We start from the raw sequence: 124,716 nt of genomic DNA on the forward strand, positions 1-124,716 counted from the left end.
TTCAAGAACTTTCCAAGGCCTCTTGATCTGTTAAGGCTGGAATCCCTAGGTTGGCATTCAACGCCCCTCATAAATGTGGCCTCAGCGAGCACAACCTGCTCACACATACCCTCCTGGGCTGCCGGGCCACACTGGTCACCTGCCACAGACATGGGGTGGTGGCTGTCTGTCACTGTTGCCCACTGCCCACTCCGCATCTCTTTTCTTGGTAACCAAAAGCAGTGCTTCGTTTTGGGGGAAACTTCCACTCCACCCCAGCTCTGTCTCCGTATGGTTCGGGTGAGCTGATCTGAGCACCTGCCTCCAGGCCCACCAGGAGAATGCAATGGATCAGGAGGCAGCAAAGTAAGGTCCAAGGGCAAAATAATGGCCCACGGCCCATTCTGTAAGGATTTTACACATTTAAAAGGTTGTAAAAAAAAAAAAAAATCAAAGAAGATGCCACAGAGATCCTATGGCCTGCAAAGCCTAAAATATTCACCATCTGGCCCTGTACGGAGAAAGTTGGCCAAAACCTGCTTGGATGCACAATGCTTGGTTTGGGGTGGGGTGAAGGACTGGCTGAGCCGAGAAGAGCTAATCCTAGCACTTGAGTTTGGAGCTGCCAGAAGGAGGTGCACACTTCCCTAGGCTTGTTTAACTCAAACTCAGCCTGGAACTCCTAGACATCCTTGACACTTTATAGAGAGAGGCTGCTAAAACACGGAGCTGGGCTGTGGGATCTGGAGCCAGGGGGCCCTGCTGGTTATGCGAGCCCAGACATTTCTTTCTGCTCAAGCCAGTTTGAGTCAGGTCTCCTGTCAGTTGCAACTGAAGGAGTTCTGATGACTGCAGATATTGGCAGGGATGTCCGGCTGCCTTTGTCATGTCATTTTCCTTGTCTGGAATGCCCTTCATCCTCTCTTTCTGCCAACAGTCTGCCGGTCCTACCAGGATCTTACCCTCTTCCATCGGGGTCCTCTTTAGTTCCTGGGGTGGGGTGGGGGGTTATTCTGAGATTTAGCCATCTCCTCCCTCCGCGATACCTGTCCAGAGGATTATGTGTTGCATCCTGCCAAAGCCGTGAGCAGTGGGGTTGGATGGAGGGAAGGGATGCACAGCATCGAAGCCCTGCGCACCGTAAACACAACGGCACTTACTCCTCCTGCTGTAGCCATTCAAAGAAGCAGAGGCAGCAACTCCATTTTAGAGACGGGAAAATGAAGGAAAGTGACTCGCCCAAGGTCACACAGGTACTAAGGGGTAAAGTCAGAAACCAAGCCCAGTGCTGATGAGCTCCAGATCATCCACGCTCTTTCCACAATATGAACCTCCTGAGGACCACGCCCAAGGCTTTGCAGGATCCCCGGTTCCATCTCTGTGCTTTCCTGAACCCTCCCAGGAGACATCTACTGCCTGCAGATCAGAGCTCAATGTCTGAACCTGAAACTCGAGGCCTTTCAGTACCTACCCTTAACTCTAGCCGAACCAACACTCGGAAACCCTGAATGGAAGGAGAAATCCTCCCTGCACCAGCTAGGTTTAACAGGGGTAAAGGATCACTTTGAGAAGCCCACGTAAACAAGGACTAGAATGAGTCAGCTGGATGGGTTCAAATTAAAGTTGCCTGGATATAATGACTGGAAAGGCACTCGGGTTTTTTTTGTTTGTTTGTTTAAAATCAACTGCAACAATCTGCCTGCAGGAATCCAAAAGCAACTCAGGACGTCTTTACTCTTTGAGGAGGAGATGGGTTTTTGGAACACTGTGGCGAATCCTCCCACACAGATTATCTCCTGGAGAGCCTCCCGAGGGCCCACGTTGCATCACGGCACAGGATTTGTGTGCATGTTCCCTTGCCTCTTGGCACACCATTACGGCCTGCCATGCCCAGGTGCCCTGGGAAGGCAGACTACTTTAATCGCCCTGGAAGCTAGGTAATATCGGTAAGTCCCACCACCTCTCTGACCTGTTTTCTCATTTGTCAGGACGTAGAGATTGAATTAGCCTTGCACTTTGTGTCCCCAGTGGAATTAGGAACAGTGCTGTGAATCTTTTTACAGTCCTCTCAATTAGAGGGCATTTTCCCCTTTTCCCAAAGGAAATCATCCCAGAATTTTAAAACTAGAAGAGAGTTAAGTGATTGTCTCTCTTTCAGGGTTTCATAACTTGGGGTCCCTGCAGGCTCATAGATGGAAGTCTCTGAAATTGTACATAGAATCTGTGAGGTCAGCTAAGTAGACCCACCCAGCAGGAGATGAGATGGTGCATGACTGCAGTCTTGGAGGAGGTGGTGCTCTCCTGGGAAGGAGGGGGTAAGAGGAGGGACATTTCTGGGGGAGCGGGTCCTGAGATGTCATCATATTCTGGAGGGACCTAGGATCCCCCAAATTAAGCTCTCTCTCTGGCCCATCCTCTCCACTTTACAGGGAGGAGAGCTGAGGCCCAAGGTGAGGGACGGCCTCTGGATGACTCACTGGCAGAGCCAGACCAGAAGCCGGGCTGCTGCCACCTAGACCCAAGCTGGACATCCTATGCCCTTGCAGAGAAGACCCTAACAGGAGATGAGTGGGCCTCTCTGGAACTGGCTGGGAGCCCTTGCTCCAATATGTCCCCATGTCAGCTGCCTTCTGGGTTTTATAGAGCTTGGGGATTATCTACATCACTGCAGGAGTTATCTGGATGGCGTCTCACCATGCATATGGTGAGGAAGCACTCATCATTCCTAAGATCCTTTAGCTCATTTGTGTGTGTGTGTGTGTGTGTGTCTGTGGCGGTGGACCCAAATTTACATTATTTGTGTTTTAAATCCCTCAGTTGAAAAAAAAAATCACGTATTTATCCTGCTTTTTCTACACAAACTCCCTCAAGGTTACTGCATGGTTGATGTAGGGAATGTTCCCTTTACACAAGTACTCTAGCTAAAGGCAAGCCGGCAGGTGGGACCGAACAGCACTACTCTGCAGTCCCTGATGAAGGAGTGGATCCAGGTGAGGATTGCCAATGACTGCCGGTCTCGTAAGAGATCGGGTATTAGACACCTCCTGATGGAAGTAAAGAATACCACTTTTGGAGGAGTGTTGCCAAGAACAACAAAAAACCCCAAACCAGGTCACGCCTCCCCATTTACGAGAAATACAGGTGACAGGAGAAGCCCGTGAAATGACCCTCACAGGGATGTAATCAGTAGATCCAGACTGTGGGAAATGCTGTAGGATAAATGACCTTGTTTCCTCAACAACAATGTACAGGGAGAGGAAAAGAGAGGTGGAGAGGGAATCTATAAATTAAAAGAGATTTATTAAGGGACATATAGATAACAGCAACGTATATACCTTATTTGCATCCTGATTCAACACGCTGGGGAAATTTAAACACTCACTGCATACAACATGAAAGGACAGCTGCTAATTTGTTTAGGTGTGATAATGCTATTGTGGTTGCACGTTTTATTTATTTTTAAAAAAGATTTATTTGAGAGAGAGAGCGCGAGCACATGCACGAGCAGGGGGAAGAGGGGCAGAGAGAGAGAGAATCTCAAGCAGATGCCCCACAGGGCGTGGAGCCCTACACGGGGCTGGATCCCAGGACCCTGAGATCATGACTCGAGCCGAAGGCAGACACTCAACAGACTTGAGCCACCCAGGCGCCCCGTAGTTGTACATTTTAAAAAAAGGTTTGGATAGGACATCTGGGATGTGCTTCAATATACTCCGGGGACTGGGTGAGCTGGGGAGGTAACTACGTAAGGGTGGCTATGAAGCAAAGCTTGCCATGTGCTAATAACTGGTGCACTGGGTTACCGGTACATGGGGCCTGCTGTTTACTATTGTCCATAATAAAAAGTAAACAATAATCAATCTCCTACTTAACAGGTCTGCAAAAAATTGTCATGAGTGTTGTCTTTGGGGCGAGAAACCAGATGTCTGGGGAACAAGGTGGGGAGACTGACTTTTCACTGTTTCTGTTTTGTAGTGCTTGGATTTTATGCCATGGCTCTGTATTACCCATTCGAGAACATAAATTCATTTCTTAAAAAGCACCCAATTTAAATAACAAACTTTAAAGTGAGCTCTTGATCACAGTTTTTATCCAAGAAGTGCCTTTATTTCATTTTCTTCCAAATACGAAGTTAGGTACGATGAGTTCGCTCCAGCTCATTGTTCCAGGAGAGGAGGTGAGCGTGGTCTGTGACGCAGGGCTGCGCTCTGAAGACTCCTGGGTGCCTGGTCCTTCCACATGGTCCTCAGGTGCTCAGGGGACACACCTGGTGCATAGTAGAGGCCCCCGTCCATGTGTCCGTAGGCTCTTCGGTGTGTGTGGGGGGTGTGTGTGGCAGGGATGGCCTGTGGGGCAGCTGGGGCCGAGGAGATGGTAAGCAAAGGAGTTAAGCCCTTAGAACTGCCAGACAATGTCATTTGAAAACACCAGGTATGAAATATAAATAACAGTCAGCTACTTTCCTTCAATCCAATTTCTAAGCAGTTGTGTGATCGATCAATTTATAAATCGATTGGCTGTCTAATCCGCCTTCGCCCGTCTTCTCAGCCACCGCCTGGGGCTAGGGTGGGGTCAGCCCTGCCTGCTGGGGCGGGATACTGCCCTGCGGCACCCAGGTGTGTGTGTGGGGGTCACTGCAGCTCCTGGAGCAGGCGGAGCACGTTGGCCGTGTAGGGGTTCCCCTGCCCAGTGGTTCGCCCAAGCTGCACAGGGTGGAGGCTGGGGTGGGGAGGTGTGAGCTGTTCGGGGCAGTGAAGTTCGTTCAGGAGAAACCAGGTGGAGTCCGGGTCCACCTTCATCAGGTGGAGGAAAACCCTGTGGAGAGACGGAAGGGAGGGTAGGCTGGGGTCTCAAGGGAGCAGAGAGAAGGGGGAGTGGCTGCTGTCCTCCCGAAGAGGCTGCTTACTGAGTTATTTGGGGGGAGAACCTGATGATAACATCAAATCCCTTCGAAGAGCAGAGCAAACCCACTGTAGTTCGTAAGACAGAGCCATGAAGATGGTCCCACAGTGTACAGAGCTTCATATCCACGGACATTGAGAAGAAAATTAGTCTGAGCAGAACAATACTGACATCAAACACGCTCTTGGCAAAGAAACCAGTTAAGTTCTGGGGTGTGAAGCAGGAGTTTTCAAAGAAAACTGACAGGGCCCACCCCTCATTCCAGGCTCACAGGGTAAGCCCACACTCCCGAGTCTCCAGGTCCTCATCCCTGGCCCGCCAGCTTGCTGCTGCACTCTGTAGCTCAGCCCCTTCTGGCCACCAAGAGCCCTGGGTTCCTGGTGGTTTGGACATGCTCACACAGGGATCAGACCCAGTTACTCTCCTGCAGCAGAAACCAACTGAGCCAGAGCACTGGTGTCCTACACATGACAGGGACAGAGCTGAAGGGCCCAGGCCACCCAACATCATATGCCCCCTAAGGGTGAGGCTCTTTAACTTGGCCTGAACTTTGGGGTCACCACCCTTGCCTCTCATCTGCTCATATCCCATTTCTGAATGACTAACCATGTGCCCAGGGCCACTGCACCGGGCAGTCCAAGTGTAAACTTCATACACCTGGCCGACTCCGTGATTCAGAGACTGGCGTTTCCATCCCAGGAAGGATGAGGCCCTGCCCTAGATGGGCTGCTCCCTGCTGGCATGTATCACCTGCTCAGAGAGGATGGCCTTCCTGGATCATTTTGCTTAGGTGGCTGCCCCCTATTTTTCTCTTTTAGGATACCCCTCCCAGCACCTCCTGTCTATCGACCAGCTCCCTTTCTCACAGTACAGCCCCTGAGGGCTGCGACCACGCCTTTTTGCTTCATGCCACACCTGGGATGGCACATGGTAAGCTTTCAACGAACACCTGACCCAACAGGTTCTTACATTTAATAAGTGATTTATGACACTGCATGATAATGGCTTAAGATGACATACCTGTCTGGAAAATTACATCCTATAAAAGGATCTAAAGGAGAGGTCAACTGTTCATCACCAAGGAAGGTCTAGGGAAGGCTACCAATAGGATTCATGTTATCGCGGACATCACTGCTCTGTGGCTGTGAGATTATTCAACTGGGCTCGGTCTTCATCCCCTCATTCTAAAAACAGGGGACGTACTTCATTCGGGGTTTTGCTGAGGCTTAAATGAGAAAACACAGATCCAGCCCTACACAGTGTCTAGCCCTTGCGATCTCTATCTACCGATAGGGTGGATAGTATTTATCTGATGAATCACATTTTATTCTTGATGACCTAGGAGCCTCTCCTATATTGTTGGACAGCAAACAGGAATTTAACTGCTTGCTGAATGAAGCTCAATTCTGTTTTTAATTTTGTTAATCTGAAAACCCCATGCCCTCAGGGGATTTGGGTCTTACTGAGGTGGGGGGGGAGCCAGTTTTGCTTTCTTCCTTGGGTTTGTTTAATAGATACCTGCTAAGGAGGCAAGGGAGGCAGGTGGAAAGGGGTCCCTTTGAAAATTTTTCTGGCCTGGTTTGTGCCTAAACAATTTAAGTTTTCTTTACTTAGGATAATATTGTGCTTATAATCTCAGCGGTGGCTGCTGGAGAAGTGATTAGAATATTCTAATTCATCGTTTCCACTTCACCGCAGAAAGGAGATGGGGCCTGCGTGGGAGACAATTTTTGTTTAAAAACAAAAATATCTTTGATAATTAGAGTGGCAAGGGAAATTATGAAAAAACACACCAAAAATGGGAAGCTGATTTCTATTTACATGTGACACAGTTGACAGTTTTCCCTGGTGCCAAAGACGGTTAGAATGCAAATGGTTTCATTTGATTTTTTTTGCTTTCCAGAACTGGAAGAGTTTCTCAGGCTACAGCCTGGCGCACTAAAGAATATTTTGATCTGGGCAACACCCAGCAAAGTGAGGCCGTGGCCCACCTCAGTCACGGCTCTGCTCTGACTTAACACGGCACGAACACGTTGCAATGTTCGCTCTGAGTCCTTTTTAACATGCTAAATGCAGATGTACTTGTTGGCAGGAAAGGAAAAGGAAAGAAGCCACTCTCCTTGCCCTGTGAGAACTCTAAATACGATGCTCACAGGGAGGCAAAGGAAGAATGTGTGTACAAAGTTCACCTTCTTTTATGAAGTGAGAGTTAAACTCTTTCAAGAATTATTTTGGGTCTAATTTCTTAGCTCTGAAAGGGGTAGACTCCCCAGAATGGCAGGAAGCCATACAAGTCCCCTCTCCTGCCTCTGCGGCTTGGAGTAAATTATCTTGCCTCTGTGAACCTGTTTCCTCTTTCTCCAAAGGAAGATGATCACACCAGCCCCGCCCACCTCCCAAGTTCGTGGGGAGGCTCTAAGGACATGAGGTGCAGGAAAACACTTTGAAGTGTATAATGAAAACACCGCTCCTTCCAGAGAGTGTGTGTGTGTCCAAGGAATAATTATCACTACCAAGCTCTGCAGCACTGCCACACCACGGAAACTTCCCAGACACTCTGAAAAGGGCAAAACATTTGTCTTTTGTTTCACTCTCGATTTCCTTCATACTGACTTGGTGGGGGTCCCAGGTCTCAGCCAATGGTGCTCTCCTTTCACCCATTATTTTCAGGAAGAAACAAATGCAATAATCTTTGCCCTCTGCGTGCCCGAGGCTGGGAGCGAATGCCATGCTGGGCAACCAGGTGCTGGCAGGTGTAGCTGCGCTCTTGCTCCGCGAAAGGCACGCAACCTGCTGAACTCTAAGCATGGACACAGTCTGAACCTGAACCCTTGTTCACTTTAAGCCCCTGGGAGCAGAATGGAGGCCCAGGAGGTCTTGTCTGAGAGCTCAGGAGCCCAGCTTCGCTCCAAACTCTGCTACCACTTTGTCCTACGGCCAGTTCTTGCCCATCCTGAGCTGGGGAGAGGGGTTCCCAGAAAGTGAAGAGCCCAAAGCTGAAGACCTTAAAAGCCCTTTTGCATAATCAAAAGCCAGAATACAAAGAGAGGACCTCTGCTTTGAAGTGACTGGGGTAAGTGCTTGGAAAATGTTCCTAATACATTGTGAGACATGGCAGAGATGGCTGTTGAACAGGCCAAATGGCCAGCTCCATGGTTTTTCAAACCCAAAAAGAAACACTTAAAAAAAAAAAAATACGTACACCATTTAAGTCCTGAACAAAAATTTCTTTCTCCTTCCCCCAGGCCCAAATCAGCGGCTCTGGGGAGCACAGTTATCAAGAGATTATCTGGTCCCCAGAGTTTCGGGAGGCACTCAGCTGTGCCTCATGCCTCCGAGTGTCCTGAGGCGAGTGATTATCTCTCAATAACCTGTAGGGCCGTGTAGCTTAAATGATAACTTGACTTTAAAAAATTTAGAACTCGCCGTTAGGCAGTTTCTAAGCAACCTCTGTTTCCATGGCAAAGAAGCCTGGTGTTTATACTGATTTTTCACTTAAAATGCGGTTTTATTGAATTTCGCTTCATGCAGGCAGCCATTTCCCTACACTCCAGCCCTATCTACAATTGCCGGGCATCAGCAAGTACCTAATAAACTCCAGACACCAAGCCAACAGAAGCGGCTCATTCCTTTATGATCAATAGTGGCCTGCCCCGAGTGACAAAGCTGGGGGGTGGGGGGGAAATGTGCTACTGGAATCCGGTCAGCAGGGCTTGGGTCCCCCCTCTTTGTGGTTCGCCTGCTCCAGCCCAGCCCAGGCACTGAGCTGGGTGTGTGGGATACAAAGATGGAGGGACGAGGGCTTCGGCCTCGGGGCTCCGCCTCTGGTAGGGAGAACGGACTAAGCAGAGAGGCCCATGGTGCACTGTGGAGAGGGCTGCACACGGGGGGTGGAGCTGGGGAAGGGCTCCTGAGGAGGGAACACGGCAAGCTGCTTCTCTGTAAACATCAGTTCTAAGGCCCCTTCTGGTGTCAAAAGTCCACAGTGGTTCTCAAGTGTGGGCACTGGATCACAGCCCCTTGGCGCCCCAAAATGTGGCAGCACCCCAAAGAAACCTCTCTGCCGCAGATGCAAATATTACAGAGTGTGTCCTCATCATCTCGATCTAGACAGCATCTGCTCAAAGGCAGCTCTAGAAAACCACCAGCCAATCCAGGCCTAGTGAGGCTAAACTGTAAGTGGAATGCAGAGCTTCCCCCTCTCCTGGGTGACAGGCTATTCTTTCTCTGTCAATTACTTGCTTGAGGGATCTGCTGCTCCTTGTCTCTTTCTGGATTTATAAAATGCTCTCATGAGCTGTCTGCATAAGTGCCAGTGGTAAAGAACTTGTGGCTCTGTGATCTGTTTATTTATTTTGGGCTTCTAAAGAAGTTATTCAGGGATGTTTCCTTAGGAACATGATACAGGCTATCTCTACATGGCCATGACTAAATGCAATCAGAAAATAAACTCACTTGTTGGAAAGAAGGCATACCCACAAAGTTATTCCAGTTTCCCTGCTATTCCCTTTCTGGCAGAACTTGTACACTCTTTTCTTCTCTGGCCATCTCTTCCCCCGTGACTCGGCGCAGGCCGGTGCTACAAATGAGGCTGTGTGTTTCCTTTTAAACAAATGGATGCTTGGGGTGTCGACGTGTCCTAGCCAGCGAGCAGTGGGGTGATGTTTCTATCTTGGTAATTTACTCTAATGGGTCTCGGTTCATTGGTTAACCAGTATTTCAAGCCTGTCTTTTCTTGCTATTCAATTTAGCTATCTTCTCCTGCGAGGAGGTCGTTTTTTTGTTTCTAAATGTTGGAAATGGAGGATTATGACTTGGAGCAACGATTTACTCTCCAAATAAATACTACCAATTACCTCTGCAGCTATACGTACGCGTTAGACTTAACTATATTTACCTGTTCAAAACCATTCATCTATCAATCTAACTCCATCTCGCATACTCACGCAGAGACCGATAATAAAAATATTTAAATGCACCGGGAACAGGATTTAAAACCATAAACACCAGTAGAAGCTTACGATGCTAATTGCACCCCTAAAGTACCACAAGACAAAGTATCATAAATGCAGAGGAATGACTCCATTGCTTTGTGCATATTTAAAAAGATATGGCACTGAGAGGACCAATCTGTTACAGACAATTCAAAAATAAGCCAGAACCTAGAAGGGTTTAAATCCCACTGGGGCAGGATTTAAAAGCAGCCCCTTCCATCTGGCCGCCTCTCCTGCCTCCAGGCCCCCCGCAGGCCTAGATCCCCCCCAACCCCCAGCCAGGATGCTGCTAGGCGCAGATTTCAAAGCCGCCCTGTGCCAGAGCACCCAGGGGGCTGACTCAGGCCACATGCAGCATTTCCTGCTCCACACCCACCCTCTCGCCCCAAAGGTGCATACCCTTGAAGATAAAGACATCTTTGTAGCAACCTACCTATTTGGTCCCCCCTCCCCCTGGTCTGTTTTCCTGGAACCCACACTTTGGCACTAAGCCAGCAGCCTCTGCTGATGGATGCGGGGGACAAGCAGCTCTAGAAAGTGTACTTGTGTATTCACTGCAAGGACGTTAGAGACATTAGCCACAACAGTACCCGGTGTTCTTCTAAGATGACCTATGGAGAAATTTTCTTAGGGTTCGGAACCAAGGAAAGCTGTGCCTCTTTCTGCAAAGCTCTCTTTTCTTATTTCGGGGATGCCAGGAAGCTGCACGATAGATGCATTTCCCTCTTCGCTCTGTCTGTGAGGAAGATGAGGGCCACACTGAAGGCTCATCTCCAGCAAGGGTGCAGAGCTCTAGGTGTGCACTTCATATGTTAACCTCAACCCTGGCTTCACCTTGCTTTTTTCCCCTCTTATTATTTTTTTGTTGTTATTGCATACACTTAATTGATAAGATGACCCAGGTCTTTTTTGGTATCAGGAGGAAGTTAATAATGCTAACAACCACTACTGACTGACTTTTTCCTCCGTACTGACATTTTGTGCTGAAAAATAATATGCATGAGTTTACTGAATCCTGGCAATAATTTAATTAGGTGGAAGATAACAGATATGCTCACTCTAGTCTTGCAGATGAGCGAGCCAAGACTTGGAGAAGTAAACTGATTGGCCCAGGGTTATGCCGCCACCAAGCAGCAACATGAGGCCCACTCTAACTTGGTATTCATTTTTGCAATCTTTCAACTCTCAACACAGTACTTGGCTTCTTAATAAAAAAAAAAAATCTTGTGAATAAACACACATCTAATAAGATAATAAAGGCCATTTTCCTGGCTACCTTACTCGGTACTGGGATCATGACATTCACACCGGCCTCTCAGGGGCTCAGGACAGACCATGGACCCTGCAAAGTGATGAAACAGGTACCCTGTGGTCTGCCAAGGCTTTTGACATGTGAAATCTACTTTGTGCAGGTGGTCCTGCTCCCTGGAGCATCGAGGCGCATCCTGGGTCCCAACCCAGTGCAGATGCGCAGGCACGCCCCACGCTTGCCTTTCCTCTGGGTGGTAAAATGGTTGACCCCGGCAGATTATCGATCACAGGACAGCACCAAGGAAGCAGGGGAAGGACACACAGCATTTGGCTTAAGTAGCACAGAGGTCCCCGCCTTCAGATCTGAAACCCAGCAACCCACTTTGTTTATAATCTGCATGGCAGATGTCTCTTATCTTTGACACCAGGAAATCACGCCTGTATATGCACAGCGAACAGCTTCAGACCTGAGTGTATTTTTAGAACAATGAGCCTGGAAAAGAAAAGCAGCAATGTCTGTCAAAAGATGGATAATAGGAAAGCTAACTACTTGGGTCTGGATTTGTCAACTATTAATCAAATGTCAAAAGGAAAAATATTAGGAGTGCCCTCATTTCCACGCTGGGTTCGATCCAAGGGGGAAACAGCTTTGCAGCCCAAGCTCAAACAAACTGCCCACAACATTTGAGGGGATGAGCTACTAATTTCAAGCTCAGCTGAACTAACGGATCACCTCTGTGGCTCCTGATCTGTTCAAATATAAAAGGCCCATGTGTGGGTGAAGAGAGGAGCCGGGCTCTGACGGGGATGAAACGAACGAGCCTGTGCCAGTCCGTGTTCGTCCAGGGTTTGAACGCACCGGCTGGTTCTTTGATGGGCTGGGATCCTACTGCGAGAAAGAAAGCGGGGAAGTCAGCCAGTAAATGAACCTTGAAACCTGGTCCTAACTTCCCATGCAGAGGGTGGTAGGGGGAGGTGGCACAATTAACATGAAAAGATCATTCCGGGGTGAAAAACTCTCTTCAGAGTTCAGTGACGATGAAGCAGACTTCCAGTAAGACACACCATGCCCAAGTGCACAGATGTTCATATGATACATACATACTGCATCTCATATTTTACATACATCCCTCACAGGGGTGTGCACACACACAAATACCCCTCCAGAGCACAAGCCCTGTGAGGGCAGAGGACTCCTCTCTCTTGCTCTCCTCTCATTTCAGTGCCTAGAACAGTGCCTGGTACATCGCAGCTCCTCGGCTGGTCAGGAGAACGATCGGACTCGCTGAGGGGCCTCCTTCACAGAGAAATGCAATTCCCTTACCACCACCCTTAGCTTACAGAGGAGGGACACAAGACACAAGGAAATGAAGTCATTTGCTCAAAGTCACAGAGCCAGCAAGGTCTGAACCTAGGTTTGTCCCAGGCTGGATCCTCTGCCCTTGTATACAATGGCTAGGCAGAGGAAGCTGGGAGGGAGCCCCCGGCCACAGCACGCCCTCCCCGGCCACCACCGCACTGAGGACTGTAGCATTCAGTACCCACACAACCAAAAGGGGCACCGGCCAGTCACTATCTGCTGGCACCCTGCATCCCCACCTGGGTCCTGGGGTTGGCAGGTGGAGGCAGGCCTAGGGGCGGAGACCAAGGGGCCTAAAAGCATTGTTCTTCCCTCGTGAGACTTGTGGAGCATAGACTTCTTTTTCAAAACAGGTATTGCCTCGTTTGTTCCCTTCAGCCCCAGGGTGAAAGGCTTATTGGATGATTTAAGACCTCCCTGCAAAAGACAGGGAGCCTCAGAGGCCGCTCAGAGATAGGCCCAAGGAGTGTGGTTTCAACGTGGTTTCAACGGAGTTGAGTTGAATCAAGCTGACAGCATTTACTGGCTTTAAGGAAAAACACAGAAACTTGGGGTATGTGCTCTCATCTCAGATTCCTTTCATGTGTGAGAAGGAAGAGCTCCATGGTCAGGAAGGCACAGAACTGTGGAGGCCCACTGCATGCTGGGAGAGATCTCAGAGGTGTCCAGGGCTACTCGGGAATTTCAATCAGTTGAGTGGGCCTCTGCCATGGTTGAGGTGGGGGTATGGCTGACCTGTTCTTTGTAATCTAATGCTTACCCTCAGGGACCCTGCCTGGTTTACAACTTGTGGTATGCTGACCCTTCCTCCCACACCCCAAATAGGATTTTCTTGTTTGTTATCCATTGAAGTTATTTAACTAGATGGACTTTGGGGGAGCTGGTATTTTTCTTGCATAGCCAGTTAACAGTGACACCTAGTGGTAACATACGGCGAGGTTCTATCCTACCCCTACCCCCCACCCCTCCCCCAAGTTGCAAGATTTATGCCCCTCCTTACAAGGCACATTTGCTAGATAAAAGCATTGAACTGGAATGGTATTTCTGTTCTTAGCATTTACAGCCTTGGTTATATCAACCACCCCCTGATCAATTTCCATTTCTAGAGTTTACAGCCTGGATGTAAAAGCCTGCCACAAAGGCTCTATTTAATATGACAAATTAAAAAAGCAAACATAGGCTTGGTCATTCTTTGGAGCCAGGAGAAGCAAACAGGAGGAAGGAAAAAGCCAACGGTAATGCACACAAAGAGGAACTTTCATGGAGCTGCTGAGTTTGTCTCCCTGCCAACGCCAGGGAGGCTGCCCCTCGGAGGTTCCAGCCCCCACCTGCTGGACCCACAGACACGTGAAGGGGAGCAGAGTAGACTGCCCCAAAAAGTGCCACTTTGGCGTGTGGACTGACTTGAGCCGGAGGCAATCAAGACTCAGCAGATTCAAGAAAAACTCTTACTCCTCCATTAACTACCTGGAAGAATTTGAATAGGGGGCCTGGTCCAGAAAGAGAGCTATTACCAGAGATAACTTTTCATCTGAATAACCTATGTGTATGGCAGGGCAAACATCTAATTACCAAACATTTGCTTTTTGTAGGTCCTGTGAATCACCCTCCTCCCCCTGTGAAGCCCCAGGCCCCCATGCCATTCCTTAGCTCAGGATGGCAAAGAAGCCTCAACTGCCCCACTTGACCTTGGGTCTCATGTTTTTATAAGGTGCCCTTAGGTATGAAATAAAAAAAAATGTGATTTTCTCCCGCTAATCTATCTTACGTCAATTATTAGACCAGCCAAAGAACCAAGAAGGGTACAGTAGAAGGAAACTTCGTCCACCCCTCACACGGCTGCTCACCCATCTCCTTTCAGAGCAGATACTGGCCCTCACGGCTCCCTCATCACCCCTGTCAGACGGAGGGGGCGTCCACCTCGCATCGGCAACTCACGAGCTCTGAGGAAGCCGGGGCATCTGTGGACAGCTCCGGCTCTCACTGGTTCTTCTGAACACTCAGCTACAGGGCTCCCTCTTGGGCCCTGGCAACAAACACAACAGGCTTCCCTTCTCCCAGGTGTGCGTGGCGGGTGTCAGTGCCTGCTGAGTGGGGAATACACAGGGGCAGGAGTGGGGGAAGGGGGCCGGTGATGAGATGTGGATAGTCTGAAGAGAGATTCTGTAAGTCAGGTAGACCGGCTTCCCTTCTGGAATGGAAGTGGGGCGTGAGGGAAAGATGAAAGTGAAGGACAAACAACCGCTGGAAGGTGCAGCCACTCCCTGAGCCAGGGGACCTGGTGATGAGGGAGCAGAAGGCGACATTGCCCATAGGCACGGAGGGTTTCAGTACGCACCCCCCTCCCTCTCTTCCTTCAGTAACGAGGCTCACAAAGAGACCAGGTTTCCTATTGTCTCAGGCTTCTTTTCCCATTTATGGAGCTTATTAATTTCTGAATCAAGATGCCAAATCAGCTCCTGATCAAGGACAACACTGGTTTTTTTCCTTGACTTCAAAATAAGTTTGCAGATGATGTGCTTGTGAACCAATCAACCTTGCACTTCCTCCCCTCCCAGCCCGGCAAGAGGGAGGTCATCTGACTCAACCCCGAATGGAATGCGCTAGAGCAAACAAAGGCGCTGCAGTCAAGTGGTCTGGCTGCATTTTCCTCCTCCAGAGGCACCCTGAATACCAACTCAAGACTCAGCAAGGTCCAATTCCAGGTTTAATTGCTTTTAGTGGCACAAAAGAAAATTAGAAATGAAGAGATAATGAATGGCGAATATTAGCTTGTTTGATGGGTCTAAACTTGAAGGACGGGTATGTGGTGGCTGTAGGAAAAGGAGAATGGGACAGAGAGTGGGAGAGTCAGATCTCTGTGACTCTTGGCTGTAGCAGGCACACAGAGAATTTACTCCAAGATGAATTCATTACCTTCTCGAGGTGCACCTGAAATCGGCATGAGAGCAGCTTCAGGAATGCCGTCTGGGGGAGGACTATTTTCACCCTAAGTTGGTTCTTTAAGGAACAAGACTGTCTGAGGATAAGAAGCTGGTTGGGATGCGCCCCTGTGCTCGAGAAACCATGACTGATTCTGGGCCTAGGGGAAGTGACGGGAAAGTGACAGAAAGAAAAAAGGGAACTGGGGAAATCAAGAGCAAAAAAACTGCAAAGGACAATCAATCAATTCAAAAGGATATTTCCATCACTCCCAGGGAGTGCAAGGTTTATAAGGGAGCAGTAGCTTCCTCATCTCATAGTCTGAGTGGCCTTGCAGGCCTGCAGGGAATGAGAGAACTCCTACCCCACCAAGGAAGATCAGGGACTCATTTCTAGAAGCCTAAGAAGTGGGCGGGATTGCTGATTCGCTCTGGGCCATGGAGCTGCAGCGCCCAGGGTAGGACAAAGTGCCAGGCCAGGGAAGCTAACTTTTGTTCCAGTAGTAGACACCTGGGGGGATGGCAGGTCCACTCTGGCCCCCTTGCCCCAGCTCTCCATCCAGCTGGGGCAAGGGGGACACAGTGCATTTTTGGTCTCAAGTCTGGGGAATGCTGCTGTGCTCAGAGTTTTAGCTTTTGAGAAAAATCCTTTGGAGCTCAAGGAAGCTTCTTCCATTAGCGGTGACACAGCTATTAGAGAATAAGCAAAACTCTTGGAAGTTACAATCACCTAATTTCAGAGTTGAAAAAGGCCCTTTAGACCATTAGTCCAGCGATTCTTTATGTTTCTCGGTTCACAGACACCTACCATAATCAGATGAATGCTGTGGACTCTATCTAGAAAAAGGAATTTAAGTGTCTGCTTGTACACACCCGATTTTGTGTACAACGTGCGAGGGTTTAGAACACCTGACGTCCATTGAGATGCTCTGTGGAGTCAAGGTGTGCCAGATCAGCAACCCAATGCTTATGCTTTGCAGATGAAGGAGCTGTGGTCCGGACAGATGCCAGGGTCACTTGGTCACTAGAGTAGGGCCTAGAAGCAGATCCCCCTCCTACCAGGAGGGTGCTTTGTCCCCTTCGGCACGCCCTCTTTCTGCTTTTTGCCCCTTTGGAATTACTGCTGACACTGCAGCAGAGGAAAAGGTTACTTGCAAAGAGAAATGCATCTAGTAAAAATACCATCTCTAGAGTTGGCTCAGTTAAAGAAACCATCTTAACCTGGCAAGAAGAGCAAAGAGAGAAAAGAACGGAGATGCCCTGACTCTGCTTGCCATTAGCAAATCATCTATAATTTAGAGCAAACGTAAAGAGATGCGGGTGATCAAGCAGACGTACCTCCTGGCAGCCTCTTGTAATTTCACGGGCTGTTTGGTGCTGAGGTAAATCAAGCAGGCATCAGCCACTTTATTCAGGTCACCCTCACCTGCGGAGAGGAAAAACAAAACAAGCATTGGCCCTCAGACTTCATTTGGGACAAGGAGGAAGCAACTGCTGTCTGGTGAGCCTGGAACAGCTAGGCGAGAGGCCCTAGGCTCTTGACTCCACCCCGCAAGTCAGAAAAACATCAAGATAGGTGGGAAAACGAGGCCAAAGTAAGACTGAAGGATGTACACACGAAGGGAGAGGAGGGAGCAAGACTGGGGGCGCCGGGCACCACGGTGGTGGCGAGACCATGCGCAGGGTACGTGTCACCAGGGGAGGGTGGCCGGTACCTACCGAGGTCCAGTCTCTCGCAGAGGGGGCCCAGGCCCTGCAGAACGGCCAGCTGCAGCTTGCAGGCCAGCGTGTGCGAGTACACTGGGCCAGCCCGGGCGCTGACGGGAGCCTGGGTGACTAAGGAGCCAGCCAGCTTGGGCAGGATGTCTTTGCAGAAGCGGCTCCTCAGAAAGTCGCCACACTTGCCTGCCAGCGTACGCAAGACCTGCAGAAACAGCCCCGGGTCTGGTGACTGCACATCGCCAAGGCAGCACAGAGCTAAGGAATGTCTGGTAATTCAATTTCTTCTTGGGGAAAAAAAAAAACAGAATTACTGCTGTTAATTCCTTGCCTATGGTTTGTGATTCTGACAGTTATGAATTCGGAGGTCTCTGCTCCCAAGGCATGGCTGCTTCCATCCATAAATACAGATTACACAGGGAATAATTCAAAGGAATCTTGGGTTGGATGAATAATATGATTAATACCTTGATGTTCCTTCCTTTTTTGGTTAAAAAAAAAAAGACAGAGAGCTTAAAGCAGTTCACATAGATCATCTCTTGACTCTTCCTAACGTCCCTTGAGAAAAGACTTGTGCTTTGAACTCTAGCGAGCTGAACAAACACAAACAGTGAGGCCCAGCTGCTGCTGCGTGAAGGCCCCGGGAAGGCAGTGGCTGCCCCGGCCTCTCGACTGAGGACTCGGTGGTCAGGGCCCTGGCAGAGCCCTTCCTGTCCCATGGCACCATCCCCATGTATGCCACCCTCATCCCATCTTCCACCACAGGCGGTTTCTTGGAATGTCTCGTTTTAAACTTTCTCTAGCAGAACATATTGAAATGTTCTGCCCCGCTGCACAAGGCTGAATATACAGGATAACAGGAATTTCTTTAAAAATTGGTAAGCAAGGCATAACCAGCACGGAGAGTGCTTGCCGACTTTGCAGAGAATGAGGCCCTTACGGCAGGGCCCTCAGCTGGCCTGCACAAGGCCTTCCAGGCCTCAGATGTCACCGGGGTGTCTGGGGGTGGAAAAGCAGCCTCAGTTACAGTGCACACGTCTTTCTGTTTTTTCCTTTTTCTAAGCCTGTCATTTCAGATTACCTATTAATTTCCATAAAGGAAGGCAGCACATCTGAATAAGATTTAGGAAGACCCCCCTCCTTCTCCCCTTCCCCCAGCCTCCCTCCTCCCCTTTGTGTGTGTGTGATTTTGTATATTTTGCTTTGGAAAAAAATATTAACAATTTCATATGTTTTAAATGTAAGCTCCTATTTTAGTCCAGTATATGCTGAAGAATCTTACAGAAAACCAAAATATAACTGCCAAGTATACCAGTTGCATTCCTGGCTTCATTTTATGTCCCTACACATCTTTTTTCTTTGCTTCATCTTGCTTGCCTACTCCTAATTTATGTTAGCTTGCCCTGGGAAATATATCTCCATAGGCTGCCGTAAGTGCTTTTCAGAAAAAGGAAGAATATAAATAAATAAGCCAAAATACATGTGCTGATATGAGCCAAACTAAGTCGGGGAGAATACCTGACATATATATATATATATGGCTTTTAACTTTTCAAAGCATTTCACCAAATGGTCCCATTTTATCCTTGTCAACAATACTATGAGGAAGGTGGAACACATGCTCCTAAGGCCAACTTGAAAATGGGTGGTCATGGGCTTTGCCCAAAGTCACTTGGATGGGCAGAGGATGCCCACTGCTAGAACCTGGGCCCCTTCACCTTGACTCCTGTGTAGTGCAAAGAACATGGGCACAAACTCACAGATTTGGGTTCTATCACTTACTAGCTGTGTGATCTTGAGAAAATCCCTGAACTTCTCTGAGCCTATTTCCACCTCTGTCAAAAATGGGGAGAATAGTAGCTACCTTGCAAAGTTGTTGGGAGGAGATGAGTTCACGTGTGAGGAAGTGCCAAGCACACAGTGGGGTGCTCGATGAATACCGGCAGTCCTTTTCATCTGCTAGTTCCTTCTGCTTCTAACTCAAGAGGAGACTGACTTCTACTTTCCTCTTTGTGCCTTTCTTATTTTGCTATGCTTTCTTCAAGGATCAGCTAAAATGAGCACGAATGCCCAGAGACACGGCTGCCCTCTGTGCCGGCTGCCCCCACCCACGCGGCAGTGGTGGGGCGTCTGCACAGTACCTTGAAGGCTCTGAGCACCACCAGGGGGTCGTCATTGGTGAGTCGGTGCACGAGTGAGGGCCAGGCCCGATGAGCCAAGGGAAGGAGCTGGTTCTTGTGGGACTGCAGAACAACCACACACAAATCCAGCACATCCAAGACCTGAAAGAAGAGAGGATGTGATTTCAGCAGAGTAGGAGTTAGTCACAGGAAGCGTGGAAGAGTGTTCCTGGAAGTTCCTAGAGGTGGAAACGGCAACCAGGACCCAGAGGAGGGAGGGCTTGCAGGGCTCAGGGAACTGAAGCAGGGCCACGTGCAGCGTGACACAGGAGGGGGAAGAGGAACTAGACCGTGACGGTGTCACATTAGAATTTTTTATTTTGTACTAAGTGCAGTGGGGAGCCATCAGAATGGTTTAAGCAGGAAAGTGCCATGATACAATTCATGTTTGAAAAAGATCATTCTGGCTGCTGAGTGGGGGAGGGGCCTGCAGCAGGAGAGAGATACGAGCAGGCCCTTTAGGAAGCAGGCACGTGCCCGCAGGAGAGGACAGGGATGCAGCCACAGGGTGGCGGTGGAGGGCTGAAGGGGTCTGAGGTCTGTCCTGGAGGTATGTATATACTGGAATGTGTATATGAGGTGTGTATGTAGCTGCTGACGGCCCCCGATATCGGGACAATGAAGAGAGGTATCCAAAGGGGCTGTCTGGAGTCAGGCTTAGCCACCGAACAGATGTAGGCAGCACTGGCTGAGACAGGAGCTAGGGAGGGGAGGACTCTGAGAGGCTGGGTGAGGTCATGTTCTCTTTCTTCTACATGGAGAAGCCAAGTAGCCGAGCTACAGGTCCACCTCGGAAGAAAGGTTCGGAGTGGCCCAGATGTAAACTGGATTTGTCACCCTCCCCGAGAACACATGTCCTGATCTGCAGTTCAGAGGGAGACGACTGGCCGGCCTCAGTGTCACTGGCAGGGGTCACGACGATGACCAGCGGGCCTCTCCTCCCAGAGACGGGCCGGCCTTCACAGAGCAGGGGAGGGTACACGGCTGAGTCAGATAGGGCGAGGTCTGCTAATCGAGCAGTAAACCCTGCTGGACGTCTACTGTGTGCTGGTCACACCGAGACCGGAAGAGCAACAAAGAACCAAAGAGGGCCCGCCCGTGAGGGGAACAGGCAGGCAGGAGAGGAAGAGAAACCTCGGCACATAGCGGACAGCAGAGCAAGCCAGCGGAAATGGCGCTGTTATCACTGGCTTGGCGCGGGAGTTCTGTCACTACCTGGGCAAGGTACGTCAGATGCCACCGATTCCAAGACAGACATTTCCTCCTTCTGCCTAAGACATTCCTCTCCTTGCCTTTGCCCCTTCGTATGGCTTGCTCCTTCTCAGCCTTTAAGTCTTGGCTCGAGTATCACTTGGGAGAGGCCTCCCCCAGCAACCTAGCCGAAATCAGGGCATAAGCTCTGTCTTCTTCAACAGGGTTTGGTATAGCGTAGGCTCCTAATGCACATTCACTGGATGGGTGAATTACAATCTTCTATCACAGAACCTGCTTATTATCTTCAGAGATTTCTTCACCTTCTAGGTGTGTGTTTGTATATTTCCCCACGAGAGATAGGAAGTTCCACGAAGACAGGGATGCCTGCTTCACTTCCTTCTGTACACCCTCTGCCTGACCTGCAGCAGTCTACAATAAACACTGGGTGAATGAACGAGTGAATGTGTGTGCGCCATGCCTGATGCAAACTGTTTCATATTTATAATCACCAACCCAGCGAGGCAGGTACCATCACATCCATTTTACAGAAGAAGCAGAAGCTTCAAAAGGTGAAGTAACTTGCTCAAGGTCAGAGAGGCAGAGCCAGGATGTGAATTCAGGTATGTAGGTCTGACTCCCAACGCTGGTGATCTCAATGACTACGGTCATTGGACACGTATGGACACAGCTGCTACAGAGCCTCCATAAAAGGGAAGACACTCGGCTCAGGTATCACCCGGACATCTACAATCAAGCCTTGCAAATAGCAGGCACTCAGAGAGTACTTGCTGAATGCAACAAGAGATGAATGCTAGGAAGTGTCTCTGGGGAAACGAAACAAGTTCCACAAAGCACAGACCCTGAGATCTGAGATGATCCTGGATTGGGGTTTCTTAGCCCACCACCCCGAGCAGGGCAGCATGCTCTCATCACTAGCAGTAACTCACCGAGGCAGCTGTGTTTCTCACACCTGCTTGGGAGTGGGAAGGACCAGGCCCTTCCCTGTGAGAGCTTCTCCCAGGTGATGCTGAAAGCTCTGTCCCCACGCCCGGCCGCCCTGCTGCCCAGTTTCACTATCACACAGTTTAAGTCCTTGCTGACGGGGATGCTCTTGGGAAACTGCCAGCAAATGAGGAAGTACAATTAAGAACTGTGGGTGTTTTTCTGGGGATGAACATGGAAAGAGAAACAGAGATGGGGGCCAGGGTCAGTCTTGGAAGAATGACGGCTTCCAAGGATTAAAACCTGCCTCCCACATTAAGTCACTTCAGGAAACGATATCCTGTCCAAAGCATAGGACTTTCTTTCCCTTGGAGAGTCAATGGATGTCCAAAACTTTGTGGTTTTTTAATTCCACAAAGGGGAATTGGCTCCCTTTTGGCATCTGAGCTGATACAGAAGGACGTAAGGCTGTCATCCCACAGATAACTTCTTCCCGATGCTTTCTCTTGGCCACCCCACATGGACCAGGAGATAAGGGCAGCCTCTTGCTCATCCATGCAGGCACTGCCAGCCAGAGCGACCCGGAGTCCTGCTGCCATGCAAATGCAGGGAAGGGGCTGCACACTGACCTTCAAGCGGATTTTCAGATCTTTATCTGACGACAAGTGGATGCAGCGTTCCATCACATCTGTGGCTATCTGGATCTGCACTGGCAGCGGCGGCTCCACATCGGGACCAGTGTCACTGTCGTCTACCTTCGGAGGGTCTGACTGCTCCTCTGGAAAAAAAGCGTAACTGGGGACAGTGTTTTATGAGAGATGCCCCACTTCGACATGATCTCCCAACCTCAGACGCAGGAATAGCATTTACAAGGGAAAATGTCTAGGAACTGATCCTAAGGAAACCATATAAAATTTGGGTCAAGCTATGAGTCAAGATATTCACCAGAGCATTAACTATAACAACTAAAAACTGGGGGGTTTGGTGGGGGGGAGAACCCCTCCATGGCCACTATGGCCACTCAAGGGGAAATAATTATGACATATCATGAGGGCCCCCAAATTTGTGTTTACTGAGGGCTTTAACAAGGGAAAATGTTTATGAAAGAATATTGTGTTAAAAGGAGAAAAGCAGTACATAATAAAATTGCATACACAGTGGGAGCACTATTATGTATATTTTTTGCATAGCAGGAAGGACAACGAAATACTAACAGAGATGGGGTCATGAGATCACATGGGATTTTGATTTTTTTTCCTATACCTTGGGTCTTTTCTAAATTTCCATTAATAAATATTTCAAATAAAAACGTAAGAGGGCAACATTCTAATTTGGAGCCCTGAGGCTGGGCAGCTCCCTGGCTGGCCTCTGCCCTGACCTTTACCCTTTCTCTCTTCTTGGTTCATTCTTTGACTAAAAGGCTCATGTGTCTCCTCCACCAGCCTGTGAGATCTTTCGATGGCCAAGATCAGGCCTTAAGGATGTCTGCATGAGATACCAGTGGGGCAGCTTGGCGCAATACACAGGGATGGGTTTGGTCAAAGGAGGTCAGTTCAAGTCCAGCCTGCACACCTATTAGCAACCCTCTCATCCTACATTACTTCATTTGGAAAAAAGGTATAAAGCACACACACCTCATTTGCTTGTTGACAGTCAAATAAGATGAATGTCACCAGCTATTAGCATTCTTTCACTGCCTAGAGTGCTGTGTTGCGCATGATGGGCATAAATTTGTAAATTAAAACAACAACAAAAAGACCTGAGAGTTGCATCAAACCCAGGCCAAAATCCCTACCCTGAAAAATTTTCCTCTATGTACTTACAGCCCCCAGTTCCGTACCATCCCCGCCTCACCAAGCCACCGTTACTAGCTATGCTCATTTCCACTGAGCTGAACATTGTTCGCTTCACTTTTTCCCATTTCTGTTTCCTCTGCTGGAAAAAAACAGAATCTTATAGCAGAGGCCACACCTGTCTCTACCAGATGCTGACAAGATAAATGAAAATGCATTTGTAGAATGCTTGGATTTCTTGGAGAAAGGGACCTCAGATACATGAGGTGCTTTCGTCGTGGCTAAAACAAAAAACACATGTCAAACCAACATCAAGCCAAACATTCTTTATAATGCCAAGTGTGTGGTGTGTACTTGATGAATGATAATTATAAGAATGAGAAGGCTGTGCTTTTCTTCCCAGAGGATTTGTTGTTTGAAATTCACCTATTGCACAATGTTATTTGAGGGATGTGGATTCTTCCATTACTGGGAGAAAGGTTGATTCATTCAGTCTGCTCCTAGCCAACATCAACTAGAACCAGAAGATCCTGATCGTGAAAGAATGGATTCACAGACAATGCTAGAATTTCAAACAAAAATGGCAAATCCGGATTACGAGGGATCATGATGCCTCCCCTCCCTCTGGGTTTCCGGGTTTTGGTGTGGGATGTAGGTCAGGAAAAGAAAGATTGGGTTGGCTTAAGAAATAAAACTGAGAAGAAAAGGCCTGATGATAGACTTCTGATCAGAAAACTGTCCTCAGGGAGGGCAACGACTCCGTTCCGCATAAATCATTACCCGGGCTCTGTGATAATTCCCTGACACACCGCAGGAACTGGCGGTAGTTAGTTGCATCGAACCACTATTTCCTGTTATCCTGGAAGTACTGGTTTCACTTCACCGGAATCTTGGAGTGGAGACCACCAAAAAAGAAAAAGAATCCTGCTCAATTCCAACCTAACAAACTAATTTGGGACTCGGTTCGATTTAGGATAGTTCTGAGACCACCAAGCTCATTATGACTTGGCATTTTATATTTGCAGAGGAGATTCTAACAATTTATTAATCGTTCCGTGACCTGAAGCTCCAGATTGAGCTTGTGAATAAAACAACAGGCCAGAGCTTCAACCAGCCTGAACTCCCTTCTCCTTTATCATATAAATAGGTAAGAAAAACATTGAAATCTCCTCCCGCCAATAAATAAAGGGACAAAGCATATGAATAGACAATGGGAACAAGAAAAAAATTGTCAGGAAAGGAACATATAGGAAAATGTTCGACCTTGCCTGTAATCAAAGAAATGCAAAGTCAAATATCAAGAACCATTTTTCACCTATTAATTTAGCAAGAAGTGAAACTCGTAAATGGCCAATGTTGGCAAGGTTGTGGTACAACCAGTGTTAATCCCACGCTGCTGAAGGGAAGGTATAAATTGACACAACCTTTCTGAAAGGCAATTTGGCAAGCATAAAATAATGTTCATATCCTTGACCCAGAAATCCCACTTCTGGGATTTATTAAAGAAATATGCAAAAAAAAGGGAAAAGGTCACGTGCACAGAATCATCCACTGCCACCCTGTTTATTAGAGTGAAAAGCTAGAAGCAACCCGAACGTCCCACAGGGGAATGGATACTTAGTAGCAGCTATTAAAACATTAATTATGAAAACTCTATAGCAACGTGGAGAGTTGCTGATTATATAACTAAGTGCAAAAAGGGTATAATGCATTTAAGCTGTGGCTGTGACCATATATAAACAGGTCTGCAACAGGAAAGAATGGGATAAGATGGCACAAAAAAATGAAGTTGCTTCTGTTGAGCATGGTAGGGTCATGACTGACTTTTCTGATTTCCAAACTTTCTGTAATGAGATCTCATTCTCATAATAATCTGCTTCAAAAAGAAAAAACTGGCTAAGCCAAAATAAACAGTTACCTTCTTCATTATCAAAATCTGAGACATTTCCATCTGCCACATCCTTTTCTTTGAGGTAGTTCAGCAAAAATTGTTCAATGTCTTCTGCTGTGATGGTATTCTCAAGTCCTTTCTCAGGAGCTGCTGGTCCTTGGCTCAAATGACTTCCCTCCTCCCCTGCACTCTGCTCTTGGGGTTGCCCGAGATCACCTGTGTCTGGGAACCACTGGGCTGAAAATAAAGTGTTATAATGATCACCATGGTCATTGACAATAGGCATTAGTACTCTAGAGGTAGAATAAGCTCTTTGCCATGGCCTGCGTGGCCCCACACAATTTGGTCCCTCCGTCTCTCCAACCTCATCTTCCATCTCCTCCCAGTTGCCCGTGAACCGAGCATCTTCCCATTCCTCCAATGTGGCAGGTGTTTTCCAACCCCAGAATGTTTTGCATATGCTGTTCTTGTTGTCTGGAGTACCTTCCTCATGACATCACATCTGGCTAATTCCAATTCACCTTTCATGTCTCAGTACACATAGAACTTGCCTGGTAAAGCCATCCCTTGACTTCCCAATCCAATTTAGGTCCCTATAGGCTTTCTTATATAGTACTATCTTCTTTCCTTTCATATCAACTCATCATGATTTATAATTACATTTATCTTGAGTGTACTGTTTAGTGTCTGAATCTCCCACTAGACTCTGCTCCACTGATCGCCACTGGAATCCAACAAGCCCAGCATGGAGTGGGTGCTCAAATATATGCTGAATGAGAAAATATGCAAGAGAATACATACAAGTGACAAAATTCTGAGTACAGGATGCACTCTTCATTAGAAGAAGACAGGCTCTATAGAGTCTTGGAATGGACACAGACCCTCACATCTGTATTTCTGATAGAAAAGGCTGACATATTCTCTCCAAAGCTTTTCCTTCTTCGGGATGCTCCAGTATTTCTGATGTGTCACCACAGAATAAGCCTTAAACATCACTGAACCAGTGGCTTTCAAACTGTGCCTTGAGGAACCCTAACGGTTCTGCAGGAATGTCTCGGGGCCACAACAGGGAGGGCCCCAAAAGACAGCATGCTAAAGGAGTGGGCCCAGGGCGTCTAACTCCTCTCTAACCCAGCAGCTCTGATTTCAGCTATTTTTGTATACTGGGTTTCCCCTAGGGCTTCATTTCAAAAAAGGCTCTTAACACTTAAAGAAACAACAATAAAAAAAAAAATCCCAGAAAACCCCAGTGTGAATTTTCATTCTCTTACAGACAGCAGGAAAAATGCCTCTGATAACCTTTCACACCTGCTAATCTCCTTTCTATCAAGGAGCACATGCACAGAGCTGGAGCAACAGCAGATGGGAGATGCCAGGGCCAGGCCAATGGGAACCGCAGAGAGCAAATGCTGGGTGACAGTCTTCATTCCAGAACCTAGAGGTTCTACATGTAGGGGATCAATTATGCCATTTCCTCAATGCCCCGTCCCCACACATAAGTCAGGCCCTAGTATACTCCAAGGGATTGCATTCCCAACGAGTTAAAATCAGGACTTAGCATTTACAATGCTCAAAGAAGATATGTGATTCCTACATTTCTACATTTAGGCTAGTACCAGACACTAAAGTCCTTGCTTACAAAAATGGCTTTTAAACATGAAAAGAACTCAGCCTCACTCTTAATGTAAATTAAACTATAATAAGGTGCTATTTTTCTCCTATTGGATAAGCAAGGATTAGCAAAAAGCTCAGGAATATGGTGATGAGGGGGTGGCAAAATCAGCACTCTGCTACACCGCTGACAGGAGTTTAAATTGGTGCAACCTCTTTGGAGAGCAGTTTGAAACTCTCCATCCAAAACTTAAATGTGGGGTGCCTGGCTGGCTCACTCAGTGGAACATGTGACTCTTGATCTTGGGGTTGTGAGTTTGAGCCCCACATTGGGTATAGAGATTACTTAAAACAAACAAACAAACAAAAACACAAATAAAAAACCCCCAGATTAAATGTACTGTCCTCTAAGCCAATACTCCTCCCTAGGAATTTACCCTATTGATATACTCAGACATGTTCAAAATGACCTATAAAGATACTCATTGCAGCAATTTTTTTTTTTTGTGGTGGTGGCAAAAGAAACGAAACAACCAAAATCTCCACCAAGAAAGGACCATTTAAGTAAATTGTGTGCAGCCACACAACAGAATCCTACGCAGCCATGAAAACGAGGTGGCAGCCCTCCACGTATGGATGTGGCACAGCCTCTCAGTGCTAAGGTGCATGGCATGGACTCTTTCTTACTTTTAAAGCTACCCTACTCTTGTTGCTATGAGTCATAGGCCAACTGGTAGGTGGTGCTCAGCAGTAACTGAACTGATAGTTCTTGCCCTCACTGTGGCACCTAATGCTTTTCAGCCAATGGCTGTGGAACACTGGTATTTATGGTAACTCCATTTTCTAAAACATGTGCTGGGTCCTTTGAAGACTTTTTAGAAGTTCTCTGAGACCACAGTTCCATTCCCATCTTAAAAGAGAGGCCTGAGGTCAAGATCTCAGGATCGTGAGATCGAACATCTGTGGGGAGTCTGCCCTCTCCCTCTGCCCCTCCCCCCTTCTCCCTCTCTCTCTCTCAAAATAAAATAAAAAATGAGAGAGTGGCCATCAGTTAGACAACTCAAAGACAAAAAAACGGCAGCACGCAGTGCTACTCTGATTCGTGAACGACTGACCAGCTCTACTTCAGTGTGGCTCACCATTTCAAATGCAAATATATTTGGGGTGATTTCAACACTTTCAGGAAAGCCATCCCCCATTTTGCTTCTTTCCGTAGGATGCCCTCAAGTCAATGTTAATCATCCTCGTTTTTCTCTCTACAGTGGAGACCCTTCCTCTTCCGCTTCAATTAAAAAAAATAAAGATAAAGCGCTACACAGGGTTTCTCCTTTCAAGGTGACCAAAGACATCAGCAACCCAAGACAATTCATTTTTCAAGGCCCCAACTGAGATTATCTCCTAGAGGATATATTTAATAGGCCTTTTCTCAATATAGTTTTAAAATCTCAAACTGACAATGTAGTCTAGTTCCCCAAAGCACTAAAGGTGGAAGTCTGGGCTAGCTTCAGACCATGGAAGCCATGAGCCAGGCTCAGCAGTGCTGCTGCGAGGGCAGGGGTCCAGTCCTTCTTGGTCACTGCTGACATCCCAGCAACTAGTCCAGTCCACAGACTTCCGAGTGGTTGCAAAATAAAATCCAAACTCCCTCCGTTGGTCTACAAGACCATGTGGGGTTTATCCTCGCCTCACCTACCAGCTTTATCTCATACTACTCTCTCCACAATGGCCTCTCTCCCAGGCTCTGCACCTGTTTCTTTTGCCCGAAGGTTCTTAAAAAAACACAAGAAGGATAGGACAGTTCCACACATACCGAGGGGCCCTTCTCAGCCTTCAGGTCTTAGCTCTAGTGTTGCTTCCTCAGAGAAGCCCTCCCTGATCACTCTACTTAAAGTATCCTACCCTGTTCCTCTCTTGCATCAGGTTGTCTGTTTTCTTCAGAGTGCTTATTAGACTCTAAAAGGAACTTGTTTAATGATTTACTTGTCATCTCCTTTGCAGAGGAGCAAGAGAGTTGAAGAGTTTATTCATCTTGCTCACTGCTATATCCTGATTACTAAGCACAGTGTCTGACACACGGCAGATACTCTTTATTAAATGAATGAATAAAAAAACATTTAGATGGCATGCGAATGTTCATGAATGAATGAATGAACACTGGAAATGGTATCAGGTACAGGGCAGACGAGGGTCTCTGTTCCAGCCACCCTCCTTGCTGTGGCAAACTTTCTTACATGTAAGAAATCCTGGATTTCTGGGCTGACAAAATGAGGTCAGTGACATTTTCACCTACCATGGAGGCTATTGGGCTGAGATAAATACTAGAGATATGGTCTTTGGATAAAAGGGACTCAAGTATACAGCTCGTTATTTTTTCATTCAAAGACAATCTAATTGAGAGATTCTTTTTCTTATTGTCCAAAACTTTGCCATTTTAATGGTTATGAACACCTCCAATAGATACCCAACAGGACAAAAGGAAGGAGAAAAACTCAAACCACCTCATACAATTCAAAGGTTAAAAGAAAGTTTCTAGACCTCTGTCCAGTATGGTAGTCACTCGCTACATGTGGCTATTTAAGTTACAATAAAGAATTCAGTGCCTCAGCAACACTAGCCACATGTACCTGGTGGCTACTGTAATGGACAGAACATATATAGAGTATTTCCATCATCACAGAAAGTTCTAGTGGACAGTAATGCTCTAGCGCATCTGTGGACTGAGTAATTCCTGTTATTCCTGTTCTCCATTAGCACAGATACTGCTAACCCCACGTACTGTCAGAAACAGTTTGGTTTACTGAAAAGAACAAAACTGTCATAAATCCTGACTTTACTCTTTATTGCCTGTGTGACCCTGGCTAAGTCAGTCTCACTGAGCCTTAGTTCTTCTTTTCTGTAAAATAAAAATGATGTTTACATTTAGTCTGCAGGGTTTATGTCCCTGACACAGAGCAGGAGCTCAATATATGATAGAGGTTATTAAGAGTGTGTATGTGTGTATATATATGTGTGTTATAAAAATTACATATATGTATATATTAAAATACATTACATATTACTATATATTAACATACATATTAATAACATCTATGAGATATATATAATATATACATATATTTTATATATATCTATGTGTATATATATATATATAAAAAGCAGTGGAGGGGCGCCTGGGTGGCTCAGTTGGTTGAGCGACTGCCTTCGGCTCAGGTCATGATCCTGGAGTCCCAGGATCGAGTCCCACATTGGGCTCCCTTCTCAGCAGGGGGTCTGCTTCTCCCTCTGACCCTCTTCCCTCTCGTGCTCTCTGTCTCTCATTCTCTCTCTCAAATAAATAAATAAAATCTTAAAAAAAAAAAAAAAAAAAAAAGCAGTGGAACCCTGGCATAACATGTAGGACTGGACCAACAACTATTCAAATAATGTCCTCCATAGCATAACCACACACAAACAAAAGATAAGATTAGGCAAACAAGGATACTAGGCCTTCCCCGAAATTAGCATTAAAAAGGGCTCTGAATGTACCTAATGCTGCCAGCAGGGCATGCAGGACACCGACAAAGGAAGTCGCTCTCTTATCATAAAATTGATCCAGAGTGGCCAAGACATCCTGAACCACATCTGCCACCAAAGGAAGCAGGCTAGCGTCCGAATTCCACAGCATGACTTCCAAGACCTTTGGGGTATGGGGGTGCAGAGACAGATGACGCAGATTTAAAGAGATCCCATTCACCAAATAGTCCGAATTTTGATTGATCAGGTGCTGCACAGAGTTGTAGCCACAAGCGTGGCAAATGTCCATCATGGCGCTGGTAGCTGCCTGACTAATGAGCAGGGTTTGGTCCCCAGCCTTCTCCAGTACTGGATAGAGGGCTGACATCAAGAGCAAACGAAAGTCTTTTCCCAGTGCGTACGCAAAGCGGCCAACCCCTTCCAACTGGATGCATATTTGCCAGATGTTGCTGTTCATGGAGCAGATAGTGGGACTTGGCTTTGAGAAGGCTGAAAAAGATGTAACTTGGCAGGTGTGTGCACCACATGTGATGGCCTGGAGGCCTGACCGCTTCATTGTTAGCTCCTCTTCCACTTCTTCAGATTCGATACAAGTGATCAAATACCAGTTTTCTTGGCTTGTGTATTCTTCCAGTATAGATGTCACGATCTCCCTCAGGTCCTCGGGGCTTGTCTTAATATGGTTTTCATGAAGATTCTCCACCTCCAGCCCAGCAGCCCCCACAACCAGCTCATTCAGGATCATGGCAGCTTGCTTCCGGTAAACCACAGATTCGTGGTACAGCTCCATAAAGTGATCTACGAGCAAATAGAGGTCCCCATAAAAACCGAGAAGCTGACACACCTGCTGCAAGAGCAGGAAAAGCCTCTCATCGGCGAAGAAGCGGAAATATCTCCTCTGCATTGGGCTCCACGGCTGTGGAGCCGCAGTCTCCGGAGAAGCGCTCAGGTGACCAGAATTCCAGCACCGCTCTTCGACGACTTTGATGTCAGTCACATCCAATTCTAGCACTTGGATGAGCGCTTTGGAAAGGCGCTGAAGATGGGCCACAGAGTGGAGGACAAAGTTCACTTTGGGGCCCAAGAGTTTCAGATAACCGAGTAACAGGGAGAGAGTAGAGAATTTGCCCTGATCGTCCTGGGAGTTCATGAAGCGGGGAAGAGACGTGGCGAGGGAATGCAGGTTTTCTGACAAGATGTCAGCAAAGGCTCTGTTGCCAACCACTACTTTCTGATCTGCAAAATGTCTCAGAACTTTATTGCACTGGGCTTGGACTTCAGGACTCTCATCATTTACTAGACCCACCAAAGCCTTCAGAAGGGGTCCAGCCGAACCAACCAGGGACTGACCGCACTTCAAAAGAAGGGCCTCGATGAGTTCTATCAGTGCCAGCCTGACCTTCCAGTGTGGGTGGACTGAAACACACTCAATGATCTTTTTAAGAAGGAGAGTCAGTTTGTCACTGGTGTTTTTTACCCACTTGGCTTCCCTATGAACCATCAGCTCTGCGACTCTATGCTCCACTTCAGGCTTTGGTTGGACCTCTGAGATCCTTTCGAGCTGCTCATCAGCCATAATGAAACTCACTGTCTCGTAAAAGATCTTTAGGGAAGACACGACAATGCTGTGCCCTTGTTTAAAGTCTCCTGTGATCACCCTGGTCAGTGCCATTGAGATTCCAGGTAAAAAAGAAGCAAACAAATCCCCCAGCTGCTTCTGCTCAAGCTCACCCAAGGACCTCGGATGGTCCTGACAGTCACACTGTAAGAGTAGAACCTGTAAACATTTTAAGGCAGCAATTTTAATTTGCTTTGATTTCTCCTGTTCTGCTAGGTTCAACAGTAAAGATACAGCAAATCCTAAACGAGGCAGGATGGAGGGCTCATAAAAAGCCAGGATGATGTCCCCATAAGCCGAGTGCATTAACGTGCTGAGGCCACGGATCACAGCCAATTTCAACTCCTCGGACACAGCTGCAGGTTTTTGGGAGTTGGGCGAATACAGACAGGCAGAGAGTTCCGAAAAGAGCTCCTGGAGAAGTTCTTGTTCCTTCACACATGTTGAAGAGAGGACAAACGTGAGGCATTCCACCACGCTCTGGATCAAGCGCTCTCTCTTGGGACCCGGCGTCTTCAGCGTAAATCGCAAAGGGAAGAGGATGTACTGCTGAAGCTCCTGAAGGGCGGAGTCACTCACAGCTTGTAACCTCGCCTGCAGGTGCTCCACGGTCTCCACCGTCTGGGTCTTTGTGAGCTGAACACAGACTGGGCGTAAGGCACCGAAGGCCTCCTCAGGAGTATCGAACACTGCCATTGTGCAGTAGCCTCACTGAGGAAGCATCCTGCAGGCCGGAAGAAGAACACTTTTCAGTAAAGGTCAAGGCTCAAAGCAAATTCAAAGTGGACCTGCAGTCATTCAATCAACAGACATTTAGTGGGGGCCTATGTGTCAGTCACTGCACAAGGTGCTGGGGAGCAATGGAACTGAAGAGAGGTGGCTGCTCTTCTGAGGGGGTCCCTCTAGTGAGGGAAGCAGCTGGACAGTTCCAACACAGGCTGCTAAGAATGGGGATGGGCCTGTGCTCACGGTCCTGAGTGAGTGTGGGAGACCCATGCGTCAGAAGCCTGGGAAAGCCAGGCTAGGTTTCACAGGAGGAAGAGGCTTGAGCCAGACTTGACGGAGGAATAACAGGAATCTGTGGGCTATGCTAACAAGTTTGGATCTTAACCTGTGGTAGTAATGGAGAGCCACTGAAGGTTTTGCCTTTTTCTTTTTCTTTTAAGATTTTATTTATGAGAGAGAGAGAGCGCATGCACATGCAAGAGTGGGGGGAGGGGCAGAGGGAGAAGCAGGCCCCCCACTGAGCAGGGAGCCCAACTCCGAACTCGATCCCAGAACCCTGGGATCATGACCTGAGCTGAAGGCAGACGTTTAACTGACTGAGCCACGCAGGCACCCCAGTTTTATCTTTTTCAAGTTGACGTATAACATTTATAGAGTAAAATACACTAGTCTTAATGTACAGCTCAGTGGGTTTTTGTGATGTAGAGATCTATATAACCACCACCCAAAACAAGACAAAGAATATTTCCAGCTCCCTCAAGCCATTTTACAGTTGATTCCTGCTTCCCCTGCCCAGTGGTAACCTCTATTTTGACTTCTATCACCTGTTCCTGTCATGGAGAGGTTTTAAGCGGAAGTTATAGGATCAACTTTACGCACCGAGAACACCCCCTGGCAGCCAGTGATATGGAAGAAGAGTCAGAGCTGGGTGAGATGGAGAGCAGAACAAAACAGAAGGGAGTAGCCAAAGAAAGGGGAAAACCAGGAGCGCACACCATCACAGAAATCATGGGAGAAGAGAGAGTCCAGCAGGATGGAAAGATGGACAGCAGGCAGGCAGTGAAAGGAGACAGGTTTATAGGTGAGCGAATGAACTGAGCAACTTAATACCAGAGAGTCTCTTTTCTCTGTGAGGAGAAATTCAAAGTCATAGGCTGACAGTGAACAAGGGGGAGGGCGGGGTAAACAGAGGGCTTGAGGAGAGAAATAAAAGTCTCAAATATTCCCTTTGGGGAAGCAGAGCATGCTGGGAAGACATAAAAGTGTGGCCCAAGGGTACTGAGGACTGAGCTGAAGCTGGAGACCATAAACACGTACAATCGTAAAATGTTGGCACTGGAGGGAGGTTAGAGATTGTCTAGGCTGGTGGGGTCTGTCAGTCTGTCTGTCTCTCCCAATCTCTCTCTCTCTCTGGGCTCAACTTACTGGGGGCTTCTGAACAGATGATGCCCCTTCCTGTCCCCAATCCAATGAACCCTCCAGAGCCCCACTGACTACAGGGCTGGCAGGCAAGTGGTGCCTGGTGAGTGTGGGCAAGATCTGCTCAGCCCAGAGAGAGACAGTCAGTGCCGGATTTTCCTCCTGGGTCAGGAGAGGGCTCCAGGGCAACAATCAGGCTCTAAAACCCTGGAGAGAGTCTGGTCCACAGAGCCCCATGATCTTCTGCAAGGAAGGGCAATATTGGTCACTGTGAGGCTTGGTGGGGGGATATCTCTTGGTCTCTGTGACCACCTCCCAGAAGCTATGAAAGGAAGAAAGCTCAAATCTGCCCTTTCTCAAGCTACTGACGCCAGAAGGCTCGGCCAGGGATTACTGCCTTCCCACTGGCACTGGCTCACACACGAATGACCCAGAGGCTGCTGTGCTGTCCCCTGCCTGAGGTACTGTAGTTGGAACAACAGAAGGGAAGGAAGACAGCCACTTAATGGGACCCAGCAGTCTGAGGTGGTGAGTCTTAGACTAACAGAACCACTAAGGGAGACAGACGAGAATTTGAAAAATAATAAGAGCAATAAAAAAGTTTGATCACAAGGCGAATGATATCTTTTAGAATTTTAAAAACATGATTTTCCACACTGAAAAAGCTCAATTGATGGGATTTTTTTAAAAAAGATGGTTAATTACTGAGATCCAATCAGTGGCCTGGAAGATCAAGTAGAGCTATTTTAAAACTCAGAACAGAACTACAAAGAGACGGAACTCGTGAGACTTGGAAAAGCAACACGTAAATAGCTGGGAATTCTGGAAGGAGAGAAAGGACCAGATGGAGGAGCCAGAGCAAATAAACAACTGAAACATTTCCCTGAGCTGCAGAAAGATTTATCTGGAGACTGAAAAGACAGAAGGACACACACCTAGTCACACTCTGGTAAAATTCCTGTATGCTAAAAGAGACAGAGGAAAGTTATACATGCTTTCAGGAAGAAACAAACAACTTAGAAGACTGGCTCTGGCTTTCTCATATGCAACAAGGGACACCAGAAGACGATGGAATAGCATCTACGGACTGCAAAGAAAGGACTGTGGCCCCCAAACCCTATATACAGGCAAGCAGTCACCAGTCAGACTGCAAGAACAAGAGCAAGGATTCAGAGAGGGCATTACCCACACACCCTCCCAAGGAAGATACTTGAGAAAGGATTCCATTCAAATGAACAACTCTAAACAGAGATCTAAAATGGGCAGATGAATGAGGAATGAAAAACTGTTAGTAAATTGTTTTTTCTTCTTTTAGCATGGAAAATTTATTTCAAATAAAATGTTTAAGTGGAAGCCCAGCACACAAGGTAGAATAAATCAGAGGGTCTGGTTGAAGCTGGAGTGAAGGCAATGGCTTGGGGCCCTACATCTCTCTTATTCATCTCAGGAGTTTCAAGATGACGACCTGGGGCCCCCCTGAACTATGCTCTCAGATTGTACAACACAAACTGCAATAGAGCCAATGAAGTGGGAACACACAATCCATCCCAAACTGAACTCTGCTCGCTTGTCGGTGCCCCCTTGGTGATTTACGGCCTTCACCTGAGCTAGAAACCTTAGCCTCTCTTTCTCTCACCTCCCTCTTAATGCCACCATTCTCTTAAATTTCATCAATTCTACCCCTTCAACATCTTTCAAATCTGTTGGTGACGATAACCATCTATTTATTGTTGGACTGGCTGTAATTGTTTCCTCGAGGTCCCCTGGTCTTGCGTGCTTGCCCTTCTTGGATCCACATTCCACAATGACATGTAAGTAATCTTTCTAAAACAAAAACCTGATCACTCTTTGCTGCTTAAAATTCTTCAACTGCGCTCCCTAGTCCACCTATTCACCATGGCAAGCGGGGCCTTTGGCCATCAGGCTCCTGCCTATCTCAGCAACCTCAGCTCTCAGGGCTTCACTCCTTCCACCTGAAACTACAGCCACGTAAAATGACAAAATTTGCAATTTCCCAAGCAGGTGGCGCTCCTTCACATTCACCTCCTTTGTCCTGTTTCACATTCACCACTGTGCACACCGCTACTATGGAACATCGTAAGCTGCATGATTTTGTATCCATCTGTCTTAAGTTACTTTAGACTGGGCAATCCTATACCTTGAACCTAGAAGGGCATCTGGCACATGACAAGCACTCAAAAACATCGGGCCCCTTCTACCTTGAAGTTGGATATGGTAGGGTATTGGCAGGCTAATACTCTTGCTGACAACTAGAAAAAGCCAGATAAATTACAAAAATAATTCCTTAAAGCATAAGTAGTTGTGGAAGCAACAAGGACTAGGTGGATGAATACTCTAGCCAGGGGTGAATGTTCAGTGAGTCAACAGTCGATAGCTATTCCTTTTCTTTTTTTTTTTAATTTTACTATTTATTTTATTTTATTGCCCTTGCTGCATTTGTCGACCCTCGCATGAGCTCAGGATTACAGTGTGGCCCAGGCTGAGGGCTGTCACTGAGGAAAGAGAAACCATAATGCTTTTAAAATGTGGTTATGTGGGGTTGAGGTGGGACAAACCTGCAGTTTTTAGAGATCTCAAACTACACGGCTTCTGGGAGAAGGCTGCTGTTGGGGGACAAATGGCTGAGAAATGTCCAAACACATGAAAGAGATCAACCCCACAGATTCAAGAAGCTCAGCTAACCCAGGTTGGCGGTACAAAGACAAAAACAGACATATCACAGTAGAACTGTTATAAACTGAAACTAAGAAGAAAAATCTTAAAAGTAACGGAGCAGTAAGACTGACAGATTCTTCTCCACAGAAATGATGAAATCCAGAAGACAGTAGAAGTAGAAGAACATCTTTAAAGCGCTAAGAGGAAATAACTATCAGGCTTGCATTTTATACCCTATGAAGCCAGCTTTCAAAACTGAATGTGAAATAACGATGTTTTTGGATAAAAACTAAGTGAATTCATTGCTATCAGGTCTGCACTAAAGGAAAAAAATAAAGGGAAAAACGAACCTACATAGAAGCATGGCTATTTAGGAGGCAATGAAGAACAATGGAATATACCAATATAAAATAATACTAACTGTACAAAACAGTAATTATGTCTTTTGCAGTTTAAGTATAGATATAAAACCAAAATGTAAGACAATAATGCACAAAGGTGCATGGCAGGTGATGTAAAAGGAGTTACGTGTATTAAAAGTCTAGTAGTATCAGGAGGTGGTACAATAATTTGAAATTTGTAGGGTAAGCACCAAAAGAAGTGTAAAAGAAGATATACTTAAGTTCAGACAGCGGTAAAAATGCGATAATATTTTCTGAATTATCCAAAAAAAGGTAAAAAATGAGGAAAAGAGAAGAAAAACCACTGGCTCATATAGAAAATAATAAAATGATAGACAGAAAGCTCACTGAAACAATGATTATGTTAATCCAGACTTTCTCAACAGGGGCACCTTTGACATTTTGGGTTTGATAATTATTTGTTAGTGGTAGGCTGTCCTATGCATTGTAAGATATTTACTAGCATCTTTGGCCTCTGTCCCCCAGATGCCAGTAGCATTCCCCCAGGTGCAACCAAAAATTTCTCCAGACACTGTCAAATGCCCCACGGAAGCAAAAATGGCTTTGAAATTAATTGGTATAGTCATCAAAATCCCAACAGGACTTTTGTAGAAAGTAACAAGATGACTCTAAAATTGATATGGGAATGCAAAGTGCCTCAAATAGCAATGACAATCTTTTTTTTTTTTTTTTTTAAGATTTTATTTATTTAAGAGAGAGAGCACAAGTGGGGTGAGGGGCACAGGGAGAAGCAGGCTCCCCGCTGTTTAGGGAGCCTGATGTGGGGCTCGATCTTGGGATTCCAGGATCGTGACCTGAGCCAACAGCGCTTAACCGACTGAGCCATCCAGGCGCTTCAGCAAAGACAATCTTGAAGAAGAGAAATTAGGTTGGTAAGTTGTGGTAGTGTAAGTTCTTTCACTATCTGATTTCAAGATTTACTGTACAGGTACTGATAAGTCAAGTCAGTGCATTATTAGCATAAAGAATGACAGACTAATGGAACAGAATAGCTCCCTCATATGCAACAGATCCACATACCTCACAAAGGTAAAGCTGAAATGACCTGGTGGAAAGAATAGTCTTTTTAATAGAAGGTGCTGTGTCATTTGGCTATCCATAGGAAAAAGTATCTATGTCTTGGTTCCATCCGACACTGGATTTAAATGTGAAATATAAAGAAAATGTTAAGAAAACAGAGAAGAGCATCTTCGTGATCTTGGGGTAGGCAAAGATTTCTTAAACAGGATACAGAAAAGGGCTAACCATAAAAAAAAAAAAAAAAGGATAAATTGGATTACATTAGAATTAAGAACTTCTGTTCCTCAAAAGGTGCCATTAAGACAGGGAAAGGACAACGCATAAAGGGAGGACAGATGTTTGCTATATATCTGACAAAACACTCATATTGATAATATAAGATTTTTCATAAATCATTAAGAAGACAACCCAGCAAAAACATGGAAAAGGACTTGAGCAGACATATCAAAAAAGAGGATGTCCAAATGTCTAATCAACATATGAAAAAAGACACTCAACATCAGTCAGGAAAATGCAATTTAAAACCTCAATAAAATATCATTACACACCCACCAGAAGGGCTGAGCTGAGCAAAAGGAAAAAAAAAAGACAAAGAAAATACTAGGTGTTAGCAAGGAAATGAAGCAACAAGAACTCTCATCAGTGCAGGTAGGACTGTAAATTGGTACAACTACTTTGGAAAACTCTTTGGCAGGATCTATTATTCTAAAGATAAACATATGCATGCTCTATGACCTAGTAATTCCACTTTGATAAATACCCAACAGAAATGCATACATAAATATACCAAAAGGTGTGTTCAAGAATACACTATCCACAACTGCCCCTGAACAGAAAGCACCTGAATGCCCATCTCCAGTAGAATGGATAGATTGTGGTATATTCTCTCAATGGAGTATTATATAGATGAAGATTTACCACAATTGGAGATCTTCAAAAGAATAGGTTATAGACTCAGAAATACATAAACCAGCTTTTTGTAAGGAAGAAAGTATACCAAATTGCTACTTTGACATGACTATAAAAGGCAATCATATACCTTTATGAGATGGCCATGAGATCACACTTGTGTGACAATATGTCAATTACAAAAGGAATTGTTTAGAGATTTAGAGACTTAGGAATCCCAGATTCTAGTCCTATAAAATGCAACCCTGATTATTTAAAGTGGTGCTGCAAAGTTTGATGTTTCTATAACGGATGGCACCAGGGGCGTTCTGGCCCACTGGGATGAGGCATTCAGAAAGAGTGGATTCTCTGGCTGAGTAGAGAAAACCACCCGGAGTTCAACTGTGGCAGACAGAGACTGAACAAACATAAGCCTGAATAACCAGTTCTGGATTGCTGATGGCCAACTACACCTTTCCTAGCTCAGTATACCCAGACTGTGGTCACGGAAAGCAGTCACTGGAGAGGCAAGGGAAGAGATCTGCAATCACAGTACATGGGTGAGCCCGTCCCCCCGCCAGCCTCTCCCCGGCCTCCCCTTCCCTCTCTGCCTCGTCACAGGGATGGGCTAGGGACCACCCCTAGGCCATGGCGTATAGGTGGTGAAGACAAATGGGGCAATCTGCACAGGATAAGGTGATATACCTTACAGACACTTGAAGGTAAGATGGTAGGTCACAAGGTAATATCATACAATCAAGAAGTGAACAAGGGAGAAAAAAGAAAGAAGTACAAAAGACATTTGGAAAAGGAATAAACTTCAGTAGTGCAGTGTTCATGGAGGGAGGAGGATTTGTGTTGGAGTTCGGGGAATACATGTTTAGGGCTACGCGGGAAGGCTGCTCAAGGTAAAATAGCTGTTACAAGCAAAGGCCAGGAGGAAGAGAAGTCAAAGCATCTTATAAATGTAGAGACAAGATAGAGATGCCATCACAGCAAGTGAGCCACACTTCACCCAGGGCTGACATTCTCAACATTATGCCTTTGCACTTGCTGTTCCACCATATTTCCTCATGACTTGCTCTCTCGTTGCTTTTAGGGCTTTGCTCAAACATGAATTCTGAGTGAGCCTTCTCTGATCACTCCTGTTTAAAACTGTAATCCATTCTCCCTCTTCCCCACCCTGGCACTCCCTATCTCCTCTCCCTGACTTTAAAGTTTTCCTCCATAGCACTTAGCACCATCCATCAAACCAGATTATCTACCTGTTATTTGTCTCTCTCCTCTCACTAGAATATAGGCTCTAGAAGAGTGATAATTGACGGGTTTTTTATTGCTTCTGGCACACAGCAGGTATTCAATAAATGCCTGTTGAGTCAACAGCCATATTCTAAGGTCTGGTTCTCTCGTTGGTAGAGCTTTAATATCAGCTATGCCTGAACTGGATTCTGGGTAAAAACTGCCATCCTCTTCTTCTCTTGGGGTCATTCCTACAGGTAGCTGACATCATCCTTTACGGGAGGATCTTGTTAGATTCATTCTTAAGGGGCAATCATAGCTCTAGACTTTGGCTAGGCTACTTTTGGGTTGTTTCTAGGACAGGGACAGAATAAGAACCCAGAGGTGATTATCTGGATTCAAGTCCTCGCTCCACACCTGGCTGTGTGATTTCCATGAATTTCAATTTCTTCAACATAACATAAACTTGGTACACAAGACTTTTCTCCAAAAGTTCTAACTTTGAATAACCACCATATGGATAAAAAGACTGGGTTTAGATTCCAAAGACAAGAGTTCAGACATACAAAATGCCAATACAGGTTTTTGAACAGAAGGAAGAGAATTAATATTAGTTGAAAAACACTTCACTAAATGCCAGGCATATACTAGATATTTTATGTACATAAAAATTCCTCATCCACCAGCTGAGTAACACAAAGCTCAGAGAGGTGAAGTGATGCCTCGTCACACAGCAAGTGATGGCAGACCTGGAATTCACCTCAAGCCCGTGGCACTCCAAAGGCTATATGCACACTTTCCACTATACCAGAGCCCCCCCCCCCCCCAGTCTGTTTATCAGAATCAAGGGGGAACAACGTCAGCACAGATTCCTGGGTCCCACAACAGAGCTAATGAATCAGAATCTATACTGGGGTGGGGGGGATGGTAGGTACGTTTGTGAATCTATTTTAAAAGTTTGCAAACCAGCCAGGCATGGGACTCCCACACTGTACACATTCTACACAAACTATGTCTTCTGAAGAATAAGAACCAGGTGATGAAAGGAGTACTTGCTCAGGATCCATCTGGCAGTAGTGTGCAGAGTGTGCTGGAGGACTACTGCCTGGGGTTAAAGTGAATGGTTTAGGGGCGCCGGGGTGGCTCAGTCGTTGAGCGTCTGCCTTCGGCTCAGCTCGTGATCCCAGGGTCCTGGGATCGAGCCCCGCATCGGGCTCCCTGCTCGGCGGGAAGCCTGCTTCTCCCGCTCCCACTCCCCCTGCTTGTGTTCCCTCTCTCGCTGTGTCTCTCTCTGCCAAATAAATAAATAAAATCTTTAAAAAAAAAAAGTAAATTAAAAAAAACCCACAAAGTTAACTGGAGGGTCTAGCCCTGCAAGGAAGGAGTATACAACAGAACACTAAGGAGTATACAAAATAGAGGTGGAGGAGGGGAATCAAGGAGACTTCCCATAAATCCTTCCTGAAATTACTTTAGGCTCATTTCATTTACAGCTGTCCTCTACAGAATATTTGTGGAACCGTGCTTTGTACTACACTAATACTATGTGCCTATACCTTCTACTAGACAAGAAGTTTTTTGGTAGGCAGTACATTCTAGAAAAGTGGTTCTTAGTTTAGAGAAGGGTGTACATCAAGAATATATACTCCTGGGCGCCTGGGTGGCTCAGCTGGTTAAGACACTGCCTTCGGCTCAGGTCATGATCCTGGAGTTCCGGGATCGAGTCCCACATCAGGCTCCCTGCTCGGCGGGGAGTCTGCTTCTCCCTCTGACCCTCCCCCTTCTCATGCTCTCTCTCTCTATCTCATTCTCTCTCTCAAATAAATAAATAAAATCTTAAAAAAAAAAAAAGAATATATACTCCTTTCCCTCACCATCGGGGTAGTGTCAGAGGAGGCCTAGTGGACAGTTAGGACTTTTGCTACTGTCCTGTGATAATGAGGCCACCCTTAGTGTAGTGCCGTGGATACCAAGTGGGGAGCTGGGACTCTCACTTCTACTGGGAAGTAATGAGGAGCCCTTCCCCTTGGGTGTCAAAGGAGGCTGAAGGAGGACTCTGGACTTCTACCTACACTTGGTTCTCCTGCCAGAGTGGTGTCAGAGAAAGCCAGCTAAAACAGAAGGCTTAAATAAGATCCAGAGTGTCAGAACATAATGCAAAAATGTCCAATCAAAAATCATTCATCATACCAAGAACCAGGAAGATCTCAAACTAAAAGAAAAAAGACAATCAATACATCAAACACTGAGATGGCAGAGATGTGAGAATTATCTGACAAAGTTACCAAAGCACCCATGATTAAAAGGAGCAATTATGAACTTGCTTGAAGCAAATGAAAGAATAGAAAGCCTCAGCAAATAAACAGGCGATATGAAGAAAAAAATGGAAATTTTAGAACTGAAAAATTCGATAACAAATAAAAAGGTCAGTAGATGAGCTCAAAGGCAGAATGGAGAGGACACAGGAAAGAATCTATGAGCTGCAAAACTGAATAATAGAAATTACCTAATCTGAACAACTGAAAGAAAATAGACTGAAAAGAGCCTCAGGGACCCACAGGACTATAACAAAAGATCTAAGAGTTCCAGAAGAAAAGGAGAAAAAGGGTGGGTCTGAAAAAGTACTCATAGAAATAATGGCTGAAAATCCCCCAAATTCGGCAAGAAATATAAATTTATATACTCAAGAAGCTCAGTGACCCCCAAACAGGATAAACCCAAAGAAATTTACATCAATTATAACGACATCATAATTAAATTTCTGAAAACGAATGACGAAAAAATCTTGAAAGCTGCCAGAGAAAAATGATACCTTGCTTATAGGGAAAAACAACTGGAATGAAAATGGATTTCTCATCAGAAGCCATGTATGCCAGAAGGAAGTGGCACAGGAACTTTCAGGTGCTGGGGGGGGGGGGGGGAGAACTGTTAAGACAGAATCCTACACCCAGCAAAAATGTTCATCAGGAATGAAGTGGAAATCGAGACATTTTCAGATAAAGGAAACCTAAGAGAATTTAACACCAGCAGGCCTGCTCTAAAAATATGGCTAAAGGAAATTCTTTAAACAGAAAGGACACATTAAAAAAAGGAATATTGGAATGTCAAGGAGGAAGAAAGAACGTGGTAAGTGAAGATATGTATAAATACAATAGGCTTTCCTTATTCTTTTTAGTTTATAAATTGTGTTTGACAGTTGAAGCAAAAATTATATCACTGTCTGATTTGGATCTAAATGTATATGTAGAAAAAATATTTAAGACTATTACCTTATAAATAGGGGAGGGTAAGGAGACATAAAGGGAAGTGAGGTTGTTATACTTCATTAGTAGTGGTAAAGATAAGTTATGTACAAATAATGTAATACCTGTAAGAATCATTAAAATGGTTCCAAAGAGATACATTCAGAAACACTATAGATAAGTAAAATGGAATTCTAAAAAATGTTCAAGTAACTTATAAGAAAGCTGGAAAAAGAAAATAGAGAAACAAAAACAGAACAAACAGAAAACAAAAAATAAAATGGAAGATTAAGCTCTACATATCAATAATTATATTAAACATAGAAGGTCCAAGTATACCAACGAAAAAATAGAAATTTTCAGAGTGGATTACAAAATATGACCTAACTCGGGTGCCTGGGTGGATCAGTCAGTTAAGTGTCTGCTTTCGGCTCAGGTCATGATCCCAGGACCCTGGGGTGAGGTCATGATTCCAGGACCCTGCATCGGGCTCGTTGCTCAGCGAGGAGTCTGCTTCTCCCTCTGCCTGCCACTCCCCCTGCTTGTGCTCTCTCTCTCTCTCTCCCGTTCTCTCTCGCTCTCAAATAAATAAAATCCTTTAAAAAAAATATGACCAAACTCTATGCTGTCTACAAGAAACTCACTTCAAATATAATGATATAGGTAGGTTAAAAGTAAAAGGACAGACAGAAAGATATTATCATGCAAACATTAATCAAACGCAAGCAAGAGTGACTATATTAACATGAGATAGACTTCAGAGCAAAGAAAATTACCAGAGATAGAAAAGGACATTCTATAACCATTAAAAGGGTAAACCCATCAAGAAGACATAGCAATACTAAATGGATTATGTCAAGACACAAATCCTAAATACAAAACAACCACAAAATGTGTGAAGCAAAAATGCGTTAAAACTGGAAAGAGAAATATGGGTGATCACCACAATTATAGGTGGTGACTTCAACATTCTTATCTCAACAATTGGTAAAAAAAGTAGAAAATCAGCAAGGATAACAGAAGGACTCAACAACACCATCAACCAACAGGACCTAATCAATATTTAAAGAACTCTCCAACCCACAACAGAATAATACCCTTAAGTGCCCACAGGACATTTACCAAGATAAATCATATCCTGGGCCATGACACAGAGTACAGTACCTTCCCCAACCACAATGGAATCAAACTAGAAATCTCCAAACACCTGGAAACTAAGCAACACATTTCTAAATAATCCATGGATCAAAGAGGAAAGCTCAAGGAAAAATTTAAAAGATACACAGAAATGAATGAAAGTAAAATACAACGTATCAAAATTTGTGGGACACAGCTACAGCTATGCTGAGAGGGAAATTTATAGTAGTTAATAGGTATGTTAGAAAAGGGGAAAGGTCTCAAATCAATAATCTAAACTCCCACCTTAAGAACTCAGAAAAAGAGGAGCAAAATAAAACCAAAGCAAGCAGAAGGAAGGAAATACAGAGTAGAAATCAATGAGATTGAAAACAGAAAATAGAGAAAAATCAATGAAACAAAGCACTGGTTCTTTGAAAAGATCAATAAAATCAACAAACTTCTAGCAAGACTGACAAGGGGGAAAGACAGACAAAGAGATATCAAAGGATAATACAGGAATACCACAAATAACTTCACACACATATAGTTGACAACTTAGATGAAATGAATTCCTTAGAAACTACTACAGCTCAAGTAATACAAAAAAGATTATTTGACCTGCCTTATAACTTAAGAAAATCGAATTTGTCATTTAAAAACTCAAAAAAGAAAAAGAAAACAAATCCCCAGGCCCTTATGGTTTCACTGGGAACTTCTACCAACCATTTAAGGAATTAACACCAATTCTACACAATCTTCTAGAAAAAGGAAGAAATCTTTCCAACCTATTTTATGAAGCTAGCATTACCCTGATACCAAAACCCAACAAAGACAATATGTAAATAAAAAAAAAAACTACAGACCAATTTCCTTCATGAACACAGATGCAAAAATCCTAAACAAAATATTATAAAATATAATTTGGCAGCACGTAAAAAGAATTATACACCATGACAAAGTAGGGTTTATGCTAGGGATGGAAGGTCGACTCAATATTTGAAAATCAATCAGTGTAATTAATAGGCTAAAGAAGAAAAATCACTTGATTGTATCATCTCATCTTTCAGACTTCTAAATGTTGAAGTGTTTGAGGACTCAGTCACTGGGCCTCTCTTCTTTCCTTTTATTTACTTATTTGAGAGAGTACACACACGTGCATGAGCTGAGGACGGGCAGAGGAGGAGGGAGAAGCAGGCTCCCTGCAGAGCAGGAAGCCCGACGTCGTGGGGGGGGGCGGGGGCTCGATCTCAGGACTCAGGGATTTTTATGATCTGAGCCTGAGGCAGACGCTTAACTGAGCCACCCAGGCACCCCAACCTCTCTTCTTTCTACACCTATTCCCCCTTATGACTCCCATATTTATATCTCTATCTCTATCAGATCACTTCTTTGAACTCCAGACCCATAAATCCAACTGCCTATGAGAGAAGCTCTACCTGGATAAGGCATTTCCACCTGGACATGTACAAATCTAAACTCTTGCTTTTACTCCCCAAGCCAGCTCTTTCTGCAATTCAGTAAATGCAAACTCCCATTTTTATGGTTGCTTAGGCTGAAACCTAAGGAGCCACATAGACTCATCTTTGTTTTACAGATCTAATTTGTCAGCAAATCCTGTTCTACCTCTAAAAGAATCCTCAGAATCTGACCCTCTCTCACCACCTCCACCCTGGTCTGAGTCATCCTTTCACCCAGGTTATTACAACAGCTGCTCAACTGCTCTTCCTGCTTCTACCCTTGCACGCTTGCTGTTCTCTGCCTAACAGCCACAATGCTTCTCTTTTGCTCAAAAGCAGTCAGCGAACTCTCATTTCATTCAGAGTATTATCCAAAATCCTTCCTATTGCTTACAAGTCCCCATGTGATATGGTCTATGTCATGTGGTCCCTGGCTACTTTTCTGAGCTCATTTCCAGCCTTTTGGTTCATATCATTCCAGCCTTACCATCCTTCTTGCTGTTCCTCAAAAATGCCAACAATGGTCTAACAATTGCACTTGGTTTTCCCTCTGCCTGGAACAACATTCCGACCATACAGCAAATGGCTTGTTCTCTCGTTTCTTTCAGGGCTCTGATCAAATGTCACCCTATCAGTGAGGCCTTTTCTGACCAGCATATATAATAGACTCCTATCCTCCCACAAATGCATTCCTCATCCTCCTTATCCTCCTTGATTTTTATTCAAGGTAGGTATCATTTTCTGACTTGTTTTATACTTGCATGTTTTTTTAGCCTATCTTCTCTTGTAGAAGGTAAGCTTCTGGGGACATAGATTCTTTTTGCTTAAAATAGTGCTTGAGACATGGTGCTCAAAAATTATTTGCCAAAAGAATCAGTGGCTCAGGAGTGAAGATTTTAGGATCAGATAACCTTGATTTAACTCCTAGCTCTGTCATTTTCTATGTCCAACTGATATTGGACAGATTACTCACCCATGTTTTATGTTTTCTCATCTTTCAAATAGTGATAATAGTCCTCATCCCACAAAATGTTGTGGGGATTAAATAAAACAAAGTATGTAATGTGCTTAGTACAAAGTGACTTGGTGTTAAGTGTTCAGTATATGACAGTGCTACTTAATATAGAAACATGGTCTAGATTTGGACTCAAAGGCCCTAGATTACAATTATGACTAGATATTGACTGCGTAATTTTAGGGCATTCACCTTTTTTATATTAATTCACGCAATCAGCTATGAATAAGGTGGCAGGATGAGAAAAATAGATGAAGATGCAGTCCTTTCCCTCTAATCTTAGTTATGTGATCTTGGGTAGTTCGCCTAACTTCTCTGTCCCATTTCCTCATTTGCCACATGAGAATAACATAATAACTGCCTTACAGCTTTGTCATGAGGATTAAATGCGTTACTATGTGAAAACTATGTCTAGCCCATAGCAATTGCTCACTATGTTGGCTATGATTATGATGATTATGATGATTCTAGTCTGGAAGAGGACTGAAAGCATCTAAGCAAAGAACTACAATATGGTGCAGTGAGAGAAAAAAACAGTCATCAACTAGAAGAATGTCTCTTAACTGGAGTTTGCCCATAACTGGTAAGTTCCACTATAATCAGGAAATTTAAAAACTGTTATGTCTACAAAAACCTAATTCCCTACTACCAACCCAATAGCAGTTGGAAAGACAAATTTCTCTACTGGAATTAGAGAAATTGATGACTGGAATTTAAAACTTTTAAAAAATAGGCAAAGAGGTCACAGTCTCAAATAGTGTTTCAAAGAAAGGTCAATGGAACCACTGACTTCCCTGCCCCCACCCTCAAAAAAGTTAACATATTGCTTAAATTTCAGCAACAGTCAAATGGACTCCCAAGAGGGCAAGGGCAGCATGTAATTCCCTGAAAGAAGCAACCAAATTAAGGGCTCAAAGGTGTGTTTTATGGCGGTGCTGTCACAGACTAAACGTCAAAACAGGACATTGAAGGGTGGTCCTGGAGGTTGAGTGGGAGCACACCAGGTGAGAAGGGGGGGAGGCGTCACCTTTGGAGAAAGAACAGCAAGAGCCAAGGCGTGAAAAGTGCACGTGGGTGGCTTGGCACAACCAAAGGAAGCTTTTGGCGGGGGGGTGGGAGGGGCGGGCTGGTGGACAGCCAGAGAGCAGGACGTCTACGGAGAAGAGTGCGGCCTGGGGCTTGCCAGATGAGGGAGAGAGTCCCCCCTCCCGTACCCTGTCCTGATCACTCAGCATCAGTGTCCCCTCGGGATTCCCCTCTAAGAGCTCCCGGTTGTTCGGTTACCTCTCGCTCCCGCCACTCTTCCCTTACCTCGTCTTCCAGCCTTTCCCTCACTCTCCCGCCTCCTCCACCCCGTCGGAAGTGACGTACTAACTAGCGCGCCGTACAGCGCCAGAAAGGTTCTGCGAGAGCGGGAGAAAGGGTTCCGGTGAGCCTCATTGCGCCTGCGTGCGGGCGCGAGCGGTCAAAGCGCCTTCCGGAGGCCGCCGAACTGCGCTTTCCTCCCAGTCTGTCGCTTTCGAAGTACCCTGAGCGAGGTTCAGGGAGGCCGCCGCCACTGGAGGGGCATTTTTCTGTGGCTCTGACGCCTCCCGGTGCCCAGCTACTTCGGCCCTTGCCCTTTGACCCTGCTTGCGGCGGGGTGAGAGGTCGGTGGCCATCTTGTGGCGGCGGCGCGGGCGGCTGTTACTGCGGAGACCCATCCCCTCCCCCTCCTTACCCCCTGGCCGTCTGTCAGTCAGTAAAGAGCCCCGCAGGCAGTCAGGTGAGGCCCCGGCCTCGTGCCGTCACTCTTCCCGCCGCACTGGGCGGCCCAGGCCGCTCCCTGCAGGGCCCCACCGCCGCCACCATGTCCTCCTTCTCCGAGTCGGCGTTGGAGAAGAAGCTCTCGGAGCTGAGCAACTCTCAACAGAGCGTGCAGACCCTGTCCCTGTGGCTCATCCACCACCGCAAGCACGCGGGACCCATCGTCTCTGTGTGGCACCGCGAGCTCCGCAAAGGTAAACACCCCCTGCGCAGCCCCTTGGGCCCTCCCCCGGATTGACCTCTCCCCAGCCCACTCCCGAGGCTCCTCTAGCTGCTTAGTTGAGGCTTGCTGTCCAAGCCTGGGCCTCTGATTGCGCTTCTGAGGTTGGAGACAGTGTTATCCCCATTTCTCGGAGAAGGAAACTGAGGCCCGGGAAGGTTTAAGATACTTGGCTGAAGTTCCCAGACTCCCTAGTTCATCCAGCCCTTTTCCCCGCAGGCTACTCCTGACACTTGTGACTATTATTATCTCGACAGCCTTGTAGAGGGCACTGCCCCTAGGCTGTTGTGTGCCAGGCGCTTTGCTGGGCATTTGGAGTAAGAACCAGAGGACTCTGGAGAAAGACTGCCTAGATCGAGTCCTGGCTTAGCTACTTATTAGCTGAGTGATGTTGGGCTAGTTTCTTCATCTCTCTGTGCTTCTGTTTTCTCATCTGTAAAACGAGGACAAGGATGGCTGCCACTTACAGAGCCTTTATTCTGTGCCAGTCACTATGCTTAAGACCTTTACGAATATCCTCACTTAGTCCTCAGAACGGCTCTGTGAAGTGGGTACAGTTACCCCCATTATGGAGCTGTTAAGGGGCCACACTACCTAGACCTTACCTCTCAGGCTCCTCTTCTCATGCATCTTTCATTGATTCTAGACCCTGCTCAGGATCTGACAGGCATTCATTGAGCTCAGCCTGTTATGTGCCAGGCACTGGGTTGGATGCTTAATAACATGTTGACTCCAGAGGCCATCTGCCTGGAATTTAAGCCTGATTTTGCCATTCACTGACCCCAGCAGCCTAGCCTCTCTGACCCTCAGTTTCCTTACCTATAAAATGGAGGTGATGAAAACTGATACTTACTGTGCCTTTAATTATGTGCCAGGTGCAGTACTGATATCTTTACGTACATTGTCATTTTTTAAATTCTCAGAGTTCTCTGGAGTAGGAACTTTGCAGATGAGGAAAAACTGAGGCTCAAACAACTTGCTGTGGTAAGGAGTAAACAGGATAATCCAAATGAACATTTAGCATGGTGTCAAGCACAGTATAGGCATTTCATAAATAATGGTGAAATGGGACTACTGATTACTCAATGTGAGGCATGGTCTTTGCCTTCAAGTTGCTTACAGTCTGGTGGGGAAGGATAGGCACCTTCACAGCTGTTACCCTAATGATTCCATAGCAGAAAGCTGAGGAAATGGAGCTTAGAACCACTTTGGGCAGCCTCTGTGCAGTAGGCCCTTTATAGTATAGGAAGTAACTTTACATGTGTTTTCCACTATCTGTGAGATGGAGATCCCACCTAAGTGGTTAAGTGATGTTTTCAATTCCTTAGAACTCGTGAGGCTAGACTACATCAGACACCAAAATCCAAGATTCTTTCAGGAGACCCGATTCTAGCCTTCTAGCAGAGACTCCCCTCTCCACAAATATGTGCTGTACTGAGATAGGGGTCCCCTCTGGGCAGGTGGGGGCTAGAGCCTGGAGCCCCCAGATCCTCCTCCTTGTACCCTATTTGAGTTATGGAAAATAACAGTTTAGAGAGTGCATTCATCTGTGACACAAGCTCCTTTAACCCTAATCTCATGATCCTAATTTCATGGAACTTTATGTTTTAAGGAGACCAGCATTATTATCTCCCATTTTATAGATGAGAATGTAAAGATGCGGAGAGATTAAGTGCTTTGTTTAGGGGCATGTGGCTGGAGCATCAGCCCAGCGCCCTCTGATGCCAAAATTTGTGCTTTCAAGTTCCCAGTGCCTCAGTGCCCTTTAATAAGTGAAGGTGATCATCTGACTCATAGCACCAAACTCATAGCACTTTTGTTGATTAGAATTAGTTACTGTATCCCACCCCATCCCATACTAATTGAGCATTTATTTCATTCTTACTAGTTCTGTCTTTTTCACTAGATTTGTGTTTTGAGGGAGAAACTAGGGCTTCTTGTTTCTTTGTAATACCCATAGCATTTAACATGGTGCCTTTTAACACAGTTTAAAAATAGGTTAGAAGTTCAATTGTGGTCTCCAACGTCATTTTCATGGTTGAGTAGAGGATCCAAACAGCACTACGTAATACAGCTTTCTGTGAGATGTTTTCTATCCATAATGCCCAGCAAGGTAGCCCCTTGCCACATGTGGCTGTTGAGCACTTGAAATGTGTGACTAAGGAACTAAAGTTTTAAATAATTGTGCTAGTTACAGTTCAAGTGTTCAACAGCCATATGTGGCTACTGGCTACCATATTGGATAGTGCCAAAGTAGAGGATGCTCTTCCATGCATCAGGATACAGCTTCCTAATACCCAGGCTTCCTTCATGAATAGAGAATGCCCCCACACTGAAGTGGAAAAAGATTTTGTGCCCTTATGCTCAAATTGACTAGCCCCTTAGATTCTGGCCCACCCTGAGTCTTTAAGAGTGGACATTTCTATCTGTGGTCAAGTCATTTTTCCCTACGATGTTTACAGACTATTTCTGAGTCGCCTTCAAAATATTTACAGGGTTTAAAGAAATTATTATTATTATTATTTGCTTAAATACTACTTTTATTCTTGATGGGTTATTGTCTTTCCACTTTCTGGGAATAATTCTTAATTCATCCCTTTGGGCTCTGTCCAAAGAACTTCCCTTCTTTATGGAGAAGTTTGATGTAAAATGCTCTTAAATGAATATTTTTAGTAATGTTTTTATATGTTGGCCTGAATGCAGATAAATAGGCTTTTTTCCCCCCCAACTTTTTTAGATGTCAAAACCAGCTAAACAAATTGAATTTTTTGGTCAGCTAGTTATATAAATTTTGCCTAATAACTACTCCATTCCATTTGGATTGGGCATAGATAGGGGATGAAAGGATCTATTATGTCATATTGGAAAGACATCTGAATAAGTGAGTTGTCACTTGGGACTAGAGTAGAGGGTGTGAGTATTCAAGTGCTCTGGGCTTTGTCGTATTACCTTTACACACATGGTATTTATGTTGGCTTCAGGATGCTGGATGTAGAGGGATAAAGTTTGACTAAAATCCCCATTGCAAAGTTTGAGGATGATGAAAATTAATTGGCATTATAAATAGTGAAAACTTTGGCTCTCTGGCCTCTTGGCTGTCATGTTTGCAGCACTGAAAAAAAAATGTATCATGTCTTAATTGTCCAAATTGACATTCTATACAATGGATTCTGGGTTTTTAAACATAAAATATATGGCATTTGTAAAGTTTTGCTTAATCAAATTACCTTTGTTGAAGTTCTGTTGTACTTTTGAATCCGCTAACTCATGGCGTTCTAGACTTGGTAGTTTTATTTGTTGCAACATCCCAGGGCAAGGTTTACTTTAAAAAAAGAAAAGCCTTTGCCATAATGATACCTTTGTAGCAACGGTAGAATATTGTAACTATTGACACTTTTGATCGGCTTTTGAATAATAATTAGAATAGTTAAAGATTAAATATTATCATCAGTTAGCCATGTAAACTAGGTTATTACCAGAAGGCTAATAAAACTCAGGATAGCCATATTTAATTTTATGAATACTTTGTCATCATTTTAAACTATTACATGCTTTTAAAATCTTGTTTTTAACTTGGGTTATTCTTCTGTAGCTACCTTTAAAAATGTCACATCTTATGCCTGCTGTGTCAGAATTTATACATGCTGTGTGCATTTCAAAAGAAACAAGTGGTTTCTGAGAGGAATAGAGTAAGGACTAGTTTTTCAGGTATGTAAAGGTTGATACAAGGCTTGCTTGAGTTTTTCAGGTATTTTAGCATTGGAGAAAACTTAATGTTTTGGACTGTCTGATTATATTCTTATTTATTTCTTTTAAAAGAAAACTGGGACCAAAAATGCTAGTGATGTAACTTTACGATTGAGAAGTTATGTGCATAGAAGCCAGGAAATTCAGTAATGTTTCCCTAAGCAACTGTAACTCAGACATAGTGCATGAGGTTTTTATGGTTCAATATATGATGCCATATAGAGTAATAGGAAATACTACGTTTAGTATGTATAAGAGAGAAGAATTACGGTTTCTGTGGGAGCCATAATTTTGCATATCCAGAATTCAGACATCTTTAAATTTTCATTAATAACGTAGCATTAATATATATTTATATTTGAGATAAATATCCATTGGTGCATTTAGAGATTTCTCTGGATTGTAGAATTGATATCATTGACTGATGATTGTTATTGGAGTGTTCAAAGAGAAATCATCAGTGTAGGAACATAAATTATAAGAATCTATTTTAAAACTGAAACCTGGCTCAGTCTTTTCATTCTGCAGTATTTGGTAATTAAGAGTGAATTAAAAATGCTCATCTTTGCAATAGAATAATTGAAAACCTTGATTTTAATATGTCTTCTTGAGGATATGCTTATCCTTTAGGAATTTTCTTTGGATTATCTTTATTTTTACCATCAATTGTTCTTGTTAAAATATCACAGAAATGAAGATGGCCCATTCTTGTTTTGTTTTTCAAACTTGTATTCTCAAGCCTGTTTTGTTAGTGATGTCAATAAGTTATTTAAGTTGTTGTTTCAAACATAAATGAACTCTGATCTCAAGTAAATAATGCTTAATATTCTTTAGGAGTAGCTTAGGGCAGAATTGTGGATTGAGAATTTCCTTGGTGTAAATTAAATTATCTTTTTTTCTTTTTTCCAGCCAAATCAAATAGAAAGCTTACTTTTCTGTACTTAGCCAATGATGTCATCCAAAACAGTAAAAGGAAAGGACCTGAATTCACTAGAGAATTTGAATCTGTCCTTGTGGATGCTTTTTCTCATGTTGCCAGGTATGTTGTCTGGTTTTTTGGTTTGGTTTGTTATTTAAATGCATTATCCTTTCCTCTTTACTGTTCTTTCCTTCTCTGGGAGAGCCTTTGTAAATTGACAACTTCATATTTTACAGGGTTGTGCTTTACAGTGTTGTAGAGGCCAAAGTACATTACAGAGTGTTGTAGAGGCCAAATTACAGTTTTATGTTTTGCTGGACCCTTAAGAACTGTCTCAGACGTGTAAACATTTTGATGCATTGAAAGGATTGAGTCTAGCACTTGTTGAACATCTTTTGCCCTAGATATATTCATTTATTGAATTCATTTCTTGACTATGGTGTTTTCCTTGGCTTGGCTGAGTTGTCTCATTAGCTTATGGTCAGAAAACAAAGCTAAATAGTACCAGGAAACATTCCAGTAACAAAACCTTAATAGCAAGATATTAGTTGGTTATGCCTTCATTTTTACTTCTTTCCTTCTAAATGTCTAGATGTCTCATTTACTAAAAATAGTGGTCATTACTGTAACTGCAAAGATAATAATTATCAGTGTGGAAAGTAGATACTTGCACTGGCTATATCATATTAAATCTCTGCCACTATTGTGTTTTGTGAACAAGAAGACTAGAGCATAGAGCACACATGTAGCTAATATCACATGAAATTCATTTGATTAAAACTTCTATAAATCACTTTTATTTATTTAAAAATAAACTGCTTTTCTGTAGACACAAGTTAGTTGTCCAGGAGGAGCAAACAACAACTATTTTTCACTAGAATATTATTTAGTAAACATATAAGAAACATCTTTGCAAAAGGAAATTGGGAAGGGCAAAAAAAAGAGACCAGTTGGTTAAAATTGTACTAGGGTCTGAAGTATAAGTGAAAGGCCTCAAATGTATAAAAGAGTCCAGCATTCCATGAAAGATTTGAGAATTTTGAAGGAATAAAATGGAAAATCCCAAAGAAAGAAATGATACCTAGTTTTCTGGAGATGAGAAAAGATTTTTGTTTGTCAGCTACTTAGCTGGCCCCTACTTTTGATGAACATGGGCACTGAAGAAGCAGAATGCATTATGATCTTGAAACAATCCTGAATCCTTATAGCAGAGTAAGCTTAGAACAGACTGCTAGAATAGCTATCTCAAATGGGAGCCCCGGCATTTTCTTGTTTTGAGGAAATGTAGTTAAGTTTCTAGGGCTGTAGCTCTGCCTCTAGCACTCTCAGTGACCCTGGATGTGTTACTTAGCTTTTACTAACGCCTTAGTTACAAGTTTCCTAACTGATTAGAAGGGGATGACATCACCTACCTCACTGAAGTTGTTGTGGGGCAGAAATACACCAGTCTATTTGAAAACACATAGTACACTGCCCAGGCCCCAGTCTTTGCTCAGTTACGGAAATATGCTAAATTGTAAACTTTGTGGCAAGAAGGACCATTTCTTTTTTGTTCTTCGCTGTATCCCAGGCACCTAGTAACGTGTCTGCCTGGCACAGAGCTGTCAGGTTACATAGCTTTAGGGAGTACCATTTATGTAGCCTTGGTGTGATTGGTGTGCCAGGAGTTGGGCAACATTGTGGTCTGCCCTGGCATTTAAGGATTCAGTAAATATTTGTTGAATGAATTAATTTGGGTATAGGGAATTGACTAAAATAATTTCCTGTAGGGATAGTACACATAACATTTTTATTTAAAAATTGAACAATAATCATTAACTGCCCCCCAAACCAGGAAAGGGTAAGTAGAAAGGAGTAGGAGAAGGGGAATGGGCAATACTGGGATTGAAAATTCCTTTTCTACTTGGTATAACATCTTAAAGCCTATCTAGGAGGCGCTGTAAAAATGTCTTGGCAGATTTCTGTGGCATTATGGGGAAAGTAAATCTGGTCCTTTTCAATGAAAAAAAAAAAAGCTCTAATTCCTTTTTTTTTTCATCTTGTTCTTTTAAGGTCCTTTTTGGGTATTAGGTTCAGGATCCCCTTGTTTCTAAGCCCTTTCCTCCCACCATTGTTAGAACAGAAAAGCCAGCAACTCCACTTTAATCCTGATGTACCTTATCCAGGGTAAGAAGTAGTCTGTGTGGCTTTCTGTGCCCAGTTGAGGAACAAAGATAGTGGACCCATTAATATTGACCAAAATTGATTAGGAATCTTTTTATGGTAATTTCCTACCTCCTCCCTCACCTCTCCCTCCTCCCTCACTTCTCCCCCCTCCCCCCCCAAAAAAACCCCAAACCAAACCTCTGAAGTCAGAGGAAGCAGCCAAGCTCATAGGTTAGATTTAATTTGAATAACAGTTTAATTAACTGGACTTTGAACTTTTTTCCCACACAAATGCCTTCTTTTTTTTTTTTTTTTTTAAAGATTTTATTTATTTGACAGAGAGAGACACTGAGAGAGGGAACACAAGCAGGAGGAGTGGGAGAGGGAGAAGCAGGCTTCCCTCAGAGCGGGGAGCCGGATGCGGGGCTCTATCCCAGGACCCTGGGATCATGACCTGAGCTGAAGGCAGACGCTTAACGACTGAGCCACCCAGGTGCCCCCACACAAATGCCTTCTTATTTTCTTCTGAGTTTGGAGATAGTTGTGCACTTTGTTTTTCATTCCACATATATTTGAGTGCCTTCTATGTCCCAAGTACTGATGCAGACACTAGAGGAGTAGCAGTGAGCAAGTCAGGCAAGGCCAAATAAACAAGCAAGATACTTCCAGAGGGTGATAATATGGACATGATGAAATAGAATGACATTCTGGAGTGGGATCTGTTCTAGTGTGGTTAAGGAAGCCCTCTCTAAGGAAATGACATTTGAGATAATCATAAACAGCTATTTAAAAGAACCTAAGGTAGAAATAATCTTGGCATGTTAAGAGGATCAGAATGAAGGCCAGTGTGGTTAAAACAGTTGTGTTGAGCAAAGAGAAAAGCGGCATCCGGATAAGATCAGAGAGGTAGGCAGGTGCCAGTCACTTATGTCTTATAAGCCTTGGGAGAGAGGATTTTATTCTGATGGGATGTCAGTGACGGGTATTAAGCAGGGGAAAGATATATTCCATCACATGGTTAAAAGGTCCCTGTGCCTTGGTGTGGAGAATGGATTATAAAGGCCAAGGACATGCCTATGAAGGGTATTGCTCTACTACAGGCTAGAGATGACATTGGCTAGGACTCAGAGCAGTGAGACGATAGTAAGCTTCCAGATTATCGAAAGTTTACTTTGTGAATGGATTTGCCTCACCTCCCCCATGTAAAACTGATAGGATTTGTGTGAGTTGAGTGGGAACTGGTCATGAAGGAAAAGAGAAATCAGATTATCTCTAGGTTTTTGACATGACTAAGAGGATGGCTGCAAGTGCTATTTGCTGAGATGAAGTTTGGGGAAAAGATGTGGTAGAGGAAGTTGGGAGTTTTGTTTTGGCCATGCTAAGTTTGAGATGGCTAGTAGATATTCCAAGGGGGTGATGCCAGATAGGTAGATGGATGAAATAGTCTGAAGCTCAGTAGGAAATTAATTTCTGGAGACATAAATTTGGAGTTATCACCATGTACATACTTATTTACTATTGTGTCATGGATTCCCACGGCCACTTCAGGTTTGGTGACTTGCTAGGAGGGCTCACAAGACTCACAGTATGGTTGTGCCTATGACTATGATTTATTACAGTGAAAGGATACAAAGCAAAATCAGCAAAGGAAAAGTTGCATGGGCCGCAGTCCAGAGGAAACCACATATAAGCTTCCAAGAGTCCTCTCATAGTGGAGTCACACAAAACATAACTAAATTCCTCCATTTTTGAGTTGTGACAACATGTGTGAAGTGTTGTGTACCTGGGAAGCTCATTAGAGACTCAGTGCCCAGGGTTTTTATTGGTGTTGGCCACAGGTACCCTCTCCCAAAATTCCCAACTCTCAGAACGAAAGCAGGTATTCAGCATAAATTATATTGTTTGCACAAACAGTTTAGGCACAATAAACCATGATTATCAGTTAGGAAATTGAGGAACACTCCTTCCAGATGCCAGCCAAGAGCCAGCATGGTGAGCAGGCCTTTCTAAGGGTGGCAGTCTCAGGCTTGCTCTTTCCTGCATGATTGGCAATGGAACATTTCTGCTCCAGTTTCACAGGAGGCTCTGATGGAAGTGCTGGGATTATTTAGAAAGAATTCCCACCTTTAGTAGGCTTATCACAGAGCTACTGTGCAGGGGATAAGACAGAAACACACAAATTATAGTGGGTATGCCAAGGATGTGCCGTTAGACCTACAGAGGAAGAAAAGGTCCCCAGGTTAGCTTGGTGAGGCCTCAGCTGACACTTAAAGCAGCAATTCTGTGTGTATAATACATAGTTTATACTTTTCAGATCAAATTTATAATTAGAATTAAAAATGCATACTAAGTTGTGTTTCATATAAGTTATACTTACCATTTTCTGCTTATTCATTGATTAATGGCAAGGACTTTTTGGTGTTTTTTCACTTAAAGATTTCTCAGTTTAGAATGGAGTTAATGCAACCTGAAAAGATAGTTCTGTCTGTTATGAAACTACTTTATTGCTTTAGTTGTACCCACTTCCAAATGCTAATGGGACTTCAGTTCATTGGAGCTACTTTGGGCAAAACCTCATGAGTAAAAAGATTTCTTGACTGTTTTATCTGTAGCTTTGAAACTTACCTGGCAAAACTTTGATTTACTATATTGCTCCAGAAATTAGCCTATCTTGGCTAATTACATTCACCAGTTAAACTAGAGCTTCTTTTTTTTTTGCCTTTAGTGGTAAAAGCCTTATGAAAATGACTTGGATTTTACAGGTTTGTGTATCAGTTTCCATTGCATATAGTAATGTGGCTGAATCTGTACCCCAAATCAGTCTTAGTCTAAATTGAGTCCCAAATATTTAGTCTGCATTGTGTCCCCCCCCTTAACTAAATCCTTGATAAGAATTTATTGTCATGATAGGTTTCTCTTTCTATTAAGTGAACAAAGAATTTGCAGAGAACAGGTTATATGTTAAAAGCATCAACCAGTTAAGTTCTGATTAGTTGTGATTTGGTTATACTAATTATTTTATTTTCTAAGTCATTCATTTGATCTCATCAGAGGCTTCCCATTGCCTTCAGGATAAAGGCCACGTACTTAATATGGTGTTCAGGGCCCTCATCTAATTCCACTCTGTCCTTCCAGATTCTTCTGCTATTTCCACATATTCCTTATATACTTCAGCCACCTACATTACTTCCAACTTCTCCCCTTCACCTTGTTCTCCTTTGTGGGTTCCATTCAAAGGAGAGGAGATACCATGAGCAAAGGCACATGCGTGATGAGAGGGAGCAAGTTATGAGCAGAAGATACATGTGGTTTAGTGCCCTGGTTGGGGTGTGGAAAGGGAAGGGGCTACTGGATCAGGCCCTAGAGGTCAGGCCGTAGGCCTTGGTCTTTGTATTACAAACACAGTATTTCATAAACCTCACTGAATGAGCAGGTGAGTGTTTAGCTGATGTCTGATAGGAGTGACTTTGTTGTGGAAAGATGATTGTTGAAAGGTAACTAATTGTATGGCCTATCGAAATCTAACTAAAAATTTTCGAGAAAGATTAAAATGAGGCCAATATTGTGCCTGTTCTAGGGTGGGTAGCAGGGGGCGGGGGAGAGGACAAATTGCTGCCCTTGTGGAAGTTGCATTCAAATGGACAGTTTTTTATGGGAAGTCAAATAAATTTAAAAAATGAGATCAAATAAACAATGAGTAAACTGAATAGCATAGCAGAAGCAAGTTGTATGGAGAAAAATTAAGTAGGGGTAGGGAGTGTAATTTTAAATAGGGAGATTAGGAAGGAATGCCTGAGCTATGCCACCAAGTAAGGAAATGTGGTTCTAGGCAAAGGCCCTGAGGCAAGAGTGCCAGGGTAGCTGTTGGGGAGCGAAGAAGGGAGAGGCTAGGTGAGGCCAGAGAAATAATGACCTGTGTTGAGAATGGCTTTGTAGGCTTTATGAGAACTTTCACTTTTATTCTGGGGGAGAATGGGAAGAACCATTGGAAGTTTTGAGCAAAAGAGTGACATAATCTGCCTTCATGCAACAGAATTTTTAAAGCTTGAGATTAGCTTGTAGGAGGCTAAAGGTGGAAGCAGGGAGACCAGTAATCAGGCAAGAGGTAATAGTGGCTTGGACCAGCTTGACAGCAGAGGAAGAGGTGAGAAGCAGTTTGTTTCTAGATATATTTTGTAGGTGGAGTAAAAGTGTTTTTATCACCAATATCAAATAACTCAGTCATAGCTTTAAGTTTTATAAACTACCATTGAAATTTTTTTTCCTTTTTTCCCCCTTACCTCTGACTAAAAAAAGTTTGACCGGAAAAAAAAAAAAAAGTATGTACCCTGATTTAGTCCTTTGACCCCAGTGCAGGAAAATTTCCCACTAATATTTCATAAATGATGCAATCTGACCAGGTCAAGCTGAACCCTCATGTTACCTTGACTGTTAACACAAGTTTTAGAAACGTGCCATGAGGGCATACTTCCTTTGTACCTCTTTCTTCTTGAAGTTCCTGTTAAAGATCTTGGCTTAGAAACTAAGGTGTCAGGGTATCCCTTCTTGTTGGAAGTCACTCAGGGTAAGATCATTGACACCCAGGCCGCTTTACAAACCAGAACAAGTCATAGAACACCATGGATGGTGAGGGAATTTGTTTTCCTTTCAGGAAGTCTTCCCACACTCTTCCACTTGCTGTCTGACATTTTCTGGTAAGCAGCTGTTGCACACTGAGTGCTAGTTCTAGTTATCTCATTGAAAATACTCCGTTTCCAGAGTACAATATGTCAGGGAAAAAATGGTTTAGCTTCTCTCAGATATAAATTACAAAGGGCTATATTATGCTTGGTGTGTTCTAAGATTACCCATTAGACACCTTTGTGAGAATGGGTACTACGTACCTAACCCAGAATTAAAATAATGATGAAGTAGTTAATTTGAGTTCAGATTTGGTATATGTGTATGATTGTATTTGCAAGGCATGTAGAAGTGTTGGTGTGTTAGCATTGATGGGTTGTGGTGAATTTATTCCCCATTTTTAAACATTTGGTTTTTTTTCAATCATTTTTTTTTCTACCCTTAAAGGTTTTGGCCCCCTTTAATTTCCAGCAGAATGTCTGGCACTACATTTCGATTAATGTCTTCTTAAGAAGCAAGCTGTCACATCTGAAATGATCAATTTTTGATAATTCTCTGTAACAATCAGCGATTGGCTTTTTGCCCTATTTGCCCCATCTTTCAAAGGAGATAAAGACAGATTACTTGTATAACGTGCTCCGTCTTCCCTACGCACCACAGGAAGAATGTAGTTTCTGGTTAAATTTTGGGTATCTGTTTATCACAATGTGTATCTTACTCTTCCTTCTGTGTTTAAATATGTAAATCATTTAGTCAGTTGTTGTTATTTTTAAAGTAGGTCTGTCCTAATTAAACACAAAAAATCTTAAGCTTATATCTATCTTTTCGTCTTTTCTGGGCAGAGAGGCAGATGAAGGCTGTAAAAAACCTTTAGAAAGATTGCTGAACATCTGGCAAGAAAGAAGTGTGTATGGCGGCGAGTTCATACAGCAGCTGAAGCTGTCTATGGAGGACTCCAAGAGCCCTCCCCCCAAAGGTAGAAACATCACCACATGTTTACAGCTCTTGGTCTTTGCCTACTTTCGAATCACATATGAAAAGCTGCAGTGGGGGTTGCTGTGAACCACCAGCGATTATATGATTCTTCAGAGAGATGAACATAAATGATGGTGAGAATTTATGTAGTGCTCGCAGCGTGTAAGCCTGGTTCTAGTATTCATGCTATTCATCATCTCACACCCTTAACTTTTGCTATGTATTCTCCTTGGCTCTCTTCTGCCTTGCAGAGAGTTTCCTTGCACAAGGGAAAGGAACAACGTTGTTTAGTTGTGGGGAACTAGGAGGCACCTTGGACTAAGATTTTGCCCTAGCCCTGCCACTGACTACTGTGGGGTCTTGAATATGTCTCTTAGCTCTTTTAGAGCTTGGTTTCATTAAATGTTGATGTGGTTTTGGAACATACTTTTGATGTTTGTCAGCTTGCTGTCTATAATTGATTTTGGTCTTTACTGAACCCAGGATATCCTCCAGAAGCGTGTACATGTATGTGTGTGAACCTCACCAACTCCTCTTAAGAGCTTATGTTCTTTTTTTCTTTAAAGAGGATTAAGATCAAACATTTGGTTTGTGGGTTTGTGGTTAATTGCGGTTTAATTCTAGTTGGCACGATGTGTTTCTGAGCTACAGATCTGATCTGACTGCACACGAACTCATTGCCTGGAGGAACAAGTCTAAGTACTAATGTAGTACTTAGGACCCTTTATAATCTGAACTAGTTTACTTTTCCAGATTCTTCTGCCATTTCCTCACATACACCTTGGTCTTTGGCCATACCCAACAGTTTCCCTTCTGGATGCTCTCAGGGTACCTCTTCCGTTGCATCTGGTGTTACCTCTGCCTGAAATGTCCTCTGCCCCTTTCACTGGGCGGTGAACTCATTCTTTAGGAATGCTCTTCTCATTTTGACATTTTCCCTACTTTGGGCACATGTAGCCCTTCCCTCCATATTCCTCTGGTACTTTGTACATGCCTCTGCTATAGCATTCAACCATGATTAGTTTACCTGATAATATCATTCATTCAGCGGGCCTTTATTGTGTACCTTTCATGATCTCTTCCAGGTCTGAGATTACACGCATTTTAAGATGGGGCAACTTTCCCGTAAAACTACAAATTAGAGGCTTTGTAAGAATGACGTAAGTGCTTTCAGACTGCAGGTCATTGTTGTTTTACTTAAGAGTTGATGGGAAACAATTTTGAGGTCACTCTGGTGGTAGCTTCTTAAAAGCAAGGTGTTCCCTACTTTGGATTCTGGTAGTGTTTATATTGTATCTTTTGGAGGTGTTCTGCACAGTGTTGCGGAATTATTCAGCATTCTTTTCTCTACTCTTAGACACCATTGGTAAACAGTGCTGATTTTTTAAAACACCTTTGGGCAAGTAGGGGAGCTCTGAAAGACAATGTTGGAAGCTAAGTGTTGAATTTCAATTTGACAAGCATTTGCCAGACATGTGCTTTGAGTAAATGGCTATGCTAAATGCTATAGGACTGAGCAGAGGGTGGGGAAATGGTTTTGCCCTTAGGGAGCAGTCAGGCAAATTGGGGAGTTTGTGGCAGTGGTAGATTTGAAAATAGCTCTGTTGGGTTTCTGATATTTTTGAGCGTCTAGACATTAACAGCCGTTGAGGCAGTATTCCTCCATGTGGAGGATAATGCTGATCTGAAGGTGATTTCTCTTTCTCTGTGCTGTAAAGATGGAAACACATACCAAAGGTTCCAACATGTATATTAGTCTCAGCTAACTCAGTCTGTCTCCTCACCATCTTCTTTGGACCTGAGTTATCAAAATATTTTACCTCAGTCCTTTCAAAATATTAATGAGTTCTCCAGAAGTTTATTTCCAAAATTAAATAGTCCTTTTATATTTCAGCTTTGATTCATGGATATTTCTTTGTCTTGAAACAACTCTAGAATTTACCTTTGAAATAAAAATTTTTCTGTGGAACTTTGACAGTAGAGAATAAATAAGCTTAGGAATTTTGTTTTAGAAAAGTGGAACTTGGGTTTATATACCCGTTTCCCCATGTGTAAGACCCGGGTGTTCTAAAGTTTTCTCTCTGTTCTTGGGCATACTCAAGCTGTCACTGGACTGAATGGAATTTCATTATTACTTAAGTCACACATGACTCACACAGTATCCTACAGTTGTAGAAGGATTTAGAAAAGAAAGGTAGATACAAAGGAAATAGCATTTATTCAGCATCTATTATGTTCCAGCCTGTTGGCTGCTTTTCATGTTAATTTATTTTAGATTCTTACAACTCCTCTATGAATTTGGTATTTTCATATTTCAGATAAAGATACTAAGGCTCAAAAGGGTATAGTGATTTTGTCCAGATATAATTAATAAGTGGAGAATTCATGTTCTGGTCTGTATGACTTTAAAGCCTGTGTTCTTCACACCATACTTTTTGCTGGGGAAGCACATGTATTCAGTAGATTTGAATTAGGATATGAATTCATGAGCAGGTTACCCAACTTTCCTGGACCTTAGTATAGGTAGTTTAGGTATTCCAAGCAAGGGTTTAAAACCAGGCTTCCAGAGTATGAATCCCTGCTCTGTCACTTCCAAGCTGTGTGACCTAGGGCATAGCATTAGACCTCTCTGAGCTTCAGGTTCTTCACTGTACCGTATGGCTATTAGTAGTAACACCTCATAGCATTATCCTAAAGATTACTTGAGATAACATAGGTAAGATGTTATTAATGAAGTGACAATATGACTTTTATTTGAGCCCCACTCTCTGTTTCTAATATCTAATATTCTGAGTTTCTCAATATGATCCACTGGCAAACATAGGACGAGAATTGTTAGTATTTTTAGTTCCCCAGATTTTGTGCAAGATTAGAAGCCATAGTGGTTAAGAGCACAAGCTCTAGGCCCAGCTTCCCCAGGTTTAAGTCTAGAGCTGGCCACTCAGTTTGAGACGGTACTGGTGAAGTGCTTTCAGAATACTAGGTCCAGCGTCAGACCTTGGCTGCAGAGCTTTCTCTTTCCGTGAGTAAAGTTTAATGTGTTCCTTTTAAAAGTTGCCTTTATTTTGCAGGGAGAGAACAAAGAATGCGGGAGCTGTTACAAACAATATTTCCTGATTCTTTTCTCTTTATGAAAGTAATATAAAATCTGTGGGTATTGGGGTTTTTTCTGTTTGTTTTTTATTTTTATTTGTTCTATTTTGTTTGTTTTTTAGTCCCAGAAAATTTCAAGTGGATTCTTTGGAAGACCTAGCTTTACAAGTAGATGGCTGCATTTTATAAAGTGTTTGGGAGACTTCAGGCCAACTTTTTGCCTTAAAATTAATTTTGTAGTCTGCTGTAGTGTCTAAAATTCTACCACAGTCAGGTCTCCAAGAGATGTATTATAAATGCTTAAGGGAACCAGGATTGCTTGAATGTTAGCCAAGTATAAGACCCCTAGAGACACAGGGACAGGTTGGAGGATAGAGAGTGTATAATATGAGGACAGGCAGATTGGGGCCACCCGTAGTGTTTGCCCTGCCTGTAAACAGAGTGGTTGAGTGAGTCAAAAAGCAAGTGTAAATGCTATGGTCAGAAGCTGAATTGATAGTGGGAGGGTGCCTTGTCTTAAATTCAGTAATAGGAGTGGGACTGACAGATGTCCTAGGCTATTTTTTTTTTTTTTAAAGATTTTATTTATTTATTTGACAGAGAGAGAGACAGCGAGAGCAGGAACACAAGCAGGGGGAGTGGGAGAGGGAGAAGCAGACTTCCCACTGAGCAGGAAGCCCGATGTGGGACTCGATCCCAGGACCCTGGGATCATGACCCGAGCCGAAGGCAGACGCTTAATAAGCCTGAGCCACCCAGGCACCCTCCTAGGCTATTTTTAATAGCTGCCTGACTAGATTGAGAATGCTGGGCATTATAATTGCTAACTTTGTACAGATGAGTCAGGGGACAGTTAACAGAGCAGGCTGTCCTGTTTGTGTAAACGGAGGCATATGGTCATTTTTGATACAGCGCTAGCGTCTTCCAAGCTCTGTGCCACCTCTGCTTTCAAGAAGTTTCCAACTCAGGTCTGGTGACACATTTCTAGGTATTATAGGGATATAAAGAAATAAGATACTTAATGTTTCTATCAGAGAGGTAAGGCCTGTGCCTGCCGGCGGCCATACAGCACAGCAAGGGCCAGGTGCTGTGGGAGTAGAGGAAGATGATGGCTCAAGATGCTGCTGCCCTTACCATGGGTAGGCTTTGAGCATAGGTGGAAACTAATATCGTTAGAGGCCATTCGGGTTTTTGAGTAGAGGCACAGTGGGCCATTCATTTCATAAGAGTGTAATCTAAGTTGGAAAAGGAGTGACTAGCGGCAGGGAGACCAGTTGGGACAGTGGTTTGCACAAGGCATGGAAAAGGGCACATTTCTTTTTTTTTTTTTTAAAGATTTTATTTATTTATTTGAGACAGAGAGAATGAGAGAGAGAGAGCACATGAGAGGGGGGAGGGTCAGAGGCAGAAGCAGGCTCCCTGCCGAGCAGGGAGCCCGATGCGGGACTCGATCCCGGGACTCCAGGATCATGACCTGAGCCGAAGGCAGTCGCTTAACCAACTGAGCCACCCAGGCGCCCGGGCACATTTCTGATAAGAGGCGATGGGAAGAAACAGAATGGAAAGATCTGTAAGGTACATCTCAGAAGTGTAGAGTCTGCTGGAAGTTGGGACTTTAGGAGAGATTCTGGTGGTCTCCAAGGCATTGTACTTGGAAGATGGGGCCAGCGGAAGTGTTCATAGTATGAGTAGGTAGCTCAGGAAAGGAGGAACCTTATGAAGAAAATGATGAATAATTCATTTCCAATAGGTTCTCCAAGTGGAAATAGGAGAGAACTGAAGTAGGATAACAGTGGTTATCTCTTATTACACCCTCTTCCATCAGGATGGCGAAGGACAGAAATGGGCCTGCAATTATTTTCATTAGTTTGATTTCAATCTTGTAATGCTATGAGTGAGTGCCAGTATGAAGTGGTAAAAAGTACTCCAGTTTAGGGGGCAGGTGACTTTGGCTATAGAAGCGAGACTTACACTAACGAGCTCCTTGATTGTGGACAAGCCACAGCCTGTGGGCCTGGATATATGCTCATGAAAAAGGAGGTGGGGAAAGCAAAGATGTAGGTCTATCTAAGGCCTTCCAGTGCCCAAATTCAGTGATTCTGAGGGTCCTAAGGTACAAAGTGGTATGTGGTTTTTATACGTAATAACTTCTGTATGAGAGTTTGAAACTGAAGGATTCAAGTTTTGTAATTTTTCTACCTTCTTTAGTGTATTTAACAGTTATTTCATAGCACTGTTCTAGATGCTTGGAAGTGAACAAAAAAATATTAAAAAAATTTTTTCGCTTACGTGCTTATATTTTAGTGGCAACTCCTAACGCATGGCCACTTTGATGCTTTGTGGTCGCTAAGTGTCTATGAGGGTCATACCACCCTGCACATTAATTAGGCAGCTAGTGTGTGCTAAGTACTGTTAGATATCTCATATGCAAATTATATACCATTAGATTTTCTGTTTTACAAAAATAGCAGTCCTTGTTTTGCATAGTGCAGGACTGTAAAAATGACTATGTAAGCCGAAACCATGCAAAATGATCTTAATAATCAATGGGAAAAGTTTTGATTGTTCTGACTTATAAAATTTTTTTATCAAAGAATTGAAAACTCACTGTTGATTACAGATCTATAGGGAACAAAAAAGATAGTAACACTAATAGATACCTAGCATGCTAGAATATAAAACACTAGGAACATTGAGAATTAAAGTGCTTTATTTCTTTGTGATGAGCTTCACAAGAGGGGTTTGACCAGAGAGAGCTTGCCTTCTTGTGTAGTCCATGGTATGGAGCAAGCATCCTCCCAAGTTTGGGTCGGCTTTCGGCAGTTTACCCTTAGTGTTCTCCGTGTCATGAGGTGTGTTGGAGAGTTCCTGTAATGTGAAGAGTTTCGTCAGCATCACTTCCTCTGGGACACGGTCGTTCTTGTCATCACAACTGATTTCTTCACTTATTTTGATAAATTGGCTTTCACCAGGTGATTCTGGCTGCAGACCTAGAGTTTCTGGAAGGGTATGGCCGTGCCAGCATCCCTGCGGCCAGCTGTGTCTTCTGCCAGCTCCCTTTACGTTCCGTTCGCTTCTAACATGAGCTTTAGTTTTAATTTCGGGGCTTCTCTTTCATCTTTGTCATTTTCAGTCAGTTCCCTGTTTTGATTATTCATTTTTATGAAATGTCATGCGAATTTGATCCCTGGGAGACAACACAACCAAACACTGCTGTTTGTGTGTGAACTGAAATAACAGCGGTGCAGTGACCAAACAGTGACCTGAAAGAAGTGATGTGGTCACTGATCATGATGCGTTTCTATTACTTACGCAGTGATTTGTGGATTGAAGTTAGCAGCAAAGTTTGTTCTTTATGGAGTTACTCTGAGTGAGTATGCCACAGTAACTGAAATTTGAACCGTGGTGTCGGGGGACTGGTGTTGTTGAAACCTTGGTAACAAATCCGTGCGTAATAGAATCTTGCAAAGTGAGGGCTGCCTTGATGCAAATGTTGCTGTTTTCCTTTATTTAATAGAACAGAGGAACAAACCCATGATATTGGCTTGGCTTTCACGTCAAGCATAGTTTGGTCAGTTAATGTGTAAGGTAGGACCAGGAACTACATCCTTGTTTTCAGGAAAAAATGTTTAATGAAGCAAGACGTGTACGTTATTCTGTTTATAACTCACAGAGTTCAGAGGCAGGTGCGTGGTGACCCCTACTTTGGCAGATGAGAGAGTGTGTGCTGCGGAGGAATTTGACTACAGTGGGAAGCGCACAGATTTTGAAAGTCCCACCTTTAAACCAGTATGGAACTTCTCGGGGCCTCCATTTTCTCCCCTGCAAGCTGGAGATAGTAGATCTCAGAGTTGCCTGAAGGACTCAATGTACAGAAGCTGTTGCGGTGCCTGCCACATGTTACCAGCGTTTCTTTACTTTCCAAGCCTGAACGTGTCATTTAGACTTAATGTCCCACAGATGTTTGGCATTTATTTTGTATTGTCCAATTTGATACAAAAGTAATGATTTTGGAACGGGCACTTTTATTGTAGCCATTTAAAAGCATACAATACAAATAATAAGAAATGTAATGTAACCTGTTTGCCTCAAAAGTGGTTAACTTTAAAATAGTGACTTAAGTAACTTCTCTCAGTTGTATCAGTCATATTTCTCAGCAACGGTTATTTTTAAATTTAAGGTAAAATAAAGTTTATTTTGTTTCTAAAGGGAGAGTTTAAAGAACATGATGTGTACAATTTCTGACACGATTTTATTGATAGGTTTCTCTCTACTACAGGTTTTCCCTGCTATCTGAAATTAGACCATTCCTATGAAACATCTCCTAGGCCGAAATGGCATAAAGTGAAGAAGCAGTTACCATTAATTTGTATGGAAAAAGTTTTGAACATTCCCAGACCCCAAAAATAACTTCTCTCAGGCTTTTCTGATACCTCAGGCCACATCTTGCTAACAGATGCACAGAATAAATCGAGATAAAGCACAGATGCTCACAGATACAGCTCAAAGCTCTGGTGGCTTGATGCTGAGATGCCGAGTGTAGTTGCTGGGAAAGAGCTTGGCGGGGCCACTCTGGCTGCTTGGGGTGCATGCTGCCTCTATAATAATCGCTCCCTGCAACACACATGCTGACCACTATTTTCACTTTGTGCCTTTCTTTGTGAAAGTGAAAATCCTCTTTGAATTTCTTTTGGTTAGTGAAAACAGGTACTGTTACTGTAGGTCTTTCATAAAAGCAGGCTTTACAAAAGTGAGGAATACCTGTTTTTATTTTCTGAATTATCTTGCAAAGTGTATAGTGTTTCATTGTATATGCAATGTATTTTCTACAAACCCTGCCTTACATTGGCTTCCTTCATTATATTGTCTCATGGGTTTCTTAACCACTTTGCTTCTCTTGTTAACTTTTATTTTTAAGAGATAAGCTTTTTAATTAAATGTGTTAAGTTTGGTAAGTTTCATTTTTAGATGCTTGTTTTTGGTAGTCTTTTTTCAGTGAGTCAGTCCAAGATGACAGACCTGAGACCATTTTTGATTCTTCGGTAATGTAGGGAACTACCACCAACTTAAAATAACTAGCATATAGGCTAACGTTAAGCCATCTTTGGAAATGTACACCCCTTTTGCCATTTTTTTTGCATGTGGCCCATTGTTCATAGCCTTTGACTCTTACCTGCACAGGCTCTCGTGACCCAAATTTGTGCCCTTTTTCTTTCCTCTAGCAACAGAGGAGAAGAAATCTCTGAAGCGAACTTTTCAGCAGATACAAGAGGAGGAGGATGATGACTACCCTGGAAGCTACTCTCCCCAAGATCCTTCTGCAGGACCCCTCTTGGTATGTCAGGACTCCCAGAGAGTAGGACACAGTGGCTTAGTGGAGGGACTGCTAGTTGAAGATTATGGCCACAGGGTGGCGCCAGGGACCAATAGTATGGAATCACCAGAGGGCAGCTCTCAGGGCACTGGGTGCAAGATCTACCCAGTAGAGCTTGCCAGATAGCAGGCTTGCCTTTGTCTTTGAATGCCATGAGTCTGGATGGATTTATGTGTTATACGGTATTTGGACTTGGCTTTGTTTCACTCCTAGGACTTGAAAATATTCTCAAAAAGTAGATTTTTTGGAAGGGTAGATAATGCCACAAAGACATTTGAATGTCCTCTGCCATGACTTTTCTCCTATACATGGTTATTTTATTTTATTTATTTATTTTTTTTAAAGATTTTATTTATTTATTTGAGACAGAGAGAATGAGAGACAGAGAGCATGAGAGGGAGGAGGGTCAGAGGGAGAAGCAGACTCCCTGCCGAGCAGGGAGCCCGATGCGGGACTCGATCCCGGGACTCCAGGATCATGACCTGAGCCGAAGGCAGTCGCTTAACCGACTGAGCCACCCAGGCGCCCTATACATGGTTATTTTATATAAGTAGGCAATTCATTAGTTTCTAGGGTAGTCTGTGTGGCAATAGCAAATTTGCTACACTATCACCTATTTAAATATTAAAATGGAGCCAATTAATTATATATTTGCATTGTTTAGCCCTTCATATAAATTAGCTGATGAGCTCTGTGTGATTGGTTAATTTTTGCTGTTTATTTCTTTACTTACTAATTTACTTTACTTACCATCAAAGAAAGTGAGGCTCAAAGAGAGATTAACTTGCCCAGTGTCTTAATTTGAATCTGGGTCTGACTGACCTCAGAGACCATGATCTTTACTGAGTTACATGGCCTCTTTTTGCCTAAAACAGTTTTACTTTATTATACATGGGTGTGGCTAAGGTCCATGTAAATAGGAAGCATGTCTGGTCTGTGTAACGTTAAAATGTTGAATTAGATGGTGGGTTAAGTGAAAACAGTGTTAGGCCATGTAGCTTTGCATTTAAAAACTTCCACGGGGGCCAGCCTGAATTACTAACTTTCAGGATAACTGGACTACCGTCTACGTGGCCAGTTTCTTACTCCTGGGTCATGATGGACTGGCGAACCTGTCAGCATTCATTGTTTTTGGATGATTTTTTTTTAAAATATTTAATGTATTTATTTGTCAGAGAGAGCGAGTGAGCACAAGCAGGGGGAGCGGCAGGCAGAGGGTGAGGGAGAAGCAGACTCCCTGCTGAGCAGGAGCCCGATGCGGGACTCGATCCCAGGATTCTGGGATCACGACGAGCTGAAGGCAGAGGTTTAGCTGACTGAGCCACCCAGGCATCCTGTTTTCTGATGATTTAAAATTACCCTTTTTAGTGTACAAAGTATGTGTTCTTGGTTTGCTCTTTTCTTAGTCTTTTTCCCCTTTGTTTGTAATTAATGAGTTTGACACATTTAATTTGGGGAGTGGCTACCAAAATGGAAACTGTCATCTTTGTGACACTCATTTTGTAAAGCAAATCCAAGAAAGAATTGAAGTAGGCAGTGTCATTTCATTTATTTATTTATTTATTATTATTTTTTTTCATCAGAAAAAACTTATTTTGTAATTAACCAGAACAATGAAGCTGTTTTGATGAACACAAAACTGAAATTGGGGCTTGCTAATTTTAGATGGGAGGTTTTTGTTGTTGTTTTTTTTTTGGTTTTTGTTTTTTTTTATTTTATTTTATTTTTTATTCTTATGTTAATCCCCATACATTACATCATTAGTTTTAGATATAAACTATATAGTTTTTAGATATAAACTATATAAACTATAAAGTGTTCCATGATTCATTGTTTGTGCATAACACCCTGTGCTCCATGCAGAATGTGCCCTCCTCAATACCCAGTGTCATTTCATTTAATCATTCAGCACACAGTTGTTCAACATCTGGTACACACGCCTTTATGCTATACTGGAGACCAGACCATTCTGTATTAGAAATCATACATTATTTGAAACTAAGCAATTTGAACCAGGCTCCTTTTTTTTTTTTTTTTTTTTTTTAATTCTTATGTTAATCCCCATACATTACATCATTAGTTTTAGATGAAGTGTTCCATGGTTCATTGTTTGTGCATAATACCCAGTGCTCCATGCAGAATGTGCCCTCCTCAATACCCACCACCAGGCTAACCCATCCTCCCACCCCCCTCCCCTCTAGAACCCTCAGTTTGTTTTTCACAGTCCATCGTCTCTCATGGTTCGTCTACCCCTCCGATTTCCCCCGCTTCATTCTTCCCCTCCCGCTACCTTCTTCTTTTTTTTTTTCTTAACATATATTGCATTATTTGTTTCAGAGGTACAGATCTGAGATTCAACAGTCTTGCACAATTCACAGCGCTTACCAGAGCCCATACCCTCCCCAGTGTCTATCACCCAGTCACCCCAACCCCCCCACCCTACCCCCCACTCCAGCAACCCTCAGTTTGTTTCCTGCAATTAAGAATTCCTCATATCAGTGAGATCTCTGTTTGACTTATTTCACTCAACATAATACCCTCCAGTTCCATCCACGTCGTTGCAAATGGCAAGATCTCATTCCTTTTGATGGCTGCATAATATTCCATTGTATATATATACCACATCTTCTTTATCCATTCATCTGTCGATGGACATCTTGGCTCTTTCCACAGTTTGGCTATTGTGGACATTGCTGCTATAAACATCGGGGTGCACGTACCCTTTCGGATCCCTACTTTTGTATCTTTGGGGTAAATACCCAGTAGTGCAATTGCTGGATCATATGGTAGCTCTATTTTCAACTTTTTGAGGAACCTCCATACTGTTTTCCAGAGTGGCCGCACCAGCTTGCATTCCCACCAACAGTGTAGGAGGGTTCCCCTTTCTCCGCATCCCCGCCAACATCTGTCGTTTCCTGACTTGTTAATTTTAGCCATTCTGACGGGTGTGAGGTGGTATCTCATTGAGGTTTTGATTTGGATTTCCCTGATGCCGAGCGATATTGAGCACTTTTTCATGTGTCTGTTGGCCATTTGGATGTCTTCTTTGGAAAAATGTCTGTTCATGTCTTCTGCCCATTTCTTGATTGGATTCTTTGTTCTTTGGGTGTTGAGTTTGATGAGTTCTTCATAGATTTTGGATACTAGCCCTTTATCTGATATGTCATTTGCAAATATCTTCTCCCATTCTGTCGGTTGTCTTTTGGTTTTGTTGACTGTTTCCTTTGCTTTGCAAAAGCTTTTTATCTTGATCAAGTCCCAATAGTTCATTTTTGCCCTTGCTTCCCTTGCCTTTGGCGATGTTTCTAGGAAGAAGTTGCTTCGGCTGATGTCAAAGAGATTGCTGCCTGTGTTCTCCTGTAGGATTTTGATGGACTCCTGTCTCACATTGAGGTCTTTCAACCATTTGGAGTCTATTTTTGTGTGTGGTGTAAGGAAATGGTCCAGTTTCATTCTTCTGCATGTGGCTATCCAATTTTCCCAACACCATTTGTTGAAGAGACTGTCTTTGTTCCATTGGACGTTCTTTCCTGCTTTGTCAAAGATGAGTTGACCATAGAGTTGAGGGTCCATTTCTGGGCTCTCTATTCTGTTCCACTGATCTATGTGTCTGTTTTTGTGCCAGTACCATGCTGTCTTGATGATGACAGCTTTGTAATAGAGCTGGAAGTCCGGAATTGTGATGCCGCCGGCTTTGCTTTTCTTTTTCAACATTCCTCTAGCTATGCGGGGTCTTTTCTGGTTCCATACAAATTTTCGGATTATTTGTTCCATTTCTTTGAAAAAAGTGGATGGTATTTTGATGGGGATTGCATTGAATGTGTAGATTGCTCTAGGTAGCATTGACATCTTCACAATATTTGTTCTTCCAGTCCATGAGCATGGAACGTTTTTCCATTTCTTTGTGTCTTCCTCAATTTCTTTCATGAGTATTTTATAGTTTTCTGAGTACAGATCCTTTGTCTCTTTGGTTAGATTTATTCCTAGGTATCTTACGGTTTTGGGTGCAATTGTAAATGGGATCAACTCCTTAATTTCTCTTTCTTCTGTCTTGTTGGTGTATAGGAATGCCACTGACTTCTGTGCATTGATTTTATATCCTGCCACTTTACTGAATTCCTGTATGAGTTCTAGCAGTTTTGGGGTGGAGTCTTTTGGGTTTTCCACATAAAGTTTCATATCATCTGCAAAGAGTGAGAGTTTGACTTCTTCTTTGCCAATTTGGATGCCTTTGATTTCTTTTTGTTGTCTGATTGCTGTGGCTAGGACTTCCAATACTATGTTGAATAGCAGTGGTGATAGTGGACATCCCTGCCGCGTTCCTGACCTTAGGGGGAAAGCTCTCAGTTTTTCCCCATTGAGAATGATATTCGCTGTAGGTTTTTCATAGATGGCTTTTATGATATTGAGGTATGTACCCTCGATCCCTATACTCTGAAGAGTTTTGATCAAGAAAGGATGCTGTACTTTGTCAAAAGCTTTTTGCATCTATTGAGAGGATCATATGATTCTTGTTCTTTTTTTTTGTTAATGTGTTGTATCACATTGATTGATTTGCGGATGTTGAACCAGCCTTGCAGCCCAGGGATAAATCCCACTTGGTCGTGGTGAATAATCCTTTTAATGTACTGTTGGATCCTATTGGCTAGTATTTTGGTGAGAATTTTTGCATCCATGTTCATCAGGGATATTGGTCTGTAATTCTGCTTTTTGATGGGGTCTTTGTCTGGTTTTGGGATCAAGGTAATGCTGGCCTTATAAAACGAGTTTGGAAGTTTTCCTTCCATTTCTATTTTTTGGAACAGTTTCAGAAGAATAGGTATTAATTCTTCTTGAAATGTTTGGTAGAATTCCCCTGGGAAGCCATCTGGCCCTGGGCTTTTGTTTTTTGGGAGATTTTTGATGACTGCTTCAATTTCCCAGGCTCCTTTTTTTTAAGTTGCCAAAAACATGCTCTTTTAAAAAGATTTTTTTTTTCAGGTTATGTAGAATTTGTTCATGCTCTGCTATTGACTTAGAAAAATTAACTTTGTACATTCTCTTAGAATCCATCATCCAATCCAATCACTGGCCTCAGTATAGGCTCTGGTACTGAGGACAATGTTTTTGTAAATGTCAGGAGCGTGATCATTTTTAGAATTTTCCTTCACCTCATTTAATTCTGGCTAACTTTCTTTAAATCCCATATTTAATGGACAGCGTTGCTTGTGCTTTCATTGTACAGACTGAGGAACTGATCAAAGCTTTGCAGGACCTGGAAAATGCTGCATCAGGCGATGCTACTGTCCGGCAGAAGATTGCTTCTTTGCCCCAGGAAGTGCAAGATGTTTCTCTCTTGGAAAAAATAACAGGTGAGAAGGTAGAGTTTGGATGAAAGGTGAGGGAAGAGGGACCCATTTCTCTAATTCATCAAACCCTAGGACATGCTTACGTTTGCAGATACAGACGACTTCTATGTGGTGTTGGGTTTTGCAAACAGCGAAGCTGTTGAAACAGTCCATGCTTGAATAGTGATTCTAGGAACTGGAGAAAGGCTGGCATGCCACAACCTGTGGCACTCTTACGTGAGATCTGCTGAAAACACAAGGCAAATTGTGTATGTGATATTGGGGGGGCAAGAGAGAAGACATTAAATTCATGATGCTCTTACTAAAAAAAATTCAGGGCTCTGTGATTTATACCCTGCACACAGACACACCCCATAGATGATAGTGCCTTTAATGCCAAGAACGCCAGGTGTATATTGTTAGTCATGTCATTTTGCCCTCTTGATGCTCACCCCCAGTTAAACAGGGAGGGACACGTAACATTATTCCCGCTTTATGCATGGGAAATTGAAAGGAAGGAGTGAAGCACGAACTAATACTTATAGAGAATGCTCTGTGCCAGATACTTCTACTCTTCATGATAACCTTTTGAGGTCACTGCCTATATATCCGCATATTGCATAGAAGGAAATTGAGGCTTTGAGAGGTTAGGTGTCTTTGGGCAAGATTATCAGTTCCAGTTTCCTTACAGCATTTGGCTCACTTCATGTCTCTGTGTCCCATTTTGGTAATTCTTGCAATATTTCCTTTTTTTTTTTTAAGATTTTATTTATTTGACAGAGAGAGACACAGCAGGAGGGGGAACACAAGCAGGGAGAGTAGGAGAGGGAGAGGGAGAAGCAGGCTTCCCGCCGAGCAGGGAGCCGGATGCGGGGCTCAATCCCAGGACCCTGGGACCATGACCTGAGCCGAAGGCAGACGCTTAACCATCTGAGCCACCCAGGCGCCCCTCTTGCAATATTTCAAACTTTTCTGTTATTCCTTACGATGATTTGTGATCAGTGATTAGGATTCACTGAAAGTTCAGATGATAGAATTTTTTAGCAACAAAGTATTTTTTGATTACAGTGTATACTTTTTTTTTTTAGACAATGCTCTCCACACTTAGTAGAACAGTATAGTGTAACCATAACTTCTGTATGCATTGGGAAACCAGAAAACTCATTTGACTCCTTTATTGCGACATTTGTTTCATTTCAGTGGTCTGGAACTGAACCTGCAATATCTCTGAGGCACACCTGTATTTTAAAGGTGGTTGGGGAAAACCTTTCTGATGAGATGACCTTTGATCAGAGGCCTCCCCAAGATTAGGAAGCAAGCCATGAGGATATCTGAGGGAAGGAAGTGCTACACAGGCAGAGGGTACAGTCTGAGCAAAGACTTCAGGTCAGGAGCATGCTTAGCTGCAGGACACAACATGGAGGCTGTCTAAATCCTACAGGCAGCGTTTGGGCTCACTCCTACTTCCCCACCTCCAGCAGTTGGACCCTACTAGATCTTATTTATTTATTTATTTATTTTTTTAATTTTAATTTTTTTTTTGTTCCTACTAGATCTAACAGTCTGTTAACGCTTCCACCTTTTCTCAGCCTCCACTCCCCTCCAGCCTTACTTTCTTCTCTACTTAGCATGGAGTCTTTATAATCGCTTCCTTACATACACCCTCAGTCTCTGTTTTTCTCTCTCCTCTTCACTGTAGTCTTCTGGCAAAACCCAACTCTTCTCTTGGCTAAGTCCAACTTTTGAGGTTATTATAATGATCAACTCATTTATTCTTACTATCAGAATCATAGTCTGTAAAAATTGGGAGCAAATTAACATAAAGCTAGCAATGTTTGTGATTTTATTTACCTGTTTTCCCTGCCCTAAAGGTCTCATATCTCATGGCCCTTTTTTTTTTTTTTTTTTTTTTAAGATCTACTTATTTATTTGTGTGAGAGAGAGTGAGTGCAGGGGAAGGGTTCGGGGTGGGGGGCAGAGGAAGAGGGAGAGAAAATTTCAAGCAGATTCCCTGCTGAGCCCGACGTAAGGCTCGATCCCATGATCCCGAGGTCGGACCTTAACCGACTGAGCCACACAAGCGCCCCACTTTTTTTAAATTAATAAAAAATTCATTTTGATTTTTAATTGCAATAAAATACACCTAATTTACGATCTTAACCATTTTTAAGTGTACACTTCAGAAGCACTAAGTACATTCACATTGCACAACCAATTTCCAGAACTCTTGACTAAACTAAAACTTTATACTCATTTAATAACAACTCATTTCCCCCTCTCAGCCGCCATATCTAAATCCAACTTTTCCTCTGTTCTTTCCTGGACCTGCACAGCTGAGTGTGGCTGGGAAAAACAAATAACACACATAAGCTGATTTTTCTTCCTACTTCTGTGGGTGAACATGTCATTTTTTTTTTTTTTTTTAAGATTTTATTTATTTGACAGAGAGAGAGAAAGAGATCACAAGTAGGCAGACAGGCAGGCAGAGGGAGAGGGAGAAGCAGGTTTCCTGCTTGAGGTGTGGGCTTGATCCCAGGGCACTGGGATCATGACCCAAGCCAAAGGCAGACGCTTAACCGGCTGAGCGAGCCAGGTGCCCCGAACATGCTGTTTTCTAAACCAGCCCCCTACCTGTTTGTTAGTCCTGTTCCTTCTCGCTATTCAAGGACATTGCTCCAATAATTGTCCATTTTTTCCCTCTGCTGGCTCATTCTGCACAGCATAAAAACATGTACTTTTTTCCCACGTGGGAAACACTTTTTTTCTTGACCCATATACTGCCTTATTTCTCTGTTCTTTGTAATACAACATTCTAAATAATTGCCTGTGCTCATTTGTCTCCCTTTCCCCTCTTCCCATTCTCTTTTGGTTCCACTTTACTGAAGCTGCTCTTATCAGTGTTGTTGATGACTTCCATGTTGCTAATTCAGTGGTGAATTTTTGCCCAATCTTTACTTGTGGTCATCGTAACTTGATCTTAGTAACATTTGGCCCAGTTGGTCATTTCTTCTGATTTGGTACAGTAGGCAGAATAATAATACCCCTGGCCCACCCAGACATCCTTGTCCTAATCCCCAGAACCTGTGAATACGTGATCTTACATGGCAGAAGGGACCTTACAGATGGATGAAGTTAAGGATCTTGAGGTGGGGAGGAGTATCCTGGATGATTTAGGTGGGCCCCATCTGGTCACAGAGTCCTTCTGAGAGGGAGGCCGGAGGGCAGTAGTCAGAGAAGGAGATAGGACCCTGGAAACAGTCTTTGGAGAGATGCATTTTGAAGACGGAGGAAGAGGCCATGATAATAAATACTAAGATAATACGTTTGTGTTATTTTCAGCCACTGAATTGGTGGTAAATTTGTTGCAGCAGCAACAGGAAAGTAGGACTCTATCCTAGCTTTTCTCTCCTTCCTCTGGCTCTGGCTCTTTAGTTTCCTTCTCTGGTTTCTTCACCCCTCTGTTACCTCTTCATGTTGAGTATTTAGCGCTCTTTTCTAGTTAGTTTCACTGACAGTTCCTCTTATCCAATTTGATGACTTTAAATAATTTTTAGACTAGTAATTCCCTTATTTATGTCTCTAGTGTTGACTTGTCACTTGAACTTGAGACCCGTACATCCAGCCTTCTGCTTAGTGTTACTAGTTGGCTGTCTCAAAAACCATTTCAAACTTGACCTATCTCAAACCAAACGTCATCTTCTCTCCAAAATTCATTGCTCTCACAGTCTTCCCCTTATCAGCAAATGACCCCCTCCTCATTCCTGTTGATCGGACCAAAACCGGTGTCTGACCCCAGTATCTGATATTGTCACCACTTCCACTGCTACTACCTGGTGCAAGTCACCAACATCTTCACTGGGATTATTGTAAGCGTTTCCTCTTTGGTTTCCCTGCTTCCTCCTTATCTCCCACCCCCAGCCATCACTCTCTTCTCCACATACCTAGAGTAACCGGAGTGATCTGTTCAAATGGAAGTTGGACCATGTCCCTTCTGCTCAGAGCACTCCAGTTATATGGGCTCCTTGCCAGGCACTCTCCTCTTCTAGGACTTTGTACTTGCTGTTCCCGCTGCTTGGGATGATCTTCCCCAGACAGTCACATTCACGTGGCTTGTTCTCCCACTTTTTCCAGGCCTTGGTTTACATACCACCTCAGTGAAGCTTACTCTGACCACCACATTTAAAAGTGTTATTTCTCCTTCTGAATGCCCCATGCTTTCTCCTCTGCCTTTTTTTCTCTAGAATTTTGATCTTCGGCTGATAAGCAAGTAAAATGTGGTATATTGTTTCTCTTCTTACCTGAGAATGTAAACTCCTTGGGGCAGAGAGTTTTTGTCCTTTGTGTTCCCTGTTGCTCTGAGAGCCTAGAATGGTGTTGAGCATAATAGGAGCCCACATATTTGTTCAGTTAATTGGAAGGTTTGGGGCCTAGCAGTCTGATTGAGGTGGGTTAAGTGACAGTGGTAGGAGAGGAGGTGGGTATGAGGAGAATGATCAGCTCTCCTGAGGAGTTCTGTAAAGGAGGCAGGGAAATGGGGCAGTAGCTAGAGAGTGACATGTGGACAGAAGGTAGAACAGCATGTTGGTATGCTGATGATAGTGCTGGCGGAGGAAGAGAAAGAAGTTGAAAGGTGTGGGGAACAGTCACAAGGGACAGTCACAGCAGCAGAATCTTGGCATGAGCAAGAGGGAATGGGATGCCCTTGCTCTTGGTTTCAAGGCAGTGATCTATTCTTTTGACCCTTAAAGGCCTTTTTAAAAATGCTGTATGCATATTAGAGCTCCAATTTCACCAGACCCACATGAAATTAATTTTATCAGTTCTTTTCTAATACAGCTCATCCTTTTGTCACTCCTTCTCATTTCCTAATGTTGAGCCTTGTTCACCTCCTCTTTCCAAGGATATCCTTTCTTATACTTGATACTTCAGCACAGTTTTTTCTCAAACAGTGAGTTATAGCCCATTAATTGGATGTGAAATCGGTTTGGTAGGTAATGACCAAAATTAAAAAAAAAAAAAAGAATAGAAGATGGAATACTTCACACATAGTAAGGATAAGTATTGCTTTATGAAATTTTCATTTCTTTCTGTGTGTTTGCATAAAATGTGTTTCTTACTAGTGGGTCACGTTTAAAGAATTAGAACGTCTGTTCTTACCAGTCCCTGTATTTTGCTGAATGGAAGAAGAGAGCTCCTGCCCAGGTTCAAGGCTTGCATGGTATACAAGGGGTAGAATCCTATCAGGTCCATTTTATAGAAATGGTTTTGAGTCCCAACTCCTCCGCTAACCACATGGTATCAAACCAGCCTTATAGCTTTTATTTGGTCTTAGTTTCCACACCCAAGAAACGAGTGCTTGCTTTTGTATTTCAGAAGAATGTGCAAAAAATACTTAACAAAATAATATGAAAGCGCTTTCGAAATTCTCAGGGGCAAGGAAAAATTATTTCATGTGTGACCTTAAATATCTCTGTTTTATTTGTAGAGCTTTTGCAGGAATAGGCATTTAGAAAACCTTTGCAAGATTCCCCTCTTTGTACAGTTGCCTCACGTCAGGTAATTCAGAGATGTCCTGTCTTGTTAACAGGAGTGAGTTCTTTGGATTTCTCTGTCAGCCAGTCCATTGTTTGTCTATAGGTTCTGGCTTATTCTTGGACTCTGTACATTGGGAGAGAAACTGTTAACCTCCCCCAGAAATGTTTGCAATCATGGCTGTGTGATTTCTATATTGTCTCTGTTTTTTGGTCTCATTTGTTCATAGACAAAGAGGCAGCTGAACGTCTTTCAAAAACAGTAGATGAAGCATGTCTGTTACTAGCAGAATATAACGGGCGCCTGGCGGCAGAACTGGAAGACCGGCGCCAGCTGGCTCGGATGCTGGTGGAGTACACGCAGAACCAGAAAGATGTTTTGTCAGAAAAGGAGAAAAAACTAGAAGTGAGTACATGGCAAGGCAGACCCAGACTGCCCGTTTCCTTTCCTATAGTCCAAAGTAGGAGGTTTCTTTATGCTTTCGTTAACACATTTTTTTGTCTTTTAAAAACTAATGAGATGAGAACATCCATCAGATACTGTAATCATTTGAACCGAGTTGAAAATTGAAGTCATGTTTTTGTGTGTCCAAGAAAGAACAAACCGGAATGCAAGAAACAATGAAACCTTAAAGCATTTAGGAGCTTAATATTACTTCAGTTTGAACTCACTTTAAAAAAAAAAAAATTGTAGATTGAGGTACAAAAAGAACAGGTGGTTGACAGAACTGAAGCATGTGTATTTGGTAGTATTTGGAAAATACTTAAAATTGCCTTTCTTTTAGATTATATTGAGATTTATTTCTGACTTATATCCATGGTTAAGGCCAGTAAGGAGTCTGCCTCTAAGCTCTGTCTGCAATCAGTTCTAAAATGTCACAGTAATGTTTTATGGAGTCCAGTTCTCAAACTGTTGAGAAGGAACTCCTTTCTACCCTGAGTTGGCATTAGCCTGAATGCCCTTGGGGAGGGGCTTCAGAACTAGTTCCTTGCCATGCATTGATCTGGCTTCTTCAATAAGTACATGGTGGTTTAACATCCGTGCTTGCATAACACAGCCAGTGGTGTGGACGTTTGGGAACCTTGGCTTGCCCCAAGCTGCTAGCGGTGAAGGGGTGAAGACAGTTTTGAGTCGGAGAATCAGTTAAATATCACAGGAAGCACTGGAGTAGGTAAGGGAGGGAGGGGATAGTCCCTCTCCCCACGCCAGCACTCAAGAAACATGTTCTCTGACACAGAGGAAGGGGAAGCGGCGAGCTAGTCCTGAGGCTGAGATTATCGTGTTTGCCTTTCCACACAGTCGCTGACTTGAGGTGGGCAAAGAATGATGGGCACTTTTGACCCTATCCTTACCTGCAGGGATGACGGGAGCAGGGCTGGGTAGTGGTTGGGGGAACTTCATAAGCCATCCTGGAAGTAGAAGATGGGAAATGGTTGTGAGAGTAGTATGGCTTAGATTTAGAAATCGACACTGACCAGAAATCCTAAAGGGAGTTTCACAGGCAGTACCAGACGGTCATTTATCTGAAATGCTCATCTTTCACTGAGGAAGCATTTTCAGCACTGTGCCCCGGGACTAATAAGAGAGTGTAATTAATGATTCTGGTTGTAAGTCACCATGCCATCTGTTGAACTGCCCCTTGGCGACACATTAAGGGCTTTCTCTGATCTGTCAGACATTGATTATCATGAGCAGCTGTTGTTGGGTGGAAGGTGGCAAGCTACCAGAGAGGACAGAGTCTTTGAGAAGGAGATTGGGTTGGTAGAGTGGATTAACTCTTTGTTTATTTCCCTCCCTCACAGTTGAACTTGGCTCCCTATGTTTCTTGGGGGATCATTCTGGTTTCTGTAGAACCAGTGGTTGGTGAGATGCCATGAAAGGTCATTAAGCAGAGAGATAGATCAGAGATTTGGGTCTGTTCTGTAGCTTTCCAGCCCAAATTCCTCTGCTCATTTGGACACTGGGATTCCATTGCTTAAGAATCAGAACAGGAGACTCCCATTGCTGGAAAGTACAGATTCTGAGCTGAAGGTCCTTTCTTTTCTCAAACCATGTCGCTTAGCCACTTGAACAAAACCATTCACCGTAAAAATGAAGCTAAATTTGCTTATTTAAAAAATCAAAAGACTAGATACAATGTAAGATGTTGAGAGCTGGCTTTAGTTTTTTCTTTATCCATGTTTGCTAAAAAATGCCTGCTCTCTAGAATTCATGATTTTTCTCTCACGTTCCGGAACAGACTGGTCTTACTCCACCATACCCTTATGGTGATGGCAAAACTTGAAAAGTATATGCCACTTGAAAGATGATGCGTTACCAATATGAATTATTCTAAATCCTCACAGTTGTTTATTGATGAGGGCTGTGCATCAAGTATACTTATCTTTTTAACATTCACTTATTTAACATTGGTAGTCCTTGTTTTAAAATCGCCGTATCAGAATGTAAATGAAATCTGCTTTTATTTTTTAATCCTTTCATTACCTTTAATGTATGAACTTGGAAATCTTAGAACTCTGGAAATGTCATGATTTACCTGAGAGCCTGTTTTCTTCCCAAAGTTCTAATTTGTTAACACATGAGTCCCCCCCCCACCCCCTTTTTTTAAGTTCATCTCTTCCTTCGTGTAATAAGCATACCTTTTTGTCTTTCACTTAAGAATCTTATGTTAGATTTCTGGGTGGCTCCTAAGCTTTGGGGTAGGGAATGTGATGATTTGGAGCCAAGGATGATTCAGATGCTGTCATATCGGAGGGGGCAGTTACGGCCCACAGAGGGAGATTGTGTTTCTGCCCTCAAGGAAGTCATTGTGGCATAAACAGCATCGGTGAACATAAAACCAAACCAGGGGGATTGTACATAATGTAGATTAAGGAGGCAGTTGGCCACTCTGATTGTGGCTTAAGGTCAAATCCAAACCTCCTGGAAGTCAATAAAGGCTTTTTGTAAAAGGAAATTGCAATTGGAGAAGAGAAATACGTTGATAAATGGGAAAGCCAGACTGGAGCAGACAAATGTGTGAAGAAAGACAAAAAAAGCAGAAGGGGTGGGAAGGAAGTGCTACAGTCCTCCAATGGGAACCAGGCTCTGTACTCTTTAAGGAGCTGCTTATTTATTCATGAATAAAGTCAGCGCAGCGTGTGCCAGTCAGAATTATGTCCAAAATGAGCAAGATGTGCTGTCTTCCCTCAAGGAGCTTACATTCTGTTGGGGGAGAAACAGCAGGAACCAGAGAGTTAAAAAGAAGTAAGGGAACACCCTGGCTCACTGTGTCTGAGTTGAAATAGATGAGAAGATTAACATGTTAATAATAACACTAATTTGGCTAGAAGTTTGTTTTTATTAAACACGTGGGCAGTTTCTGAACCCTGTAATAACCCTTCAGCAGGTCTTCTGAAGTCTGCTAGCCTAGGTGGTCTTGGGCTCTTGCAGTGCCAGGAACGTAATTGTTTCTCAATAAACATTTGTTCTGTGCATGAAATTTCATCAGTCAATTTTCTATAAAGAGGACTTTTTTTTTTTTAGGTTACATGAAAAGTGGTTTGACAAATCTGATTTAATTTGTGGTAAAAAGGTGACTTTTTGATAGAAGCTCCTATGGGTTTCTCATTTGTGCTTTTTTCCCCCCTTTAAGTAGAATCATGATTCTTTTTGAGATGATAGGGTTTTGTTTTTTACCTGTTCTTTTGTTTTTTGCTTCTGTTTCTGGATGTTATGGTGACATTGGCCTACCACCTTTCCTTTAAACTCCAGGCAGGGTTAGAAGGGGGCTGCTTCAAATCTATTTGCAATGCTTTTGTCACGAACATGAGAAAACCTAGAAACGGGTAGGAGGGCATGTGGAAGGAAGCATAAATGGTAGCCTGGAGGTGGTTAAGAAGTGTGGAGGGTACAGAAGAAGGTTAATTCAAAAAGGTGAGGCCAAAGGTACCAGAAAAGCTTCCAAACTGCAGTTCTTAGAGCAAAGGGAAGGTTTGTTTCTGGTAGACAGAGATGACTATTACCCCAGTTGTCTGTTAGAAGCTCATAAGCCATGTCAGAATGGGATGGATAGAGTTCCTGTCTTGTCAGTTTGGAGAAAGCATGATGTGGGTATGTTCATCTGAGTGATCAGGGCATGTGGAGGGGAAGGGGAAGGGATGGAGGGAGGGAGGGAATACAGATCTATTTGTACAAACATTGGAGAAAAAAAATTAAGGAGCAGGTACTCGCTGTTTTACGACCATAACATATCAGTTATTTTCATTCACATCATGGTGTTTGGTTGTCATTTCTGCAAAAAAAAAAAAAAAAAAAAGTCATTGGAACTTTCATAGGAGTTGCACTGAATCTCTAGATTGCTTTGGGAACTATGGCCATTTTAACAGTCTTAAGTCTTCCAATCCATGAACACAAGATTTCTTTCTATTTATGTAGATCTTTTAAAATTTCTGCTGCAGAATTTAAAAAAGTATGCTAGAGGCCCGCTTACTGGTGCATTTGACATTGCAAAGGCCCTGTTTAGGTACCACACGTGTCAGGGACCACAGGAAAGGGCAGTGGTGTGTGCCACCTTTTAGTAGGTATGTGTACCCCCATGTTTACAAGGCGTGTGTACAGATGCATGTGTGCTCAGCAAAGCCACCAAGGCACAGCTATGATAGCCAGCTTCACTCTTCACTCAAAATGAAGTGGCACGTTGAGGCCTGGATGTCTGAGTAAGTCGTTAACAGGACTATTGAGCTGGACGGAACCTTAGACATCATGGAGTCTGACTTCTGAATTGGTGAAGAAATCAGACCCAGAGAAGGGAGTTTGCCACAGACCAGGAATAGAATCCAAGGCAGACATCTGGTAACTTTCCGCCAGGTTTGTGTTTTCCTTTGTTGTTGTTTTGTTTATTTTAAATTTGATTCCATCAGGTCAACAGCCGGAAGACATCCTACACAGAAGAGTAGCCAAAGTTGAATCATTTCAACAATCCCCATGAACCTTGTTTTAGAAAAATGCCATCTATGTAGGGGGATTAAAATAGTTGCATGAAGCATTTCAGAGTGGCCTCTGAGAAGACCTTTCTAAGGTTTGAGAGAGCCAACTCTGCCACTGAGGTTCTAAATACCCTCCTGGCTATGACTGTGCATGCTCTAGGGGGCATGGGGGTGATTGGACCATTGAACTTGGGGCTGCTACTGTTTCTCCCCAGCTTGGCACCTCCCCCTTGGCCATAATGAATACTCAGGAGTAGAGCCTTCTACTTCAGACAGCTGGGAAGGGGGAAATGGCCCAGGATCTAACATTGCCTTGTGACTCTTCATATTTCTGTTTGCAGTTTGGTTATAACAACTTGAGAAATTCTTTAGCTGTAGCTGAGAAGGTACTAAACCAAACTGATGGCCGTCTGTTGTTTTTGGCAGCATCGGCCCCCTCCCTGCAGGGTGCAGATGGTTAAAAGCATTATTTCAGTAATGGGATAGGCAATAGGTGGAGATAGAGAGCTCCATTTTTTGTCAACTTTGGAGTAAATTCTTTTTTTCCCATGATGTTCAAAGCCAGTATCTCATTGTCCATTCCAATAAGGACAGATGGGAGCAGGTGATCTAATCCTCATTTTAGATGAGAAAACAAAGCTCAGAGTGTCTATGAGCAGTCAAGGTCAAGGAGGAAGTCAGTGAGAACCAGAACCCTAATCTCCTGACTCTAGTCATCATCTGCATTGTTCCCCTGGGAGCTTAGGGACCCTGCCTAGACTGCCTCTCACAGCCCTTCCTAGCCTGGCCCCACCTGCTCACAGTCCTCTACACTCACTGCCCTTCCTTAGCAGATAATTCTTTTCCTCCCTAGAGTAGCAATGCTATCAGCACCATGGGCTGATCCAGCCCTTGTTGAGAAGGTCAGTCTGCTTAACGCTGCTCAGGTGACCCCATGGAGGGTTTGAACTCACATCCTTCCCCACACAGCAGCTCATGCCTTGCCCCCTGCTTTTTCACCCCTGCTTTGATATGGGAGCCTCCCCCTACAAAGTTTCCTTCCAGTAAGTGGGGACTTGTCTTGAACTGTGTGGTTCTGCAAGTAATTTGGGGTTTAGAGACTGTGTCCTTGAAGTCCTTCCATTCTTTTCAGTTGCTGCCAACCCTTACACTCAGGTTAGATTTGTAGCCGGAGCTTTTCTCTGTGAGGGGGTGTGTGTGTGTGTGTGTGTGTATGTATGTGTGTGCACACGTACACATGGGCATATGTGTGGGGGTGGGTGGGTGCTCGTGTGTATTTTTTTTATGTTACAGTGTAAAAACTCTGGTATTTGTTTATCTCTTTTCATCCCAGGGGGGAAAATGCCACATTATTATTATAATGTATTTCACATACTTGGTGACCTAAGGGCATGGTTTGCCAACATTGGAGACTTCACATTAAAGAAGTGACATGATTTCAAAGCTCTCCCAGCTAGAATTCCATACATATAGTCATAGTATCATTTCCATATTTTTATATCCCAGCTTTTGGCGATTCTTCCTGTTTTCCAGAATAGTTCCACTGAGTTTTAGCTGGTGTGTGTAGCACTAATTTTTCATATTTATAAAGTACGTATACATGTGAAGTCAAAACAGCATCTGGGCCCCTTGTCACTGCCTGCCTGCCAAAACATTCATTCTTATTCAACTAATAGTTCTTTATTTCTGTTTTTTTTTTTTTCAAAGATTTTATTTATTTATTTGAGAGAGAGAATGAGAGATAGCACGAGAGGGAAGAGGGTCAGAGGGAGAAGCAGACCCCCCGCTGAGCAGGGAGCCCGATGCGGGACTTGATCCCGGGACTCCAGGATCATGACCTGAGCCGAAGGCAGTCGCTTAACCAACTGAGCCACCCAGGCGCCCCTCTTTATTTCTGTTTTAATGATTACAAACACATCACAGGGAAACTTAGAAAATAAGTATAAAAAATTATAATCTCATTACCCAGAGAACTTTTGATTTTGGTATGTTTCCTTTATTTTTTCTTCAGTTTTATTTATTAAAAAAAAAAAAGATTGTATGTATTTATTTGAGAGACAAAAAGAGAGTGAGCCAGGGGAGGAGCAGAGGGAGAGGGCCAAGCAGACTCTGAGTCAAGTGTGGAGCCCAACACAGGGCCCAGTCCCACAACCCTGACACCATGACCCAAGCCAAGACCACGAGCCGGATGCTCAACCAACTGAGCCATCCCAGCATCCTTTTTCCTACAGTTTTAAAATTAAAGTGATCATAATACGTAGACAATTTTCTGTCATGCTTTTTTTTTTAACTTTATGTGTCATTTTCCCTTATTAACAGAAACCTATGTAAAACATTTTAAATGGTTGCTTGAACACCTATAGTTGGATAATCAATGATAATTTTTATTGAGTATTTATGTGGGTTTTTTGTTTTTACTTTGGGCTAACTTCCAGTATTGCATTATTTCCTTCCTGTAAGTTTAGAAAACGGATTCTCTGTGTATGTGTAGATGCCTGCTTGTCTTTAAGTATGTTGAAGTTTATATACATTTCAATGTCTTTGCCCCTAGTGTGCATTTCTGACTTAGGAGTTCTTGCTCTTCCAAAGCATCTTCGGCAGTTTGGCACTTCATAGAGCTTTAGAGATAGACAGATAGGACATACAGATGTCCATCCCCAAGTTAAGGATTAATCATTGTTATGTGAGGAAATGAGCATTGAATAGTTTAATTAGACAAATAGGGCTCTCTTCTGGGTTTTAAGTTATATTTACATTTGAAACAGCTGTGGGAAATAGCAGCTACTTCTTATTATAACACTGACTTGAGTGAGCATCATTTTGAGAGCAGGTTCACATTGCAGAAATTTGAGCTCTAGTGTCTAAATGTCTGACCCAATGGATACATCTCATTTTGAGCAGAGATCTATTTTAGTATTTAGGAATGTTCCTGCTACTGGTAAGGTAGGCCTTCACCCACTTCAAGTTGCAATTTTTGTAGAAAGTAAAATTGGATTATGTCATACTTTGCAATCTTGGAAGTTCCATTTCTGTTGTTTTTATCTCTATAAGATAATAGGGCTTGAATTAAGATTAGAAAGTCTTTTCCTATGATTACAGCAAAAGGTGTTCGTGGTTGTAATCAGGAGTTAGAATGAAACCTTTGCAAACGAAGCCCATGAGCTCCCAAAGGTGTGGCGTGCTTCCTGTGAAGAGGTGAAGGTACCAGCTGTCATTATGACTTTGCAAGCCTCCATAATTTGTTTTCTCCCTTATTCAGATTCTTTAAACATCTTTAGGAAAAAGTGTGGGCAACTCTCTTGCTTAATCCGTTCATTAGGTACTTGGAGAACTTAGAGTAACTTTGCAATTTTAAACTCAACAAACATTTATCAGCAGCCTTCTGAGCCTTCTTGGGGTTTGGATAGTGATTAATGGACTCAGTCCACTTTTTCCTCAAAATGTCTGGTATGATGTATTTGGTGCTTTTCTGGGTCCTTTAATTTTGCCCATCGTGTTTCTGTTCTGTGAGGCATAGACTTGCTAGGAGTTATTCCCATGGATATCATTTACCCAGTTATGATTCAGTGATGAGGATCTGTAGTCCCCATTCCAGGCTTTCTCTGTTGAGGCCAGTGGTCCTTGCAGCTTTTTATCTTTGGTGTGGTTTGTCATTTATAAAACAGCAGTGTTACCCTCACCTGGGGCAAACGGGCTCGAACACTTGTCTAACCTGAAGCTGTTAGGGTCTGCCTTTCCTTATCATATGGGGCCTTCAGGGGCACTTTATTTTCTATTCTGTGGAAGAATTCTCCAGTAGACTGGCTACAGGTGGCCTTCTCTGCAGGTAGCATGCTTTGCCTCTCTAATATTAAATAGAATAACAACATTCACATGAGCACACTCCCACTGTCCCTTTTACTACCCCATTTTCCATCGCTGCCTTTACTTCTGAACCCACTGCAGCTTGGCATGCATATCTACATTCTACTGAAGTGGCTGTCTTCAGAATCCCCCACTACTGGTCTAGACTCAAACGTCAAGATACATATCCGCACCGCCCCCCCCCCCGCCGGCCCGTCTTTTGTTTCCTTTGCTCTTTTTGGCCCTCTCTATAGTGCTTAATACTATTCATTACCTTTATGTGTTCTTCTTCTCTGGTTTCTGTTAGTCTTATTTTTGTGTGTGTTCTTAGTAAGCTTTTCTCCATCCCCACCCTGTAAATGTTGGTATTCCTTTAGCCTTTTTCTCATTCTGTCCTTTTGTAACACACTCAAAGTGGCTTCAGCTATCACCTGCGTGCTGATGGCTTAAATCTAGATCTTTACCCCAGACCCTTCAGACCCATATATCTTATTTCCATAGACACCTCAAATGTCATATGGCCAAAACAGACCGTCCTCTTCTTCTAACCTTTCCTTCTCTTTCCCTGTCTGGGAGAATGGCATTGCCATTCGTCAAGAGCGGACACCAGAGCTTATCTACTATTACTCCCTGTTCGTCCCACCTCCCAGATGGGTCAGTTCAGCCTCCTCTTGTCTCAGCCTTTCCTTCAGCCCCTGTGCCACACCTCTGCCAGACAGCCTCTTGTTGCCCGACTGCCCCATCGGAGTGGTCAGCAAACCCTTGTGATTTTCATCTCAGTTTTTCTTGAATCTGTCCCCTTCTCTTCCTCTCTGTCTCCATACCCACCACCTTAGCCCCCACTGCCACCACTTCTCCCCTGCTCACCTGTAGTAGCCTCTTTGCAGACCTCCCTGCATTTGTTCCTGTGTCCTGTAACTCATTCTTCACATGGCAGCCCTGTGATTTTTTTCAAAAGGTAGCTCTGAGCAGGTCATTCCCCTGTATAAACATTTAAATGGCTTCCCCGGGCTCCTGGAATATAAGCCCAAATCCTTGCATGTTCCCGCCACATGTTCCGTGCCCCACGCCATGGCTGGCCCCTGCTGACCTCATCAGCCATCTCTCTTAACACATTCCATTGCATTTTGTCTCTGCTGGCCTTTTCTGTCTCTGGCTCTCCATGTGCTGCTCCCCCTGAGCGCACTCTCCCCCCTTTCCTTCCCTCTGGTTAACTCTACCCTTGTTGATTCCTGTTTCATCATTTATATCCCATGTCAAATGGTATTTCCCTGAGACCCCACCTCCATCTCCACCCCACAAAACCAGGTTTCTCCTCTCCTCCCCCCATAAATACTGTCCTATCTCCCTGTCTTTTTCCTTCAGAGCACCACATCGTTTGTTATTCTGTTTATGGATGATTTTGTTATTTCCCTGACCAGACCATAAAATGCTGTCTGCATTGTCACTCTGTCATCCCCAACCCTATCCTAATGCTTGGCACAATGTCTTGATCTCAGGTGGCAGGTACAGTTGCAGTTCAGTTCATCTCTAGGCTAGGTGAGGCTATATCTTTGACGGGGGGATTCCTTTCACATTGGTGATGCTCCCATGAGATCTAGGCTTTACTGCTTAGACACATTTTTTTCCAGTCTCTTGGCCTTTAGATTAATGGGACTGGACTGTGGTATTACCTAGTTACAAAAATCTGTGACTTCCATGGTCTTGAAGGTTGGAGGCTCCTTTTTTTTTTTTTTTTAAGATTTTATTTATTTATTAGAGCACAGGGAGGAGGAGAGGGAGAAGCAGACTCCCTGCTGAGCATGGAGCAGCACAATGTGGGGCTCAATCCCAGGACCCCCAAGATCATGACCTGAGCCAAAGTCAGATGCTTAACCGACTGAGCCACCCAGGCACCCCCGGAGGCTCTTTCATTTGCTCAAACCAACTTCTAGTAAAGGTGCTAAATTTTCAGGACATACTCAGATGGCTTGTAGGAGGATGGATCTTTATATCCCACTAACACTTTTTCTTCATTTCTGCATGCCGTTTCTTAACATGTGGATCAGGAAGATAAGGACTGCTTAGAACACAATAAACATGGGAGTGGTGGTGGTTCTTTTCCCCCCCTCAGATCTGCTGATTCACATTGAACAGTTTAGCACGTGCCTGGTCTCGTTCAGATCTGGCATCACCCCATGGTGCAGGCATGGTTTCCATTCCCATCCTAAATGTAAGGACGCTTAGCTCAGCAAGGTGAAGTCGTATGGTGCACCACAGGCAAGTGGTAGAGTAGGATTTGAACTTGGATTTTCTGACTCCTTATTTTCTATCACAGCAACCTCCTTCTGGTGGGAGAGATGCGATATATGCTTAGTCTTTTGGAGGAGCCAGGAAATGTTATTTCCCTCCTTTTTTTTTTTTTTGCGTATGGAAAGAAATTGGTCTTTTTATTGCTTCTAGAGAAAACTGTGTCCAGATGCAGTGCAGTAACCTACAGGCTGCCTTGCCCCAGGCAGACCTATTAGTGCTTAAAATTATAATAAATATCACCTAAAATTATTCCGTGTGGAAACTACCTTTGCCTTTCTACCCTTTGCTTCTTAGCTGCCCTCCAGGAAGGCTTGACTCGGTCAGCATTGGCTCAGAAGAAGAAACCATTGGAAGGCTTGCATCTCTCATGTTTGTCTGCACAACATCAGTAACCTGGTTTTCCATGAAAATGGTTGTTAAGGAAGCCAGTTTGTGGGGGCTTTGTTATTTGCATAAAACTTAGATTTCTGACATTTGACTTAAAAAAAAAAACCCAAACAATTTATTTTTTAGAGAGAGGGCATGAATGGAGGGGAGGGGCAGAGGGAGAGAAAGAATCCTAAGCAAGCTCCATGCTCCACTTGGAGCCAGATGTGGGGCTCAATCTCACAACCCTGAGATCATGACCTGAGCTGAAATCAAAAGCCCAACGCTTAACTGACTGAGCCACCCAGGTGCCCCTAAGAAAAATACTTAACTATAAATAGTAAATCTTCTTCTTGTACTAGTATCGTGGTTTTACATGGTTTTCTATAATGAGGGGACCCATGGCATAAATGTAAGCATTTTTGGAGGACCCAGGTGCATTTTTAAAATAAATCTCTCTCTCTCTCTTTTTTTTCTTTTAAGTAGAGCCCAATGTGGGGCTCAAACTCATGACTATGAGATCAAGACCTGAGCTGAGATTAAGAGTCGGACACTAAACCGACTGAGCCTCCCAGGTGCCCCAAAATAAATCTTTTTTTTTTAAAGCATTTTATGGACATCTGTTAAGTTGTAAATATTTAGCTTTATGATTACATTAAAGTTGGAAAATTTGCCCAGTCCTAAAATTGACTTTATTTTTTGTTTCATTTTTATGAAAATAATTATATGGAGACACTGTCTTTTTATTCCTCTCTTGCTTCTGCAAATCCCTGTCAGAAGGGAGTTTTTGCTGCAGCAGCAGAAGCTCCCTTAAACCTTTTGTGTAGAGGGTCTGCTGGGAAGAAAGAAATATCCTGAAGATTCTTGGTGGTACAATTCCAAGCGTACGAAGCCCCTTCCCGTTTGACTCCTACAGTGGATGGGTTGGATCGCTCTGAGAACATTCCTCTAATTGGAGCCATTTTGTCATTTTCCCTTCTGGGAAATACCTTGTGTTTACCTTTCTTACGGGTTTAGTAATGGAGCCGAGAGGCCCTGAGCACTGGGGCTGGAGCACAACTTCCTCCTTTTCCTCTGTCTTCCCCAGCATCTTACTCAGCAGCTCCGGCCCTGCTGTGACACCCTAGAATGTATCATTTTGAAATGTTGCGGCTGCCACTGAGTCACATGGGAGCACAGAGCTGGCTGGGGGAGAGGTGCAGATCAGTTACGGTTTTTTGTTCCCTCATAGATTCTTGAAGAGAAGTTAAAAGTGGCATTCTTATTTTCAGTTGGAAGATTTATATATTTTCCCTAAAAAATGAAAGAAAGAGAAGTGAATTAATTGTAGTTTAAGTAGAGGCTGTGATTTATAAGTGTAGCTCCTCTGAGCTTTAGTGGCAAGAAGTAATAAGTCTCCTGGCAGGATGAAGGGGGCTGACTGGGGGTGTTAAATAATTTTAGGGTGAGGGTCAGCTTCCCCTTTCTGTTTGGCTCTCAGTCTTCATGCGATTAAGTTCTTTGACTTAAATTCAGTTTGGCAGGCCACCTTTAAAACAGGGCCCTTCATAAACTGCTTCGTGCATAATAACCCTTTATGACTCTTAATTGGGAGTAGCTGAGCAGTGGGTGATTTTTATATACCATATGTCCTATAGCACAACAGGGCAAGAGAAAGGGAAACATGGGTCTTGATACTGGAAATCTTGTCTCATCAAATCAGGCCTCTGCCTGTGATGTTCTTTCTAACATAATTTTTCTTTTCTTTTTTTTTTTTTTTTTTTAAAGATTTTATTTATTTATTTGACAGAGAGAGAGATAGCGAGAGCAGGAACACAAGCAGGGGGAGTGGGAGAGGGAGAAGCAGGCTTCCTGCCGAGCAGGGAGCCCGATGTGGAACTCGATCCCAGGACCCTGGGATCATGACCTGAGCCGAAGGCAGACGCTTAAGGACTGAGCCACCCAGGCGCCCCCTAACATAATTTTTCTTACATAAATACTTCCTAGCCAGAAAAAAATAGATTTGACAATGTTTACATTTTGATCAGTATTTCTTATAGGAGTTGGTTAGAGGAGAAGCTTATAAATTTGTTTGTTTTGAAAATGAAATTCCTGTAGAAAGGTCACCGCAATGTCAGTCCCTGTCATTTCTGACCCTCTTATCTCAGAGCTCATCTGCAGCATGTCAGGCCTGGCCTACTGCTCTTAACCAAAAAAGGCAAAGAATGTGGAAGCCTTGCTCCCTTGCAGCTGGTTGTCTTAGTGCTGCATGATGGTCTGTGTTCGCACAGTGTCAGCTGGATTCGCAGGAAGCAGGGGGTGTTGGACACATTTTCTGTGGCAAGTTCAGAGAGTCTGTGAGGCAGGATTCCAGAGCTTTGCCAGGAGCATAAATCCTAGGCATTATCTTAGAACTGCACACTGGGCCTCACCCTCTGCGTTTTAAACATTTCTTGGCAGTCAAATAAACCCAGGCAGTTTATCACAGGTGCCCACTTACCCCTCCGCTCGAGGATCCTGACTCAGAGGGTAGTAGCAGCAAGTCTGATGGAACCTTCATGTGTTTCACGGCTCCCTGCAGTCTCTCGTGGGAGAGGTAGGGTTTGCTGCTACAGTAGGTGCATGCAGCTGAATGGTAGCTCAGCCCCTCACCTCTGCCACCACCCTGGTACAAATTATGCATGAGCAGGAAAGGAAGAGCCACAGGATCACTTGGATTTGCCTTGTCTCCTCTTGCTAAAGATAGGTAGTGGGGGAACAGCAAGTATCTGAAGACAAGAGTACAGAAAGGAGCCACAGTGAATTGTGATCATTGAGAGGAAGAAAGAGAGAGGGAGAAGGCCGATGAGCAGGAGCACTGCAGCCTGTCAGCCTACTGATAGAAATTGTGCAGGTCCCAGTCTTGCGCATTCCTGTTCTAGGCAGGGTAGCGTGAGTATTAGAGTAAAGGCTTGGCCCTCTATTGCACACAAGTGTCCGGTATTTTAAACAAGGAGCATGTGACCACCTTGCCACATCATTTCTCTAGCTGAGTGGTACTTGATGTACTAAAGAGACTGTGGGATGTAGTGTACTTAAATGAGTCAGAAGACTTTGAATGGGTCTCATCACGTTGATTTTAGTGATACCATGAAAAGAAGCTGAATTTCTGCTGAGGGCAAGGTTTGTAACCTTGTAGCAGCAGAGCTTGTGGACCAAACTTTTGTTAGAAGACAGACTGGTAGGTTGAGAAGAAAGATTCTTGGGTTTTCGTGGTCTGTCTCCTCTACCTTTCCAGAACCAAAGAGAAAAACTGTGGAAAGGCAGCTAGTGAGGAGGTGCCACCACCCAACCAGGGGAGCCTGGAAGCAGGAGAAGTGGAAGGCAAGTGAGAGCTGGAGTTGTGTTGGGGGGATAGTTTTGTTCGGATTCAGTCGTAATTTTTTTGTTCATCCATGGTGACGTTTATAGAGGACTTTATTTGGGAAAAGACAATCTATTAAAAAAAAAAAAAAGGGAAGGGTGGGAGATCAGAGTTTGTTACTACCTGATCTATTTAGGGGACTAAAAAATTACTATTACTATTCAGTTTGATCTAATCAGAGCTTGCCATGAATTCTTACCTTCTCATTTCTCCTCAAAGCATTAAGCTAAGTCATTCAGATGTCTCAGCTAAGCCAGCTGCATGTTTTAACAGTTTTCAAGGCAATCTCCACCTATATTTGGATATTCAGAGTCACCCTTGCTGATGCATTTAGACCTCTTGGCTTATTTTTTAAGGCAGTTTTAGGTACACAGCAAAATAAGAGGAAGGTACAGAGATTTCCCATATACCCCTTGCTCCCCCACTGCCAACTTCCCCCACCAGTGTGGTGCATTTGTTAACCATTGATGAACCTACATTGACACGTCCTAATCACCCAGTGTCCATACTGTAGGGCTCACTCTTGGTGTTGTACATTCTGTGGGTTTGGACAAATGTATGATGGCATGTGTCCATCATTATAGTATTTTCACTACCCTAAAAATTCTCTGTTCTCTGCCTATTCATCCCTGCAACCCCTGTCTCCATAGTTTTGCCTTCTCCATAATGTCATATAGTTGGGCTCATAGAATATGTGGCCTTCTCAGATTAGCTTCTTTCACTTAGTACTAGGCATTTAACATTTCTCCATGTCTTTTCATGACTTGATAGATCCCTCCCTTTTAATGCTGCATAATTGTTGTTTGGATGTACCAAAGTTTATTAATCCATTCATCTACTAAAGGGCTTCTTGGTTGCTTCCAAGTTTTGGCAGTTATGAATAATGTTGCTATAAACATTTAAGTAGGTTTTGGTGTGGCATAAATTTTTAACTCCTTTGGATAAACACCAGTGAGCATGATTGCTGGATCCTATGGTAGGAGAATGTTTAGTTTTGTAAGAAACCACCAAACTGGGCGCCTGGGTGGCGCAGTTGGTTAAGCGACTGCCTTCAGCTCAGGTCATGATCCCAGGGTCCTAGGATCGAGTCCCGCATCGGACTCCCTGCTCTGCAGGGAGCCTGCTTCTCCCTCTCCCACTCCCCCTGCTTGTGTTCCCTCTCTCGCTGTGTCTCTCTCTGTCAAAAAAAAAAAAAAAAAATCTTAAAAAAAAAAAAAAAAGAAACCACCAAACTGTCTTCCAGAATACTTGTACCATTTTGCATTCCCACCAGAAGGTATGAGAGTTCCTCTTGCGCCACATCCTTGTCGGCATTTGGTGGTGTCAGCATTCCAGATTTTGGCCATTCTAGTAGATGTGTGGTGGTATCTCGTTTTAGTCTGCATTTCTCTGATAACATATGTTGTCTTTTACAAACATTCTCTCCCAGTCTGTGTCTTGTCTTTTCATTCTGTTGACAGCGTCTTTTGCAAAGCAGAAAATTTTTCATTTTAGCGCCATCTAGCTTAGCTTCATGGGTCAGGCCTTTGGTATCGTCTCCTAAAAGTCATCACCAAACCAAAGATCATCTAGATTTACTTCTGCTGTCCTCTAGTTTTATAGTCTTGTGTTTTCCATTTAGGTCTGTGAATAATTTTGAGTTAATTTTTTTTTTTTTTTTTTTTAAAGATTTTTTATTTATTTATTTGAGACAGAGAGAATGAGAGAGAGAGAGCACATGAGAGGGGGGAGGGTCAGAGGCAGAAGCAGGCTCCCTGCCGAGCAGGGAGCCCGATGCGGGACTCGATCCCGGGACTCCAGGATCATGACCTGAGCCGAAGGCAGTCGCTTAACCAACTAAGCCACCCAGGCGCCCTTGAGTTAATTTTTGTAAAGGGTGTAAGATCTGTGTCAAGATTTGTTTTTTTGCATGTGGGTGTCCAATTGTTCCAACAACTTTTTTGTTGAAAATACTCCACTGTACTGCCTTTGCTCCTTTGTCAGAGATCAGTTGACTGTATTTATGTGGGTGCATTTCTTGACTCTCTGTTCTGTTGCATTGATATTTGTCTATTCTCTGGGCAGTATCACATTGTCTTGATTACTGTAGCTTCATAGTAAGTCTTGGAATCAAATAGTGTCAGACTTTGTTCTTCTTCTCTTTCAATATTGCATTGACAATTTGGAGTCTTTTTGCCACCATATAAATTTTAGAAGCACTTTGTCTGTATTCACAAAATAATTTGTTATGCTTTTTTTTTTTTTTTAATATTTTATTTATTTGACAGAGACACAGCAAGAGAGGGAACACAAGCAGGGGGAGTGGGAGAGGGAGAAGCAGGCTTCCCACTGAGCAGGGAGCCTGATACGGGGCTCGATCCCAGGACCCTGGGATCGTGACCTGAGCCGAAGGCAGATGCTTAACGACTGAGCCACCCAGGCACCCCTTTGCTGTGCTTTTGATTGGGACTGCATTGAATCTATAGATCAAGTTGGGAAGAACTGACATCTTTACAATATTGAGCCTTCCTGTTCATGAACATGGAATCTCTCCCATTTATTTAGTTCTTATTTGTATCAGAGTCTTACAGTTTTCCTCATATGGGTCTTGTACATATTTTGTTAGATTTATACCTAAGTAGTATTTCATTGTTTGGGCTGCTAATGTAAACTCTCTGCTTTTTAATCTTTTTCCATTGACAGTCCTACTTTCGTCCTTTCTGTAGTGATGCCCTCCTCCTAGGCTCATGCACCTGCTCTGAAAGTAGAGATCCCTATGGAAAGAGTAATCCAGTGGCATGAGGAGGTGTGTATGGGATCTGTCAGCTTTCAGAGTGGCCCAAAGAGAGGACTTTAATGGGGAACATGTTTTCTTTAATTAAAATGAAGTTTCTTTGATGATATTTAGAATATAATAGCAGCCTAAGCATGATGAGATACCTCCTCCCAACCTCTCTACCTTCAAATAGGAACAAATGTTTTTTGTTTGTTTTTTTAAAGATTGCCTAGGAGAGGATTATTTGAACTTAAGGTGGTGTCTAATGAGATCACCTGTCTTCCCTTTTAAACTCAGATGGACTTGCTAAGTTAGTGTGAGGGTCCCTGAAGTGCAGAGTCTTGGATTCTGACCCCAGAGCTGCTCGTTAGAGACTTCATGATCTTCATACTGTTCTTAAGGAATTCCTTCACTTGAAGTCCTCTGTAGCTGCAGGAGTGATGGCTCCAAGTCAGGGTGGCTTTCATTGGTCAGCTTTGGTCAGAGGATTTGGGCAGGGAGCAAGGGGTAACTGCTTAGTGACTATTTTATCCTTTTTGTACATAGAATTCAGGAGAAGCTCATTAAACGAATTCATGTTCAGTAATAGAGAATTGGTCTTCTCTTTTAATTTCCCTTGAAGTATATAAAACCAAAGAAGAAAAATGTTTGCAGAGGGAAGGGCAGGGAACCTTGACATTTTAGATCCTCAGATCTGAAATTAGTTTTCAGTTTCAAGAATGAAAGCTGATTACTTAATGTGGTATGCTTGTAATGTTATGTTTTATGTATTATTAATATATTGGGCAACTGTTGGACACCTGCTGTTTCCAGGGCACTGCTGGTCGTGGTGGATGATGGGTAAAGCAGATGGGTTCGGTCTTAGCCTCCTGAAGCTCACTAATTTAATGGGGGAGTCAGTATTTATAATTTACATAAGTCATTATTTTAGTTGTGTTAAGTCTACAAAGGAAAGAAATGGGATGCCAGGAAAGCTTACTTTCTTCCCCTGACTCTTCATCTGATGGCTTGTGTGAGCAGCTCTCATTTCAGATGGAAGCCTTGACTGCCCACACTAATGTGGGCACAGAGCCTCCCTGCCCTACTTCCATATCTCTTCTCCCCCTCCTTTTTTGAACTTTGTCTTTACAACTTGAACTAAGTGTTCTTCATTTAACCTGTTTCCTGTCTTACCACTCTTCCCAGGAGTGTTTAAGCATATGCCCTCAAACTCTGTCTCTCTAAGTGTGTAGAAGGTATCTGGTACAAAGGAATCTAGAACCTGAAGAACAATCTTATGAGTGGGCCAGTTCCTTCATTTTCAGATGAAGATGAGGACAAAGGAAGAGAGGGACCACACCCACAGTCACATAGCAAGTTAGAGCCAGAGCCAAAACTAACCCAGGTCTTTGACTCATAGCCCAGTGCTTTCTGTTACATTCCTGCAGGAGAGGCTTTAGTCAGCAGGGATCCATCCTCAGGAACGTTCTGTCTTTGCAGAAGGACAGAGGAGGGTGACACAGCTAGAGGAAAAAAAACCAGCCCACGGGGAGAGGAGGGGGGGTCCATAAACAGACCTCACAAGGCCCAGGGTTGTTACTCCATACAGATTTACCAAGGGTGCCTTTTGCTGGGAGGACAGAAAATAGTATACCAAGTTCCTGTCATCAGGGAAGTCCTATTTGAGAGGAGCATAGAAGTCTAACATGCATGAAGAGAGCACCTCAGAGCAGCCTGTTAGGGGCTCAGATGCATCTCAGTGCGCAGGAGGGCTCCAGAACGGGTGGAGGTGGGGACCAGTCTTCTGGATGAGGAGAAAAGCTTTTCCTGGAGAGACGGGGAGGCAGAACTTCACTGAGACCAGGAGAAGAAAGATCCCCCTCCAGGCTTGAGGGGGATCCCAAACCAATGGCGCAAACAGGCAGTGGCCTGTGCATAGGGGGTTGGGAAGCTGTGGGAAATACATTTTCGCAGGAGCTAATCTTAGCAGATTTGGAGCTCTGAGCAGTCATGGAGTGAGTGTGGGGCCATGCTTCACTTTCTCAAGGAAGTAGCTTGATGAAAGCTGGGCTTCCGGAAGATAAGCCTGGCGTGTTTTGGGGGGCCTCCCAGAAGGCCTTCTCCAGGCCTCGCAGCAGTTGCTCAGGTGTGAAATGGAGTCCTGGACGCAGGTAGTGGCAGTGGGGATTTCGAGCTTCTGTGGTGCTTATTGGTGATAGGTGATAGATCTGGGTTACTCTCTCAGTTTAACACAAAGTATAGCTTTATAGTGATTTTTCCAGGCATGTCTAGGTGGAGCCCTCAAGATAACTGGAAAGCCTGAGTGTCTGTATTTTATTTTGTAAGGTGTTTTGAAATAGATAAGAACCAATTAAGAGAATGCAAATACGAAGTGTCACTGCTTTTACTTCCAAATCTCAAGTGCAAAGTTAAATACCATTTAATTCACTGTTGCCAGTATTGAACTCTGCTTTCCTTTTTTATGTCAAGTTTTTTTCCTTTTGAGAACCCGAACATTGTAGTTTAGCTGAAGGAGGGGAGGGGCGGTCTGGTGGGGAGAATGTAGAGCAAGAAAGCTGAGAGTATCTGTATTGGCTCCTTAAGCCTGACCATCAGCACACAGAGACTTAACTGCATTGTCTTCTCTTTGTCTCCTTAGGAATATAAACAGAAGCTTGCTCGGGTAACCCAGGTCCGCAAGGAACTGAAGTCCCATATTCAGAGCTTGCCAGACCTCTCATTGCTGCCCAACGTCACAGGAGGCTTGGCCCCCCTGCCCTCTGCTGGTGACCTGTTTTCAACTGACTAGGACAGGTGTCATGCCCCAGATTCCCATCTCTACCAGCAGAAAGAAGAGGGCAAGTCATGGTTGGAAATAACCTTGTGGCCCCTGGTTCTGTCCCTCCTTCATCCCGGTCCCGCAGCCTCAAGAAAGAACCACAGACTCTGATTCTCCTCTCCCTCCTCTCTTGTTGAGCACAATTCAGAACAGTGGCGAGTGGAGTCCAGTTTAGATTCAGATGTGGAAGGAATACAAACTCTCCCACTTCATGTTTTCATGCCCCTGTCGGTTTTCCATTCTTAGCTCTTTCTTTACACGCGAGAAGTTATGAAAATCATGTGTACTTCTGGAAGCTTTCAGAAGAATCTTGTCGCTTATGACAGCATTGTGTCATGAAAGCAGCTTCTCTTTTTGAGCTGGGCTGTTCAAGTTCAGTACAGGCCTCCACTGAAGGACCCGCTCTGGAGTCATTGACTTTCCTGGCTACCATCCACCCTGAAGGTTGGAGGCACAACCGTCACGCAGCTTTGCCATAAAGAGTTTGCCACATCTCATCCTTCCCTTCCCTTACTTCTAGTGGTGTATAGTCAAAGGTGAGGTGAGGTGCGTTTGTTTTGTAAGCAGACTAGGGAATCTAGCAATAAGATTCAACGCTGATCTGGAACATAAAGTCACAGTTCAGAAACAAGGGTAACAGGGATCACAAGCATGAGTTAAAAATAAGTTATTTGCTTCAGGTTCCTACAAACAACCTTCCCAGGCACCCACTGTCAGAGAAAACGTTCCTAAAAACCTGATCTCTTGGCCCTAATCGGTTGTGAAGGCAATTGTTAGAAATGGTACTGGCGGACCCCAAAAGCTAAAGGCTTACTAAGAGTCTGGGCTCTGCACAGGTGTTGCTTTTTCGACCCATGTCTTTTGGGGAGCAGGGCTCACACTAACATTTACTTCACTGGGCGCATGTCTACAGATGGTGAGTAGACTTGAATATCTCCCTTGCGAACACGACACTCTGTGCATGTTTGTCCGTTTACGCCACTGGCCACTGCACGTGTCCTTGTGCCCGGGGGAGGAGGAGTACTCTGATCAGCGGTTACTGAATAGCTCATCTCGGGCAGAGGAAGGGGGGAAGTCAGGGATTTTAATTTTGGGTTTTAATTCCATTATCATGCCAGCTGACATTATGACTATATAATGTACTTAAGAGAGGATTTTTACCTTGCTTTTAGTGAAGCTTAGGCCTGCTAACTGTAAATCATTCTGATTTGGCAGGCTTATTTTTGACATTGGAAAGGGCAGAAAAAAATCTGCCCCAAGAGTATAATAGGAGTCAGAGCCCAGAGGCTGAAATCCAGAAGCTATAAAAAGGAATTCAGTGAAGGGGGTGGGGGAGGCTTCAGAATCTCCATTATTTTGAGTTGTTATTTTCAGGATTACCAAAAAGCCAATTACTTGTAATTTTACATGTTAAACATGTTGAAACATAGCCTGTGTTTTAAACGTGTGGCAGGCTTTCCTTTAAGAAGCTGTCCGGCCTGCCATGAAGTGAGAACGACGAAAAGTCTAGCAGGTGTTCAGTTTAACTGTGTAGAACATAGTAGCGTTTAAGGTGTTTTTCGGATTTGAATATGGACCGTGTGTTGTTTGCTTATTGACACTGCCTGTTGTCCTGTCATTATTAAATTAATGAGTCTCTAACTATAAAGTTTTTCTTCCCAGAGGCCATAGGGCAGTAGGTGACTTTACTAAAATTGCAAGATCAATTCTAGTCTTCGCTGTTTCTGCACATGTGCCCCCTCCCCATATGGTGTGCTGCTTTAGTCCTATGCGTGAGCTTGCTTTGGAACAGACCCATCTTGGACATTTCTCTGTGCTTTCACCGAGGAAGCAAAATTTTACTAGCCCTGAATCAAAAGGGAATAGTAGATGTTTGCTCTGATCAGCTAGCTGAAAATGTTATAACATGATGGATTTCACCCACTGCTATGTTTTATCTGATTGAGTTTGACCAGCACTTGGTGCATAATTATTACAGCAAGAGCAAAAAATGAAACTGTAGCAATTATGTAAATGAATGTGTTGGCCTCCTAACACCTGTTACTAGTGGACTTCCTATGAGGAAGTTAGTTTTGGGTTTTTTATTTCGTTTTGTTTTGTTTTTTTAATGAAATGCTTTTGTTTTTTAAATCTTAATTCTCCCGTATCCTCCCCAAGTGTGCTTATTACTTCATTTGTTTAATTTAAATGAACCTTTCTTCTCCTTGTATGTATGAGGTGATCTGGTGGGGTGGGGTGGGTGGGTTTTTTTTGTGTTTTTTCTTTATTTAGGGCATCCATAGGCCTCAAAGGACCTTTCCTTTTAGGTCATATTCCTCAGAAAGTCTTCATTCTTCTTTGTTTTGTTTTTTTTCTTAAAGAATATTTTTAAAGCTTAAATTTGTATATTAATTTAGGACTTTATTTAGAAGTATAGGCTGTCATTGGCGGCAGCAGTATATTCTGAAATGTCTCATAGATATATATTTTTGAATAAAGATGGTGTTGTTGAATGACATCGTGTGATATTTCTTTTCCCTGCCTTGTTAAAGAACACCCGATGCTTTCTTTGTAAGCAGTGGATAATTAGTAATCACCAATAGAGATTGTGCTGTCTGCACAGAATCTTGTCCCTTAGGAGTTTTGTGACTGTTAGTGGCCCATAAATACTTGGCACTTATATAGTATTTTCTAGTTCTTTCCAGGGGCTTAATTAGCTTTAATTAGCCAATCCACACAGTGCCCTGGAGAGGTACCTCCATAGTTTTTTCCTCATTGTACAGAAGTGGGAACCGATGGAGAGAGGTTAAATGACTTTTTCCCCCAGTACCACAGTCTCTGACAGATTCAGACCTGGAAGTTCTTTGATTTCAGCGCTTTTGTTCACACTGTTGGGCCTCCAGAGAGAGATTTGATTTTGGCAATCCAGTGAAAGGCATTCTGAACAGTTAAAAAGAAGAAAAATGTGAGATAATCATAAATCCAAGTGGCGTGTCTTTTAAAAACATTTTTGTGGGTTTCCTTTCTCTTTTCCTTTCACTCTCAAGTGAAAGCATATTGGCTGTGCATTGTTGGTGAATACTTGAAATAATAGAAAAACAGTTTGAAATACAGCCTTTTGAAGTGACCGGTTTGGAAGGCTGATTTTAACCTTTCCACTGGATAATGGCAATATTTGCCAGAAAAAGTGGGGTTCCCCATCTCAGAATGCAAGAAGGCTGCAGTAGCTGTGGTCCTTCAAGACTAAAGTGCAGCTCGAGGCCAAGTCCAGAATCAGAGGAGTTGGAACTATGCATTGCTGAAGTTCTGCCTTAAAATATAAAGGTTGAATGAGATATGTGAATCTCAGGAGACAGAATCTCCTGTGTCCCCAGGTTTCATGGCCTACTTAATGCCTCCACTCCTACCTATAAATAGTAAGTCCATAATTCCTCGGGTTTAATTAGCACTTCAGGCTACAAAATATGACTACGAGCTCCTGAAAGCTGAAGATGGAACTGCCTAAGAGTTCATGAATCTGTCAAAATGCTTAACTTTTGTGATTAGAGTCGTTAACTCTCTGTGACCTTCCTGGGCCAGGTACTTCCTCTCTGCCTCTGTTTTCTTACCTCTGAAACATGGTATTGGACTAAATTATTTCTGGGTTCTCTGCCAGCCCTAAAAGCTTATGGTGGTTTTGTTGGTGGGAGAAAAACGCAGGACTGAAGTCTGAGAACGCTGAATGGCAAATCCTAGGTTCCCAGGAACATTTGTTAGATAAGTTAATAATACCACCGTTGTGCTGTATATAGTTACTTTTTAAAAAAGAGGGGAGCATATATGGAACCCTGGAGATTGTAGTCTACAAGGATCAGAACCCAAGATACAGGGCCAGGACTAGGAAGATGGGAGTAAACACTGTTCACTGGGCACAAATTAATCTGCATTTGGTATATTTGAGATCTTTAAGAAAAAGCTATTTTCCAGCCTGGTTTGCTGTCTTATTTTCTGCCAGAATCATTCATCTGGCTAAACTCATTTCTCATCACCACCTCCGTGGGGTTTTTCATTTAAAAATCATTCTTCCACTCTAAGGCACAGTTTCAATTAAGAATCCATTATTCTCCTGTACAGTAGATTGGGATTCACATAGCTTCATGTAGTGTTGAAAGCCTAGTTGGTTCAATTTTTTAGACTCGGAAATAGTTATTTTTCATTAAAATTTCATTTCTACCACTGGTTGGATAAACATTAAAATTAGCAGTACGAATCAGAATTTAATAAATAGGAGGCAGTTGTGGCAAGTGATGACCCGCATCTGATCTCAATGTGATGACCTTAGTTGAGTCCCTTAGCCTTTAGAGACCTTAGCTGCTCCTTAAAGGGAACGAATTGGGCGGGGGGCGGGGGGGGCGCGGAGGTTGACCGAGTAACCTCAGAAGTCCTTTCCAGATCCAAAGTTCAATACGCCCAGGTTTTCAGAGGATTTCCTCCTACTGAGAATCTTACTAAAGTGCCCACACAATGAATGCACTCCATAGATTTTTGAATGCCAGTTATCTGGATGAATTCTTAGTTATAGAATTGTAAAGTGGTTACAAACATACCTATTAATAACTTTAAATGAGGAGTTTTTAAAAAGGACCTAGTGCCATGTCTGGGCTAAATTAGGGGTTCGACGGTAGCTATACTATATTCAATAATGAATGTAGGTATTTAAATGCTCATACAACAAGATGTTAAAATAGATGTTTTTTGGAAGGCAGCGATAGATCCCACTGCCTGTACCATATGCTGTGTTTGTGGAGATGGTAAAACACCTGCAGCCCACTTAAACTTCCTCACGCACATGGAGGGTAGAAAAAAGTCAAGAGTTAGAGTTGAAGGAGGGGGACTTGGGGTGCGGATTTCTTGGAAGAGAGCCGTTGATGTTTTGAGTCCCCCAAGGGAGAGGAGTGGATACCAGCCGCCCCTTACCTTCAGGCTAGGGAAGAGGGCTTCAGCGGAGCTTAATATGTATCTCCTTTAGGGTGACAATCCAGTGCACAGGACAGACCCCTGCCTGGAAAAAACCTAAAGGATGGGATGCCAGTAGCAAGGTGCTTTGATGATGGAGCAAGGGAGAGGTTGGCTGGGTTGGGTGCAGCCTCTTCTAGAGTTTGTCAGGTAAGGGATGCATGTCTGTCTCCCAAGGACTAGGTGTGGGCTGTGTGCAAGAGAACTGGCCTGGAGTCATCTCAGATCCTAACCAAGAAGGCGAGGGCCCTCCTCAAGGTGTAGTGCTGAGGAGGAAAAAGCTAAGAGCTGGAGGCGTGCATGGAGAGAGAAAGAAATGTTAAGGAATGGGTACATGCAATTGTGGGGGACTTGGTAAGTCCAAAATCTGTAGGGTAGGCCAGCAGCTGGAGACCCAAGAAAGATTTGCCTATGAGTCCACAGGCAGTCTGCTGGCAGCATTTCTTGCTCAATCTGTTTTAGTTTGTAAGTCCTTCGACTGATTGGATGAGGCCCACCCATGTAGAAGGGTCATCTGATCCTTCAATTTAAATGTTATTCTTTAGCTAAAAGCACCCTCACAGAAATATCCAGAGTAATGCTTGACCAAAGCGCTGGCCGTTGTGGCCTAGCCCAGTTGATACATAACCATCACACTTGCCGACACTTTATTTTCCATTTTAAAAATTATAGCTATATTTGTGCCCTGGGGCTCCACAAGAAAGTACCAGAAACCAGGTGGCTTAAAACAACAAATTTATTGTCTCATATTTGTGAGATGTTTGCAGGCCCATGCTCCTTCCAAATCCTCTAGGAGAGGCTCCTTCCTTGCTTCTTCCAGCTTCTGGTGGCTCAGGCATTCCTTGGCTTGTGGCAACATAACTCTTATCCCTGCCTTGTCTTCACATGGCCATATTCCCCCTATGTCTTTGTCCAAATTTACCTCTTTTTAGGGCCAACCCTGATGACCTCAACTTGATTAAACCTGCAAAGGCTTTATTTTTAAATAAGGTCAGAGTCACAGATACTGGGACTTAGGCTTTTAACCTATCTTTTTTAGGAGGGGACACAATTCAACCCATACTAGTAGCCATCCAGGTGGGTATGAAGTGATTTGCATTTTCCTACTGGCTAATGGCAGTGAGCGTCTTTTTATGTGCTGCTTGCCTTCTTTGGAGAAGTGTCTATTCAAGTCCTTTGCCCACTTTTTAAAAAAGATTTTATATATTTGAGAGAGAGAGAGTGAGCACATGCAGGGGGAGGGGCAGAGAGACAAGCAGACTCCCTGCTGAGCAGGCAGCCCCGACTCGGGGCTCAATCCCAGGATCCCTGAGATCATGACCTAAGCTGAAGGCAGATGCTTAACCGACTGAGCCACCCAGGTGCCCCTTTTGCCCATTTTTGAATTGGGTTGTCTCTGTTGTTGGGTTCTAAGAGTTCTTTATATACTCTAGATATTAGACCCTTATCAGGTACATGATTCCAATTTTTTCTCCCATCTTGTAGGTGTCTTTCCACTCTCTTGGTAGTGTCCTTTAATATACATAAGTTTGTAGTTTTGAAGCATTCCATTATCTTTTCTTTTGCATCTTGTGCTTTTGATGTCATATCTAAGTAAACATTGCTAAATTTAAGGTCATGAGAATTACTGCTATATTTCCTTCTAGGATTTTATACTTTTAGCTCTTATATATAGGTCTTCGATCCATTTTGAGTTAACTTAAGTAATGGGCTGTATCTTGATCAATAACCTTGAAGATCTCTTCCCAGCTCAGCTTTTCATAAAATCTTGACAGAGCCTGGCTTCCTGATAGAGTTGTAAAACTCAAGAATATTCATGAATTAACTCCAAACACAATTTTCTTTTAAAGGTCTCTAGCAACCTTTAGTGAAGTCACCGTCTATTAGTTAAATGATATTTTGAAATTTAACCCCAAATGAAAACAACTAGGGTAAGAGATTTTCAGTTCCACCTGTAAAGGAGCAAGTGCTATGGGAATTGCCCTCTGCCATAAACTACTGGAAAAACATTCAAATATGTAAAACAAATGTTTCCAGACATTGGACATCAGGAAGCACAGAACTGTGAGTTCCCGAGAGAAGAGAAACAGATAAGGAGAGTTGATTGCCCCCATCTTACTCACTGAGGGTGTTCCCAATCTGCCGGGAGCCAGAGGCGCCCCATATCACTGAATTGAGGAGGCAGACATCAGAGTTCAGGAAGGTTGCGGTGGCTGGAATTTGCGGGGAGAAGTAACAGGAGGTAGCTGCACAGAGACTGCACTCCGAAAATCCGCAGAGGGTTCCCTTGACCCCTTAAGTGAGTTCTGAGCAGGATGTGTGGGATCAAAGTCAGTGTGACCAAGGGAAGAACAAACAGAAAGCAATGGCCCCGACAGTCCCCGCCACTCACAAGGGTCCAGTAATAGTTGGAAGTTTCTGCTAGCCAGAGCAGAGAGGCTCATCATAACACAGAGCACTGGACAGAGTCCTCAGAAAGGTCATGCCTTTGTAGTTGGACTAAATTCATACTAGAGGAAAGGCTGCTTTCAGCCAGCCATAAATAAAACTTGATAGTAAGCCTCAAGCTGGTCTATAACTCAACTGCTTGGCAAAACAAAGTCCAGCTCTGTTTAAAGACATACAATAAAACCTAGCAATCAACAGTGTAAAATTTACTCTTTGGCATCCAAAAAAAAAAAAAAAAAAAATCACACATGCAAAGAAGCAGAAAAAATACTCTTGGAGTCAGAAGAAAAATAAACCAATAGATCCAGAATGGCACAGACGGATGGAATTGGTTGACAAAGATCTGAAACAGCTGTTGTTGACATGATAAATGCTCAAGGATATAAAAGAGAATATGAACAGGGGCGCCTGGGTGGCTCAGTTGGTTAAGCGACTGCCTTCGGCTCAGGTCATGATCCTGGAGTCCCTGGATCGAGTCCCGCATCGGGCTCCCTGCTCGGCAGGGAGTCTGCTTCTCCCTCTGACCCTCCTCCCTCTCATGCTCTCTGTATCTCATTCTCTCTGTCTCAAATAAATAAATAAAATCTTAAAAAAAAAAAAAAAGAGAATATGAACATAATGAGGAAAGACATAGGACATATATTTTTAAAAATATAAGTCAAATTTCCAGAGATGAAAATGCAGTATTTGAAACTAAACTAACCAGGGTGGGATTAACCACAGATTGGACACTGCAGAAGAAAAGTGTGAGTGAAATTAAAGGCACAGAAATGGAAATTATTCAGAATGAAGCACAGAGAGGAAATACCAGAAAAGAAAGAAACAGAGCAGCCTGTGGGACAACACCGACTGCCAAAAATATGTATCAGAAGGAAAGGAAAGAGGGAAGAGAAAACATATCTGAAGGAATAAGGGCCATTCCCCAACTATGATGAAAATTATAAAGCCATTGATCCAAGAAGCTCAGCACCTCAAGAAAAACAACCCTGAAGAAGCTGCACAGGCTAACACACATCATAGTCAAGGTGCTGGGCCAGTGATAAAAAAAAAAGAAATACACAGAGTAACGAAGATCAGAGTGACAGCGACTTATCCTCAGACGTTACGAGAGCCGGAAGAGAACACCCATGACATCCCACAGGTGTTGAAGGGGTGTGGGGGGAGATCTGTCAACCTAGCAAAAAAGTTTTTGAAAATAAGTAAACAATAAATAAATAAAAATAAAAGCAAAATAAAAATGTTTTCAGTGCAACAAAAGCTGAAAGAATTAATCACCACTAGACCTCGGCAACCTCGGACAGAAGACAAATGATATCCGATGGAAATCTGGATCTCCAGAAAGGAGGGCAGAACACTGAAAACTGCATGGGGAAGTATATCATGTTTTCTTTTTATTTAAATACCTCTAAAAGAGAATTGTTGCGACAGAGATAATAATGTATTTGGGGTTTATAACATACAACAAAGCAACAGTGTAAGACAATAGTGAGCATCAGTGCCCCACGGCCCAAGGTTCTCATCCCGCAGCCAAAACGGGGACGGTCTGTATGTGCCCCTCTTGTGCTGCAGGCCGAGGACCCTGTTCCCTCCCACCGGGAGCAGATAGCAGCCAGGTGCCTGCCATATGATGCGCATGCTTATGCAGAACAAACAAGTATACATCAAGCCCACTGGAGGGGGAAAGATTCTTCCAGACAAGGTGACCTGCCCAGCACTGGCTATGAGGGTTCTTTATGCCATCTCTGGATTGATGTAATGTGTGCGTGAGCCCAGCATGGAGCGTGATGACTTTCCAGATTGTTGGGTTATGAATTAATGAGGTCTCCATGTAATTCCTAAAATGTACTCTTTCAAAATATCAGATGCCTATGTTGGGTATTCCTCCTGTCCCTGGCCCAGGGGCTCACTGGGTTACTGTGGCCTCTCGGAGATGTGTGTGGACTTGAAGCCAGGTTAGAATGCATTTCACTTTCCTCGACAGGTTCCTTGTAGTATTGTTACCTTGGAGGATTCCACTTCAGCTAAACCTGATTAGTCCACTCAGCGTGCTCTAGGCTGGAGCAAGGAGCCCTGACTTTGGAACCCGGTTGAAACCCCAACTCCATCACTGCAGAATGGAGTGACTTGAGACAAGTCACTTCACATCTCGGGGTGAGTCTGACTTAACAGGAAGACGGTATTTGCAGTTCTCCGCAGAGGCCTTCATCCCCACGTTCGACATGACAGCCCCATGGAAGGAAGGCAGCACGGGGTAGCCGTCCGCTCCAGCTCCTGGCTCCAGTGGTCTGAGTTCGAGGCCCAGTCTCCTCACCTCACTGGCGCCCTTACCGGGTGACTTCACTTCCCTGCATCTTGATATCTTGATTTCATCATCTGTATCCTCTGGATGATAACAGACTCTATCTCAGATGTTTATGGCAGTTTAATGAATCGATATTGCTAAAGTCAGCCAAGTGAGATGAGTATGTGTTAAATAAATAAAAGCTGTGTGCTGATATGAAACAGTCTGTACAAACTCTGGGCCTGCGAGGCTGGGATGTGGCACAGCTGGACTCAGCCTTTCTTCTTTCTGGAGGTCCTGGAGCAAGAGCTGCACCCTCTTAAAGCCCCAGCTGTTGTGAAAAGATGCCAAGGGGGGACACTGGTCAACTGCAGGAGGGCGGGGCAGGCCTCGACCTCCCAGGGAGGAGTGGATGACCTAGGACGATTTAGCTTGCGGACAGGGGGAGGGCAAGCGTGGTGGTCCTCAAGGGCTGTAGATGAATACAGGCATAAAAATGGTTCTTACTTTGAGATAAAACCGGCGACAAGAGATGGACGTTTCAGTGAAGAGAACTTCTGACCCATCATCAGGAAGACTGGTTGCCCCACCAAGGCTGGCTGACCCTTCTTGTCTGGGGTTCTGTCGGGAGCTTCTCAATGAAGGTAAAGAGTCGTTGGAGATGAGACATATACGGCCCCTCCCCAATCTAATAGTCCCAGACTCTAGTATTTCTGTTGGTTTTGAGATTTGACTACTGATAAGTGTGCTATTCTAAAGTTCCAAAATTTGAAGCTTGCCAAGAACTCTATAAAGAGCATCTGCCCAGATTCCCTGGGCTGCCTCCTAATGAAGTGCTCAGTGGCCTGACATTGCTGTAAGAAGCCCGCCCCCTCCTCCATGGATTATGAAACATGGGGGTGGGAGTTTCAGCTCCTGGCAAGGTCATGGAAAGGCACTTTGTCTGAGAGCTGTCATTGCTCAAGAACCCAAAGATGGATCTTCAAACCCTCTTTTGATATTGCCAGTGGCTGCCCTTGAAATTTCAAAAGGGACATTCAGACCTGGCTGGCCCCGCATTTGCCCATAATCCAGTGGCATCTGGACTTCATTTCAATGGCCTGGAAGTCTGTGAAGTCATTCCGAAGAGTGGCTTTCGTATGTGCCCCTGCCAAAACGAGCATGGAGAATCCTGGTCATGAGGCACTTAAAAGTTTATTAGGCTCTGGTATTAAATTATAGCGTGACCTGTTAAACATGGATTCAAATAAGCCATGGTTCAAGTCAAGCTCTCGCTCCCACTAGGGCTTTTCGGCCAGCCGTGCAACAGATTGGTAGTGACCCCTCTGTCCCCAGAGGCATCAAACAGTGCCTATGTGACCACTTATGTGGGCCATGCTCACAGAGAGGGTTCTCGAACCCAGCAGAAGAAAGGTGGTAAACTTGAATGCATTCAAGCCCTGGGAGGGCAGTGGGAGGGAAGAAGTGTGGCCAGCCGTGGACAGGGGCGTGTGTGATCACCACTAGGCAGCGGGGCCAGGTGTCAGCAGGCTGAGAGGCAGTGCCACCACGATGGCCAGATTGTCTGGTTTTTCTAAGAGAAGGTGGAAACCTGGATTTGTCTGTAAAAATCTCTCCATTTTTAAATGATGGCAACTCATTTTTTTTAATGCCAGTGTGTTTCGTTTTTGCCATACCAGTTTGTTTGCGATATCATTTTGTTTTAGAATGTTTGATTGTTTTAGAATGCCAGTGTGTGCCACTTTTGCGAATAGAGAGTTATTCTTGCTAAAGAGCGGTGACAGGAGTCTGCAGGGCCGACCGCAGGCCGAGAAAGAATCCTTGTTCTAAGAGGCATCTGTAGGTGTGAGGTCAGAGCCTGCCGGTGCGTTCAGGTTGATCCCACTGTGGAGACAGGAGTGCTGGCCTGAGAGCGAGGAGGCCCAGGTTCTGGTCCCAGCCCTGCTGCTGCTGCCCTGTGTGACCTTGGGAAAGTCTTGGGCCTTCTCTGTCCTCAGTTTCCCCTTCTGGAATTGGCCCAGAACATCTCAGGTCCCTGATAGTTCAAATGGTCTCGGTTCCTCGGAGGAACCCAGAAGGAGAATCTTCAAAAGTAGGGCTTGCGGTTCATTTGGGGTGAAATGGCTATCCTCGGGACTGGTTGTACATCTCGAAGGAGTTCCAAAGCTAAGAAAAGAGTTTACCAGAGAGGAGGCTTTGCCAGCGCCTTCCAGAGTCTTTGTGCCAAGGGCTTAGGGCTGATGGAGGTGATGGGTTGGTATTCGTGAAGCACCAGTGGTGAGTTTAGGTTGTGATAGAAGGCACGTGGGGCTTCCATGACAGATGGAGAACGGCAGGTGGAGGGTCACACCAGAGGCCTGGCTTCTGCTCTCTGCTCTCACTCACTCTGACCTGAGGAGACCTTCCCTGTCTCTGAGCCTCAGTTTCCTCTTTCAAAATGAGGAGGTTGGCTGGCCGGTTTCTGAGCCCTGGAGTTCTACGATTCTAACCAATTATGTCGAAAAGTCATAGTTTTATCATCTGCACAAAGAGTTTAATTTTTTTTTTAAATCCAACAGCTCTTTCTTTAGCACCCACTGGTGACAGGCACAATGGATGCAGCCAGCAAAACCTGCCCTCGTGCTGCCTACCGTCTTGGGGGCCAGATAATTACCAGTCAGGTAAGGGAACAGCATAACTGGCAGAGTACCATAAGAACACAAGTTTTCAACGGGAGACTAGAACCTAGTCGGGGTGGGATGGGGACAGCTTCTTTGAGGAAGTGACTCGAGCCGAGATCCAAAGGATGCTGAGGGGCGAATGAGGTGAAGGGGACAAGAAAAAGAGCTGCTAGAAGAGGAACAGCATGTGCAAAGCCTGTGACCAGAGGCACTGAAAGGAGCCAGCACTGTTTGAGCTGAGGCTGTCGAGGTTCGGGCTGAGCCAGACCCTGCAGAGTCTTGTCATCCTTAGAGAAACTTGGATCCTGGTGCTGAGCATGTGGGGAAGCCTCTGGAGGATTTCCAGCAAGGAAAGACAGGGTCCGATCTGCGTTTTGAAAAGACTTCTCTGAGTACTGTTGGGAAGAGACAGGGAATGGTGGAAGGGATGAGTGGGGACCTAGGGAAGCAGAAGAGATTCAAGGGACCAGTGAGGAGGTGGTGACGGAGTGACAACATCCTGGGGAGACACGACAGGGGCCCTCCTGGAACCATGACAGCCAAGAGAGAGGGAGAGGTCAAACTTGAGGGCACTTTAGGATTTTGAGTTCTCGGGGCTTGGTGAAAGATGAAGGAGGAGTTGGGGCCAACTCCCAGTGGTCTGAGCAGGGGCACCTGAAGGCGAGTGGGCCTCAGATCTATGGGCATTTCCAAGCAGCAGCCCCTGATGGTTGTCAGGGACCCCCCACTTCTGGTTTTTCACAACTCTGTGCTTTTCCCTCTCGATTGTGGGCTGCACTTAGTGATGTACCGCTAAAAGACTATGTCAGAGGTGACGGGTGAAGAGGTTGGGTTATAAAAGGACAGTGACCTCTGTTTGGCGCTCTCTCTCGGTCTCTCCATGGCCCGTGCTGGGGGGAGGCCCACTCGAGTGCACGTGGAAGTGGATCTTTGGAGGCCTGCCAACAGCTGCCTAAGTGAATTTGGAATCTGATTACCCCCCGTCAAGTCTTGAGATGACCACCACCAAGGCTGACACCTCGATGGCTGCCTCATGGAAAATCTTGAGTCAGAACCACCCCGTTCAGCCACTTGCAGATTCCTGACCCACAGAAACTGGGAGTTAATAATCAGGTTTTATTTCCAGCTGCTGAATTTCGGGGTCATTAGTTCGGCAGCCGTAGGTAATCAATACAGCTCTCCCTGACACAGGCTGCACCCTCGGCTTCCCTAAGGCTGGGAAGGGAAGGGTTAACCACAGAGCCCAGGCCTCCAGGCCAGCAGCAAGGTTAATGCCTCCAGCCTGAGGGACAGTTCATTACAGAGTTATCTAGTGGCTCAGCCAACATTTGGGTCTGTAGCCAGCTGGGCCATAGCCCTCCTGCTGTGTCTGTCAGAGCAGGGACCCTAGAGGGGAGGCATCCTGGAAACGGACAGATTTATCAACAGCCTCGCTTCCCTGCATCTGCCCATGATGGGCCAGCTGCAAGTAGAGCCAGTGGGACCTTATGGCCGTGTCCCCAGTGGGGGGACACGGCCTCCACTCCTGCACCGTGCTGCCTCGCGGAGCTCATGGCCCTGGGTCTGCGATGTTGGGTCCTGAGAGAGGTGCTGAGGGGCTTCCCCAAGCCCCGGAGACTGCCAGTAACCACACAGGAGTATGGAGCACCTCCTGGGTGATGAGCCCTTCTACTCATCACCTCGTTTCACCCTTGCAGTAATCCTGCCAAAGTGGGAATGCCTATGAGCTCCGCCCCTTTGCAGGTGAGAGAACCAAGGTCTAAGGTCACGTAGCTGAAAAGCACAAGACCATCTGACTCCAAAGTGTGTGCTTAACCACTGTGTCTCCTTGGTGGCTCTGTGGTGAGGAGGGATTTGGTGCCTAAGTGGTTGGGGGAGCTGGTTCAGGGAATAAGGTGGGAGAGCCAAGGAGGCAGGGCCCCATCCAACTCCAGCAAAAGCAGCTCTCCTCTTCCGGGTTGTGCCATCAAGGGACCATGTAAAATTCCATTTCACAAACCAGGTAGCATAGTGTTTCAGAATGTGTGTTCTGAACTGAGAACTTGAAGTAGGAAGATAAGTCTGGTGCAGTAGGGGCAGGGGAAAGAGGATGAGAAATAACCGTTGTGGGTTTTCTCTGAAAGCAGAGCCTTGGAAGGGGGGAGTGGACAGCGATAAGATTAGAAACTTCTTCACATATTTCCCGGAGCCGTAAATCCTGGCTCATTTTACCCAATTTACCAAAGGGATTAAGCTGACATAGAGAGGAGCCAAAAGAAAGAAGATAGGCCGCCTTCCAGGACTGACTGTTTAGAGAGCTGAGGCCCAGCCTGGCAAGGGACAAACCTCTCACTCTGAGCCCAGGTTCTTTCCCAGCACCCTTGGACACAGCCCATCGTGTTCCTGCTTAAACCCTTCCGGTAAGGGGGAGCTCACATGCCCATACGGAGTAGACTGTTCAGCTCTCAGTGCTCAGAAGAGCTTCTCACCCTGCAAATACAAACCTTCCCCCAACAGCTTCATTCAATAATTCAGTGGGTTGTTACATAAAAGCATACTTTTAATATGTTTATTTTGAATCCAATAAAAATGCTAAATTTTCTTGTCAGTTTAAATGACACAGTTGCCTATTTTGAGGTTTCTCTATACATAATTATGTTACTTTGGAAAGATGATGGTTTTGTTTTTTCTCCAAATCTTACTTCTTTCATTTCTTTTTCTTGCCTTACTGCACTGGCTAAGACCACCAGTAAATGAGTAAATGGGTGCAGTGGGCATCCTTGACTTGTCTCTGATCTCCAAAGGGAAAACTTGCAATATTTTACCATGTTAGCTGCAGACATGTTTTTATCAAATTATGGAAATTCCCTTCTGTTCATAATTTCCTAGATTATTTTTTATTAGTTTTAGATCATGAATAAGTGTTAAATTTTTATCAAATGGTTTTCTGCATGTAGGTTTTGTCCCTTAATCAGTTTACGTGCTGAATTAACCTGAATTTCATTTCATTTAATGGACTTTCTTGTTCTTGTTCTTGTTCTTTTTTTTTTTTTTAAGATTTTATTTATTTGCGAGAGAGAGAATGAGAGACAGAGAGCATGAGAGGGAGGAGGGTCAGAGGGAGAAGCAGACTCCCTGCCGAGCAGGGAGCCCGATGCAGAACTCGATCCCGGGACTCCAGGATCATGACCTGAGCCAAAGGCAGTCGCCCAACCAACTGAGCCACCAGGTGCCCCGTTCTTTTTCTTTTTTTAGAGAGAGAGAGAGAGAGAGCACAAGTGGGGAATGGAGGGGCAGAGGGAGAGAGAATCTCATCACTCTGAGATTCATGACCTGAGCTGAAATCAAGAGTCAGCCACTTAACCGACTGAGCCACCCAGGTACCCCAACCTTAATGGATTTCCTAATGTTAAACTGACCTTGTGTTCCTGGGATTAGTCCATTTCGGTTGTGGTATCGTTTTGCGTACTGATGGATTTTTGTGGCTAACCCTTTATCCATGATTTTTCATTTCTATTTACGAGTAAAATTGGCCTGTAATTTTCTTTTCTTGCCATATCTTTGTCCTGTTTTGATATGCAGGTTATGTTAGCCTCATAAAGTGAACTGGAGATTACTCACTCTTTTTCTACTCTCTGGAAGAGATTGTCAAAGACAAAAATAGTTTCTTCTTTGAATGTTGGGTAGAACTTGTCAGTGAAGCCATCTAGAGCTGAAGTTTTCTGTATGGAAAAGGGTTTTAACAACTGATTCAATATCCTTAATTGTTAGAGGATTATGTAGGCTTCCTATTTTGTCTCAAGTCAAAATTGGTATATTTTGCCTTTCTAGGATGTTGTCCATTTCATTTAAGTTTTCAAATGTATTGACTCAAAGTTGCTCAAAACATTCTCTTTTTTCCTTTAATGGTGACAGTATCTGTAGTGACGTCTCACTTTTTAGTCCTAATATTGGGGTTTTGGGGAGCCATTTATGTTTTTCTCTAGATCAGTTTCATTCAGGGGTTTGTCAATTCGTCTTTTTAAAGAACCAACTTTGGCTTTGTTGGAGTAGCTCTGTTTTAATTTTTGCTTTCTTATTTTATTAATTTCTGTTCTTGCCTTTATCATTTACTTTTTCCTACTTTTATTAGATTTTTTTTTTAAAGATTTTGTTTATTTTTTTTGACAGAGAGATAGCGAGAGCAAGAACACAAGCAGGGGGAGTGGGAGAGGGAGAAGCAGGCTTCCCGCAGAGCAGGGAGCCCGATGTGGGACTCAATCCTAGGACCCTGGGATCATGACCTGAGCTGAAGGCAGACGCTTAACGACTGAGCCACCCAGGCGCCCTAGATTTGTTTTGATATTCTTTTTCCAATATCTTGGCATGAATGTTGATCAGTTTTCAGCTTCTTCTCTGACATATGCACTTAAGACTATAAATTTCCCTCTACATACTGATTTACCCACACCTACAAATTTTGATATGAATTTTCTTATCAATTGATTAAAAATATTTTCTAGCTTCCTTTATCAGTTCTTCTTTTAGCCCATGGGTTATTTAGAAGTGTATTTTTAAATTTCCTAGCCTATGGAAAATTTCTAATTATCTCATTATTGATTTATACCTTCATTATAAGGAATAGCAGTTTAGATAATATGCTCTGTGTGGTTTTCGTTCTTTGAAATCTGGTGAGACTGGCTTTATAGCTCAGTTCAGAGTCAAATTTTGTAAATTGTCTTATGTATTTGAAAATAAGGTGTTGGATGCAGTTATCTGTATGTGTCATTTATTTAAGTCCTTTGAGTAAAGACTATTAATGCTCATTCCTACCTGATTCTTCTCTTTTGAGGGTGGATATAGGCAGACTACACTTTTCCATACCCTTGGAGACAAGAGAGGCCATGTGACCAGTTCTAGCTAAAGAGATGTGAATGGAAATATGTTTACCTTCTGGGCCAAGGCACCTAAGAACGTGTGCTACCTCCACATTTTTTCTTCTTTAGAAGCACACTGAGATGACAGAGCCATGTGGTAAAAGACGCCTGGATCCCTGGGTCACTGCATGGAGGAGAACTTCCCTAAGAATTGCCTGACCACTGCACTTTGTGTGAGTAAAAAATAAACCTTTGTTGTATTAAGCCACCAAGACTTTGGGATTTTTTTTTTTTTTTGGTCACCGTTGCATAACCTATCCCTATACTGACTTTTTGCCTCCATGTCCGGCCAAATTCTGAGAGAGATATATTGAATCTTCCATTCCGATTTGGATTTGAGTATTTCTAATAGTTCTGTCAATTTCTCTTTTGTCCATTTTGAACTATGCCATTAGGTGTTTATAAAATTAAAATAGTTTACTGAAACATTTTTTATCATATGGTCCCCTTCTTATCTCTGGTAATACTTTCAATGACAAAGCTTCTTTTATTTTCTATTAATATAGTCATGCCACAGTTCTTTTGCAAGCTGTATTTTATTCCATCCTTTTACTTTCCACCATGTTATATCCTTATGTTTCCTAGTGGGAGGGGTGATGGGAGGAAAGGGAAATTTAGAATGAATTCCACATACCTTCCATGTGTGCTGGTCATGTAGCTGGGTCCTGAGTTCATAGAAGAGAACAAGATACAGTCTCCTCTCTCCAAAAGGTTACAGTATAGTAGCAGAGATGACATGGGTACTTCAAAAATCACGTGGAATGTAGTAAGTGCCAGACATCTGATACGTGCCCTTATAAATCATCGCTGAGTGAATGATGTGAATTGCCACAAGAGTTCCAAGGAGAGAGAAATTATGTCTGATGGGAATGGATCCAGGCAATCTTTGGAATGGCATTTGAATTGGGCCTTGGAAACCAGTTATTTTTGGACGTTCAGAGAAATAGAAGAAGGTAAGAACAATTCAGGCATGGGAGCAGCATGAAGGCATGGAATATCTTTTTATGTTTATGGAGATATAATTTATATACCAGAAAGTTCATCCACTTAAAATGTACAATTCAGTGGTTTTAAAGTGTATCTAAGAGTTACGCAACCATCACCATAACCTAATTTTAGAACATTTTCATCATCTCCAAAAAGAAAGTACTCATTAGCAGTCACTCCCTATCCTCTTGACCCCACCCCCTCCCTGGCCCACCTCGTGGCCCTAGACAACCACTGATCTACTTTCTGTCTATTTGTCTATTCTGGACATTTCGTATAAATGGAATCATCCAATATATAATCTCTTATGACTGGCTTCTTTCATGTAGGCCTAAAGTTTACCAGGCTCATCCACGTTGTAGCATGAATCAGCACCATGTTCTCTTTTGTTGCGGAATAATATTCCATTATATGAATGCCCCACATTTTATTATCTATTTGTGAGTTGATGGACATTTAGGTTATTTCCACTTTTTAACTACTGTGAATAATGCCGCCCTGAGTATCTGTGTTCAACTTTTGTGTGCAGGTATGTTTTTATTTTCTGATTCCACTAAGAGTGGAATGGATGAGTCAAATGGTAACTATGTTTAACCTTTTGAGGAACTGGCAAACTGTTTTCCAAGGTAGCTGCACCACCTCATTTCCAGCAGGCACCTATGAGAACTCCAATTTCTCTACATCCTCTCTCACATCTGTCTTGTTGATCACAGCCATCTGGTGGGTGTGAAGTGGCAGCTTGTGATTTTGATTTTCGATTCCCAATGGCTAATGATGTCGAGCCTCTCTTCATGTGCTTATTGGCCATTTGTAGATCTTCTGAGAAATGCCTATTTAAATCCTTTGCCTCTTCTTAAATTGGGTTCTTTGACATTTTATTGTTGAGTTCCAAGAGTTCTTTATATATTCTGGCTACTAGACTCTCATGAGTTACACGATTTCAAATATTTTCCCCAACTTACATGTTGTCTTTTCACCTTCTTGCTGGTATCCTTTGAAACACCAAAGTATTAAGTGTTTATGAAGTCCAATTTATCAGTTTTCTCTTTTAGCACTTGTGTTTTTGGTGTTGTATCAGTCGTTCTATTTTGTTCACCTAGGTGCTGGTCCCCTGGGTGGTTCAGTTTGTGGAAACCCATCGGGCTATTAGTTTGTGCACTTTTCTGCACATGTATGCAAGATTTCCATAAACAAGTTTTTTAAGGGGCTGATCATAATTGCTGCTTCCTCCACTGTGTCATTGTGGGGACTGGATGAGTGAATGCATGCACAGTGCTTGGCATAGGTCTGGCCCCACTTAGCGCTAAGAGATGGCAGCTGCTATTGGCATCATTGTAAAATCTAGCTCTGCTCCTTATTGGGTGGGTGATCTTGGCCCCAAGTCACTTCACCTCATCAAGCCTCACTATCCTCGTCCATAAAATGGGTTAGTGCCACCCACTTCACCAGGGCCAGCAGGGACCTTGATGACATGAGATAAAATATTGTCAAGCTTGAGATCTGCCCCAAGGAGGCCCTCATGCAGGCTTGGATCAAAAAAATAGGAAAAAAAAAAAAAAAGGGAAAGAGAAAGAAAAACCAGAGTCATGACTGAAGAGAGACAAACTCTCAGGGCTGTGAGGGTGTGAGTGGCTGCCAAGAGCTGGCTGTGGGCCCCTTAGAGCTTGCGTGAGCTGGGCTGGCCAGGCCTGGGAAGGAATGAAGGGGGATTTGGTGGCTTCCAGGTAGAGCCTGGCCTGGTGGTGCCAGGATACCTGGTTATTTGTGAAGTCATCAGAGACCAGACCTCCTTCTTCCCCTCAGCTTCCCACACTGGTTGTCCCTGTTCAAGTCCCGTCTCCTCTTTGCCCAAACAATCCCTCCACTTCCCCAATGCCTGTCTTGCCCTTGAGGTCCCACCAAGGAAGACTCATCCCCCTGCCCTGGGCCACTCCACATCCCCCACTCCGTCTTCACCCTGGTGCTCCCACTCCCTCCCAGGCAGCTGGAGGGAGCTTCCTAAAGCATCCAGGAGGTCATTATCACCCGCTGCCCACAACCCTCCAGTGGCAGTGGCTGCCAGAGGATAAATTCCTTCTCTGGTCTCGACGGCAAGTGCAAGTTTTAAGGGCCTTGAAGTTTTTACCATTGTGTGTGTGTGGGCGGGGGGTGTGTGTGTCATTAAATATGACATACATATATAGAGAGAAGTTCCACATACTAAATGTAGAACTCTATGAATTCCACCAAACTGAACACGTCTGTGTAAACCGACACCGCAGTCAAGAATCAGACCGTTACGGGCGCCCAGACACCTGCCCCCGGGGCCCCTTCTAGTTTATCACCCATCACCCAATGGCAACCACTTCTTACGTTACAGAGGAGTTTTGCCTGGCGTTGCACTTCACATGAATGAGATCATTCGGTGTGTACCTTTTGTCGGGCATCTTTTGCTTAACACGTCTGTGAGAGTCAGGCAAGCTGTTGCCTGGAGCCAGACGTTGTCTTTTCTCATCCCTGTGCGGGTGCTTAGAGCCCCTGCACTGCCCTTTAGATGCCTCTCCCACTGGGTTTGGGCCTCTAGGTTGTTTTCAGCTTTGGGATATGACGAAAAAAAGCCATTCTTGCCCATGTCTTTTGGAGGATACATGGACTCATTTCTGTTGGGTAAACATCCGTGAGAAGAATTGTCACCCCATCGAGACAAGTGAACGTTTGGCTTTAGAAGATACCGCGAATCATTTTCCAAAGTGGTCCTGCCAATTTACACTCCTCTCCTGGCCACATAGGAAAGTTCTTGTTCCAGATCTTTATGGACACTTTGTGTGTGTGTGTGATATAGACAGAAAGAGAGATTATATATATACAGCCTCTTTCATTTTAGCCATTCTGGTGAGTAGGCTGTGTTATCACATTGTGGTCTTAATTTTGATTTTCGGGGACTATCTTTTTTTTCTAAAGATTTTTATTTATTTATTTGAGAGAGAGAAGGAGAGTCAGAGAGAGCATGAGCAGAGCAGAGGGAGAGGGAGAAACAGACTCTCTGCTGAGCAGGAAGCCCGACGTGGGGCTCAATCCCAGGACCCTGGGATCATGACCTGAGCCGAAGGCGGACACCCAATGGACTGAGCCACCCAGGCGCCCCAGGGGACTATCTTTAAGAGAAAAAATATAAAATAGAATTTTGAATATAACATTGGGTACAAAAGTGAATATTTATTAAGAATGTGAAAAGAAATCATAACAAATTTCTGGAGACTTTCAAGCTTCAGATTCCTTTCTTGTGAGATTTTTTTGAGGCTGTTTCCCAGAAATGCTTACATGGAAGTGCTTCCTGATAGCAACCTGGCTCCCCTCACCTCCTGCAGTGCTCAACAGCTGCTTTTGGTGAACAGGCCCCCGTGAGCGAGGGGCTCAGAGCTCAGGCGTCACCAGCTTCCCGGGAAAGGACCTCTGGCCCCTGCCCATCTCCTACTCTTTAGGGTCTCAGCTTCCACGTCAGCTTCTCAGAAGGCCTTCTCTGCCCTCATTTTGTAAGGCCACGTCCTGAGACAGATGATGACAGAGCAGGAGCTTAGGAGCAGTCACTGTGGACCCAGCCTGCCTGGGTTGACCTCTTGACTCCATCTTCTAGCTGTGTGACCTTGGACACGTCACTCAACCTCTCTGGGCTTCAGTTTCCTCACCTGTAGAGTGAAGTAGGCCATGCTAGCTCCCACGTGGTGGGTCATTGTGAGGACCCAGCAAGTTAATGCACATAACGCAGTTGAAAGGGTGCTTGGCACCCTTCTCCATAAGATTGTCATGATGGCCCCCATCGTCATGAGCCTTGGTTCTCTCCTTCTGGCACATCTCACCTCACACTGATGATCTGCTTGAGTGCTCTGCAGGACACATTTGCCGTGGTGCCCGCTGTATCCCCAGGCCGAATGTGGCCCCTGCTATGCCCACATAGCAGGAGCAAAGAAGATGTTGAGTGACTGACTGTCCTCAACGGATCTCACATCCGTCCAGGTGTGTCCAAGCCACAGCCATACCCTGGTCTGTCTTCATCATTCTGTGCAGGCAGCGATCCCCTTGCTCACCTGGAGCAGGCACTGACTGAATACATGAGCCTTGGCCGCCTACCCTGATCTCACCTTTCTCAGATTGGAGCCAGAGTTTCTGTTGGCTTCTGTGTCCCCCAGGCCTTTACAGTTTACTGGGCCTGTTCCCTTCTGTAACCACATCTCTGGGTTCGGTAACAGGGCCGAGATTGGGAGCCCCAGTGCAACAGAGGTCTGGAAGGGGAAAGTGGCTCCTCAAAGTCACACAGCACGAGAAAGTGGGGGGATGGGACACATGCCCAGGACTCCTGGGTGGGCTGCCCACCCTTGGTCCCAGGGCACCTCTCATCCCTTCTGATGAGCACCAGAGGCTGAGCACATAGTAGGCACTTAGGCTTGTTCAGAAGAGTGGAAAGAGGACAGGCTGGGCTTTAGTCGTTGGCTCTGGGACCATGGGCAAGGCCTTGACCCACCTGTGCCTCAGTTTTCCCATCTGTAAGAGGGGTTCACTTACCAAGTGAAGGCAGATTTATCTCAACTGGCCTGGGTGGTATTTCTCCTCAGTCCTTCTGTCTGTCTGTCTGTCTACTCCATGATGACTTTGGACGGAGCTGGCATGTAGTCGGGACTGACTAATGGCATGGAGAGAACCTGGGATTTCCCTCCAAGCCTCTGGTGTCCATCCTGACCCAGAGCAGTGGCCGGGAGCCATGTTTGGAGAAGCAGCTCCTCTGCCATCTTTAAAGGATATTGATAGATATTGATGAAATGCCGCTGGCGAGCCCAGATGATCTGCAAAGATCTCGATGAATGGTTAAGGGTTTGCCAGCCCCTGGAATACACTCCCCCCTCCCCACTGCCACCTCACAGGATGGGCAACGACCAGACATGATCTTGGACAGTTGTTGTGAACAGTGTGATAACATGTCCAGCTCAATGGCACTTCACGACTCCTCTGCTCCTACTCTCTCCTCTCCCAGGTGACGCAGGGGCAACTAAGGCCCAGAGAGGGAAGAGATTTACCCAACGTCGCCCAGCACATCCAGGCAGACCTCCCGAATCAGAATCAAGTCTGTGATTCCAGGTCTCAGCCTTCTTTACCCCCCAACATTATTAATTATTTTTAAAAATAGCTTTGTTAAGATATAATTCACATATGTTACAATCCACTTTTT

General features: G+C 43.9%; 2 protein-coding genes across 4 annotated transcripts; one reads left to right on the forward strand and one right to left on the reverse strand.

Annotated features, from left to right (window-relative positions):
- Positions 1 to 4,065: 4,065 nt before the first annotated feature.
- TTI1 (TELO2 interacting protein 1) lies at positions 4,066 to 32,564 on the reverse strand. Its single transcript, XM_021689124.1, has 7 exons — positions 30,263 to 32,564; positions 25,154 to 25,363; positions 22,072 to 22,220; positions 19,268 to 19,408; positions 17,127 to 17,331; positions 16,746 to 16,833; positions 4,066 to 4,794 (listed from the first exon to the last, which is right to left on the reverse strand). Exons 1-7 carry the CDS (start codon positions 32,562 to 32,564, stop codon positions 4,611 to 4,613), a joined length of 3,279 nt encoding a protein of 1,092 aa, XP_021544799.1. The 3' UTR covers positions 4,066 to 4,610.
- A 16,370-nt stretch (positions 32,565 to 48,934) lies between these two features.
- RPRD1B (regulation of nuclear pre-mRNA domain containing 1B) lies at positions 48,935 to 103,755 on the forward strand. Of its 3 annotated transcripts, XM_044918636.1 has the most exons (8): positions 48,935 to 49,091; positions 53,774 to 53,903; positions 61,391 to 61,486; positions 63,078 to 63,093; positions 69,846 to 69,950; positions 75,220 to 75,340; positions 81,078 to 81,253; positions 101,092 to 103,755. In XM_044918636.1, exons 1-8 carry the CDS (start codon positions 48,941 to 48,943, stop codon positions 101,239 to 101,241), a joined length of 945 nt encoding a protein of 314 aa, XP_044774571.1. In that variant the 5' UTR covers positions 48,935 to 48,940; the 3' UTR covers positions 101,242 to 103,755. The 3 variants fall into 3 exon arrangements, with proteins under 3 accessions (XP_044774571.1, XP_021544680.1, XP_021544681.1); XM_021689005.1 differs by lacking the exon at positions 63,078 to 63,093 and having other exon boundaries at positions 61,391 to 61,524; positions 69,838 to 69,950; positions 75,214 to 75,340; XM_021689006.1 differs by lacking the exon at positions 63,078 to 63,093 and having other exon boundaries at positions 61,391 to 61,524; positions 69,844 to 69,950; positions 75,214 to 75,340.
- The last annotated feature ends 20,961 nt before the right edge of the window (positions 103,756 to 124,716 follow it).

This window comes from Neomonachus schauinslandi, chromosome 10 (genome assembly GCF_002201575.2).
Source record: "Neomonachus schauinslandi chromosome 10, ASM220157v2, whole genome shotgun sequence".
NCBI lineage: Eukaryota > Metazoa > Chordata > Mammalia > Carnivora > Phocidae > Neomonachus > Neomonachus schauinslandi.

What these genes read in the sequence shown, in the direction of transcription:
- TTI1 (XM_021689124.1), bottom strand. Translation starts at nt 32,564, where the DNA reads ATGGCAGTGTTCGATACTCCTGAGGAGGCCTTCGGTGCCTTACGCCCA. An exon ending in TGCCCTGCTGGCAGCATTAG is followed by an intron (nt 25,364 to 30,262) that starts GTACATTCAGAG and finishes CTTTATTTTCAG; the next exon opens with CCCAGTGGTTCCCAGACACA. An exon ending in ATCTGAAAATCCGCTTGAAG is followed by an intron (nt 19,409 to 22,071) that starts GTCAGTGTGCAG and finishes CTCTTCTTTCAG; the next exon opens with GTCTTGGATGTGCTGGATTT.
- RPRD1B (XM_021689005.1), top strand. Translation starts at nt 48,941, where the DNA reads ATGTCCTCCTTCTCCGAGTCGGCGTTGGAGAAGAAGCTCTCGGAGCTG. An exon ending in GCTTTTTCTCATGTTGCCAG is followed by an intron (nt 53,904 to 61,390) that starts GTATGTTGTCTG and finishes TTTTCTGGGCAG; the next exon opens with AGAGGCAGATGAAGGCTGTA. An exon ending in CAAGAGCCCTCCCCCCAAAG is followed by an intron (nt 61,525 to 69,837) that starts GTAGAAACATCA and finishes TCTTTCCTCTAG; the next exon opens with CAACAGAGGAGAAGAAATCT.